Source organism: Carettochelys insculpta, chromosome 6, assembly GCF_033958435.1.
Source record: "Carettochelys insculpta isolate YL-2023 chromosome 6, ASM3395843v1, whole genome shotgun sequence".
NCBI classification, from domain to species: domain Eukaryota; kingdom Metazoa; phylum Chordata; order Testudines; family Carettochelyidae; genus Carettochelys; species Carettochelys insculpta.
In genome coordinates, this window is record NC_134142.1 from 39,365,692 (window position 1) to 39,509,870 (window position 144,179).

Below are 144,179 nucleotides of genomic sequence, written 5' to 3' on the forward strand. Positions count from 1 at the left end.
CAAGTGGAACCCAGCTACTCTGAGCCTCAGGCCTGGTCTACACTGCTGCTTAAGTTGATATAAATTACACCGCTCAGCCGGGATGAAAAAAAAATCAACCTAACTTGGTGTCCATGGTGTGCTAGGTTAGTAGGAAGAACTTTCCCAGTGACTTAGCTTCTGAATTTCAGGGAGATGGAACACTGAGACCATAGACTTATGATGTCTTCACCAGACCCAGAAATCCATGCTGCTCCATCCACTGCAGCAGCACTGCTTTAGCAGGCAGGCCCATGTAGACAAGCCCCAGCCTTACTGATGAGATCATCTGTCTCTCTGATTCTTATGAAAAGAGCTGTCTCCAGGAAAGTTCAAAGAAATATTCTCACCAGCAGGTCAGCCCCTTTGTTAGCCCCGCAACACTCTGCAACCCTGAGAGTAAATTACAATGGAAAAGGGGAGATCAGTGCAGTGCTAAGGGCCCTGAAATGGCATTCTGTGAAGACCTTTCCAAGCAATGGGGTTGAGAGAAAGAAGGATTAAAGCGGGGAGAATGTTAAGAGTTCCAGTTGTGATGGCAAGAATGAGAGCAGTCACATGAATGAGAGTGTCTGACAGACACAGTGCTCTGTTCCTCTATTTAACTATTTGAAGAGACAGAGCTTATCACTTTGGTGATCATGATGGTTTCTAGCTACCAGATCCAAATAGTGGATTAGAAAGAAAACGATACTGGGTTGTGAGAAGGGATGCTCACCTGTCCTGGATAACCAGCTTTGCACAATCTTTGTGAACATTGTAGAAAACTCAGAAACCCAAGCAAACACAAATTTGCTAATAATATTGTCTTATCTCCTAGTTAAAACAGAATTCCTGGGTTCCTAGCTTTGCTACAAGTAGCTGTGCCATCATGGTAAGTTACTTCACATTTCTCTTTCTTAAGTTCCCCATCTGTAGAACCAGGGGTAATATTACCCACCTCATATGCATTAATCTTCTTTAATTAATGTTTATAACATGCTTTGAGATCTGCAGATCGAAGGCCTTATAGCCATGAAAAGTATTTATACTTTAGTGTGTTCTCTGTGTGTGTTTAGTTTCTTTCTTTTCAAGATACTAAGCTGACTATTGGTCACACTCATGTTTGACCTTTCTGGTCTATTTCTGACAGTAACAGGCAAACCACTAAATGTTAAATTCATTCTGGTTATATAAATTTGTGCTCTATGCTTCTGGGAAACATTCAGTGCCAATCCACTTCTTGTAAATACTGTATGGTGTTCATCTGTTTTTGTGTTAATTTATATATTTTAAGGAAAACATATTTTACATGCATATGTTATTAAAATCTGTGAACATTAAAAAAGCTAAGTGGTGGCATTTTCTTCCATTTTCTGAACTACACTTGGCATGCTTGAGCCTTTGTGGTTTTTTGATATAGTACGAAGGACACAGACTCACCCTCAGATTCTAGTCATGCGCTGTATAAGTGGTAAGAGAATGCTGTGAAACTTCTCCCAGATAAAAATAAAAGACCTTCAACTCTTTAAATAGTCCAAAGCTGAATCTGTTTTAAATTTGTTCTAGTTAATGTTAAAAAAATCTATACTACCTGGAAGCCAGTGCAAAGGTTTGGAAGAGCAGACAAGATAAGATAAGTTTCTTCTGTGTGAAACCCTTTCACCTTTGTGGAATTTCATTTATATCATGCATTTCCAATGTAAAGGGTAACAGTAGCTGATGTAATGTTCTGAATGGGTGAAGTGACTTCTCTTCTCCACTCCCCTTTCACGTGGCAGCCTAATGTGCTCTGCTGTCCAGTGTGCCAGAGATCAGACAGCTATGATTCTACAGGGAAGAAGAAAGTAAGGATTATGTTCCGGCTGCTCTAGACATAGAAGGCCAGAACAGTTGTGTATCAGTACAACTAGTAGAAGTCATGGATATAACCCCCATGATTTAATGTTCGTCAACTATCCAATCCAGTATAGAAGTGTTTTTCTTTCTCGGATATCTAATGCAGGACTCCGTGGGACTAGATAGACCCTCGTTCTGTTATGATGTGGGTGGGAAGACATAGCAGTAGTGATGAAATAAGGGAACACGTTGAACAGATATCTAACCTAGCACCTGTGAGTTGGAAGGGATTCTGCTGTTTGCTTTTTGGATAAGCTTCCAACAGAAAGGACTAATATTTAATATTGTCTGTCATTATTTATCAGGGAAAAAGCGTTACATCACCTGTATGTTGCTCAGCAGTTTTCCATGAAACCTGAGTGCTGTCCAAATGTTAAAATAAGTCTATGAAAACACTGTTAATTCTAGAAGGCCATGCCCGAAGGGACAAGAACCAAGGCACCCAGTGCCCTACATTATGACTATCTGCTGGCTGTTGGTTCTGGGAAAAGGTGACATCATCTTTATTCTGTAGCACCAGAGGAGAGCTGAGTATAAGTTATAGATTGGTCAGTGTTAGGGAGGCAATGGATCTGAAATGGGAAAACAAACCAGAGTGAAAATAATGATATGCTTATTGAATAGCAGTTCATCAGCCAGTCCTCATAAAGCCTACTCCAGACTTCTGGTGCCAGGACTTTAGAGAAGGATTCTCTTGGGGGAGGGGGGGGTGAGGAAAATGTGCTATGTGCTGCAGAAGTACTGCTGCATAGTATTAATATAATGGGGCTGTCTCTCTCACGCACACACGCTGAGTTATTAACTTCATTCTACAGAAGGGAAACCGAGGCACCAAGCAGTGGAATGACATGTTCAGAGTAACACAGGGTAAGCAGCAGAGCTGGGAGAAGAGCTTGAAAATTCCTATCAGCCAGTTCAGTGCTCAGTACCCCAGAAACAACTGTCTGTCCAGCACTTTCACTGCCTGCCCTGGAAAACGGGAAGATATGGATATTGGTACATGACGGATTTTGTTTGTGTGAGGGAACAGGGATAAAGGAGGCAGGAAATGCTCCCTTTTAAGGTAAGCGTCTACTTCCCTCTCAGTTTTGGTGATTGATCTACTTAGTCAACTTAACCCACTGAAGAGACAGAGCCGTGGACCACAGAGACACTCCAGGGGCCATGTGTGTACAGACAGAGTGCATGTGTGGGACCTCTGCATGATAGACAATTTCTCCTAGATGAAGGCACTGGTATGGTGCCCTCTGAAGCGTGGTGCATGTTAGTGGAATGTGTTGTGGGAGTTTATTTTAACCGTTTCTATTTTAACTCTTCCTCTGCCAAAGAGGGCCTCTTGCTAAGCCCTTTCCACCTTTACTTTCTTGGTGACATTTTTTACAGTGGACATACAAATGAAAAGAATCGGTTTACAGTGGCAGTAGGAAACCTATTAAGTCCCTTTTCCGTGAGTGCATGAGGATTTCTGAAAGCCATTTCCATCAGCCTGCATGAACAGTTTACTAGTGCGATCTATAGGAGAGAGTTCTCCAGCACCTATCACCATAGCAGTGAAACAATGAAAGCTGAATATACCGAAGGTGTATCAGCTCAAGAAAGAACCTTCACCATTTCCAAATATAGACTACTGAAGAGAAAATGGATGTCTTTGAAAACAGCTGATTAAAAATGGTTCTTTCTGCTTATCAAAAAGAGACACTTTGAGGTCTTTGGATGAATGGTGTTAGAGAAAGAGGGGATGTTATTTTAGTGCTTAGATACCCCAATGATGGGTGCATCAGGAATCCATATACTACAATAATGAGGCAACACACATATTTTGGTTAGATTTTGTCCAAGTTAGATTTAAGATCTTGTCCAAGTTAGATTTAAGGATCTTGGGACGCTTTATTGAGAAGAGGGTAATTACTGGTGTCTTGGCTAGTGTTATTCTCCTCTCACTAAGACACCACACAGCATCCAAATTTTGAGTTACTGTGAAGATCATCATGGTTGCAGTTTTGTGATCCTGCCATTAGTAACTCATTTTGGAACGTGCTTTTAGATAGGTTGGAAAAGAAAAATGAAATTTAAAACCTACCTCTGTTCTGCAGCCCACATTCAAGCAGACTAAATTAATGCTGAGCGTTCTCACAGAAGATACTCTGAGCTGTGCTGTTATAATGTCATCCCAGCTACTGAAGTTAAGAAAGAAAGACCCTAGTAATGATCAAGGCCTCATTTTTCTTGATTCTGTACAAACAGATGGTCCCTGCCTAAAGAAATTATATTCACCACGTCTTTCTTCAAATTAGATTGTATTAAATAATAGTAACATGGGGAGGGGGGCCAAAGGACAAGTGTCACAATAACATCACCACAAGGTTCCACAGGATGTACTCACTCTGATGGTTCCAAATGTAAATGTAGTTCCTAATCTAGAACATTTATCGGAAGACTGGGTGGAGCATCTATCTGAAATGAATTGGCAATGGACTGATGGAATCGTTCTCAACAAGTCTGCCAGTAGCTCCTGGTGCCATGCCAATATCTTGGATCTCATTGCCATTTAGGGAAAAATGTGGCCAGCCACCCACATCTTTGTGTGGATGTTGCTAAGCAGGTGCCCATTATGTATCACAACAGGGATGCAAGCCAATGTAGGGTAAATTGCAAATAGCTCTGGAAGACCTTTACTAAAAGCAATGAGACTGGGAAAACACTGAGCAGCAGTCATGTAAGCTGCCCACATTCTGAGGAGCTGGATGAGATTTTGCACAACTATATGACTTTTGAACTCGTAAAGGCTGAAAACTGTTGCCTGGTCCCCCACACTCCCGTCCCTGGCAAGGATTCCCAGGATCTTTAGAGGAGGCCAGTGAAAAGTTCTCCTCAGAAAGACAGGAACATTTTGGGGCTCAGGAACCTGATGCCATCCAGGTAGAATGTGAGCAAAATTTCTGCCCTGGAGCAAGTGACCCTAATTCCCAAGCAGCAAACCCTGGCTAGGGGTGAGGAGGCAGATCTTATGGAGGGAACCTCAGCATGTAAGTATCTATCTTTACAATTTACCAGAATGCTATATTGCTAGTTAGTGGTGACCTAGAACAGAGGTGTCAGAAGAGAGGGACCAGAAGGCCATAACCTCCCCACACTTTTCCATGTGAGAGGACGATGCCAACCCAATCTTTTACCAGCTGGAATGGTGAGCACTGGGGGGCTGGGCAGGAGAGGCCAAGATGAGGGGTGCAGGATCATGATGGGGATAGAGAACATAGGAGCAGGGCCTCAAGGAGAAGGGGTGACATGGGCAGCACAGTCACAGTTTGAGCAAGGGTGACCCCCCCGCCTTTTAGAAAGCTTGCACCATTCCTGCCCTAGTAGCCTTTCCAAGCTGAAGGGCCTGTCCGAGAACCCTGGCCAATGTCTTCTGTTCTCCTCCGCCTCTATTCACCTTTTCAAATGGTGGCTGGGCAATCCGCCCCTTTCTCGTGCTAAAGCCCAGCTATAAACTGGTTTTAGGCCCATGCCGCAGGGCAAACAGCCCACCCCCAAAGCCCCATTTGCCTGCTAAACACGATGGATAGCAGGCTGCAGCTTCTCCCCGTCCGCTCAGATTTTAATAATATCAACATTATTTCATGCAAAACACTAAAGTTTATTGTGACAGCAACAACAGGAGAAGACATTTGGTTGTCATTCTCAGTTCACCAGAGGCAGACCTGGACATTGCGTGTTGTAAAGTTATAGACTGAAGCTCCCCACTCAGATATAAAAGCCCTGTGGCATGGCACAGTACAAAAGCTTTACTGTAGATAAAGGATGCTGCATGGTGAGAAGCTACTTCAGGAACTGGGCCGGTATTATCAATAGCACATGTCTCCCTCCATTCCTCTTCTGCTGCTGCTGGAGGATCTGCTGCCATGTTATCTGCTTCATGGCATGGTAGGCAGAGTCCAAAGCTGAAAGCTTCCAGCTTTAAGAGCTGAAATACAGCCCAGGCTTTAGGTAAAACATGGGGTGTTTTTTAATGAACTCCTCGTTCTGTTGTGCATCCCAAAATGCACAAGAAAAATCCCAGAATGCACAATGCTCAGCAATGAAGCTGAGTAGTATGTGATAGCTTCCAAACATGGCTTCCAGCAAGCCACTGCCGCGTGTACACATTGGTGTACAGTGAAAGAAAGCACATTGTCTTTAGCGGGGCCAGTGTGCTGTGTGCTACCTGACATGAATCAAAATGCTGTGAATTAAACTCCTTTGTGAACGAGCCCTAAAAGGCATACAACAGATGATGCTGGGAAAGGTATTGTGAAACAGAACCTGGAAAAATCATGTATGAGTTGGTCTCACTAATCTAATTCTATCCTTATTAATACACTAGGGATCTGGCTCTACTGAGATAATCACACCTTCTGGCACTACAGCTGAGTGCCGTTAAGCATTTCGAGGTGCCTTTATCTTGCAATCACTTCTCAGCCCAGTATTACATAATAACAGAGAAGGAGCCATGTTAGTCTATATACTATCAAAACAAAAAAGCAGCCAAGTAGCACTTTAAAGACTAACAAAATAATTTATTAGGTGAGCTTTCGTGGGACAGACCCACTTCAGTAACATTGTGGTTCTCTGTGCCTTAAATATTGAGTCTGTTCTGATACAGCCATGGTCTGAAGAAGTGGGTCTGTCCCACGAAAGCTCACCTAATAAATTATTTTGTTAGTCTTTAAAGTGCTACTTGACTGCTTTTTTGTTTTGATAGTATTACATAAGTGCTGTTAGACCATAGGCATTATTTGTTGGTAGGAGGAATGAAATGGCTTTTTCAGAAATGACGGTGGTGAAACTGGAAGTCCTGATGCAACAAAACCACGTCACGGTTGTGATGTGAAATATCACTGGAATATTGCTTTTCTCACCCACTTCCATCTTTTATAAAGACTAGGGGCAACTCAGATTGTTGTTTGTATAAAAGTAGAAATATAATTGAACTTGAATCTATTTATCTGTCTGTATACTTACATGGTCCATATAACAGGGACATCTGCTGGATTTCTGGGAATTCATGGGCTTGAACATAGTTCAAGACCCTTTACAACATTGGTCTTCCCTGATCATCTGTACTTGTCCCTCACTTGCAAGTATCTGTCTGTATCCTTCTCCCTGCTACCTGCCATATGTTAATAACTTTCTTTGGGCCACATCCAAAACTCACTGAAGTATGTGGGAAGGCTCTGGTAGTTATAACAGGGCTTGGATCATGCCCTGAGATTGCAAACTCTTTCTGTTTGTATAGTACCTTTCCCAGTGGGGCCCAGGTTTGGCTGGGGCCCTGAATGGTTGTGCAGTACTAATATTAAATACTATGAATAATTTATACAGGATATAGGTCAGTTCACAATTTTCTCCAATCTTTGTTTTTTTTAAATTGATTCAAATGAATTCATACTGCACTAGGTTCAAAAAGATAAATATTTATTTTATAGTTTACTGAAAACTGAACCTTCTAGGCAGACAACTAAAATTCCTAAGGGTATGTATATACTTAAGGAGGGGTAGTCAGCCCACCAGGATCAATCTTCCAGTGATCTGTTTTGCTGCGTGTGTGACATGTGGCGTAAGGGACATTGCCATGAGCCCAAAGATTCCTGATCTGTACCAGGTAAGAAAGTCAATAAGGATATGTCAATTCGAGCCATACTAATAGCATATCCGGGATCAACTTTGACCAGGCCTAAGTCAGGAATATCCCAAAGCTAAGTTTCTCGTGTTACCCCAGCCATTCTGCACATCTTGGGTGTGATTTACATTGGCACTAAAACCACTTTATATCACTTTGGTAGTGTAAAAAGGCCCTAGTTTTGGGGTAATCTGCATTTATTCACTTCCAGGCTGCTTTACAGTGCTGGTGTGCTGCAAGGTGCCCTTTGTGTAAATAAAAATTAGGTCCTTGCTTATTCTATGGAACTAATTAAGTAGCAAGCATTATATTCATTATAATTTAGAGATAACAGGAAAAACAGAAGTAAAAGTAACAATCTATTACTGTGCAATGTATCTAATGCTGAAATACAAATTTTTAGACTCAGTCTTGATTTTTTTGGGGTGGGGTAGGGTGGGGGTGGTAATTTCACAATTGTAGGCTCCAATTCAGTAATCATTTGGGCATAAAAGTTCACAGGCTCAGGGCTTTAATATTGTACTCCCACTAGAGCTGCATTTATTTTTCCTGGATTTTTGCCTTTAAGAAACATGGATAGAGAAAAAATATCTCAGTGCTTCTAGATCACATTAGGCACCTGATCTAAAGCCCATTGCAATCACCAAAATATCCACTGTAACTTCAATGAGCTTTGGATCAGAAACTAATTGTATCATGGCACATCTGTGGTAGCCATTTTAAGCCATCTTGATACTTCTAAATAGTTGCAGCAACACATAGTTAAGGGGAGGCATACTTATTGGAGTGTGTCTCAACTTACCTGAGCTTGTCAGTAACAAATACGCTAAACTGAGGAGGTTCTCAGCTTCAAATGTCCTTAACCAGTTTCACAGGTAGTCATAAGTCAGGCAGCAGAATAGCTGGAAAGCGTTAAGAAATGCATAAGACAAAACCTAACGGAGATTCTTAAGACCTGCATTTGAGAATCCCAGAATCAGGCATAATTTAATAATATTGAACTGGTTTTTGTCAAACTTAAATTGTTTTCCCATCCTCAGTGAGGCTATAAAAAAAGTGAAGTTTAACATTTCTTCCTTCAGGCATTATGGTTTAGTTAGGCATGCACAAAATTTCCTTTGGAACATAAGCCTTTTTTTCCATTCTCACATTTATTATTTATTTGTTTGCTGAGTGCCAACATTATACTCATCACTTTATAAGACGTGTCTTGGTTCCATTGAAGTCAATGGAAGTTTTGTCACTGATTTCAAAGGGGCCATGATTTTACCCTTGCCTGAAGAATTTAGACTCTAAGTAATTCTCACAATGGTTTTTACCTATTTTGACTAAATTAAAACAGAAAGAAAAACAACCCCTCTCCCTTATTCACCTCCCTGCTAATGCCAAGCTTAGGAAATTGCAGCCCTAAAGGAATTTCTCTGGCAAAAATCTGATAGATTGAAAAAGGGGCTTGCAATGGAAACTGCATCTCAGCTTTTCCTATAGCAATCACCACTGGCAGCAGAGGCCAGTACAGTTAGCATGGGTTCATAGCACTGCCCTGGTTCAGTGTTTCCTTCAACTGGGAAAACCCAGACATTGGAAAATCATAGACTCCTAGAATCCTAGGACTGGAAGGGACCTCAGGAGGTCATCGAGTCCAGCCCCCTGCCTAAAGCAGGATCAACCTTAACTAAATCATCCCAGACAGGACTTTGTCAAGCTAGGACTCAAAACCTCTAGGGATGGAGATTCCACCACCTCTCTCAGTAGTGCATTCCAGTGCTTCACTACCCTCCTGGTGAAAGAGATTTCCTAATCTCCAACCTACACCTCCCACTCTGTAACTTTACACTTTTGCTCTGTATTCTGTCACCCATCCCATAGTCACCCCAAGTACAAACCTGCCCAGATCTCATGCTTGGGACAGCTAATTCATGTTGTTTTGGGCATGAGCTGGGAATCGTACCCTTATGTGTAGACATAGCCTGAAAGAGCCTGCCAACTTTATTCACTGACAGTCAGCCTATACTTGTGTTATTTGATGTGGTTTTGTTGTCATAAGTAAATGAGACAGGAGACACTGAAGTTAAATGTGATTCATCTGGGGCCTTACTGCAATTAGTTTGCCTAGGCACTTCTCATGCATTGTATCTTGTAATGTCTAAACAACGTGCACATAATTTGTAAAAACATTGTTTCATGACAGAGGATCACACTTTTCGTTCTCCACAGATCTTATCATTTACTTAGCAGGGATTTTGTCACTTTCTTGTTACTAGCATTTCTAAAGTCACTGCAGTTTTCCTCAGGAGCCGCATCTCTGTTGATCGTAACTATTGAGATGAGTCATGATCAGGGAAAGGTGGGGTTAGACACTGATAAGAACCAGCCGGACATCTAAATGTCAGCCCCAAGAGGCTGAAGAGGATCTTGCCGAGGGTGCAGTGTTGGTGTGATACACTCTCATGGATATAACAAAAAGTCTTGTGGCACCTTATAGTCTAACAGATATTTTGGAGCATAAGCTTTCGTGGGCAAAGACCTGCTTCATCAGATGCATGAGGTTGGGGGGGTGGTTTCAGGGGGTATTTAAAAAGTGGAGTCCCAGTAAGAGGGAGGGCCAGAGCTGACAAGGTCTATTGAGCATGGTGGAAATGGCTCAGTATCAACCGTACTTACCAAGAGGAAAAAACAAGTCAGATCAAACAGGGGGATGTGAGCCTTTGTCAGAGTCTAATGGGGACTCTAAAGGGGACCCTATTAGATTCTTACAAAGGCTCGCATCCCCCTGTTTGATCTGACTTGTTTTTTCCTCTTTTGATAAGTACTGTTGATACTGGGCCATTTCCACCTTGCTGAATAGACCTTGTCAGCTCTGGCCCTCCCTCTTACTGGGACCCCACTCTTTAAATATCCCTCTGAAACCACCCCTGCCACTCATAAATCTGATGAAGCGGGTCTTTGCCCACAAAAGCTTATGCTCCAAAATATCTGTTAGTTTATAAGGTGCCACAAGACTTTTTGTTGTTCTCAAAGCTACAGACTAACATGGCTACCGCTCTGATAGTTCTCATGGATATGTTTTTCATTCCTTAGGAAACATGGGGTAAGGTACCCCGTGTCTTGCCAGGGTTCCATGCCTGTTCCTTCTTGCTGGAGGGATTAGATTGCACCCACACCCACTTCTGCTGGTCTGGACCATCTGGTCAGTCCTTTCCCCCTTTGCCAAGGTCAGGGCTTCAGACATACTGAGGGAGCCGCTCTCTCTCCCAGCCGCTGTCTGTGGTAAACACTGCCTGCTGTCCTTCTCTGTCTTTTCTCCTCTTATCTCAGTCTCCTCCACTTCCCTACCTTGTCCACCTCTCCTCTCACTCTCTCCCCTCCCCCATTTGGGATGGCTTTTTAAAAGCCCTGCCAACAAGCCAGCTGCGAGATCAGCTGGCACTCATTGATTAATTGCAGCCTCTCCCTGTTGCCTCCACTAACTTAACTATTTCCTTCTCTTCCTCCCCTAGACGAGGCTGCATCCTGAGCTGCCTTTCACCCTTCTGGCTAGGTTCTGCTGGCCTGACCCTGTTACAGTGAGAACTGGGAATATCCCCAGTAGCCTTTGTGGGCAAGCCCTGGTAGTCTCTTTTTACAGTTTTTCAGTGGTATAGATTATGGTCCTTTATCTTAATCCACATACTTAGGCTAATGAAACAATTTTCCATTTGCCGTGCAGATACAACAGCACGTCTGTTTTTCACTGACACTTTCCTCTTTGCCTCTACTACTTAATGGATCTTCAAGCACCCCCTGAGCAGTTCTAAACTGTCTGGCTCAGAGTCCTATGGAAAAAATTCCAAGAACATAGTTGCACCTTTTAAATAATGTGGTGGGAATAAAATGTTGCTGACAAGTCCTTAGCTAAGGTTACATTGACCTTGCTCTAATAACAAAGAGAAATGCATCGTACTACTATATATTACAAGTGCCAGCAATATTGTGATGCAAATGCTTTGATGTAAAAGGGTAACGATGGGACTGTACTTGTGGTCCACAGTTTTGACATGGGAATTTCGTGTGTGAAGATTCTCACAATATCCTCCAGCGTCTGCCAGTGAATTTCTTGACATCACTGAAAACACTGAGTCCATTGAAAGGCTGTTTGGCTTGGAAAACAGTGGAGCTGAGTATGGATTGGGAATTAAATTTAAAATAGAGATTTTATATATCTATGTCTCTATTACAGAGTGTGAGTGAAAAATGAATCATTTAGCTTTCAGGTACCATTGTGGCCTCCCTGCCCTAACCCTGTGTCCCAACAAAGGGCTATAAACATAAAGTGCTTTGCTGCATTGTGGCCAATGTTGAAATAGTTTTTCTTCAATTGCTTAGAATACAAATGTCTTATGGGAGAAACCAAGAGACATAGGTGCTAAGACCATCTCTGCCACTAACTCACTGTGTGACCTTCAGCATGTCTCTTAATTTTACTGTGGCTCACTATCTCAATCTGTAACACTTAGGCACTTATATCTGCCACAAAAGGAGGCTGTGAGTAAAAGAGGTACAAACGCTGAGTATTTTATACAAAATGTGTATTAGAAAAAAGACAAAAAATGCAGCTCTTGAAATGAATTTCCAGCAACATTTTTCAAGGTAGAGTAAACCCTTTTTGGTTTTGATAACTGATTCTTTTCATAACCAAAACCTTAGAAATTTTACTAAAAAAATTCAGATGTTGGTTTCTATTAAAAAGAAAAAAAACAGAGTTTTTACCTACTGAACATTTTTGCAAAAATGTAATTTTGTTGGGAAAAATGTTTAAATTAAGAAGTTTCAATCAACTTTCAGGATCAACTCATTGTCTGAAAATGCTTTGAGAGTCTCAGATGAAAGGAACAGTATAAGTTCAAAGTCATCTTTATTTTATTTTTTTTTGTAAATAAAAAGACTAAACATTCTCTTCTATTGATATTGTTTTAAAGTCTCATGCTTATTTCTGAAATTATGTTTTTAAAATGACTTTAGCACTCCTGAAAGGTACCTGGCTGACCACTATGGAGACTGAAGGCCTATTTTTATCCACTGAAAGATCTACAATACACCACTGACTATAGAAGAGCAGTGGGTCTTGATGTCTGTCAATGGGTCTCCACCCTGATCTAGTCAGTTCTTGGCCTCACAACTGTGACTGTCAATTTTGATGATGTTTTTCATGTCTCAGCCACCTGTCTGCTGTGTCTTATCAGGAGACCCCAAAACCTGTTACATCGAGACTTCCAAAGAGCTACTGTGTAAGTACCAAGACTGGAGTACTGATGATCAATATTCTGGGGTTTGAGTTAGTGAACCTAGTGTGACACACAAAATTGAAATATTGTGGCACTGCCGTTGACCCCAGTACTCCTGGCAGTTTCTCTTGTTGACCTCCCACTGCGGGGACGGTGGGAAAAAAAATGATATTAGATACATCAACTCCACCTTGGAAATTCTTGTCGCTGGATTTGCGTGTCTACAATTAATTTTACCTCCTACTGTCAAACAGTGGAATAAATTGCCAAGGGAGGTTGTGGAACCTCCATTGCTGGAGATATTTAAGAACAAGTTAGATAGATGTCTATCAGGGATGGTTTAGACAGTACTTGGTCCTGCCATTAGGGCAGGGGGCTGGACTCAATGGCCTCTTGAGGTTCCTTCCAGTCCTAGTATTCTATGATTCTATGATAGTGTAGACCTGGCCTGCAACGATTGGTCAATTCCAAGCCATATTTAAACTGTCAGCCCAAAGGTGAAAGGCACTCTACTTTATTTCCAGTTCCCTGAACCTTCATGTTTAACTTTGCTTTATCTAGTATTGTTCACTTTTGACTCAAGAAAGCTATTCCCTGGTGACACACAAGGGGATCACTGTGCCATCTTTACTGCAGCTGATACTGCGTGCCATCCAAAGAAATGGAAAGGAATTAACTAAACAACAGGACAAAACTTGCTTTATTACTCACTGGCTAAAAGTTCATTGCCCTTGAGGTTGGCATTTTTTCTTTTTCTTTTTTCTTTCCCCTTGTGGCGTGTGAGCTATTGAGCTGCTCTTACGGCGTGTGAGGACAGCAAGCTGCAAATCCTGAATGCTGTGTGGATTTGCAGGCTTGCTCCACTAAACAGGCAACAATGGCTCTACTGTAAGTGGGTTAACTAGAACTTGGCAACTGGCTAGCAGAGGAAGGGTGTACACTCCTGTTCCCTTCCCCCTGCCCTTCCAATGTGATCTTTCAGTTGTGCAGCTGGGGCACCCAGATGCCTGAATCACAAGCCACCTTTTAAATACATTAAATCACTGAAATTGGTCTACTGGAGCTAAAACCATGCTACAAGCATAAAGATATGTTTTATGCTTTTTTACATTTTTAAAGTATTTCCTAAAATCCTGTTTTAAATGATGCCTCGTATAACAAGCCCAAAAAAATTTAAAGAAAAGCACAAGGGAGAGCCTTGACTTGACCTACCCCAATCCCAAAAATTGTATAAATACTGCATACTGCATTATCTCATTAACCCTTTATAGGTTATTATCAAAGATCATTGTATTAATAATAGGCACACTTGGTCATAACAAATTGTTTTGTTGAGAGACTTGTAGTGCTCAGTGCTGATCTCTGCACCTTTTGTGTGACTCCTGTGCAAGGAAGAAAGCAGGGAGACCCTGCCAGATCTCTCATACACAGGGTTCTCTTGTATGTGGGAATCGCCCAGTAGGCACAGAAGCAGCAAAGCACTTCTCCAAAGTCACCGATTCCCACAATCCAAAGTGTAAAGTACACATCAGGAGAGGAAAAGGGCTTGCATGGAGTATGCTGTGCTCCAACAATCCCCAACAGGCAGATGACCTCTTAAAGACTGTAATTAGTTTCATAGATGACAGCAGTTTGGGGTTGCTCTAATTTACTTTTGAGCTCTCACCAGTAAACCATTGGTCGCAGGGTAAGAAAAGGGAGACACATTGGCTCCTTTGTGGGCCCCACCAGCTTATCCAGTGGAAATGGGTATAACTGAGGATGAGGCCATGGCTTTGCTTAGCTTATTTTTTCTAACTAGATTCTGAGGATGGTTTCTCCGTTAAAGAAAGTCATGGAATTTCCTTCTGAGGCTTAAAAAAGAAAGAAAGAAAGAAGGAAACCTAGATCTGCTATTATAATGCTTTTGATATGTGATTAAATCCTATAGGCAGTAGCTCTGCTTCTTTTCATCATCATAACAGCTATGTGTATTCAGCGTTCTTCCACTATGGATTTGGGATTTGTACTGTGAGGATATGCCTCCTTTTTGCATACACAGACCTTCAGAACTGACCTAATCATTCTTGGACTCTTTCTTTAGGACAGCCGATATGAATGCCCTGAGACTCTCAGTAGCTGCAGCCATCAAACATTCAACATAGGTTTCCTACGGTTTCTTGGACTGAATGATTGCCAAAGGGTAAGCCAATTAACACACCTCCTGTGTGAGGTCTTACATCTAGATAGCTTTGAACTTTCTTTGACCACTTTTCTCTGCCAGTCCGCAGATTTGCCATCCAATACAGTGCATCAGCCAATTTACTTATTACATCATCAAATGTAGATATTTGGCAATGTTGATTACTTTGTCTTGTGAACTTAGAGCCTCAATCCTCAAATTCATGTACCGTTTCCTATCACCATGGAAATGGTCATCCACTTTGACAATTAGCCTTAAAATTTATAGTCTCAAGGGCTGCTTCTACACAGGCACAATCTTTCAGAAGATGATCCTCTACAAGATGTCTTCTGGAGGCTCATCATCCAGAAGAGTGCATCTACCTGCTAAACAGGATCCCCAAAGAGCCACCCCTTCTTCCGGAAGAGCATGTCTACACCGGCACTGGCACTCCTCTGGAAGAACAGGGCAGGAAATGGCACAGATGGGGTCACATGGCTGGAGAGCCTTTCCAGGGCCACTGGCCACGCAGCCCTTTAAAGGGCCCCACTCAAACAGCCCCTCCCTGCACAAGCTGCTGAGGTCTGCTGAGCTGCTTGCAGCAAGGCAGACCCAGGTCCCTGTCCTGCATGTCCCAGCCAGCAGGCATGGACCCACAGCAGCCACAGGCCAGCAGGCTTGCCCTGACCCACTGGTGGGCCATCCTATTAGCCACCCTCTTCGGCCTCCTGTAGCAACGGAGACCCAGGCCTGTGAGTCCCAACCCCACACTGCCCCTGCTGGTCTCCCACCTGGGCTGTCCAGCATGTCTGGACACATGCCACCAGCACTCACACCCCTGCAAGTCCCCCCACACACCCCAACCCCATTACTCTCCTCCACAACAATCAGGACCATGGGCCACGCAAAATGTAAATATGCATTTAACCCACAACATAGAATGGTAGAAAACGTAGCATAAATAGTAACTAGGAAACAATAAAACTAACATCTGTTAACCCAGAACTGACTAACTATATACATGGGGGTCAGGGAACATGTGCATTCGAACTGGGATGGGCCTGGAACAGTGATGGTGGGGGTTCTAGTCGAGGGATGGGGTGGAAGGTCGCAAGCCTCAGTGCCTGCAGGTGCCCCTCCCGCCTCAGGTGTGCGGTCCCCTGCGGGACGTTGATGGAGCTGGGAGCACTGGCAGGTATGGCAGCCAGCCCGACCTCAGCAGGGGGAGTTGGGAGGATGGGTTGCAGCTTGGGGGACCCTCCATGGGGCCCACTGTGGCCACAAGCCAAGCTGCAAGGTCCCTCAGGGTGTCCCTGGACAGACCCAGGGGCAGTAGGGTGGCCAGGGCCCCAGGGTAATGGGATGTGGGGGGGCATGAGCAGCAGCGGGGCCTTGGGGGGGCAGCAGCAGGAGCAGTGGAGGGACAGCAGGGGGCAGCAGCAGTGGCCTTGAGGGTAGCTGGGGGCTGGTCAGCCAGGGCCTTGCATACTGTGCAGAGCATCCCCACCTCCTCACCCCACGTCCTGCCTCCAATTCAGTTCGGTCTCACTGAGGGCCAGCCACCTCTCCACCAGGGTGTTCTGGTGGAGGAGGGCAGCAGTGTAGGCTGTGGCCCCATCCTTGCGGTCCCGGCACCTGGTCTGATGCACCCGTCGCCACTGTACGGTGGGAGCTGGGGCTGGTCTGGGCCTGGCTGGTGGGCTGCTGAGTCCTCTGGCCTGGGTGGTGCTGGTGGGCCCTGGTCCCCTCATCTGGCTTCCCTGGCCCTCAGATGGTATCACTGTAAGAGAAAGTGTGTGTGGGGGGTCAGTGCTGCACCTGGACCCTGGATGGCATGACCCCAGCACCCCCTGGGTGGTTACTCCCATCCCGAACCCACGGGATGGCCGTGTCCCAGGGGATGCTGCTGTGTAGGCCGCTGCAGACTTCCCACGCTGGCCTCTGGGGCAAGGTGCTGGGGCAGAGGTGCTGTCCATGGTGGCCCCCTTGGCAATGGGCTTGCAGGCGGGTCCCTGTCTGGGGAGCGGGTTGGCTAGGTGCAGTCATGCCACCCGAGGGGCCCTCGGCACACTCGGGGCACTCTTCACAGGGAGGGAGGCAGATGTCACCGGCAGGCATGGGCGCACCCTGGGCCCTGACTGGGGATGGGCCATCAGGGCTCGGAGCCTGGCACTGGGGCCCAGGTGTGCCCCGCCCCCAGGGCTTAGCCATGGTGTGCACTTACCTGAGGTAACCTTGACCAGCTCGGGTGATGCCTGACTGGAGGGGGCCTGGCTGCTGGTGGCAGAGGGCAGCTTGATGACCGGGTGGTCTGAGGACTATCCACTGGATGGGATGTCCATGAAGGCGAGGCCCTCCTCCCCTGCTGGTGCAGCAGGAGGCTTGGGTGCAGCTATCTCCATGGTGACCCAGGGTGGTGAGGTGTTGTCAGGAGCCAGGAGGTCCCGCAGTTTCCTATAGAAGGAGCAGCTGGCTGGGGCACGGCCAGACTGGCGAGCGCTGTTCTGGGCCCTCATGTACTACTGCCACAGCTCCTTTACTTTACACAGGACCAGCTTGGGGGTCCAGGAGCGGTGGCTGCAGGCAGCCAGGCCCTGTGTGAGGTGGGCAAAGGTGGGGGCATTCCTCCAGTGCCCACTGGTGTCCTGGAGCACCTCTTTGTCGCCCCAGAGCTCCAGGAGGTCCTGGAGCTCTGGCTCAGTCCAGGAGGAGGTCCTCCATTTCAGAGCCCAGCTGAGGTCCTGGCTGCCCTTGTCCAGGTTTCTAGGGCTCCACTGGGTGGTGTGGGGTGCTGGTCTGCTGGCCATCTCTCTGGGTCAGGGCTCAGGACTCTCTGGGTCAGGACTCAGGACATAGGGCCTCAGAGGAGTGTGGCTGGCAGCCCTGCACGTGTTGCCACCTTCCACACTCTCAGCTTCCTGCCATGGGGTGTCCAGGTCCTTGCAGCTTTAAAAGTCACAGGACCTGGAGACTATAGAGCACCGCTGGGGTCGCCTAGAGCTCTCCACTCTCTGTCGGGTCGTCACCATGGTGGACTGCTTCTTCAGGAAGAAGTGATCCACAAGTGTCTACTCATGGTTTCTTCCGGAAGAATATTCCGGGAGAAGGTGCTCTGCCTGGTTCTGCATTGGAGTACGGAATCCGGAAGATGTGGCAACACCTTCTGGATTCCTTCCAGAAAAGTGCCTTACAGTGCAGACTCTCCACAGCTCTTCTGGAAATAGGTGCCAGTCTTCTGGAAGATCATGCATGTATAGAAGTGACTAAGATCTCTTTGCCCAGTTGATTTTAGAGCATCAATAATATTTTTGGTGGTTTTGTGTGTGTGTGTGTGTGATTATGTGTTTTACTAGATAACAAATAAAAAGTTTGGTATCTTAATATATATATAAAAACTGCAAAATGTAATCCACATCTTTCTCAGATAAGTAGGCATGCTGTACAAATGAAATTTCAGTAGCAAATTAGAAAGGAAGTGAGAGTCTAACAGGCAAACTGGGTGTTTCAGCATAAGGACCTCTGAGATATCTCCTCAGCCTAGGCACTGAGTTTCGAGAAGTCACTTCACCTGTGCACCTCATCTGAGCCCTCTGTGCAATGAGAATAGTACTACTTATCTGAATCACAAGTATTTTGTGTGGCTAAATTGTACTTAAATTGAAATGTGCTAAAGAAGTGCTAGATAGAAGTCAAAAGAAGGGCGGGGTGAAGGGTGATTTCACAGGAGGAAAGATACAACTGAGATTGTGTGTACCCACCTATCTAAATATCAGGTCAGAACTACATTCCTCTTGCAGTCCAGTATGCCGAGTACTGGTCATATTTTCTTCCAAAGAAGAAAAGGTACCAACAACTGCAACACTTAATCATTCATCGAACATGTTTGCAGGATGTCTGAATGAACTTCCAGCTGTGATATCTGCTGCTTGACCTGGGTCTGTGTTGCATGGCCTGATGAAGAGCATGATTGTCAAAAGCTTGCCAATTTTTATTTGTGGTTAGGCCAGTAAAATAGATCCCACCTTCAACCAATTATTTCAAAATTATTTTTTAAAAGTATTTTGAAGGGGATGTAATATGGAGGTTAGGCATAGAGCTATTGGTCAGTATGTTGGATACCAGGAATGCAGTATTTAAGATGACTGTTGGTTTCAGGAGCTACTAGAAACTCCACAGACAGAAAGTAAATGAGGGATGAGTTGTTTACGGGAAAACGTGTATCTGTATACATCTAAACAGTACTGGATTATACAGTAATTCACTCTTTATTAGACCCCCATTGTGCCACTGTTCCATATAAACCTTCTCTTGTCTAGACTTTAAATAGTTGTTGGGGAAATTAAGTCCTGAAAATAAAGTTAAAGAATTCTTATAAATGCTGCAGAAATGAATCTTGTATTGACATATGAATATTAAAAAAAACCCCAAAAACAAAACACACATGGGGCTCAAATTCATTCAGCTCTCAAAACATTAACATCCTGCTAGATGTCTGACTCTTCTGAACTTTTAGAGAGGTAGCTGTGCTAGTCTGTATCTTAGAGAGCAACAAGAAGTCCTGTGGCACCTTATAGACTCTATTCTGAAGTACTGAGTCTCCCCTTTAATGTTTTTAGATAGGTTCAGATGGGTTATGTCCTCTTTTTACAGCTTAGGCCGTGTCTACACGTGCACGCTACTTCGAAGTAGCGGCGCCAACTTCGAAATAGCGCCCGTCACGGCTACACGTGTTGGGCGCTATTTCGAAGTTGAAATCGACGTTAGGTGGCGAGACGTCGAAGTCACTAACCCCATGAGGGGATGGGAATAGCGCCCTACTTCGAAGTTGAACGTTGAAGTAGGGCACGTGTAGACGATCTGCGTCCTGCACCATCGAAATAGCGGGGTCTGCCATGGCGGCCATCAGCTGAGGGGTAGAGAGAGACTCTCTCTCTCCAGCCCCTGCGGGGCTCTATGGTCTTCGTGTGCAGCAGCCCTTAGCCCAGGGCTTCTGGCTGCTGCTGCCACAGCTGGGAATCCATGCTGCATGCACAGGGTCTGCAACCAGTTGTCGGCTCTGTGGATCTTGTGTTGTTTAGTGCAACTGTGTCTGGGAGGGGCCCTTTAAGGGAGTGGCTTGCTGTTGAGTTTGCCCTGTGACCCTGTCTGCAGCTGTGCCTGGCACCTTTATTTCGATGTGAGCTACTTTGGCGTGTAGACGTTCCCTCACAGCGCCTATTTCGATGTGGTGCTGCGCAACGTCGAAGTTGAACGTCGACTTTGCCAGCCCTGGAGGACGTGTAGACGTTATTCATCGTAATAGACTATTTCGATGTCGCTACATCGAAATAAGCTATTTCGATGTAGCGTGCACGTGTACACGTAGCCTTAAGCTGCTAAAGGTAGTGTTAAAAGACTGGATGAACAAGCTGCACTTGGTGACCACAGGGACAAAGTTCTGAAACAATTGATGAGGCCATTATTAAAGACAATGGGGCATTGCACTGTAATTTGCAGATTGAGGAAAAGAGCTTTCACAGTTTTATCTTTCTAATATTAGGTCTGAGAGAGAGGCTGCAAGTGGGACAATCCAGGTAATACATTACTCTGTCCTAATAACATATTATACTTTGCTGCTCACTAGCACCATCAATCTGTGCATCAAAAAGAGCTTTACAAACATTAATGAGTTAAATCCATTACAGCCCCTGAGAAATAGCACAGCATTGTTCCCTATATGTTGCTTAGGGAGAAACTAAGGCACAAAGGTCCAGCATCTGATGAAGTGAGTCTGTGCTCACGGAAGCTCATGCTCAAAACTTTTCTGTTAGTCTATAAGGTGCCACAGGACCCTTCGTTGCTGTTACAGATCCAGACTAACACGGCTACCCCTCCGATATAAGGCACAAAGACGTGACTGGCTTAATGAAGTTCATATAGTACATCCATGACACAGCCAGAATCTCTTTTTGTCCATTCCTTGTGCTTCAAGCACAAGACCAGAACTCACCTTCTTATTATTATTGCTAATTAAAAGTTAGATATGCAGCTTTCTGATTGCCTGGCTCAGGCTCTGTATTATCTGAAGTATATTGCTATTACTGCCAACTTGTTAATAAGGCAAAGCAAATATTTTATTCCAGCAATAATCTGACAGGATACAGCTAAGTTTACCACAGAAGTCCAGGCCTAATTGCTGTGAGTGCTGGAGTGGTTACAAGTGCTTTCCAGCTGGACTGAACTTTCCTTAGTAGTGGGCACAAAAGGTACCATGTGGCACATGGGAGCCATGTCTACACGTGCACGCTACTTCAAAGTAGCGGCACTAACTTCGAAATAGCGCCGGTCACGGCCACACGTGTTGGGTGCTATTTCGACGTTAACATCGACGTTAGGTGGCGAGACGTCGAAGCCGCTAACCCCATGAGGGGATGGGAATAGCGCCCTACTTCGAAGTTGAACGTCGCAGCAGGGCACGTGTAGATGATCCGCATGCCGCAACATCGAAATAGTGGGGTCCACCATGGCGGCCATCAGCTGAGGGGTTGAGAGACGCTCTCTCTCCAGCCCCTGGGGGGCTCTATGGTCACCGTGTGCAGCAGCCCTTAGCCCAGGGCTTCTGGCTGCTGCTGCTGCAGCAGCTGGGGATCCATGCTGCATGCACAGGGTCTGCAACCAGTTGTCGGCTCTGTGGATCTTGTGTTGTTTAGTGCAACTGTGTCTGGGAGGGGCCCTTTAAGGGAGTGGCTTGCTGTTGAGTCCGCCCTGTGACCCTGTCTGCAGCTGTTCCTGGCACCCTTATTTCGATGTGTGCTACTTTGGCGTGTAGACGTTCCCTCGCAGCGCCTATTTCGATGTGGTGCTGCGCAACGTCGAAGTTGAACGTCGATGTTGCCAGCCCTGGAGGACGTGTAGACATTATTCATCGGAATAGACTATTTAGATGTCGCTACATCGAAATAAGCTATTTCAATGTAGGCTTCACGTGTAGACGTAGCCAGGGAGAGCTGAGTTTGGGCCATGACTGTTTCCGGGAGCTGGCTGTGTACTGGCTCCTCCTTTTTTTTTTTTTTTTTTTATACAAGGCAAGACACAGAAACTGCTGGACAAAGGGTTTTGCACATAGTCTTCTATGTTCATTTCTAAATGGCGCATTTTCTCCATGAGCCATGGGAGCTGTCTTTTCCTTTTCTTCGAGGAAGAGGAGCAGAACTTCTGTACACATGGAAGGCCAGCACAGCTTTAGAGGTTCTTTGAAGCCCTCAGACAGGGGCATACGTGGAGCAGAAGCCTTGTACTGTTTCTTCCCAGGTGGATGAATTTCACTTACTGTAAATAAAATGAACTAGGGAGGAATATCCAGTGTCATTTCTTTTTCTTCTATAGGAAATCAGCTACTGTAAACTCTCAAAAACTACTGAGCCCTTTTGCAGATAGAACTGTACCCTTGACACTTCTGTTCACTTCTAAAACTCGAGTTTGAACATCCGCATTATGACTATCATTTGTTACTTATAGTGCAGTAGTGCCCAGGAGCCCAAAACGTGGGCCAGAATCCCATTGTAGTAGGTGCTGTTCAAATGCAGAACAAAAAGGCAGCCGCTGTCCCAAAGCTGGTTATATAATTAAGACTATGCTAGACCTTTGTTATTGACTGAATCCAAGAAAAATGAACATTTGGATGAGAACAGCTTGCGTGATTCAGATGATGTTGTTGAACTCTCCTTTCTGATTTTGAATGACGTTAGTTTTTATTGAGAATGATACTGTATTATAACTCCTTCCCATCAGCTGAATTCCCCATTAATGAGAATCTTGCTTAATAGAGCCAAATTCAACACTTGTGTAACGCCAGGGATGAATTTGGTTCATTCTAATATAGGCAAACAGTTTTGCATGTACTTTTAATGAGGTTTCTTCCTCTAGCTTTAGTTTTTGCTTGACCTTTCTTCTTGGACTCTGATTTATTATTCTCATGTTATAATTTCATGTTCAAGTAATCCTTCCAAAACCCTCCTTCTCTCTCGTTCTGTTGGTTTTGACTTTGCAAAACAAGGAAATTGCATTGTGAGCTTTTGTCATTCTACTCAGAGTTGTTTTACTAATAAGTGCTGATTATTTCATTAACTGATCAATAAAAGGTCAAATTTAGTGCATCTATATAGATTGTGATAGAATCAAAACAAATAATCATCTCACTAGTAATATAATCCAAAAGCTTTCTTTATTCCCGAAGCACACAGGAAAATATAGCTGAGTTTTGGCCTGAGGCTTTTGTCAGGGCTTATAAATTTTGTTCCTCCTTTGCTTAACCACACCACTGCAGTCCTATCAAACTTTTCGTTTTAATAGCAATACTTTAATTACCAGCAGCTGCACCGACATTTAACAAATGCATTATTGCTGCTCCAATTAGGAACTACCCCTGGCATAACAGAGTGTTCATTTTTAACCTTGCATCTGTGTTTTAAAAAAATGTTAAACAAATTCATGAGAAGACCACATAATGTCTTATTGCTATAATCTTGGTGCAAGGCACTGCTCTCTTTTTGAAGATCTTCAACTTCTTGAGAGCCACCAGAGAAGAAAGGGAAGAATTTCTATCTAACAATTGAAAACAGTTGCCAGTTTTTCAAAGAGACGTTATTAAGGGCTCAAGAGGAAACTATTCCACTGCATAGTCACTATGTCAAGAGACCACTTTTGTTAAATTACAAAGGATGAATACGAACAAATAAGGGTATGTCTGTATTTCCAGGAAGATGGACGCAGTCAGCTAGAATTGTATATCTGAAATCAAATTTATTTCTCTAGTATAGCCCTGGCTTAACACAAGTAGGACGGGCCAAATTTGGAAAGGCAAAGGCACAAAATGAGGAAAACTAAAAACAGAGTAGGACCATTGCTCAATAAAGAGGGAAAAACGGTAACAGAAAATGTGGAAATAGCAGAGGTATTGAACAACTCTGTTTCAGTTTTCACCAAGAAGACTGGTGGTGACTGGACACCTAGCACAGTGAATGCTGGCAAAAATTAGATGTTTAAAAGTTAAAATAGGAAAAGGAGATTTTAAAAATTACTTAGACAATTAGAGGTCTTGAAGGCACCAGGGCCTGATAAGTGCTTCCTAGAATATTCAAGGATCTGACTGAGTAGGTATATGAGCAATTAGCTATTCAAAAATTCATGGAAGACTGGAAAGATTCCAGAAGATTGAAAAAGGGCAAATATCATGCCCATCTATAAAATGGGGAATAAGGGCAACCCAGGAAACTACGGACCAGACAACTAACTTCCATGCCAGGAATGATAATGGAACAAATAATTAAGGAATCCATCTGCAAACATCTAGAAGATAATAAAGTGGTAAGTAAAAGTCAGCATTGATTTGTTATTAACAAATCCTGTCAAACCAACAGGATAGCTTTCTTTGAGAGGATAACAAGCTTTTTGGATAAGGAGGAAGAGGTACATGTGTATAGCTTTTGACGGTCAGGACCAAAGGAGAGTAGTGGAAGGACAATATATTAGCCCAGAATAAATAGGTCCCTGCTCCCAGAGTAAACTAACAGAGTCTGATTCAGAACTATTAGGAATTTGCCAATATCAGTCAGAGCAGTCAAAGCAATTAAATCATGTACAGCCAATTAGGAGGCTTCCAGAGGCAAAGGAGTCAGGCTAATCAGCACACCTGAGACCAATTAAGAACTAGTTGAGACTGGTTTAAAGAGTCTCCTCTGAGGGTAGCTCAGTGCCTGCAAGAAGCTAATGAAAGAAGGTGTGGTGGGGGGTCCTGGGAGAATCATGTGTAGATAGGTGTCAAAGAGATGTTATGGGTAAGGAAGGTGCTGGGGAGGGTGGTGGGGAAAGTGGCCCAGGGAACCATAGCTGTCATGGTGTTGTTGCTGGAAATGTTTGCAAGTAGCTGCTTTCAGGTGGACCCTAGGCTGGAGCCTGGAGAAGAGGGCAGACTCAGGTTCAACCCCTCCCCTCACAATTTTCCCCATTATAGCATGGGTACTGGACTGGTTTTGGTGAAGGGGTTTGCTCTGTGCCACATGGAGGAACCACATATATGATAGAATGTGGTTTCCTTACTCTTCCCCAGGCTGGACAATGAAGAGAATAACTCAATAACTAGCAAGCTGGTGCCCCAGAGAAAGTGCTTAAACTGAGGGCTGGTGTGAGCCTCTGTGAAAAGCAATATGCCTAAGAATACATGAGCCACCAAGGCTGAGGAGTTTTGTCATAACCTAGATGTTAGTAAATGATTTGACAAAGTCCTTGCATGAGCTTCTTACTGATACAACATAGACAGGATTGCTATGAGGTGGGAGGCTCTCAGAGAGCTGTTATGAATGGTTCACAGAGTAGTGAAGTGGGGTGTGTGAGGATTTTATTTCCCTGGTTAAGCTGCATGTGTTTCCTAATGACTTTTAGCAACATGAGGTGAGTGCCTCAATTTTGCTAGGCACCGTATCCATGCACATTGGTAATGGGAGTTTTGGTGTGATGATGTCTCACACCAAGGCAACAACATGCCATGCTCTTTGTAACTGAGGCAACCAGGTGACACTTTCTTCCCTAGTGAACAAGACAAAGAAGGGAAGAGGGTCCTGGCTGGTTTGAGTTAGAACTGGGCTGTTGAGTGGGGCAGCCTCATCTGGCTGGAGAGGGAGGAAGGAGGGCCTGGGCCCTGGCTCAGGGACCCCCTCTGGCTGGCTGTTTGCTGACAAGTCTGTTCTATGCCGTGTCCCTGTTGACTAATAAACCTTCTCCTCTAATTGCTGAATGGGACTCCCATCTGACTGTGGATGGGGTGCAGGGCTTACTGATCCCCCACATTCTATGACACAGTCATGCTATAAGGACATAGCAAGTGGGGTTTTCTGCAGGCATCAGTTTGGGGTTGGGTTCTAGTTAATATTTTCATCAACAGTTTAGCAAATGGCATCAAGAATAAACTTGAAAAGCTTGTAGAGGATACCCAGTTGGGAGGGGTTGCAAGTCCTTTACAAGATAGGATTATAACTCAAAATGATTTAGACAAACTGGAGAAATGGCCTGAGATCAATAGGATGAGATTCAATAATGATAAATGCAAGGTACTCCATTTAGGAAGGAGCAACCAGTTTCAAACATACAAAATGGAAACTGACTGCCTAGGAAGGAGTACTGCAAAAAGGATCTAGAGGTCATAGTGGACCATAAGCTAAATATGAATCAGCATGTGACACGATTGCAAAAAAAAAAAAAAAAAACCTCATTCTGGCATGTATTAACAGGAGTGTTGTAAGCAGGACATAAGTGATTCTTCTGCTCCACTCTATGCTGATTAGGCTTCAACTGGAGTATTGTCTGGTTTGGGGGAACCACAATTCAGGAAACTTTTGGTGAAGGTCCAGAAAAGAGCATCTAGACAAGATGACTTCTGAGGGACTACCAAAAGAATTCTCTCTTTCACTTTGGAAAAGAGAAGACTGAGGGGGGATGTGATGACAGCTTTCAAGTACCTAAAAGGGGGTTACAAGGAGGGAGAAAACTTAATTCTGTTTAACTTCTGATGACAGGACATGAAGCAATTGGCTTACATTGCAGGAAGGGGGTTTGGTTGGACATTAGGGAAGAACTTCCTGTCAGGGTGGCTAAGCACTCGAATAAATTACTTAGGAAGATTGTGGAATCTCCATCATTAGAGATATTAAAGAGCAGGTTAGTTGAACATTGGTCTGGGATGATCTAGATAGTGTGTGGCCCAGCCATGAGTGCAGGGGACTGGATTTGATGACCTCTCAAGGTTGCTTCCAGTTCTGGTAATCTGGTTATCTAACTATGTGCTGCCTTTTACTTCCGACTGCAAACACCTGTGCAAAGACACCTGTGTCTTTCAAAGAACTGTGCCTATCTGGTGGCACTGTAGCTATTGTGCTCCTATGGTTGATTCTGACTGTCGCAGAAGAGATAGGCACTGTGCTCTTTCCTGGCAATTTAACTTTTTTGTTCGTCTTCCTGATCTGGCACAAAAGGTTCTTTAAGACTTAAAGTAAACAGTGCAGCTCAGAAAAAGTAGCACTTCATTTTCTACTTGAAACTTCTTGCCTAGTCTGTTTTGTGATTTCTGTTCCCTCTCCTCACTGAAATGTACAGCATGGTCCTCAACCCTGTAATTTGCCATTATGATTTGCAAGCCACATATTTTTAACTTTCTGTTTATGGAATGAATGTTTTGTCATAGCATAGAGCCTCCACTGAGCAGGGTGAGTTACTGTACAGAAACACTGCACACAGAGTAAATAGTCCATCTCCAAATATACAAATCCCTAGAGAAGTATAATCCAAATAGTTATACAGCTTACACATGCCCTCAGGCCAAGCCCCTGCATGTAGAACAGTTTCTATACTCTGATAGAAAAGGGCACAGTGGGAGCAGCTCACATATACTGTTGTATATATTTGGGACTAGCCCTTAATGGCTACTATTTCAGAAAATTGGAAACCCATGACCAAAAAGCTCTTCCAAGCAGAGGCAAGGTGCCTTTAAAAGAGGGTGTGTGTGCGCGCGTGCGTGTGCGTGTGCGTGTGCAGAATTGAGGAGAATGGTATCCTTTACAAAAGTCCTAACCTACCCTGTCACTTTAGCCAGGAACCTCTGCTTTCTCCTGTATGCAGCAGCCACAGGAGAATCAGGCAATAGTTTTGAAACAAGGGGCCAAATTCAGAGGTGATATGTAAAATGGCATAATTTGGACTCTCAGACACCCCTTGCTAAGTGAGCACGAGGGAGTGGAGCTGTGTAAGGGAGTTTAAATCAGTAACATAGATGCAGATGAGCTGGGAGATGGTGCACGTTAAAGCAGAGCTCTGGTTACTTTAACCTACCACTGTCTTACTTTGGACTACAAGTTGCTTTTTTACTACATTTGTCTGTTCTTGCCTCTTAGGACATGTCTACAGTGCAGTTCGACATCTGTGGCTGGTCCATTCCACCTGGCTTGGGCTCATGGGCCCTGAGCTGAGGAGTTGCTTAATTGTGATATAGTTAGCTGGACTTGGGCTACAGCCCAAGTTCATGGCTCCTCCCACCTCACAGGGTTCTAGAGGCACCCAAACAGATACATGACCATTGAACAGCCCCTTACTCCAAGCCTGCAGTTCCAAGTCAGTGGCACAGGCTAGCCACAGATGTCTAACTGCAGTGTAGACCTACCCTTAGACTCCCTCACGATGTATAAGGGTGAAGTAAATTACAGATCAGCCAGTGAATTTGAGTGTAAGCTGGAGTCGTATCTAATTTCTTGCATTGGACAAGACAAAGGAGGGCGGGAGAAGCTACATTCTTTCAAGACTCATTTTGTATTGCCTCAAGAACTGGGCCATGACGTTGAACATACTGGGCAAAATTCTGTTCTCCAGTATAAATCCAGAGTAATTCCACTGAAACCAGAAGCAGTATTGTGGCTTTACATCAGTGTAACAGAGGGCAGAGTTTGGCCACTGTGCAGAGGAAGTGTCATATGAGTAAATTCATACTTTCCACTTTTTTTATTTAGTGATGCCCATGTTAGTTCATTGCATGTTTTTTGCTCGGCATTTGCCGGGCATAACTTCTCTGAAGTATTTCCTTTAGTGAAATCTTTGTCCATTTGCTGCTGTTATGAGATTCTTTGTGTCCATATTACTTGTGTAACTTCTTCACAGTGATCCATCACTATTTATTTTTACTCTTTCTTTCTCCAAGTCTAGAAATAGCTGGGATCACTCTGTGTCCTGCAAGCCTGTGTCTGAGGCACCTAGGTAATCCTACTGTCACATAGTTGCGAAAGAACTAATGCTGAATTTCAGAGGGTTATCATACCTATTTTATTGCAGGTCTCTGTTCAAATTACTAAACTTCAGAGTTCAGGGTCATGGGATGGACAACACATTCAAGTACTTTTTTTAATGTAACACTTGCCTGTTGGTGGGTAGCTCTTGTTGACAAGAGGTCTCAAATGCTGTACTATCTGGTCCCACTCTTATTGATGCAAATGAGCAGATCCCAATTGATATGTGCTAGGTAAGACCCAAATATCAATGTTTAATGGAAGAATGCAGCATATCTAGTGAAAATAGCCTGTCCTTGGTACATGCAATCTAGGCACTTGATTAGGGCATATGGTACACACAGGACCACCTATTCATGGTCTGCTGTGGATCAATGAGTGTGTACTACTTTGATGGTTGGTTTGGGGAAGGGAATCCTGCAGATGTATTGCCCATTCTGCTCCCAATTTCTGTTACTTCTCTTGAGATGCCCATCATCCCAGGCTCTAGTGAGCCCATCTTCCCTCCTATCACTGCCCCCACCCCCATTCTTTTCCCTGCACCTCCCTGCCAGTAAGCCTCTGAGGCAGCAGGTGCTGCTGCTGCCTCTTCCCTAGTGGCTCAGTTTTGGCTAGGTGCTGTTCAAGTAGCATTGAGAACAGAACAGGTGAGACCGTCTCCTTGACTTCAAGGCTAGCATCAGCAACCCCTCCTTTCCTGTCATAGCAGGGGGAACCTTACTCAGTGCAGCCCTGATGAATTCATGTGAGAGGCTGGGGCTAGGACAGGGACACTGGAATCCATCACAAAAGCCCACACCATCATGTTTTTCTTAATTCTGAGAGTCAATAAAAAGAGACAGGCTTTCAGGCCACACCCAGACAGTGTCCAGGCCCTCACCAGTGGAGGGTCCCATGATCCAGAAGGCCAGACATATGAGAGAGAGTGTGTGCACCCAACATTTGGCTGGTGATGTTTGTCTTTGTCCAAATAAAAATGAAATCTCTTCTTATGCTGTGTAATCGCTGGTTAGGTTCAGGCTGTTAGTTATCAATGAGCTGATGTGACATCAACATCTGTTTCCACTACCTTGGTTGCTTGAATCTTGTGTCTTACTTTGTGCTTAATTTTCCTTTGTCTCACGCTCTCATTCAATTCCCACCCTCCCCCACCAACTCCCACTTCCTTAAGTCTCATCTCTTACACGCACATTTCCTCCTCTTATGCTTCCCCCACCACCCCAGCACTGTGATGAAGTGGAGGCTGTGCTGTGTGTGTGTGTGTGTATAAGTTACCTTTGCTGGCTGGGATGGGTGTGTGTGTGTGTGTGTGTGTGTGTGTGTCTTGACTTTGCCAGAGTACAAGAGCTACAGTGGGCTCCAAAATAAATGAGTGGGAATATTTGAGGAGAAAATGTGGCTTTAAATGTGTGCTTGGCAGGAATGTGTCAGGGGAGCACTATTTAGATGCAATCAGTAAGAATGTTGGCTATGAAAACATTAACTTCACATCGAGAATGAATAAAGCCATAGTGTGAAAAATTAGCAAACCAAATTCAAGTGTGAAACTTGTGCAGAGAAGAGATCTTGTCTCCTGTATTCTCTTTTCATCTAACCTTTAATTTATTTCCAATAGTACTTTTCCTCAGAAACTGCTGAGCTTGCGAAGGACCCCACTATGCAATGAATTTTAACTTTAAGCTATTTCATTGATCTGTCCCTGGGGTGTACATCCTCAAAGTTAAACATACCATTCAGACTACAAGTATACACTGTGTGATTTAAACTAGCTTTTAAAAACTCTTTATGGCAAATTTGGAACTGACACAAGATAATAGAATTTAGTTGTGATGCTTGGAGCACTTTCCCAGACCTGAAGAAGAGCTCTGTGTGGCTCGACACTTGTCTCTTTTACCAACAGAAGTTGGCCCCATAAGAGAACCTCACCCTCTTTGTGTCACTAGATAAGAACTTACATTCACTGCCCTAGATGATTATTTCAATACAAGTCACTTAGGGCAGAGTGCAGATAAAATTATTATGTGGAATGGTTTCTATTTACCCACAAATCTGCTTCTCTATCAGGTGTCTATGGTTGACTTTGCTGCTCTTTTTGCAGACAAGCTTTTCCTATTCATCGTCTTCCTCTCGTAATGAAATCATGAACAACCAGTTTGTGACATCAGTTGTTTCTACACAATTTGCTTGAGTTAATAAGTATAGATTTGACTTTTGCTTCACCCTGCAAAGGAGTGAACTCTTATTAGAACCTCTGATATCTTTCCCAACTGTAGGGGGAAGGAAGACAAGGACAATGTACTACTCAGTTATTGTAGCTGATTTTCAGTCCAGGGTTTGTCTCTCTAATTGTGCTTTTATTCCACAGAGCAAAATAGGACCTGATTCTGAATGGGCTCCTTGAGCACTGTTGTAGGAAATATTTCATATTAGTAAACACTATAAGGAACAGTCCTGCACTCTTAATAAGACTGAAAGGAATCTAATATGTCCTCTCCAGCTCCAGTTCATATGATTCCAAGCTACTTAGAGATGCAGTGCCTTTTTTTGTATACATTAAAAAAAGAGAGTGTCAGTCAGATTGCTTCCCTCCCATCCCAGACCAGCGGCTGGGGCTGGTGAGGTACCAGTAGTTTTTTTTGTTTTTTGTTTTTTTTTTTTTTTGAAACAAAACACCACTGGAGATTGGATAAGAGTGCTTAGAACAGGCTGGGGTAAGGGAGACTGCAGACGCTGCCTTAAAAGTGGGCTAGAAAGAATTCCAACCCTGCATTCTGACTTAAGAGCCTCCTGTGAGCCCCTTGCCAAATGCATTCCTTTACATTTCTAGTGACATCTGAAAGCCAGTGACTTAAAAATAAAGAAGTAGGTGTCCAGTCCTCTTCCTGATGAAGAGCCTCAAACTTAACTGATACAAATTAGTTGCTCAGGTTGATCTTATGGGAGCACTGAGAGAGAACATAAAGCTGAGCCAGTAAAGAAGAAAATGATCTGCTTGATGGGAGGCAGGTGCTGAGGAAGACCTCCGACAACATGAAGAAGATCTACTGAGACTGAGGGACGGCGGCTGTGGTGCTTTGGGAGGCTTTGTCCCAAGACAGAGTGAGGCAGAGGAGACTTGTAGATGGCCTATGCTCCACTTGGAGTACAAGGATTTAGTGCTAGTGCAGGGGATATCCTAGTCATAGAACACTAGAACTGGAAGGGACCTTGAGAGGTCACTGAGTCCAGTCCCCTTAAGTCATGACTGGGCTATGCACCATCTAATCAGGGAAGTGGAATCTTGTTTACTTAGTTAACTAGTGAAACATTGAGTTCAAACAGTGACTTGATTGGGGGGTGGGATGAGGTAGCCCAGAGATGCCCCCATCTGCAGTAGGGTGGCTGTCCCAGCTGGGCTGGAGCACCTCTGCCCACAGCATGATGTGGGCTGCTCTGGCCAGGCTGGAGTGCCCTGGGCTCATGGTGGGCCCTGCAGGGCTGGAGCAGTCCCTTATCCATGGCGGGTGGGAGGCTGCTCCAGCCCCCACCCATTAATGGTAACCAGCAAGCCTCCTCCATTTAGTCTGAGGCCTACCAATCATCTGGCTAACTTAACATCACTAATCTAGATCATCTCTGACAGATGTCATGGCACATTACTGAAATTCCTTACTCTCTGATTCTTACACACTAACTTGATTTATGATTTTTATGGTATCAAGCAGGACAACTTGCTGTTTGTACAAAATTTCAGCTTGTATTAGGGCTGTTGGTTTGTCAGAGTTAACTCATAGGATTAACTCAGACTAATCACACTTTTAATACAGGCCCCTTAGTAAAATGGTGCTGGCAGGCAGGAGCTCAGCCTTGCAGTCAACAATAGGCCTAATTGTAATGTGCTGAGGAACAATGCAGAGGTCTGTACCACTCTGACTCCCGCCTCTGTTTCAACACTCGTGTTTTGGAAGCCCTGATCCCCTCTTGCTCCCCAAAGCAGAATGAAACTGCAGTAACACAGGTTTTCTTACAAGAGACAGACCATGGGAACACATTTTACAGGCTCATGTGAGAACTCAAAGGCTTCTCTGCTTGTGAAAATACTCACACCCCTCTGGGGCTGGGACTCAGAAAGGTGATATCTGCAAAAGTTACAGGCAGCCATAGATTTAATAGGTATACTCATTCAGAAAGCCCAAATGGTATAATCCTTTTCTTTCTCCTCATCCATCCGAATAGGCACAGAGACAACTTTGGCAGTAGTGTTTTTCAAGTTAGTGATGCTCTTCTGTTGCAGATGTACATGCAGCTACCTGGAAATCTGAGGACCTGTAGTCAAGTGACTGGAAGAGGGAATCATTTGTAAATACCAGTGTGACTGAGCATGCTGGCATAGCAGTGCTGATTTCACAAAGTCTGGAAATGCTGTCTTGCTATTCAAGAGATAGTAAAAGGAAAACTGTTTATTGTGTAAGTAGTAGTGCTGGCAATCTTAGTTGTACTTTTATGAACATATGTGCACCTGCTGCTGGCTGGAACTCTATTGCATTCAAAAATGGCATCTGCAAGCAGTTTTTTTTTTAAGCATCTTAAACCTGTTTATCTGACTTCTTTCTCTTTTTAAACAAGGTGACTTTAATCATGCTGCAGATGTCACATTTGACAGAAATCACAAAGCATACCATTTTCAGTCCACTAAAGATCTAGAAAAGCAGTTTGGCTAAGCTGGTCTAGTTTTAAAGGAGGTACTTCCATCCAGCTGAAAGACAGAGGCACACCAGCATAAAAAGGGAAACCAGGATAGTTCAAGCCAGTAGGGGAATTGGAGCTGACTTTTATATCCCATCTCAACATTCTACTCCGGTCAGCATCAAGGCCCCCTTACAACAGTAGGGATCCAGGTTTCTGGAGGGATTAGGAAGTAAACTGCCTTCGCCCTCATGTTCTTCTTTGTGGAAGTCTTTTGATTGTTTTCTGTTAGATTTAACTGACATTGTCATAGTGTGGCCCCTTGCCCTCCCCACAAACAGAACCATGTAAAAATGAGTGAGCTTTATCTTTATAACTTGAAATATATTAGAAATAAATACATGAAACTTACATAAAGTTTCCATTTCTTTCTCGACTGGGTTTCTCAGTATGTTTACTGAGACATGTATTTCCTATTGGCCTTGGGCCATCATATGATCTAAATGGGAGTTGCTACTTTTAGTGCTGGGTGAGTGATGCTAAGGTGTGTTGAGGATGAGCTCATTGCTTCTGGAGAAGTTCAGACACATCTCATACCTAATGCACCATTTGTGGCACATTCCCTGGCTACATATTCTGCTTTAGGTGCCAGCCAGGCTGCTGAGTGGTGTGTGGCAGGTGGCTTTTTGTTGTTTTTTAAACAAACTATTGGGAACGGGGGAAGCAAAATAAGTATCACTTCTGTTTGCTGCTTTCTGGGCCACCTCCTCCCATTCTTGGCTTTGCACCGTCTTCCATGTTGTCCTCTTGAACCTGGAACAGCTGCCCATTTCCAAGTGATGGGCCTTCCCTCTTCACTTTTCTGAAATAAGGCAGATGCCTCCCCCGTGTGTCTGAACAGGATGAAGGGTGTCTAGCTTTCAGAGTTTAGGGGGATGGTTTCAGGGCTCTTGTTGCCGTAGTTGCAGAAAGCCAAAAGAAAGTAGCCTGGGATAGGGTAGCTGAGGGCACTGGCTGGGGAATCAGGTGACCTGAGGTCAAGCCTTAGCTCTGCTATTGACACACTGTCTGCTTTTCAATGAATCTCTGTCAGATTCTCCTCCTGCCCCCCACCCCATGAAATGGGGATAGTGTATGCCTGTCCACCTTTTAAAAAAAAAAAATTAAGATTTACAAGGTGGGATGCATATGCCAGCCTTGACTTCAGCAGAAGCTAAAAGAAGTAGAAGTAGGGAATTTTAAAAAAGGTCTAAACTGTAGCTTGACGCTTCGAACCTAATGCCATTGCCTGAAGTGTGGTGCCATTGCTCCACTGAAGTCAATAGAACTACACTAGTTGACAACAGCTGATGATCTGGCCCATGGCTTATAGAGACCACTTATTACTACGTTAGTTTAAAAAAGGACCTCCAGTGGATGATGCCCACAGCCCCTGCTGGATTGTCAGCCAAGTATTGGACCTCCTCAGAGCAATTGCTTTCCTGGCTCCATTACCAAAAGATAAGTATGATGCTGATGTCGTGAAACCCTCACTGCAGTCAGAGCTTTGTCATCTTTGCAGAGTCTTGAACCCTTTTGAAATAGAGCTTCAGGACTTGCTGCAATAGCAGATTTAAATCTTAATCTTTCTATGTAATTGGTTAAACACCTCTGTAGGTGACAGGCATCATAATTAAGTTATTCATTACACTGAGGATTGTGTATCATTTGGAGCAAGATGCCACTTTCCTTGAGATTTGCTCGTGTATTTGGCTATGAAGTAAGTTCAGTAACTCCATCAAATTTGATCAGGCTGTAACAAGGGGGCCTGCTATGTATTAAAATGTACAAGACCACTCCCTAGGTTCTGCTAAACACCTGTGAAGTGTTCCAGGAATGTGACTTTATTAGCCATGCTACAGCTGACATTTTTTCCTCTTCTCAATAGTGCTCTTGGCTTTTTTTTTAACACCATTACTCATTCTACCGGCAAATATTCAACTGATTTGAGTGTGTGAGGAAATGAGAGAGACTTACACAGTGATGAGTAAAGTGTTGGAGAGCCCCTCAGCCTTAACTTGTGCCAGGCCTTGTCAGGGCTGAGCCCCAGCACCTGTAGTGTTGGCAGTTCATAACTCTGGCACTGCTGGGCTTGCCAGGTCAGTTATGACAATTTAAAAAAAAAATTACTTGAGCCTCAAGTACCTCTTCCACCACAAATTAAGCACTAGAGCTCTTCCCCTGATTTTTGCAGGAAGATCTCTACATTAGAGGAAATGTGGCCCTGAAGGGACTAAACACTCCTCTCTGAGGCAGCCTGAGCCATTCAGTCAGCAGGCTGCTTGAAAAATATTACTAGTTTATCATTTATTCTTTACCATATGCACAAAAGGAAATGCATGTACAGGTTGAACCTCTCTAGTACAGCAATCTCATCTGGCAATATCCATAATCCAGCATGATTTTAGCTAGCCGGACAGCCACTTATCATGGGTGTGACCAAGTTTCCTGTGGTCCCATAAAGTGTTTACAGCCACTAGTTCTGGATCTCTGTTCTGTGCTGTAGTTTGTCTAAATGTCTAAGAGCCCAGTAAGCCATGGAAGTGTTGGTAATGCTACTAGACACTATTGGGTGCCCTGGTCCAGCAAATTATCTTCAGCACCAGTCAGGTCCTGAAGGTGCTGGACTAGGGTGGTTCAACCTGTGCTCCACAGCTATACATAGTATTTGCAATGGTGGGGTACAGTCTTTCCTAGGGTACCCTTACATCTGCAGAACTCCCCTTGATTTCAATGGAAGATTTAAATTTGCTAAGAATGGTCCAGAAATGCTCTTGGGCTCCTCCACCTAGGGCAGGTAGAGGGTCTGGCATCTCCCCACAGCTGTCTGGACTCCCTGGACCAAACTCCATCTTCTTGTCTGGCTGAGTGGCAGGGCCTTGTGGGGCAGAAGAGGGGACTGAAAAATGCAAGGGCACAGCCCCTTAGGCCTCCCTGTACCAGCACATCTAGTTCATCCTCTTAGGTCCTACTCTCATATTCAATTTGTTGGTCCAGATCTGTGACATTGGCTCTTCAACCACTGTCCATTCCTATTGTGAGGGCCAGGTCTGCTTTTCTGCTATGAAGCCAATTCTGAATCTGTAGCCTGGCTCAATGCAAACCTGGCTGCATTGTTGCCACTGTTGGGTTGGCTGTAACTTACTGTAAAACCAGCTCTGCTCTACTTTGCTACTGCCATTTTGGTCTGATCCAATCCTACAGAATCTCCAGGTGGGGACCTAGCACCAAAAAGTACATCTAGAAAGACAGATTCTAGGTTAGACCTCCCGGTCTCTGAACAGAACCCTTTACTCTGTTTGGTTGAACTTGAACCCCATCCCCCAACAGGGTTTATTCCCTATAAACTCAGGGTGACCCATTTCTGCAAGATATGCTCTAGAGTAGTTCTTAAGCTCTTCCATGTGTATGGACACTAACAATTACTGATTAGCCACACAGTTAGACATGGTATTTTGTTGCTTTAGCTGAGATTTCTATAACTGGTAATAATTCTGAAGGCCAATCATACTGACCGTTATCATATCAGTTTCCTTACACTCCCCACTTACCTGTCTGTATCTAGTTACACTATTTTGTCCTACACCTACGTTGCAAGCTATTTGAGGAAAGAATGGTCTTTTTGTTCATTGCACAGCACCTAGCAGAATGGGGTTCTGGTTAAACAGCATAATTTATGTAAACAATGCTGGCCAGAACTGACTTTTGCCCCTTCTAAAAGATGCAGGGCATCCAGTCTCTAAGTCCAAGTTTATACATGAAGTTTTACTTGTAGGAATATTTTTGTTGGAGAGTGGGTTTTTTTTTTCTCCAACTAAAACCTTACACCAAAAAACAGCCTGAGTGAGAGACAGATACCGGTATAAAGGTGTCTTACACTGGACTAGTTTATCCGGCCTCTCAAGCTATACTGCCATGCTTCAAGCAGCACAACTGGATCACAGACAACAAAATGGCACAGGACATTCATTGTTGATAGATGCAGAGTAATATGCATTGGAAAACATAATTGCAGCTCTACATAAACATGGTGGGGCCTAAAATAGCCATTTACCACTCAAGAGTTGGGAATCAATGGGCAGAAGCAGTCAAAAGTAATAAACCCTTGGGAATCATCAATAAAGGATAAATCCATGGTGCATCCATGCATTGAATACTGCATGCACATGGGTTTGCCCTAGCTCAAAAATAATTACAATTTGAAAAAGGCAATAAAATGATTAGACATACAACATTTTCCATATGGAGAAAGATAAATAAGATTGACTTTTCAGTTTGGAAAAGAGGTCATTAAGGGGAGATCACTAAGGACTATAAAATCAGGGCTGGGGTGGAAAAAGTAAATGGGGAAGTACAACTTACTCCTTTTCATAACTCAAGAGTTAGTGGTCACCAGATGAAAGTTAATAGGCAGTAGGTTTAAAATGAACAAAAGTATTTTTTTATCACACAATGCATAGGCAAACTGGAGCTCTTTGCCAGACACAGCTGTGAAGGCCAGGACTATAACTGGATTTAAAAAAAGTGGGAGGCTGTATCATGGGGAGGAAGAGTGTTACCCAGTTGGGCACTGGGGTGGGGGAGATATGCCCCAGGCCTCACCTTCCCCAGGATGGCCCTGCTTAAACAGCAGTGAAGACCTGATGCCAAATTTTAGCAGGGGCTGGAAACGTAAATACATATCTGGAGTCCTGGGTGGGCTTGTACCACTTACACTGAAACCCACCCTGCCATGTCTTCATGGCTGTTTTTTAGCAAGCTTATCTAGCCAGATTAGAACAAGTGCAAGTAAGCCTAGACAAGCTGCCTGTCACAGCTCTGACTGCTGTGTACCTGACTCCATTGCAATTAACAAGATACTGCTGCTGAAAAAGGGTCCTGCAGGACTTTTAGTGGTCTGTGGACCACTGTATGAGAAGTGCGATTTTAAAGCACCTACTATATTGAATTGTACTGTCTCTTTTAGTTCAGCCTTTAAACTTCATTGGAATTTTATAACAATGCTTACAGCCACACGGAGCTCTGTCAAATGCATCTGGAGCCAATCAAAATGCTTCTCTAATGAACTCTATAAGGGTAACTCAAGAACAAGATTTAAAAATACACCCATATTTTGGGCAATTTATTTGATGGGAGGCCAGAGGCCTGAGGATTGGAAAGTGACAAACACTATACTCAGAGGGATAGCTGTGCTAGTCTGCTTCAGCAAAAACAACAAGGAGTCCTGTAGCACTTTAAAGACTAACCCACTTATTAGGGTGTACACTTTCATGAGCTACAACTATACACTATTATTCTTTGTGGCCGCAGGACTCAGTAAGCAATTTTAAAACATGCTTCATCAGTATTGGTGCTGTTGCTGCATTTAATGAAGGTTGAGGGGGTGGAAGAGAAAGGGCATATCTATAATGTGTAGTTCGATTGAAGAGCAGTTTAATGGTAGGGTTGAGCTGTGGAATGCCTGCTACTAGCACCAGACAAACAAAGAGCAAAAGCAACCAATTCTGTTAGCTGTCCCCAGACTTAACCTATGTGCATTTGGGATGAGATGTAAAAACCAAATCTCAACTACTTGTGATCAACAATGTTTTCGTGACATTTCTGGGTTGAGGGGGGAGTGCTGTGCCATATGGGCTGGGATGTACCCCATGTGGATACTTACATTCTGCCAGCCTGAGAATTTTGGTGCAGTATTCTTTACCTGTTTGTAGTGAGTCAGTATGGCCTCCTGCAGACCCGGAGGCAGGGGAGACTATGCAGAGGCCCTGGTGGGCGGGGCTGGAGCCAGGAGACCAGAGGCCCGCCCCTCAGAGGGCGGGGCCAAGGGCTAGAAGAGCCAAAGGCGGGACTCAGGACCCATTCGGGCCTGGGCCTCTGGGCAGGGAGGACGTGCCTGCACGAGCTCCTCCGCACCAAAGGGAGAGGGCCTGCGGCCACCCGGCCAGGCCGGAGGAGCAGGCCCCCAGAGGCTCCAAGCAATCCCGGGTCCATATGCCCCAAGGGGACTACCCGGACTTCCCAGACCTACCAGGACCTTCCCGCCGGCGGAGACCCCCCGCCTTGGAAGAGGCCCCAGGAGCGGGCTGCCCCAGAGTCCTGGCGGATCCTTACAGCACTCAGGCCCAGGAGCGCCTCGCGTCTCCTGTATTACCGCCACCCGACTACCCTAACGACATTGTTATGGACGACTGGCCGGAGCCCCCGTAGGTGGATGACCCGGAGGAGACCGACCTAGGGGGACCCCTTGTCCAGATGGACTGGGACCTTCTGCCAGCAGAGGGTGAGGTAGGAAGTGGCCCGGGGAACAACGCTCACGAACCAATGGCAGTGTGTTGCAGTCTGGATCCCCACTGCCGGGGTTGCGTGTGAGCGACCCCCAGGGCCCCGGGCCGGGTCGCAGTGGAGTGGGAGGGCCTGCAACCCCCCCCCCCTTGACAGGGCCAGCCTGTGCTGGGCCTGCACTTAAACCCTTGGGTTGCTGCCCCGCCCCAAACTGAGGGCTGGGCTTGTGGTTAAACCTTGTGTTTCTGCCCTGCCCCAAACTGAGTGCTGGGCCCAGAACTGTGCTAGTACTTGGGGACTGCTGCCCTACCCTGAACTGAGGGCCGGGCCTAGAACTGTACTATTACCTGTGAACTGCTGCCCTGCCCTGGACTGAGGGCTGGGCCCGGAACTATACTACTCTTGTGAACTGCGGCCCCGCCCTAGGTTGAGGGCTGGGGCTTGTATGGTGTTGTAGCGGTGAGCCGCTGACCACCCGAACTGAGTACGGGCTGGTGCTCTAACCCCTTTTTGCTGCCGCCCGCCCTAGGCCAAGGGGCTGGGCGTCTCTGGACTTGTTACACTGTTGTACATCTTTGATCATTAAGTATTGCTGTAGGGTAGGTTAACTAGTTGCCAGATTCTGCTCTGAGGGTGGCGGAACTGTAATGAGGGTTGAAATGATATCCTAGCTAGTGTAACTATTATTGATAACTAACAGAGGAAAACATACTCCATATTCTGAGGATCCTGAATGATAAATTGTCTGCAGTTTATGAAAGCCATAAAACTCTTGGCAGTCCTTTGGCTTAAAAATCCTGTTTTATATATCAGGTTATCATGATTTCATTTGTTTAACATTAACTAAACACTTGGTGTAAATCCTGGACTTCGCTGACGTCTGTAGCAAAACTCCCATTGATAAACAGAGCCAGGATTTCATTTCTAGTACTGGATCTTGAACCCTTTGAACTTCAGTGGCAAAGTGCCATTGATCTAAATGGTGCAGGACTTGGTCTTTGATAAGCATAAAACATCTAACCCCCATTAATTTCCTTTTCTGAGGCCTTTTTAAAGCCCCCCAGCCCCCCCAAAAAAACCTCCTGTTAACCAGTTCATCCTAGCTGCTGCTAAGCATAGTGCTTAGGGTTTAATTCAATCCTATAGGCCTACCTAGGGTCCCGGCTGCTGAAATCATACGAAGCAAGAGTTATCCCCCTCACCCTCCACCAAAAAAAGAGAGCAGCAGCAAGTTCCTGCCCCCCCCCGATTTAGAGAGAGAATCTTGAAAACATGTCTGTAGAAAGTGTAACTGATGCAGCAGCGTCTGCCTGATGATACAGATATCCGAAAACAATAGCTGTGAGATGCACCATGCATTTTAACAGGATGCTAAGACTAAGTCTCACTGCTTATTCCAAGGGGCCAGCTGGCAGCAGGTAATCCTGTTGTGGGAGGAGTGCAGCAGGCCTGGGCTATTCATGCCATCAGATATCCATACAGAATGTGGGGTATACTCCCCATTGCTGTGACCCCTTACTTCTCTGGAGAGCTGAGTGGGCTCCTGTTGCCATGTCTGGATGAGAAAAAGGAGCCCATGCCACTTCCCTGGCACCTCAAGGGGACCGAGGGCCCCCTGCCAATGTGACTGAGTGAGGTGGGGTGGGCTTTTGGTCCCTTTCCTAGGGTCGCAGGCTGGTTTAATCTGCAGCCCTGCTCCTGTATGGCTGTTAATGGAGATTCTGCTTCACACTTACACCACAAAATTACAGGAGGAACCTGCCCATCTGGAGCTCACCAAATCTGTGCATCCCTTTCCTGGATTGGAGATTTGCATGAAGATATTTCCACACTATAGGCCCTATGATGGCATAACCCTATAATGCAGACAAAGCCTGCACCAATGGAAGGGTTTTTCCACCTGTATAGAAACTCTGCTATCTCAGACTAAATTAGCTACATGTACAGAAACATTCATCTTTTGATGGAACGGCATCAGCACTGTAGGTGAATTCAATGTAGCTACATCAGTCGGGACGCAAGTTGTTTTTTTTCCCTTCAGCCACCCTGATTTGAAATAGGGATGTTGACTTGACTTAAGTGTAGTCTTAGCCAAGTAGGTGTGTGTTCTGTAGCATGGCTAGTATCCTGCTGTGGACTTTAAAAGATAAGATCATTTCAGGATAGAGACAGCTGGATAAAAATAGCTCTCTCTATTGCAAACAGTACACATGCTTGATGATTATCAACTGAGCTTTCCAGGCTAATAACCTCAGTATTGCCAGCCTCAAGAGATGAAAAATCATAAGTTGGACAACCCAAAATCCTGAGATTTAAAAAAAAAAACAAAACTTGTTTGACTTTACCTCAAGAGAACTCCTCTAATGTGTACAATAATTTCAGGTTACAAAACCAGCCTTTAATGAACACAGAAATCTAGCTGAACACTTATTCTCTTATCCCTAAAATGACTGATCTGCCATACATTTTCTATTATTGTCTTGACTCTATCCCCTCCTAGTGTAGTTCCTGTGATAAAAGATGGGCTGGATGATAAGTGGCTTGAAAAACACTGATTTAATTCCTGCATCACGATCCCTGTTCAGATATAGAATTTATATTGCTTTAGAGTTGATTTATAGACCTATCAAAGAACTTTAAACTCATATCAATCATTCATATGTCATGTTAAAGTAAAATGCAGTATCAGATTGGTTTAGCCGTTTGCAAGAAGCAACACCTCCCTGACTCATCAACACTCTCCCATTCACACAGGCACACTCCCCTGACATCTTGCCTCCCCTTGTTCCAGACCACCACCCCTGCTCCTCTTCTCATTCTGCTCCAGACCCTTCCTGTCAGCTACCTTCCCATCCACATCCTGCCCTGTCTCTTCCAGCTCTGGAACTCCTCCCACACCATAGTGGCCCACACCTCACAACCTCTAAATCTCCTCCTGCTCTCAGTGCCTTGCTTCCCCCCACACTCTCTCCACTCATTTTTACAGGATCTCTGCTGCTCCTCACAGTCCTAGTCTCCTATTGACACCCCCACTCCAAAACAATAGCAGAGGAGCCATTTTGCCTGCACGTATGGCCTCGAGTGACAACAATTTGAGGTAGCAGCCAACTTTAAGGTCAGCCTTATTCCCATATGTAGATAGTCTGACATCACCCCATTGACGGCAACAGGAGATGGTCACCATTTTGAATAAGGGGAACTTCATAAATTGTCAGCATTTAATTAATTCTTCAACAGACTGGCAAAAAAATCACCCCCAAAATTGGCAGAGCTCTGATTACAATCTGAGTATTGGCAATCATTTTTCTCTTCAACAGTTTCCTTCAGTAAGTTATGGCCATTGCACCCACTGATTTCATTATCTTATCACAAATCATCTGTTAAGGTCAAGGCTGTAAACCCTGTAATAAAGGAAATGAAAACAAGAGGGCGAAAATAAACATGTGGCTGGTATGAGAGTGTCAATGAAATTATGTCAGGTAAACTCAGATTGCTACCTCCCCCCTATATGGAGAAAACACAGTGTCATAATGATTTGAGTGGTATGTGTGTGACTAAGGTGCAGGTAACAATGGACCAGAGAAATATTGTCTGGAAATTTACAGAGCTTTTTGTGAAATTTACACATCTATATTTGAGGCTTTCAGATTTAATTTTAAATTCACTGAAGTAGCCTGATTTTTCTTTCTGGGGGGTGGGGAGGAGGGTTATGAAGAAGAATGGACTGATCTGAAATTAGGAACTAGTTCCATTTCAGAGTGGAAAAACTTAAACTTTTTTAATTTCTGAATTTGGCAGGTTTGGAGTGAAACATAGGAAGGAGTTTTTGCTCTGTATGGTTGTGTAACATTTTATTTAAAGAGGAGACAGCTATGCCCTACTTCTGTTTTCATTTAGCTTAATAAGCATTCTCTCCTCCTCGTACGGAGGGTGATGTGGTTGGGTTTTCAAGCCTCACACAGGACCAGAAAGGGTTAAAAGACAGTAGTGGACCCAGAGTCACACCCTTCCCCATCTACACAACAGTTAAATGCTTGTCAGGCCTGACTCTGACTTGAGGTCACAGGGCTTAGGCTGCAAAATTGCTGTGGAGACATTTCAGCTTGAGCTGAAGCCTGAGCTCCAGGACTCTGCAATGCAAGAGGATCCAAATGTTTAGTTTCCAGCCCAAGCCCAAAGGTCTGCAAAGCACTGTTAGCTCTATGAGGCAGAATCGGGAGTCCTAGCTCTGCCACATCCATGAGTCTTTTATTCCAATGTAGAAACAAAATGTGCTGCTAAAATTCAATTCCTAGTGAAGCATCAGGCTTTGGAGAGGTTGTGCACTCCTTGCCCTGCAGCTACAATTCTAGCCCCACAGCACTAGGTGCACAGGTTGCTAGCACAAGTTTGGCGCCACATAAATGTGGCTCTGTAGCAACTCGCTTGTCCATCTCAGGTCAATTCCATTGTGGGCTTCCATACCAACCTAGCTGGGTCTGGCACTAAGGCCCTGTCCATGTTATTCAACTGGTGTAGCTGTTTTAATGCTTTCCCCTTATTCACTTACTCCCTGTGAAGGCTATAATTGTTACAGAGAGCTTTGCACTGGCTCACTGCAGGGGAGTTTCACCTTAAGAGCTGCAACATCATCACCACAGTCCTGTATTTCCTTTACTGTTTTGAATTTTCCCTCAAGTGAACACAGTTCTAACTCTAATCCCTTCTATATCTCACCATTTGGAAACTGGAGGTCAGATCAAATGACTCGCATTAAACTCAGAAATCTTACTTGATAGGAATTCTAGAAAAGATACTTTGAAATCCTCCGAGAGCTTAGAAATTTCGAGCCACTTAACATGAAATCAAGAAGCCATTCTGAATTAGGATTTCCAATTTTGTAGTGACTAGTCCAGGAGGGCTCCTGCTTTTTGAAATAGAGATGGACCCACTTGTGGGATTTTCTTTTGGAACTGTAAAATCCAAGGTGGCAGCCTGCAATGAGGTGTTATATGTGTTGATGGTGCGAAAGAGGCCACTGAGGGTCTGGTGCCCATGAAACAAAACTTCTTTCTTGTCTAAGGCTGTGTGGCACAACTTATTAGATGAGCAGAGTAGGAGTATAATTTTTGTAAACGGTGGTGCAGAGACTTGCTGAAACAGGCTTCACTTTCCCTAGAGTGGGACTTTGATTTTGCTTGTTGTCTATGTTACAGTAGTGCCCAAGGACACCAAACACAATCAGGGGCTCATCAAGTTAGTTATATGTACATACATATAAAGTTATAAAATGAAATCCTGGCTCCATTGATGTCAATGGCCAAATTCCAATGGACTTCACTGAAGCTAAGATTTCACCTACAGTTCTTGTCCTAAAGAATTTACAGTATTCAGGCAAAGGAATTACAAGATCAGTATTTTGCAAAATTGGGTTCTTGTTTAACAAATAGGTGTCCAAAAGTCACTTCAAACATTGAATATGGAATTCTAGGATTGTAGTAATATTTTTAATTTATGTCTGAATCTTTTTAACAGTAGATCTTAAGTTGCTTTGAAACTGTAAATTGATGATTATGAATCTAACCCATGGAAGATAGGTGTGGCACAGAGGCTGTGTGTACACTTGCATTCCTCTTTCAAAAGAGGCACGTGAATGTGGTGTTGATTTACATATCTAGTGCTTCATTTTCATATTCTTTGAAAGAAAAGCAGTGTAGACACGGCTCTTTTGAAAGTAAACCCCATCCTCAAAAGAACCCTTTTTCTCATTAAAGAAAGGGAAGAAGGGAATCTTTCAAGGATGGGGTTTACTTTCAAAAGAGCCATGTCTACACTGCTTTTCTTTTGAAAAGCTCTTTTGAAAGAATATGCAAATGAGGCACCAAATAGATAAATCTACACCTCATTTGCATTTTTGATTTCCCTCATTCGCGTGCCTCTTTTGAAAGAGCATGCAAATGTAGACACAGTCCCATAGTGTATAATTTCCCCACAGTCACACAACAAATCTGAAGGAGAGAGGGTACTAGAATCCACCTTATTTCCAATCCTGTACTATAGTTTCCCTTGAAAGGCACCCACCATATATTTTTAGCTGTTGAAGATGTTACATTAGAAGTGAATGTATATAATTAGAGACCAGCATCCTATTTGGTAATATTCTGCACACAGAACTATGGCAGTCAAATTCTTCACATATACAAACAATGTGTATGTTAAGAATAATGCAACAGTACATTCATTTTTGGTTTAGATAAGTACCCAAAAATGGGCCCAAAACATAAATTTCAGATCTGGATCCAAGCACTTTTTTTTTTTTTGGGTGGGGGGGTTGGTTGAGAGGTCAGGACCCCACTTCAAACATCCCTCCTCAGCCCTCACAGATTTTTAGGTCCACAATCTCTGTGTACTTAACTTCTAACATTATGTGAATGGCTTACATTATAATATTTTCATTAAGAAGGAAGCCACAAGTCTTTTGAGAGGAAGGGCACACATTTATAAATATCTAAAATTACTTTGTTTTATAATTACCCATACCTCCTGTGTCTGGACAACCCATGAGAACAATCTAGTGAGTGAGGTTTCCAATGCTTCCTGCCAAAAATACCACAAAAGCATCATTTCTCATGGTATTTTTTCAATTTTGTTTCCAGACTCATCTGCAATCCAGAAGTACAGAGGCATCATGGAAATCAAGGTAGTTGGGGAAAGCAAGAGTTCGCCAAACAGCCTAGAACCTTCAAAATAAATCAGTGCTCATTCAGTTCTCAACATGCGCAACATTTTGTGAAAGCAAATCAAACTTTGCCTCTCAAAAGCAAACTTCATTAGGCCTCATGGTTATGAAGACTCTAGTTGACTTCTTGAATAAACAAGAAGTCCTGCAGTACCTTATAGACTAACAGATACTTTGGAGTATAAGCTTTCGTGGGCAAAAACCCACTTTGTCAGATGCATGAGTGGGGATTCCAGAGGAGGACCTAAATGTATAGGCTCACAAAAAGGTGGGAGTCCCAGTCAAGAGGAGGGCCAGAGTTGACAAGTTCAGCTCAGTCACAGAGGATTTGTCCCATTATCAGCAACTAATATTCACAGCTCCACATCGAGAAAAGAAACTGCTTTTGTAATTGGCCAGCCACTCCCAGTCTCTGTTCAATCTTTGGTTGATGTCAAATTTGCAGACAAATTTCAGCTTTGCAATTTCTCTTTTAGAGTCTATTTTTGAAATGTTTTTTTTTTTCCTGGTTGCAGTATGGCTACTTTTATATCTGCTCCTGAGAGGCCTGAGAGATGGAAGTGTTCTCCCACATGGTTTTCGTATGTTAGCATTCCTGATATGACTCGTGTCCATTTAGTCTTTTATGTAGAGTCTGTCCAGTTTAGCCAATGTATATTGTCGTAGGGCATTGCTGGCCCATCATGGCATATATAATATATATTATAGATGTGCAGGTGAATGATCCCCTGATGGTGTGCTTCATGTGGTTGGGTCCTGTGGTGATGTTGCTGGTGTAGATAGGTGAGCAGAGTTAGCACCAAAGCTTGTTGTAGGGATTGGTTACTGTTGTGTGGTCTATAATTACTGGTGAGAACTTGTTTCTGGTTGGCAGGCTGCTTGTAGGTGAGGCCTGGCCTGCCTCAAGGTCTGTGAGTAGTAGATCCTTATGATGCACAGGAGAGGTTTTAGCTGGGGACTGTCTGTGGTGGCCATTGGTGTTCTGTTCTCCTTGTTGGGCCTGTCTTGTAGTAGGTGGCTTCAGGATGCACATCGAGCTCCGTCCATCTGTTTCTTCACTTAAGTGGGAACTGTAGTTTCAGGAAAGCTTGGTAAAGATCTTGTAGGTGTTTGTCTGAGAGCGGACATACAGTTGCTGGTGTAGCTGAGTCCTGACCCACTGATGACTTTGAGGATTAGGATCAACTGACTGGAAGTAGATTGGGAGCTAGGAAATGGATTTTGACACAGTGAGGTAGAATAATAGACTGGTGGCATGGAATGCATGGTTTATTGTGGCTGGATCATTGTTTGACAATAACAGGTGAAGTTTTTTCCTTGAAGTGTGAAGGTGGAAGGAGCTATCTTTTTGCCACTGATGCCTACAGGTCATGTATGTCTTGGGTATGTCTACTCCGGAGCCAGAAAGCATAATTTTGAACTGAAGGTACCTGGGCTACTCTTAATCAAGAGATCCTGCTAAAAGTAGAAGTATATAACCATGGCTACGTCTACACGTGCACCCAACTTCGAAATAGCTTATTTCGATGTTGCGACATCGAAATAGTCTATTTCGATGAATAACGTCTACACGTCCTCCAGGGCTGGCAACGTCGATGTTCAACTTCGACGTTGCTCAGCCCAACATCGAAATAGGCACAGCGAGGGAACGTCTACACGGCAAAGTAGCACACATCGAAATAAGGGAGCCAGGCACAGCTGCAGACAGGGTCAAGGGGCGGACTCAACAGCAAGTCGCTCCCTTAAAGGGCCACTCCCAGACACACTTTCATTAAACAGTGCAAGATACACAGAGCCAACAACTAGTTGCAGACCCTGTATATGCAGCACGGACCCCCAGCTGCAGCAGCAGCAGCCAGAAGCCCTGGGCTAAGGGCTGCTGCCCACGGTGACCACAGAGCCCCGCAAGGGCTGGAGAGAGAGTATCTCGAAACCCCCCAGCTGATGGCCGCCATGGAGGACCCCGCTATTTCGATGTTGCGGGACGCGGATCGTCTACACGTCCCTACTTCGATGTTGAACGTCGAAGTAGGGCGCTATTCCCATCCGCTCATGGGGTTAGCGACTTCGACGTCTCGCCGCCTAACGTCGATTTCAACTTCGAAATAGCGCCCAACAGGCGTAGACGTGACGGGCGCTATTTCGAAGTTACTGCCGCTACTTCGAAGTAGCGTGCACGTGTAGACGCAGCCCATGGTGGCACAAATAAGAGGAGGGGCTAGCCATCTTGAGTTCATACCTAGTGTCTTGCCTGGGATTGTGTATGGGGAGGCTAGCCCTTCCCAGTCTTCATGCCACCATGTCTGCATTTCTATTTTTAGCATGCTAGCTTGATCACAGCTATTGCAGGTATGTCTGCTCTAGCTGGAATTCCCATATTCCAAATCTACTGTAAATATACTCACAGGTTGAATAGGACCCCCAAGGCTTTATGCCACTTTGAATGTGGGGCAGATATCTTCAGTAGAATGGACGTAGAGTATCATCTACCTCCATTTTGCCCTTCTAACCAGCATCATTTCAGCCTTGTGCTTGACTTTACGCCAGCTGCTATTCATTAAGGTGCCAAACTACTGCAGGCATTCTGCCATGCTTGTTGTTTTAATTATAGGTGCTGGCACACCTGTGGGGGGAAAAATAGTATGAGCTTAGCATGCATGACAGCCAGCTTCCCCCGCCCCCAACTATTTTGCAGGAGGCTCTGGGGTGGGCAGGTAGGGGCAAACTCAAGGGAGGGGGCAGAACTTGGCACAAAGCCAGGGTGTGGTGGGAGCAGATGGGGAAAGAGCTGAGGTTGGGGTAAAGGGCTTGAGGGAAGGGGTGGGGTGGGGGCAGGGGTTGAGCGTTCCCAGGGACTAGAGCAAGCTGGTATGTGTGATTTTAATCGCATCTGCAAAAGACACACAACTGGGCATCATCAATGAGTTCCTTGATGCAGACTACATGGAGTCTTACCAGCTCTTCCATGAACTTCATGTATAAATTAAAGGGGAGATTGACGGGGTCATCCTTGTAAGGATGCAATAGAAAGCTTGCAGAGAAGAGGAACATCTGAGTCCTGTTGGATAAAATTATTACAGCTATTGTAGTGGTGTGCCTTCTGCTTCACTTAAGTCATTTAAATGTGTATAGTTCTCTTAATGTGTAGTGTAAAAGTTGAATGAACATGAGGGCCTTTACTTTGGGGGACACATGCTGGAAGGCTCATGCTGCCCATACTAAAATAGATTGTGATTTCTAAATGTTATAGAATAAAATTTCCTGACTCATAATGTGCTGCATCCAACCCAGAGTAATCCTGTGCTTGACCTTGTCTTGATAAAGAGGAATTGATCGCAGAACTAAAAGTTAACAGTAATTTAGGCACAAGTGATCATGATTCGATCACCTTTATAATGTGCAAACAGAATGGTGACACATACACTACAGAGATGTGTTGACAGAAGTTACTGTTGGAAGAGATCTTCCAACAACTGTCGACAGAGCCTGTTGGAAAAAGTGATTCTCTGTCGACAAACAAGAAGTCCAGTGGCACCTTATAGACTAACATATTTTGGAGCATAAGTTTTTGTGGGCAAAGACCTGCTTTGTCAGATGCATGAGTGGTGGGGTGGTTCAGAAGAGGGTTTAAAGAGGAAGCCTTAGTAAAGGGGAGGGCCAGAGCTGACAAGGTCGAGTAAGTTGGGGGGATGTGGCCCATTGTCAGTTGCTAATGTGGAGGTAACAGAGAGGGAGCAGTGTGAGTCCATACACTATCGAAACAAAAAAGCAGTCAAGTAGCACTTTAAAGACTAACAAAATAATTTATTAGGTGAGTTCTCATGGGACAGACCTACTTCTTCAGACCATAGCCATACCAGGACAGACTCAATGCTTAAGGTATAAGACCCAAAAACAGTAATCAAGGTTGATAAATCAGAAAAAGATTATCAAGGTGAGCAAATCAGAGAGCAGAGGGGAGGCAGCGGGGCGGGGGTCGGGGGGGAGTCAAGAATTAGATTAAGCCAAGTAGGCAAAAGAGCCCCTATAATGCCTCAGAAAATTTGATTCCTGGTTCAAACCACATGCTAATGTGTCAAATTTGAATATAAAAGACTTCAGCAGTTTCTCTTTCCAAGGCAAAACATTCCTGATCCATAAACCAGTTAGTCTACATTTTAATGGAGTGGGCCATTCTGTTAATGACTTAAGAGTTTGCGTCTTATTAAAGAAGAATTTTGTCTGCCTTGGAAAGAGAAACTGCTGAACTCTTCATGTTCAAATTTGACCTAATCATGCCTTAATCTAATTCTTGACTTCCCACCTCTGCACCCCTCTGCTCTCTGATTTGCTCACCTTGATAATTTTTTTCTGATTTGTCAACCTTGATTACTGTTTTTTGTTCTTTATGCCTTAAATATTGAGTCTGTTCTGGTATGGCTGTGGTCTGAAGAAGTTGGCCTGTCCCACGAAAGCTCACCTAATAAATTATTTTGTTAAAATAAAGTGCCACTTGACTGCTTTTTTGTTTTAATGTGGAGGTGTGAGCATCAAGAGCAGAGAAACTGCTTTTGTAATGGGCCAACCACTCCCAGTCGCTGTGTAATCCTTGGTTGAAGTCAAATTTGCAAATGAATTGTAGCTCTGAAATTTCTCATTGCATTTTATTTTTGAAATATTTTGTTGTAGGACTGCTACTTTTAAATCTGCTACTGAGAGTCCAGGGAGATTGAAGTGTTCTTGTACAGGTTTTTGTATGTTACTGTTCCTGATGTCTGATTTTATGTCCACTTAGTCTTTTACATAGAGACTGTCCAGTTTGGCCACTGTACATTGCAGTGGAGTGTTGCTGGCACATGATAAAATATTACATGAGATGTGCAGGTGAAAGAGCCCCTGATGGTGTGGTTGATAAGTTCTATAATGATATCGCTGGTGTAGATATGTGAGCACAGCTGGCAGCGAGGTTTGTTGCAGGGATTGGTTCCGGGATTAGAGTTACTGTGTTGTGGTCTATAGTTGCTTGGGAGAACTTGTTTAAGGTTGGTAGACTGTCTGTAGGTGAGAATAGGCCTGCCTCCCAAGGTCCGTGGGAGTGAGGGATTGTTGCTTAGGATGGGTTGTAGATCACTGATGTGTTGAAGCTTTAGCTGAGGGCTGTATGTGATGGCCAGTGGTGTTCTCTTTTTTCTCTTGTTGGGCCTGTCTTGTCGCAGGTGGCTTCTGGGTACATGTCTGGCTCTGTCAATCTGTTTCTTCATTTCCTTCAGGTGGGTATTGTAGTTTCAGGAAAGCTTGGTAAAGGTCTTGTAGATGTCTGTCTCTGTCTGAGGGATTGGAACAAATGCAGTTGTACCATAGTGACTGGTTGTATACAATAGATTGTGTAGTATGTCCTGGATGGAAGCCGGAGGTGTGTAGGTAAGCATAGCAGCTCATGGGTTTTCAGTACAGGGTGGTATTTATGTGACAATCGCTTACTTGCACAGTAGTGTCCAAGAAGTGGATCTCTTGTGTGGACTGGTCCAGCCTGAGGTTGGTGGGGTAGAAACTTTGAAATCACGGTGGAACTCTTCAAAAGCCTCTTTTCCATGGGTCCAGATGATGATGTCTTCAATTTAGCACAAGTGGAGCAGGGGCCCTAGGGGACAAGAGCTAAAGAAGCATTGTTCCAGATCAGCCATGAAAAATGTCGGCATACTGTGGGGCCATGTGGGTGCCCATACCAGCGCCACTGATTTGAAGGTATAAATTGTCCTCAAATATGAAATACTTGGGGGTGACGACAAAGTCACAAAGCTCCTCCGCCATTGTTGGTTTTGAAGATACAGACTAACTCAGCTACTTCTCTGGTATCTGTCGGTATCAGAGTGGCCATGCAGCCCGGCTGCCTTCTTGGGGTTCCAGACAGCCATTCTATCAGCAGACAGGCCTGCCTGGTGACCTGGAAGCCATGTCTGCAGACAGAGGATCCCCCAGTGCATCAGCGCAGCTTTCTTGTCAACAGATTCTGTCAAGAGAGGCATTCTGCCTTGTAGGGGAGCGGCAGAAGTCTGTCAACAAAAGTGCTGATGGTATGTTGACAGAATGCATTTTAGTGTGGAAGTTCTAATGTAGACATAGCCAATAAGGTCCAGACCAAACATACCTTTACTTTGTTTCCAGCTTTGTTCAACTAGGCCTTTTAAAGGACAGTTGTGTGTCAAATCACCTTGGGGGGGAAAGAAGTTAAACTGTTCCTAAACTTTCACATTATTCTGATTAAGAACACTTCAGTAGTACCTTTTAAGGAATCAAGAAAAGTCCATACTGGATTAAAAAACTGGCCTAGTATAGTGGGAAGTTGACAGACTGGATTTATAAATATAAATATACACACCAAATTAATGAAAGGGAACTAGATAGAAATGAACACAAATTAGAAGCTAGGAAATGTAAGCAATTGATAAGAAAAGCCAAGGGGTACACAATGAAATCTACAGTCAGCACAATTAAGGACAAGAAGCTTGAAAAGCATATTAGGAACAAAAAGAATTGGAACAATGGTATTGGTCCATTGTTGAAAGTAAATGGTAGGATTATCTATAATCCATGCAGGATAGGTGGATATGTTTGGTAAGTAATACTTATTTTCTATTTGGGAGAAAAATAAATGGGGTCATTTCATATGAACACTTGTTCCATTTTGTAGTGCAATAAGTTAGACCTTTTTGAAACAGGAAGTCTGGATAACTTGTATTCAAAAGATTTTTCGAGGAGCTGGCTGTGAAGCTTTGTTGAACCATTAATATTGGGTTTTTTAATAAGTCTTGAAATACTGGGGAAGATCCAAAAGTTTGAAGAATGCTAATGCCATGCCAATATTTAAGTTTTTTTTTTTAAATTTGGATAGTTTATAGGCCTTTCAGTCTGACAACACTCCCTGGCAAGCTAAAGGAGTAGTTGATATGAAAGTCATCTGATAAAGAATTAAAGGAGGGTAATCTAATACCCTCAAGATTGATTTATGGATGATAGATACTATCAGTCTATCTTTTTGATAAGATCATCATTGTGTTGGTAAAGGGGTTGATGTAATATGCTTAGACTTCTGTAAGGCATTTGACTTTGTGTCATGAAACTTTGATAATTTTATGTCATTCTACCTTAATTTAACATGTCACATTAAATGGATTAGAAACTGAACTAAGTCTCAAAATGTAATTGTGAATGGTGAATCATTATTGAATCAGTATGATTTTAGTGGGATCTTGCAGGGATCAGCTCTATACCCTCTGCTCTTAACATTTTTGTTAATAACCTGGAAGGAAGCATACAATCATTGTTGGTAGTTTTCAAATGACCCAAAAATGTGGGAATCATGTAAATAATGGCAAAGGCAGTACACTGAGATGAAGTGATGTGGATCACTTGGTAAGCTCGGCACAAGCAATCAATGTCTACTTTAATAGGGCTAGATGTAAATCTGCATTTCTAGGAATACAGAATGTAGCCCGTACTTATGTGGCAGATGACACTATCCTCTCAAGCAGCGACTCTCAAAAAGATTTGGCAGTCCTGGTGGACAACCAGCTGATCATAAGCTGCAGCATGATGCTGTGGCCACAAGAGCTAATATCCTTTAGTACATAATAATCAGGTGCATCTTGAGTAAGAGTAGAGAATTTGGCACTGATTGTACTGTTCCTGGAATAACATGTTCAGTTCTAGTTGCCACAGCAGAATAATTAAATAGGAGAGGATCCATAGAGGAGACACAAAGAGGTAAAAGGATTAGAATAATGCCTTATAGTGACAAGCTGAAGGAGCTGAACCTATTTACCTTGATAAAGAGAAGGTCAAGAAGTGACATGATTGCATGGGGAACGATACTTACAAATGAGCTCTTTAATGTAGCAATGAAAGATGAGACATGATCCTATGACTGGAAGTTGAAACTATGCAAGTTCAGAATGGAAATAAGCTGTAAATTTTAACAGGGAGTAATTAACTTCTAGAACAAATTTAGCAAAGGTCATAGTAGATTCTCTATCACTGACAATTTTTAAATGCATAGTTGGATGATCTAAAACACTCTAGGAATTTATTTTGGAAACACTGTGGCCTGTCTATTCAGGAAGTGAGATAATATGATGTCAATGGTCTTTTCTAGAACAGCAACAAAGGGTCTTGTGGCACCTTATAGACTAACAGAAAAGTTTTGAGCACGAGCTTTCGTGAGCACAGACTCACTTCACCAGGTGCTCAATGCATCTGATGAAGTGAGTCTCTGTGCTCACGAAAGCTCATGCTCAAAACTTTTCTGTTAGTCTATAAGGTGCCACAGGACCCTTCGTTGCTGTTACAGATCCAGACTAACAGGGCTACCCTTCCAATACTTGAATGGTCTTTTCTGGTATTCATATTTATGGAATGATTTCCTGTCCCTTGTGAATGACTTTGTCAAATACCACATATTACTCAAAAAAGCCCCTCGTCATTGACATGTGTTGTCTTTTAATGCTGTTATGGTTGCCTCCATGCTGTGATCTGGGCTAAAGCCTGAATGTAAAGCAGCCAAGATGGTGGTAGATGGCTCATGTGGGTAGCAGTCTGTCTGTCACTGTCTTCTCAGTGATTTTTTTCCTAAAAACTGGGGAGTAGGAGATGGCTGTAATTCTGCTTACAGGGAAGGTGACTTTCTTGAAGGAGACATCAATAAATTCCATTATCGGGACACAGTCTCTCAATTTCTCCAAACACATAGAGTATTCTGTTTGGCAAATTAGGGCTCAGACATGTCTCAATGGTTCTACAGCTCTCAGGCAAAGAAATGCACCATGAATAGCTACAGTGCAAGTGGAATGGAGATATTGGGATGGCAGTGGAAGAGACAGAAATCTCTCCATACCCCTTTAAGACTGAACCTTCTTACGGTCATCAGAAACAATAAATGTTATGTGCAAATGTAAAATAAAATGCATCTTAATTTTTGAAGGGAGGCTGTTTAGGATGGTAAATAAACTTGTCCCCTGGAGGTTAAGGGGGTGTTAGCAGCAACACTGGATAAAACCTGAACGGTTCAGGATTAGCTCCACATTATAGTATGGACACATTTTCAAGCTCTTTCAACCATCTTAAAATTGGAAAAAATTAGGCTTTTTTAGGTATGTGCCTAAAAATACAGCAAGAGGATATATTGTGATATTTTGGTAGTTCTGCTTTGATCCCAGCTGGAATCAAGAAATGCGGAGGAAATTGCAAACATGAGAAGGAGCAATAACACTTTGCGTTCATAAAGTGCTTTAGATACTGATATTGCAAAGCACTTTACAAACATTAATGGTTTGTGGCTTAAATTAGGAAGGTAAAATGGCAGTTAAAGTTCAAATGGTGGAAAGGTGGCGGGGGGGGGGTTAGTTTATTTCAGGGCTGGTATAGGTGAACCAAAGGTGCAAATACCTGCAAGACACACAAGGTTTTTAATCAATCCTATCCTATGGCATCACTGAACACCAATCAGTGAACAAGTAGGCATTTTTAAATTCAACTAGTAGAGTAAACCATACTCACAGGGAGTGGTTTTTTTTTTTTTTCTAAAGAAAGATCTGCCCTGCCTGTCTCATTCTGTCCTGTTCTATCCTCCACAGCCTGTCGGGGTGAGATTTCCAAGCCAAGCGGAGGATTTGGATACAAAACTCCTGTTCCATTATGATGGTTGAGGGGCTGAATCCCTTACTCAGCTTTATAAATCTCAGCCCCTATTTCTAAGGCTCCTAAGCTTGAGACTCAAACACAATGATTTGAATTCACATTGGTTTAGTTCTTGTTTTACTGGATAATTCTTCCTTAACAGTTTTTATCACTTACTAGTGGTAGGTTGCTCTGGAACTATATAGCGTGGTTTGTCTTTATTTAAAAATTAATCAACACTAGGAAGTTCACAAAGAACAACTGGATATTTGCACATCCACACAGAATCCATTAAAGAATTCATTGAATGAGTTTTTTTCTTGGTCCATAGTTATATAATAGGTGGTCCAGCACTTGATCATGAACAAAATTATGGAATACAACAAAATTAGTTCATTATCACATCCTGAACCCATGAAGAATGGCCATGGTTTTTACACTTGCCACACAGAGCATCTGTAATCTCTGTATTTGGTCTTGTGCATAGAACAGTAAATAACTGGATCCTCCAATATTATGAGAACTGTATTTTTATTAATAACAAGCAGTTCTGCTGCACCTTGGAGACTACAAATTTTTCGTATTGTGGGTGCTGTAAAAACACATACAAGGAAACAGTATATGCTTTGAAAAGCTTGTAGGCTAAAATGACAAATGTAGATGAACATGGAGTCACTTACTAGTGATGATTGTACTTATGTCCTTGTAGAATCAAACAATTGTAAATCTGTGTAGAACACAAATTTAATTTAAATAAATTTCAGTCAGCATGAAGCACCCCTGGTAAAATTTCACAGCTGGTGGAACCTGTTATGCAATGTACAAAGAATAGAAATTCCTCAGTGGAGGGCAAGAAGAAAAAAAAATCCTCCGACACACAATTCAAATTTTACAGGGTACGTGAAAAACAAGTTATATGTGAGAGGACACAACACAACTAGAATATCCTAATAGTAGCTTAAACTTGCAATGACACAAATCTCTCAGCTATTGCATTTGTGTGGGTTTTCTATATTGGCTTTCTGTGCCTTAGGGATCCATTTATGAGGTTGAAATAAGGTGAGAGCTGGTATTTCAAATAGATTACCACACCCATGTCCTGAAATACTGTGGAAGGACTAAATTTCATCTGCTATTAGCCCCATAAAAATGTAAATGTAAATAGTATATCCTGTGCTCTTCTCTAAAGCGTGTAATATAAACTCAGGATGGTAAGCAACTGAAATTCATTACAGGGCCAATGAGTTCTGGAGCAAGACTGAATTCAGGTTCACCACACACACAGGAAATATTGCAATGAACACCACAAATGGTTCCTGAAGGTCTTTGCCCAGCTTGAAATGATGGTGCCAATACTTTGCTGTCCCATGCTAATGCATAAAGGGGACCCAAGCATTCCTCCTATTTACTTCTTCTCCACTCCCTTTATGATAGGTGTTTCTTTGTGGATGGTATCCAGGTAGCTGATTGTCCACTTCTACTGCCTAGCTCTCATATCCCAACATTCCTCATAGTTTTCATCCAGGACAAGCAATGTGATTTCTGACAGAGAAGAGCCTTGGTGTCATGAAACAGATTAAGGAGCCTTAGGGGAAAACAAGACTGTGGGATTTTGAGAAAAAGGAATAAAGAACTGAGGGGAAGGTGAATGAAAGGAGCTGGCTAAGCACCAGAACAGTAGGGAGCCCTAATGTTCATTATTGATTGTTTAACAAATGATACATTCCTTGTCCACTTCCAGCTTGTGGTAGGCAAGAGGCTAGCCACAAGGGGTGGGGTAGGGCTGCGGGACTGGTGGTACTTGTAGGGAGGGAGCCCCAGGCCTCATGGGCTGGATCCAGGCAAGCCACTGGCAGGCTGTAGGTTTCCCATTCCATTCTGCATTAAAGTGTGTGCAGCATTCTTACAGGGGCAAATTGTGTCTATCTCTGTTTTGCATGCACACACCACTGTGTGTCACACACACGCTCTCTCACTGTGTGTCTCACTCTCTCACACACATAGGGTGCATCTACACTAGCTGGCTACTTTGAAGTAGCTGGCACAATGTCGAAATAGCACCCTTCGCATCTACACACACCGTGTGCTATTGTGACGTTGAAATTGACGTTAGGCAGCGAGATGTCGAAATCGCTATTCCCATCCAAAGATGGGAATAACGCCCAACTTCGACATTGAACGTTGAAGTAGGGTGCGTGGGGACAATCCACGTCCCACTACTTCGAAATAGCGGGGTCCTCCATGGTGGCCATCAGCTGAGGGGTTGAGATGCTCTGTCCAGCCCCTGCAGGGCTTTATGGTCCCCACATGCAGCAGCTTTTAAAGTACCACAGACCTGGATTTCCTGTGGCAGGAAGCTGAGAGAGTGCAGGCAGCAGCACACGCATGTGCTAGCCCTGTATGCTCTCTACAGGCCCCGACCCATCCACCCACCACCCATGGCATTGAGGCAGCCCCCCCGAGTGCCCCCAGGGCTCCCCTCCTGAGGGGACCCAGGCACCCCTGGCAGCCAAGCGGGGGGGGCGGGGGGACAGAAAGAGGTGGGGCCCCTCCTGGTCAACGGCCAAGCTCCAAGGCCTGCTGGGGCTCTGGGGTGAAGAGGAGATGCTCCACATGATGGGGAGCAAGCGGTGGAAAGCAGAAGCATTCGCCCAACTGGCCAAGGGCCTGGCTGCCCGGGGTCACCCTGCCCGCACGCCAGTTCATGTCCGGAGTAAGGTGAAGGAGTTGAGGCAGGGGTACGCCTGGGCCCGGGACTTGACCAGCCGGTCTGGGGCCACCCCCACTGCTTGCCCCTATTACAGGGATCTCAGGGCCATCCTGGGCCCCTGGGACACCTTGTCCCCCCCAGCCACCCTTGACACCACGGCCAATGAGCCCCAGCTAGCCTCGGAGCCGGAGTCCAGGCTGGAGGCCAGCCCTGCACCCTGGGGCCCACCTGAGGAGCCCCGCCTCGGGACAGCGGAAGAGGGGTCCAGCAGCGAAGAGGTGGGGGGTCCTCATCGACCTCCCCTTTCAGAGCACCAGGCAGGCGTCCGCCCACAGGGCTTCCCCTGACCGCAGGTACGTACACCACAGGACACACCCACAGGCTATGGGGTGGGGGCACCAGACATGACTGGGAGCCTCACACACCCCCAGCGGACCCCAACCCACAACCGCCCAGCCACAGCATGGTCCCAGGATGGCAGCATGGCCATCAGCGCCCGTCAGCACCTGCACCCGTGGACAGTACTGTGCCTTAACCCCGGGGGTGGGGGGACAATTCTATGGGGACAGCCAACAGGGACATCACACCCACTGACGGGGACAGGGACCCAGCACCCAAGGGAGAGTGGGGAGAATGGGCCACGGGCCAGGGCATGGTACTAACAGCTTTCCCTTCCGTCTCTGCAGATGCACCATCTGATGCCCCTGGCAGCCAGGCACCCTCCGTCATCCCCGCCCGCCCTCGCGCCCGCCAGAGGTCAGCCACTGCCAGCACCCGGAGACGCTCCCAAGGCCAGCGGGATAGTCCCGCCACAGCAGGACGGTCCCGCCATCGCCGGACCCTGGGGATGGCCCCTGTGGACCCCCAGCTCCTGGCGGCTCTCCGGCGCCAGACAGAGGTGGCAGAGGAGAGACTCCGCCTCAACAGGAAGGACTCCACCCAGCGGTGGACAGCATGGGAGGATTTCACGGGGGTCTTCCAGGACATAGCTGGGTCAATCTGGGAGGCTGTTGCCCAGCTCCCGCCCCCCGGGCCTCCCTCCCTGCCGCTCCACCCGTTGCCCCCCTGCCTCTCCACCTGCCTCACTGCCTGCTGCCCCACCTGCTGTGCCTCTTGCAAGCTCCCCAGGACCAGAGACCACTGGGGCTGAAGACCAGCCAGCAGAGGCATCCTGGCCATACTTGCCGGTCCTCCCAGCCCCCAGCTGGCTATGCCAGGGACCACAGACACGGGGTGGGGGGTCACGAGCCATAGCCACCAGGGGTTGCGCCCTTCTACCCCCACCCCAGACTGATGGGCCAACGGCCAAGCCATCTGCCAGGCCCCCATATATTTTGTTGTCCCCCATTATGTATTGGTTGCAGTTTCTGTTGTGCACAAAACAAAGTTAGCAGTTTTCAAAAAAAAAAAGGTTTTATTTTCCAAATAACTGGACGCGTGTGCTTGTTGGGGGGTGGTGTGCGGGTGTTGGGGGTGGTGTGCGGGTGTTGGGGGTGGTGTGCGGGCTGTGTGTGTGGGGGGTCCTCCAGGAAGGCCAGGGAGGTGCTCAGGGGTCTCCCTTATTGAAGTGGGCCCACAGGGCCTCATGGACCCGTACCCCTTCACAGTGGGCCTGGCAGCTGGGTGTGGCAGCCGGCTGGGGGAAGCCCGTGCTGGCGTCGACCACCCACCCCTGGACAAAAGCCTCCCCCTTGCTCTCAACAATGTCGTGGAACATGCAGCATGCGCCCACAACCTGGGGGATGTTCTGGAGGCTGACGTCCAGTCGGTCAAGGAGGCACCGCCAGTGGCCCTTCAGACGGCCAAAGGTCCTCCCCACCACCTGGCGAGAGTGGTTCAAGTGGGTGTTGAACCACTCCTGGCTGGCATTGAGGTGGCCAGTGTACGGGTGCATGAACCAGGGCTGGAGTGGGTAGGCCGCGTCCGCTATGAAGCAGAGGGGCACGGTGGTGTCCCCCAGAAGGATCTGCCTCTGGAGGATGTAGGTCCCCACCTCCAGCCGGTGGCACTGGCCCGAATTTCTAATAACACGGGCATCATGTGTGCAGCTGGGCGAGCCCACATACACATCCTGGAAGCAGCCCTGACTGTCCACCATGACCTGCAGGACCATGGAATGGTAGCCCCTGCGGTTTATATATCTTCCTCTGCTGTGGTCCGGGGCACGGATGGGGATGTGGGTCCCATCCAGGGCCCTGAAGCAGATTGGAACCCCATGGCGGCGAATCCGGCAACGGCTGCGTCCAGGTCCCCGAGTTGGATGACCCTCTGGAGCAGCATGGGATTGGGCGCACGGGCCACCTGTGGGGAGGGAACACAGGCGCCCATGAGGGTGTGCAGGGTGCCCCAGGGCCCTCCCCGCAGGCCCCCCTCCCAGGCACCTCCCCGGGTACCCCCCCATCCAGCACCTCACTCCCCAGCGCCCCTCCCTCCCTGGCACCCCTCACTCCCCAGCCCCACACCCAGCCCCCCATCCCTGCCCCCCGCCGATTGGTGCATGCCTGGGCCTCCTTACCTCGATGACGATGGCCCTGACCGTGGCCTTTGCCACTCCAAACTGGTGTCCCACAGAGTGATAGCTGTCTGGAGTGGGCAGCTTCCAGACAGCTATTGCGACCCTCTCCTTGACAGGGAGGGTGCACCGCATCCGGGTGTCCTGGTGCCTCAGTGTGCAGGTGATCCACTGGCAGAGCTCCAGGAAGGTCTGCTGGCGCATGCAGAAGTTCCGCAGCCACATGTTGTCTTCCCACTCCCGCATGACCAGCTGCTCCCACCACTCGGAGCTGCTGGGGTAGCTCCAGAGGCAGGGGAGCAGCTGGCGGGGGAGGAAGAGGGGAGCCCGGTGGTCAGGGGCGTCCCCATCTGCCTCCAGGGAGGGCTCCTCTGGCAGGAACCACTGGGTGGCCTCCCAGGCAGCACCTAGCAGGGCACTTGCCCCCTGGATGACTACCTGGAGGGCCTCCTCTTCCTGCTGCTGCTGCTGCTGCTGCTGCTGCTGCTGCTGCTGGGGGTCCATATCTGCTGTGACTTGGTCTGCTAGAGTGTGGAGAGTACCCTGCGGACCTCAAGCTGTGCAGGCTGGGTGTGTCTGGGAGGGGCCCTTTAAAGGAGCAGCTTGCTGTTGACCTGGAAGGGCTAGTCCAGCCTGTGATCTGGTCAGCAGGCTTTCCTGGCCCCTTATTTCAACAAGGAGCGGTTGTGTGTGTGGACGCTCCACGTTTCCTTCTGGGGTAGTTCCTTTTGACGTTCCTCGTCGCTACTTTGACATTGAACATCGACGGAACCAGGTCTGGAGGACGTGTAGACGATACGTGTCAAAGTAGCCTATTTCGATGTTTTTACATCAAAACAGGCTACTTTGACGTAGCGTGCTAGTGTAGGCGTAGCCATAGTGTATAGTAAGAGAGGGGTAGCTGTGTTAGTCTGTATGTGCAAAAACAACAAGAATTCCTGTGGCACGTTATAGACTGACAGATATTTTGGAACTTAAGCTTTTGTGGGCGAAGACCCCCTTCACCCAAACTAGAACAAAGATTACACAGTATGTGTGTGAGAGTCTCTCACATTTGTTTCACACACACACACACACACACACTCTTTCAGCCTTACCTCCCAATACATATGTGTGTTATTGCTGTTGTTACTTCCTGCTGCTGCTTTCAAAGTGTGTTTTGTTTTTTGACTGGTCTAAACAGTTCATAATTTTTTATTTCACTCCACTTACCTCCAGTATTAGGCCAATCCCTGTATTCAGTGACTGGGTTAAACAAAACAAACCAAGTCATATAGCACTTTAAAGACTAACAGTGGTCCTAACGTTTACCTTGAATTGTTTTGTGTTTGATTTTTCCATCTCTGAACGGCATCTCTTTGCCCACATTCTTGTTACAAGCTGAGTGTCACCTCTGATTCCCTTCAGTTTCACTGTCCACCTGAAGATCCTTGATAATCCTTCCAACTTTTTATACAATAGCAAAAACTATAGAAGATAATAGGGATACAGATTCATTTGACTACTACAACCTCCCAATTTCCTGCACTCTCCTCTGCACTTCAGCCTATCCACTCTTGCTGTTCTGGCCATGTCTCCTCTCTTTTGTATTTCTGCCCTGCCTGCCACTCTTCTGCATGAAGCCTATTCTTCACCTTCTCACTTACAAAGCTCTACTTTATTTGGGGCCCACCTTCATCTGTTCTTAGCTCTTATATCCTCTCCTTATGCTTTGCACATCCCTACCTTAGGCTGCTCTGTCAGTTTCTCCTAGATACTGTCAGGTTTGTCTATTCCTTCATATTGTCTAGGCCAATGCTTCTTAAACTGTTCTGTGAACAACTCAGAGGTGTGCCATGAGCATTTGGACAAGTACACTGGTATGTTTTCTGTGATTAGAATCAGATACAATGTTACTTCCTCATTGCTATGATACCTGATTAAATTGCTTTGTTTTGTTTTCGCTGTGTATGTTTGCTGTTTGTGGGTTTTTTTGGTCCAACAACTTTTTGAAGAAAATTTTCATAGGTTTTCCACATAAAAATATTGTTTGGTGTTCTGTGTTCTCAAAGTTTGAGAAATACTGCTCTAGGGTGCTCACACTTTCTATTTTGTCTCTGAGAGTCACCTTTTGAAGCCTTGCTTTGAGCATCCCAATTTTTGGGGGGGTGGGGGAGGGGGGAACTGGGCATTTGTCCTGGTTATCTGGTTTTGCCAAAAAAGTGGGATATGCTACCCTGTCAGGCCAGGGAAGAAAGCTGTGTGGTTGGAGAGGGAATGGCTCAGGTGAGCAGCTTGGGGAAGTCCCCAGGCAAGCACTGCCCAGCGTTCCATTTTCCTTTTGAGAACAAAGTCACCCTAATGCTGCCCCACACATTTCAGAGCAGCTGGTATTGCATGTCTTTCTGTGAGCAAAGGCCAGCTTCCCTATGCTCTCAAAGTCTTCCTAAAATGCTATCTGTTCAGTATACATGGAATGCCACACAGACCACATGCCATTCTGTGTTTGTTCTGCACTTATTTCTCTGAATTGTACCTGCTCGTGCCTCTGGACAGCAAACTCTTTGGATGAGGAATTCCACTCTGCTTGGCTCTCTGCCTCTATTGTGAAACCCTTTGCATATTTACAGAACTCTGTAAATGACAGAAATGGTGGTAAAGATCTCAGAGAGAGGAGATGATGAGCCTAGGAAGAGGGTGAATAAAGTAGCTCTTCTGTGAGTGTTAATTCAGACTGAAATGATTAGGTTGTTGGTATAAGGCATTTTAAAAAAAAATGCCCTGTCAATACATTTGAAGCACTTCTGTTTGCCAGTGTGAGTGAATGCACTTGCCGAGACAGGTTGGGTCCAGGATTTCAAGGGTTTTTTCTAAGAACTGAGGGCTTGCCTGCTGTGTAGCATGAATATGTGCCAGCAATGGATTAAAGAGACATGAAAGTTAAATCTGCTATTCTCTCCCTTCTTCCCCCTCCTCCTGCCCCAACTATTTTCTTAAATACCTCATAGCCTGGCATTCGTGGAAATACAAAAACCAAGGTTACAAATCTGGATCTTCAGCCAAGAAGAAGCTGCCAGTAATCTTTACCTGCAAAATTGCTTCTAAAGAAGAAAAAGATGAGTAATCTTTGTTTTAATCCAGCATTGCACAAATTAATTGGCTGTTCTGAACCATAATTATTTGGCATGGTGTATCAATCTGGGAACGGTCTCCAGGAACAGTACGAAGCAGATCAAGCCTTTTCTTGTTGCTGGGAGTTTCCTGTGCTTGTCATGGAGTTAAGGAGTTAGAATGCTGTGGTCAGTGGCAAATTTGGGTCCAGCCCACGAGATGGATGGGAGGTGAGCTAATCTGGGGCAAAACAAAAGAGAGAGGGCTCTGGAAAGAAGGCATAAATAGGGCTGAGTATGAAAAAATCAGGTCTTTGAGAGCTTCTTCATAAATATCAGAGACTTGCATCCTCTAGCCTACCTCAAAAATCTGGATTTAACAAATGTTATCACTCAAGGTTTAAGGTTACATTTAAATCTCCCTTCCCCTTCTCTCCAATATAATAGTGGTCCTTGCCGGCTTCTTTTCCCACTTACCTGGTTAACCTTCTATCCTGTACCTCTAGGATGAGCCACTTCCATGAGAGACTTCCATCCAGTGACTGTATTCTTCCACATGCTTACCCTGTAGAGTCAATGGGTCTTATGGGGCCCAAGGCAGAGAAGGTGGCAATAGGAAGAGATGAGAGAGAGAAGATGGATCTGATCAGAGGGCACCAATGCTAACTGCAGAAGGACTTACTGATGTATATGAGATAAGAAAGGGTTGATAAGTGTATAGGACAGCAGCTTTCTATCTGAGAATGTGTCTGAGCTCCTGGTTAGTTACATTTGGGATAGGAAGTAGAGTTTTCATAGCAGTTCCATTATTTTCCACACCAAAGAACCTCCCATGCAGTGCAATTGGGACTGGCAGTTACAGCGAGGACTGGCAGTCATTCCCAGTCCTACCTCTGATTCTGTGTCATTTTAGGCACACCACATCCCACCATTTGGATGTGTTTCCCACATCTACAAAACAGGGAACACTAATAATGTTACTTTATGTTGGTTCTTGTGGACTTCCCTTGTTCTTTGTAAAATGCTTTGAATTTCAAACTATTTTGTAGGCTTTCCTATACCCCCAAAGTATTCTGCAGTGGGTTGCGAATATTACTCCTTTGTGAATGGTTAGTCAGTATTTGGTGCATTGCTGGGTTGTTCCCATTAAGAGGAGAAATTGATGATGGACAGCAGGGCAGACAGCCTTGCCAGGCCTTCAGGCAAAGGGGAAAGCAGTTCCATGGTTCTAGAAGGAGTGGGGCTTCAGGTGGAAGGGGCAGGGCTCAGGCAGCCAGCCTCAGCACCACCAGGATCGTGACGTGACACGCCTTCCCCACCTAGCAGCCCTCACAGCTGCCTGGTGTGTGCATGGTGCTGTTCTGGCAGTGATTTAAAGGGCCTATGGCTCCAGCTGCCACCGTTGCTGACAATTGTGGCGTCACTGGGCTGATTGAGGCCTTAAAAGAACATTTTAATAGTCGACAATAGTAGAGCTGTACAATTCTGTGAACTAGTGTGTCTTGGTGTGCACAGAGTTTACTTAATTTTGCAAACTGTAACCTGAGTTTAAAAATAGAACTTTTGTGTGTGCAGAAGAAACCAGAAACAAAGCTCATGTGCAAATACCCAAGGTACACAAGTTAAAATCATTCTAGCAGTAGGGTAAGAGGGTTACCCAAATTTAAACAGTAAAATACATGTTTACATATTCAAAACATAGTGTTTCAGACTGCAAAACACAGTGCGCTATGTTTGCAGTCTGATCCTACGGCAATCTCAGGCCAGTTGATGGTGTAGCCGTGGTTCTCGTTCTTTTGTGGAGTGCTGTGGTAGGGGGAAGTATTCACACCGTGCTGTTACCTGTTGTGTTGGGGTACAGGTGAGTTTTGGAGCAGCAGCCATTGAGTTTTCTGTGGACTGGAAAGGCTGCTGTATACAGGTCTTTGGGGACATGGATTGGTAATGTTTTACAACATCTGCCTTTGCTGCCTGAGCAAAGCCCTAATGTCCTGATACACTCACTGCTGCATATCTGTCCCTTTGCCTCTCCTGTAGCAACTATTCTCTGCATCCTTTAACTCTAGTGTTGAATATTTGGTCCCACTAATCCCTTTGTTCATGGTAAATAGGTGTAGAGGATTGGAGAATCCCAGAGAACGTATCAGTTCAGGTCTGCTTCTTTCTTTGCCTGAGCTAGGTCAGACATTCAGTTGGCATGGAGGAGGAAACTCTCAGTGCCACAGCGCTAGGGGCTGCTGATTAAAACAGACAAATGCAGCATTATATTGGTAGTCCCTGTGGAAAAGAAAACAGACATCTCAAAAGTCCCGTACATTATTCCCACTGAGTCCTTTAATGAGAGATACCAATTATTATTCTTTGGAGCTCTTTGTTACAGCACCATTCTGCAATTCCAGACCTGGTGAACATGAATTATCCAGGGTGGGGAAGATTGTTACCTTAGAGTTTGAGAGCCTGAGCATCCCTGAGAGAGAGTTTAAGGAAAAATGCAGAGAATATTGCCAAAATATTTTCACAGGCAGTGCTAAATGTGGCTTATATCTCACACTGAGGATGATAAAAGCTCAGAGAACCCAGGTTCATATGCTGAAAGACTGTTTACTGTCGTGGTGCCAGCAGAGCTCATCACAAAGTGACATAGATCTGTCTCCTATTATGGAGGAAGAAACAAAGACCATCAGCCCTAAAAATGTTTGAAGATTGAAGACCATCTCCATGCAATTTTTGTCAAGGTGGCTTAAGAGGATAAAAGGGACATTCCTGTACAGATGTACAAAGTACTCTGATTGGGGAAAACTGGGCCCTTTCTGCCTTGCCCCTTAAACCAAACAAAGGAAAAGTAGACGCCACCATTACCAGCTTCTTCCATGCTATTGAGTGCAGGATAGTGCTCTGTGGTCTGTGTAATTTGGGATTGGGGTCATTTTTAAATAAGGAGAAGGAGGAAGAGAAAGTTTGGGGCAATGAAAAGGCAAACCAGGCTTACCAGGAATAATGCATGTATGTAGTTACCTGAGCTCCCTTCACCATCATCACTGGCTTATCTGCACTCACCTGGTAGAACTAGCTTGACTCTGGCAGAGTTCTGAACAACTCTGACTTGTTAGATGGTTTGAATTTCCCTCCAGTCCCTTCTCCCCCAGTATACTGCAGGGGTCTCCAGGTCAAATTCTCATGTATGTACAGAGTTGCTTTAGGGGCATTGTTGGGGTCCCATCAAGTAGAGCATGAAAATCTGTAGGATGACCCATGATTTGTTGTTTTCTCCCTTGCCTTCTGATATGCCTGCCAAAGTTGCTTTGCCTTCATAGTGCCTTGCTGCTTGTCCCTCTATTGCCCCAGTCTTAGCATCCTTGGTGCAATCTGCACAAAGATCTGTCTGCAGCAGCTCTTTAACTGGGCTTGCTCAACCTTTTCTTCCAGAAAACAAGGAGATCCATAACTTCTTTCCTAACACTGGCAGGGGTGGAGACCTAGGTGGAGGTGGAGACCTGCCAACCGAAAATGAAATAAGTCCTTTTAGGTCACTCTTACCTTTGTAGGGTAGACCGGGTCTTTGCTTCTGATGGGTCTACTTTGCCTCGGACAGTGCTATCTGTTGTGCCCTGCTATCCCTACATAAATATGCATGTAACTCCTATCAACACTAACCAAGCTTGTGATTGTCTACAGATCACAGTCCTGCTTGATGGCATCTGTTAGCAGATTCTAGCACAACAGACATGTTCTCTGACATGTATCTCTCACCATTGTGGAGCAGCTGGAAGGTTAGAGAAAGACCATGCAAGCCTAAGAGGGGAAAAGAAGACAGTGTGCATGTGGTCACAAATACAGCAGAGTTGTGGTCTAATGCCCACAATGACTTTTTCATCAGATCAAAAACTGATGAAATTTTCAGCACAGGGAAAACTGCCTGTGCACACTTACAGTGGCACTGAAGGTAGGCTGGACTGATGGAATTTAACTAATGAACTGGAGTCAGATTTGACAGCATCATGTAGCTAATAATCTGTGAATCAAAGGAATGTGAGTGAATAAGGGAAAAATAAAACCAGCCTATGCTTTATTAGCTTTTAATGTATATTAATGGTGATTCCTGTGCCCTGGCTAGTAGAAACGCCCTTCAACTTTTCTCACGGAAATATGATACAGCAACAGTTTCTAGCAGAACAATTTAAGGCAGGTCTGTGAGTAACAGTGCTTGGGGAATTGTGCAGACAAACTACCTTTTGGGTGGGGTATGTGGAGCACTTTTCTATAGGGATGGGTTTGGGCAGTGAATCAGATATGTTTTAATTGCACAACACCTGAGATCCTTACTCAGTTTTCACTCCGAATGTTAATAACAGGTCTTTCAAGGAAGGATTGAGAATGGGGGAAGTGAATTACTGAAATCTGCATGATTATGTGAGAGATTTAAAACTGGACTGACCTAAGTTCTGGAGGCTAAGCTGAAAGGGCCAATTTTAGATTAGATGTGATCTGATGCAACTTATTTATCATCAACCCTGATGATTTCATGAAGATATAAAATATGCCCACACTGTAAGTGAAGCCAAAATTAAATATTAATTATGTGTATGATACATGTGACAGAGATGGGCCTGAATATGAAGTTCTGCTCTTGATACAAACTTTCCCCAAAGTTCAGGGATAGGACTATATGTTTGGATTTGAACTCAGCCTTCCTAATGACATATGAGTGCCTAACAGACATTAAGGAATTGTCACAGAACCCTGTGGGTCCAGGAAGCATTATGACCCTGTTTTATAGACTTGGGACAAAGAAAGAGTCAGTGAAATGATTTGTCCAGGGTCATGCAAAAATCAGTGGCAGAACAAGGAACTGAACACCAGTTTCCAGATTACAAGGCCAATGCCTAAACTGCATTTTTTTTTCTTCTGTATACCTGTGAAATACAGGAAGGTGAGGATGTGAAGTAAATATTTTATTCAAAGGACTCTGGGATGATCAGACTATGAGTATATGGAATTATGTAGCATTACAGGAGCACTTCTTGGACAAGCATACACAACCCCATACTTCCTTGGAATTCATTTCAGCACTCTAATGCATCTACTAATGGGAGGGAAGCTAATGGCTCTAGGACCAAAGGGATAACTCCCACAGTTCCTCTCTCAACAAAGATGGGTGTGAAGTCTGAGGGCGTGCGTGTTGACTAAAAGCCCAGTGCACACTTCTGTTATATGAGAAGTTTGCCTGCTTAGCAAATGGCTTTGACTACTAACTCGTATTAGAGAGACAAGGTGGGTGAGATACTGTTTTGTTGCAGGGATTCCGAACCTCTTCTTTCTAATTCCTCACCAGCATACTATACAAACTCCCGGGCCCAGTCAGAGTGGGTGTGTGGTGGGGGAGGTGGCTTTGGGCTCTGGGTTTTGGCTGCCAGAGTGGGGTCCTTGGGGTTCCCATATTCAGGCACTGGGCACTTTATCCCTGTAGGGTTGGAGCTTAGGGTTTGAGTTGTGGGGCAAGGGAGAGACCTTAGTGCTTCAGCTGAGGGGGAAGTGGAGAAACTGGGACTTCAGCCATGTGAGGTTTGGGGCTTCAGCCATAGGCTGTAAGGGCTCAGGGCTGTTGCCTTGCGAGGCTTGTGTCTCAAGCAGTGTTCCCTGTAAGCTGTGTGCTTGTGTGACTATGGGAGAAATTCAAATGCCCCTCCCCCAGCTGATTAGCAGAGTGCCCACATCTAGGTTTTTTCTGCTGGTGGTGTACATTTCTCACATGCCTCACTGCACACAAACATTATTGTACACATGGATGGAAAGATTTAAAAGGAACATTGATCTTGAGGCTCCCACCTTTAGGCACATGGGGTTAGGGACTCAGGGCTTCTGCCCCATTGGGACATTGAGGCTTGTGGCTCTGGACTTCAGCCCCAGGCTTCAATCTTGTGGGGGGAAATGGGACTCCAAGCTTCAGATGCATCAGGTGCTGGGGCATGGGGGGCGGTCCTGGCTTCAGCAACACCGGTGAGAGATGGGAGTCAGAGCTCAGGCCTTCAGCCCCACGGGGAACAGGGCTTGAGGCTCTGGGCTTCAGCTGCAGGCCCTGAAGACTTAGGGTTGGCAGGCATTCAGTGTTCAACCACAGTGCGCACTCAAAAAGGGATCTTGGCATCTCTAGTCAGCACCACTGACTAGGCTGTAAAAAGTCCAGCCTGCAGGGGCCTGGGCTAAAGCAGGCTTCCTTCTGCCCCATCTCTGTGTAGCTCCCAAAAGTGGCTGCTAGTTGGTCCCTGCAACCTCTAAGGCAGTAGTGGTCAGAGAGCCTCTATACACTGCTCTTGTGCCCACAGGCACCAGCTCTACAGTTTCCATTGGCTGGGAACAGAATGTGGAGCCTCCTTGGCCAGCTATCATACACCTAGGGGCCACTATGATCTGGTGGCCATTTCTGGGAATGGCAGTAAGTGACACGAGAACCCCACACCCAACCCCCTACCCCAGCCTGAATTCACCTCCAACACTAAAGTTCCTCCTGGACCCTACACCCCACACTTCAACTTCTGGCCCCATTCCAGAGCCCTCTTCTGCAACCCAAACACCTTATCCCTAACCTCACTCTCAGCCAGAGCCCTTCCTTAACCCCCCTTGACACTGCAAATCCCTGCACCTGCCCTGAACCCTCATTTCTGGGCCCATCAGAGCCCATCCCAACACCCTGTGCCAGCTCACACTTCTCTCCCCCAGACAGAGCCCATCCCCATCCTGGAGCTCACAGCCACCCAAGCCCTCACCCCTTCCCACACCCTAACTCCCTGTCCCAGCACACTGAAAGTGAGTGAGCATGGGATTATAAGTGAGAGAGGGAGCAGGAAATGGAGTGAGAGGAGGCTGGGCCTCAGTGAAAGCCTGGGGCCTTAAAGAATGGGCAGGGCTGGGGTGTTCAGGTTAGAGTAATTAGAAAGTTGGCAACCCTCTGTGGAACCCTGAAACCAGCTTCTGGCTCTCCAGTGGGGCCTCAGACACCTGGTTGAGAACTGCTCTTTTATTGGACCACCTTTTGCTGGTGAGGTGGACAAGCTTTTGAACTTACATAAAGGTTGTCTTCTGGTCTGGGAAACTTAATCAGAGTATCACAGCTGAATAAAAGACAGTACAGATTATTTAGCATCGATAGTTAACACATTCGTCCTACCACATAGCTATTACCAACCACCTCACACAGGCCGTTTCTACACAGGCCACTTTCTTCGAAAGTGGCACGGTAATACGCGGCCCAAAATATGCTTGTAAGGGGCGGATGCAAATTCCCCATGCCTCATTAGCATAATGTCACGTGATTGGGAGTCTGGAAGACCGTTCTTCTGGACTCCAAAACACCATTTAGAAGCGTGGCCCCTGGGGGGGTCTTCTGGAAGGAAGTCCTTCTTCTGGAGGTCCCTTCTTCCCAGAAATTTTTGGGAAGAAGGGGCCTCCGGAAGAAGGACTTCTTTCCGGAAGCTCCCCCAGGGCTGTGCTTCTACATGGCATTTTGGAGACCAGAAGAAGGGTCTTCCAGACTCCAAATCACGTGACATTATGCTAATGAGGTGCAGGGAATTTGCACCCATGCCTCATTAGCATAGTTTGGGTCATGTATTACCATGCCACTTTTGAAGAAAGTGGCCTGTGTAGAAATGGCCAGAGGGTATTACTGAACAACAGATACAACCCATACTCAGTAGTGGCCCCAGCCTAAAAGAAATCTTTCCCTAGCCCCATAGTTCTGGCCTTCAAACAACCCACCAGCCACTCTATCCTCAGAATTAAGCTTCCCACAGACCAGGATGCATGAACTCCGAGTGGCACCAGACAGAACAGATGAAAAACCTGTGGACGTATCTCCACTTAAGGAGAAGTGTTAATGGACCCCTCCACCTTGAATAGTGCCTTGAAATATGTGTTAATTACTTATCCTAATATATTTGTTCCACTTTATCTTTAGCAGTGCCTATCCCAGACCTGAAGACGAGCTCTATGTAAGCTGAAAGCTTCTGTCTCTCTCTCGCTAGTAGAAGTATGCTAATAAGTATTAGCTTGGCCACATTAGCTGTGTCTACACGTGCACGCTACTTCGAAGTAGCGGCACTAACTTCGAAATAGCGCCCGTCGCGGCTACACGCGTCGGGCGCTATTTCGAAGTTAACTTCGACGTTAGGCGGCGAGACGTCGAAGTCGCTAACCTCATGAGGGGATCGGAATAGCGCCCTACTTCGACGTTGAACGTCGAAGTAGGGACCGTGTAGACGATCCGCGTCCCGCAACGTCGAAATTGTGGGGTCCTCCATGGCAGCCATCAGCTGGGGGGTTGAGAGACGCTGTCTCTCCAGCCCGTGCGGGGCTCTATGGTCACCGTGTGCAGCAGCCCTTAGCCCAGGGCTTCTGGCTGCTGCTGCTGCAGCGGGGGATTCATGCTGCATGCACAAGGTCTGCAACTCGTTGTCGGCTCTGTGTATCTTGTGCTGTTTAGTGCAAGTGTGTCTGGGAGGGGCCCTTTAAGGGAGCGGCTGGCTGTTGAGTCCGCCCTGTGACCCTGTCTGCAGCTGTGCCTGGCACCCTTATTTCGATGTGTGCTACTGTGGCATGTAGACGTTCCCTCGCTGCGCCTATTTCGATGTGGTGCTGCGCAACGTCGATGTTGAACATCGACGTTGCCAGCCCTGGAGGACGTGTAGACGTTATTCATCGAAATAGCCTATTTCGATGTCGCCACATCGAAAGAGGCTACTTCGATGTAGGCTTCACGTGTAGACGTAGCCATTGTCTCTCAGATACCAGAGAGGGGTACCACCAGGCCCACAACAACACTACATACAACTATTACCGTTTATCTGTACCATGGTAGAGCCTAGAATCCCCCATCATAGATCAGGGCCACATGGTGTTAGGCACTGTACAAACACATATCAGAAGATCTTTTTTTCCGACATCTCATAGTAAGTCAAAGACAAATCTGGGAATGGAACCTTCATGAATCATGACTCTCAGTGCCAGCCTCTAAGCATTCAGTGGTATTTCCTTCCTTACTGGCTGTGGCATTATGCTTGCACCATTATTTTACCCTTCCTTTTAATGCAGACATATAATAAAACAAACCAACCCAGATGTTCTATGATGAAAACAAATATATCAGTGTATTTGTCATACTCTCTATAGGGAAATAGTTCGTCATTGACTGACAGGCATGCCCGGGGGACCTAATCTTACAAGATCTTGCCAGTGTTGCTGGATTCTTCCATCTTTGGCTGCTGGCATCCCCTTGTATGTTTGGCTGTAGCAGCTAATGCATTTGCTGATGCATCAGTGTGACCTGTTGGAAAAATCTTTTTCTGTGAATGTGTCCAATATGTTCAATAACTTTATTTTTTTTCCTCACATGTCATTGCTGGAGGTTATTTGCGTAACAACAGGATTTTTGCTCCTTAGGCATTCATCAGCTGCTGGCACTTGGAGTCACATTCCTTTCTATAGCACATCACATTTCGTTACTGTGGATACCATTGTGCTGCCCCAAACAGAGGATTAGAACTCACAATAGCCCTTCCTCTCCCTGGACAAGAAGTTCTGCTTCTGAAAGTTGCTTCAGCAGAACAGGCAAGTGGCCTACCTGCTGTACTAACAACACTAGCAATGATGTTGGTTGGTGAGTGGCAGGTTCTATTAGACCATTTCAAGTTCCTTCCATCCATTTAGCAGTGATGTGTATATCTTGCTCAAAAGGTGTTGGACAAGAAAAGCGGGACTTACAGTTTGGAGATGCTGCGCAGGAGTAGTCTGCCCAAAAGAGATGGGTCTTTCATTAGTTCCTCTCTGCTAATTCCATCCTGCTGCACTAACATGTAAAAACAGCAGTCTTCCTTGTGATATTTCAGCACTTTGGCTTTTTGTTTTCTGACTGAAAACTGGAAGAAAAAAGATTGCAGGAAGAGAGTGAAGTGTTTGAACATCTCACAACCCTGAAAAAGGTCAAAGGTCCCATCTAATCATAAGAGCTGGGATCTAGGAAAATTTTCTTTGTTTCCAAACTGCTTTGCCCATCTTTTGTATTAACATCAATTCCATACAGAGGTGTTGAGTAATTCTTTTCCCCACTTACAGGTGCTGACTTCATGGTGCTGGGGTTCTGAGCATCCACCAGCAGAGTCCCCGTCAGCTTCTCCCCTCCTTCCTGCACCTCCCACTCACCAAGGCATATGCAAATGTGTACTAACAATAACAACAAATGCCGCCAGCTATGGGCAGCTGTGGATGTTCTTCTAATCAGCTGGGTGGCACCTGAATTTCTCTTGGGTGGCTGTCCAAGTTATCATCTTACAGGGACTGCTGCCTGCTACCATCAGCTATTCTGGAGCACTTAGGAAGCACTTGGCGTGGAGGCAGAGCGGGGTGGGAAGAGGCATGTTGGGAAGAGACAGGGTGAGAGCACAGGAGGGGCTTTGGGGGAATGGGCAGAGTGGAGTTGGGGCCTGTGTACAGCAAGGATTGAGCACCTGCAAGCACTTTGGAAAGTCAGCATCTCTGGCTCCAGCTCTTGCTCTGTAAGGAGGCCTCATCCTTGCTCTGCGCTCTCCCTAAGGTCCCACCCTCATCCCACAGGCTAAATCACTTGATTTCTCCTAGTCTTCCAGTTCCCATCCCACAATTCCTATTGAAGGATAGATTTCTCCTGCAATTGATCGAGCGGAGGTGCACTAGGATGGTCTGAGAAGCATAGTATATGCCCCCAGGTGCACTGAGACAAATGCAGAAACAGTGAGGACACAGTAAAGCATGTAGGGCTTTCACGGGGGAAGTTCACATTGGCTGTGGTCAGATGCTCAGACCTCAGTGACAAGCAGCCAGGTTAACTGCAGAGTAGACACAGCTGTAGACAGACAGCTGGTCTGAACTGCATCAGCAATTCCAAGACCTCTTGAATTTAGGGAAAGTTCCAATCAAGAGACACACACAAACTTCACAGCTGCCCTGAACTGAAAAAAAGAAAATGATGTGGATACCTTCTAGCTGGGAGCTGGGTATAATCTTTGTCCTCATCTGTGTTTGCAGTGGAATGTATGGTACATGTAGCTACATGTTGTACTATGACACAGGCTGCATCCACACTGTATTGTGTTGCTATATGTGGCAATGAAGGGCTCTGTCAAGCCAAGACAGGTGGGGAAAGGCTCTAGCAGTCCCGCTGCTGGAGCATTTCCTGATGAGTCTCCATGACAGAACCTTTTCCTGATGCTGGAGTCTTCCACTGAGATGGGGAAAGGCTTTGGCAGCAGGGAGGCAGCATTACACCATACAGCAGCGTAGCCATAGGAGGCACTTCTTGGGTGTGCAGAGAGTAGCGTATATTGTGAAGAGAAGTACTTCCTCACAAAATGCAACCTATGGAATTCACTGCTGGGGGATGCTGTGAAGGCCAACACTGTAACAGCCCTCAAAAACAAATCAGATAAGTTTTTGGAAGATAGGACCTCCAATGGCTGTTGGCCAAGATGGTCAGGGACACAAGCTTGTCCCTAGGGTCTGCGGAGCTTAGGGTGTCCTTCTGGCAGCCAACCATTAGGTTGGGAGTAGAGAACAGGGAATCAATCACACAGTGATGGTCTGTTCTGTTCATTCCCTCTGCAGCATCTGGCATTGACCAAAGTTGGAGGACAGGATGCTGGGCTAGATGGATCATTGATCTTGGCCTGTCTTTTTTGCTCTGGTGTGCCTCTGTTCCACACATCTAAGTAGTGCCTCACCATCTCCACTGCTATTTATATCCATGGTAGCGATATATGCAGTGTCTGTACTTTACACACTGCCACAAGTGTTGATTTACTCTTCATGTATCTGTTACTTTTTAATAATTGCTCTAGGCACAATAGTATATAAAACAAAGTAAGTAAAAAAAAAAAACTTCATAGCTCTTTTCCCTCTCCCTTTAGATGTATTTTTAAGTTTTGCTTCTAAGCATTGAAGAAATCTATAGGTCAGTGAGAGATCAGATTAAAAAATGTCCCTTAAAATACTTTTGCTAAAAAAGTGGGGAAAAACCCTCTTCTTTTTTGGTAAAATAATAACATAGGAATTATGGAAATCTTTAAAAGCAATTCAGCATTGGAACTCAGTAAATCTTAGCTAATTCTATTCATATGCTGATGAATTTAATACTTCTGTGATTCATTTGATAGATGAACTTTATTGGATTCTTTTGAAGCTGGAAATAAAAATTCAGCTTGTAAAATGTTTGATTCAGTATGTTGGCAATGTGCATGTTTCACTATATTTCTCTTTGATGAATTAAAAAAACAGAAGGATGCAAATTTATTCGCAGAAATCCAGTCTTTTCCTTTGAAATGCATTTTACTCTTTTGTAGCAAAGTAAGAATAGTAAAGCTTTTGTCTTTCCTTCTGTGCTCATAACTGATTATGTTGATATATGTATAACCAGATGAACATTCCACCGCACGCACACTTATATATTCATTTCCTCTTTTTTGGGGGATAATGGCTCATAATTAAATACATGCAGCTGAACAATGGAAACATTGAGTTGAAACTAAACTGCTGGAGGGATGAGGCATGGGAGATTAAACTGCACAGGGTGGGAAGAGTAGTCTAGCAAATAGGGTACTGACTAGGGACTTGAGATGGGGTGTAATGCTTCCTGGAGTGCACAGGTTCTGGCACCATTCTACCATCTTCCTTTTGGATGAAGAAGCCTTGTCTGTGCCCACTGTCGGTCAGCTCCCACTCCCCTCGAGGTCTCATCATTACAGTTGACACACCCCACCGTCAAGGCCTGTGAGGATCTCCTTGGTGTGTTCAGCCCTGATCCACAGGACTCTTACAATATTTGCAGATTCGTTACTCCCAGCTCACAATTTCTATCTCTACTAAACACACACAGCACTTGAATCATAGAACACTAGAACTGGAAGGGACCTTGAGAGGTCACTGAGTCCAGTCCTCTGCCCTCACCGCAGGACCAAGCACAGTCTAGATCATCTCTGATAGATGTCTGTCTAACATGCTCTTAAATATTTCCAGTGATGGAGATTCCACAACTTCCTTAGGCAATTTATCCCAGCGTTTAACAACGGTGACGTGAAGTTTTTCCTAATGTCTAATCTAAACCTCCCTTGCTGTAGTATAAGTCCACTGCTCCTTGTCCTATCCTCAGAGGCCAAGGAGAACAGTTTTTCTCCCTCTTCCTTGTAACCCTTTTTTAGGTACTGGAAAAGCACTATCATGTCTTCTCTTTTCTAAACTAAACAAGCCCAGTTCTTTCAAACTTTTCTCATAGCTAATGCTCTCTAGGCCTTTAATCATTCTTCTTGCTCTTCTCTGGACCTTCTCCAATTTCTCCACATCTTTCTTGAAACCTGGTGCCCAGAACTGGACAAAATACTCCAATTGAGGCCTAATGAGCTCTGAGTAGAGTAGAAGAATGAATATGTATGCCTTGCTACCAACACTCCTGTTAGTGCATCCCAGAATCATATTTGCTCTTTTTGTAACAGCATCACACTTGGATGGGTTTATAGTAAAATCAATTATAAGTTTATTTTACAAAACATAGAGCCTGAAGCTGTACCAGATAGAAGTATTGCAAAGAAATGGTTACCTATGAAATGAAATTTTAAGATGCATTCAAGACCTTAGACACAATGAGCTAGATAATCTTCTGTCTTGTAAAGCAGTGCCCACTCAAAATCTTTGCAGTGCTTTACAGTCAGATTGACTGTTACTGTCCTATGCTGCTTATGTCAGGGGTCTCAAACTTGCGGTCCATGAGCCATTCCTGTCCGGAGAAGTTTCATAATCCGGACTGGGAGTACTGGCAGGCTAGGGGAGGAGGAGACCTGTCTGAACCCACCACAATCACCCTATTCCTTCCACAGCACCTGGACAGCAAATGCAGCCACCAAATGGGTTCCACTACCCTGCAGCTCCTGACACCAAAATGAGGGGATGTAGGGGTGGGGCTAACTCCTGCAGCTGCTCTGTGCCAGGCCCACTGTGATACCCGAGGCCAAGTCCCTCAGGTGCAGGGTGCCATGGGGAGGAGAGTGCCAGTGGTAGCAGGAAAGGGTGGTGTTTGGGTGATAGGAACAGACAGGCTCCCCACCTGGTACTCCAGAGCCAGACCGCAAAACTGGTCCAGTGCGGGATGGCTCCCAGACCACCAATTTGAGACATCTGTCCAAGGTACCACATTCAGTGTGTTTCTTTGTGGCTTATGATGTTAGTCTCTTTCTTTGCCTTTATTCAGAAATAGGACATCCCTTGCTGTTTGTTTCATCTTGTAGATTTCCTTGTATGTAGGTTTCACAGACTCTTATTTCACCTGTGGCTCAGTATGCAAATACATGTACATTGTGAGGCATACCGTACACAAATGATCAGAACGTGTTTTCTGGACTGGGGCCTCTGGGTGCTACTGCATGCTATTAAATAATAATAAAATCCCTATCTCAATAATATGGACTCTTACAGACAGGGCTGTTTTGGAGATGCATCTGTGTTTGCCTTTCAGTTATTGAACTGATGGCACCTAGCTCCACTGTTGTGTAAAAACCCTTGGAGGAATGATGGCCTCGGGGGAGTCAGAAGACCCAGCTTTTATTCCTTATTAAGCCACAGTCTTCTTGTGTGGTCATGGACAGGTCACAGAGGGCCAGACATTTAGTAAATGGCTGCCATCTTTGACCACTTAAGGGGAACCTCTGGGGTTAAAAGCATGAAGTGCCACAGCTAGAGATGAATGCCCACAGCTCTTTAAGATTGGCCTCAAAAGGAACCTGTAACACACTCAGTAATGGATTCCATTTGCTGCTGACTGTGCACGTGCAAAATGAGGAATTGATTACTGAACCTCGAGCCCTTTACTACTTTTTACTTTCTCTATGTAGCTTTGTGCCTTCAGTTTCTTCACCTTTAAGCTTGGGATGATACCTACTTGATAAGGTGGTTAAAATACATTTTTGTAAAGCTCTTTGAGAACCAGAGGCAGACTACCCACTATAAGTGAAAAGTTGTATGAGTGAACAGTTATTAGATAAAACTTGGATTTATCAGAATGGCATTTTACATGCACCTTGCAACATCTTCTCGGATTAAATTAATTTGCTGAATCAATGAACAGAAGTATCCCATTACATCAAAAGAAAATACTATAGTGCAATGTGCCATTTTTAAACTGATGACATCAGAGTGGTAATGAGAGAAAACTGGTTGATATTTGGCTGTGTTGATTGTTCTTAGAGTACATGTCAGCAAATGACACAATCGCTGTTCTGACTTTGCATTCTCTGCACTGAACCATTACATTTCCACATATTTGTCTTTCAGGAGTGGGCAACCGTTGTTCCTTGTTAGCTGAGCGTTTGGGCAGCCACCCAGGAGTCAGGTGCCATCCAGATGACTAGCAGAGCACCCACAGTGCCCAGAGCCAGCAGCATGTATTTCTCCAGGTGGTGCTTGCACATGCCGTTGTGCACATAACATAATTTATAACGCCCAGGAGTGGAAAAAATTACAGGGAACACTGAAGACAACTGCCATTGTGTGCCTTATTTCTGCTTCAGAATGTGAACCTCTCGCTCAAAGAGCTTTTTCTGTTTATTTCTTTAATCTCAAAACAGAAGTAAATTTGTGTGGGGGAAAATACACAAATTCTCTCTTGTGAAAATTCTTTTTCTTTATAACATAGTATGTCTCCTGTACTGATAGCCATTAATCCTCATTTCCTCTTTGAAATAAATCTGAACTAAAACTTCTGGAGGTTCAGAAAAGTTTAGGTGACTTTTCCCCCCATTGTCTGTGGGGCCAGACTGTGAATCTCTTATTCTCATTGGTGACAAATTCTCACAATTATTGCTTATGAAACTATCTGGTGCCCAATGGGAGTAAAGGATTTTCACTTTGGACCACAGCAATTCTGACCTGAACAGAAATAGTGGGGAAAACACCAGAAATCTTTATGGGAATGTCTGTCGTCGTCATCAAATATTTGTATATTGTGGTACCATCTAAAAAGCTTGTTCAAGATTGAGGCCTTGTTATGTCAAATGTTGTACACAGCAACATTGTCCCTCCCCCAGACAGCTCACAGTCTAAATAACAATGTTAGATATTCTTATTCACACTGAGTAACACTTCACACTTTTGAGTAGCCCCAAAGGAGTGCATGAGATCAATTATGTAGTGTAAGGTGTTAGTGTGAAATAAGACTATCGGAGTCTTGTCCTAAGAAGACAAAAAACAGACAGTTATACACAAAATGCTTCAAGGTAAAATGGATCAGGTTTTGTTTGCTTTAACTTTAGCATGGTTTCTAATTTTTGTAAGATTTCCTGACTGAAGGTAAAACTGTGAGACATTTACTTACCCTGCTTACTCACCTGAGTATATTTTCTGCCTTCCATGGACATGCTCACGTAAGTAAGGATTCCACATTCTGTCCTATTTTTGCTGACATAAAGAAGCATGGAAATTTCCTAGAGGCCTCCAGACTTCTGGGTACTAATTTAAACTAAACCCAACGTCTCAAACGCTGGAGGTTTCTCTATCCCAAGAAAAACCACAAGTTTCTCAGATTACAAATGTCACTGGAATCTGCAAGTACAAGTTACAGTAAAATATGCTTCCACTGTTACCAGAGATCAGTTTGGATGTGTGGTCGTTATTTGCATGGGATTTTTGAATCATAAGCAGTGTCCTTTTTGTGGCAGCGTATCTAATTATACACTGCAATAACTGAAAGAAACATACGAAGGCACACTTCTAATATGCTAACTGAAATATTTGGAGTAAGAAATGCATTTCTGAAATGGCGTTTCCATACTCTCCATCATGTAGTCCAGAAGTGTTCAGGACATGCAGTCAACTGTCAGTCTACACAGCAAAAGGAGGGCATTATGCCATTCCTGAAATATTTCAGTGCCCACACATCTTAAGTTCTCATGACTCTCTTTTTGTTCAGCTGTTTGTGTCAAGGATGTTAACTATTCATCAGAGTATTGGGCAATACTATAGAATTTTATATTCTATAGTGCCTTTCATTCAAAGTCAATCCCAAACAAACACTTTACAGAGCTAAATAACATAACTATACAGTTAAAATATTTCAGAGTGCAGAAAAATTGTAAGAGGCATGGAGGAAAAAACAATATTCTCAGATGAGATTAAGTGATGGTGATTTTATGAAGGGTAGGGATACAGGGAAGCTATTCCAGAATGCAGATGAAGAAGGTTCTTATAACACCAGTTTCTGAATTAGTTAAGCAGAGACTGACCCAAAATGCACCTCCAAGTCTGAGCCCCACACAGTTTTAGAGAGAGAGGATGAAATTTGGATTTCCATTCACAGATCCAAACTTGCTCCTGATTCTGTGTTTGATCCAAAACTGGAAAATATCATGCAAGTTAGTAACAGCAACGAAGGGTCCTGTGGCACCTTCATCAGTCTGTGCTCACGAAAGCTCATGCTCAAAACTTTTCTGTTAGTCTATAAGGTGCCACAGGACCCTTCGTTGCTGCTACAGATCCAGACTAACACGGCTACCCCTCCGATACTTGACACCATGCAAGTTAGTGTAACTCATTAATTTTATGTATCTGATTTACATCAGCTAGTGTTTTTGGACCCTCATTTAGATGGCACCAAAGACGGTGGGAGTTGTGGAAGAGCTTGTGGTCTTGTGAAATTTCTGTAATTTTAGGTTGAAATCTTGGAAGAACACTTTTGGAAATTCTGGCATTGTCCAATCTGAATTTAAATTGAAGCTATGGGTTAGCCTCCACCCTACTCCTAAAGTCTGAACTTCAGTTTAGCCTTCATCCACCTCTTCAAAGCACTCGGCCCTTTCTAAAGAGTAAGTAAAATATAACAGATATTTGATCAGCCATCTATTATTGATGAATGATGGACAAAATATAAGAGTATGTGACAGGAAAAGTGAGGAAATACATAGTAACATAAAATCAAAGCCTGTGGTAAATTTAAAGTGAATGTAATTAAAAGGCTGAAAATCTACTGGATGTTAGCACATATTTCATTGGCAAATAAGATCAGAACTCAAAACTTACCATTCCACTAGAATCCATTAAGGTCATACGGAAAAGAGGGTGTTGGGGGGGAGTGTCCAGTGGATATAGCTTACTTAAATTTTCAGAAGAGTTTTGACAAAGCCCTTCACAAAAGCCTCTGAAGTAAACTGACATGGGATAAGAGGGAAGGTCCTCCCATGGGCTGGTAACTGGTTAAAAGATAGGAAAGAAATGGTAGGAAAATATGGTCTGTTTGTTTTCAGAATGGAGAGGGGTAAATAGTCGTGTCCCCCCAGGAGTCTGTACTGAGACCTGGACTAGTCCACGCACTCATAATGATCTGGAAAAAGTGGTAAAGAGTGAAGTGGCAAAATTTGCAGAGGATACAAGTCCGGATATTACGTTCTAAGCAGACTGTGAAGAGTTTTTAAGGATCTCACAAAACAATTACTAGGAAACAAAATGGCAGAGGAAATTCAATATTGATAAATGCAAAGTAGCACCATTGTGGATAGTCCTCTGAAACATCAACACATTGTGCAGTGACAGTTGGAAAACCTAACTGAATGTTGGGCAAAAATGTTGAGAAAGAGATCAATAATAAGACAGAACAGATCACATTACCTCTATAGAAATGCATGATATGCTCACATCTTGAATACTGTGTGCGGATGTGATCACCCTTTCTGACAAAAATACAGGAACTGCAAACAAGTTCAGGAAAGGGAAACTCGAAGGATTAGGGGGTATGGAATGGGTTCCATATGAGGAAAGATTAATATGACTGAGACTTTTCAGTTTGGAAAAGATACAACTAAGGGACAATATATAGATGTTTATAAAATCATGACTGACCTTGAGAAAATAAATAAGGAAGTATTACTTACTCCTCAGGGCTGTGCCTACACGTGCCCCAAACTTCGAAATGGCCATGCAAATGGCCATTTCGAAGTTTACTAATGAAGCGCTGAAATGCATATTCAGCGCTTCATTAGCATGCGGGCGGCAGCCGCGCTTCGAAATTGATGCTCCTTGCCGCCGCGCGGCGCGTCCAGACGGGGCTCCTTTTCGAAAGGACGCTGCCTACTTCGAAGTCCCCTTATTCCCATGAATATTTATTCCCATGAATAAGGGGACTTCGAAGTAGGCAGCGTCCTTTCAAAAAGGAGCCCCGTCTGGACGCGCCGCGCGGTGGCAAGGAGTGTCAATTTCGAAGCGCGGCTGCTGCCCGCATGCTAATGAAGCGCTGAATATGCATTTCAGCGCTTCATTAGTAAACTTCGAAATGGCCATTTGCATGGCCATTTCGAAGTTTGGGGCACGTGTAGGCACAGCCAGAAGACCTTTATGTCATCCACTGAAATTAATGGGCTGCAGGTTTAAAACAAACAAAAGTATTTTTTTTCACACAGCACACAGTCAATCTGTGGAACTGCTTGCCAGAAAAGGTTGTGAAGGCCAGGACTTCAACATGGCTCAAAAAAGAGCTAGATAAACTCATGGAGGAGAAGTCCACGAAGGGCTATCAGCCAGGATGAGCACGATGTTGTCCCTACCTTTTGTTTACCAGAAAATGGGAATGGATATCTTCTGACAAAACTTCTGTCGGCAAATTGCTGTAACCTACACATAGTCTCAGGTAAAGGAAGCGTCTGGCAGCCTACTAGGGTCTAACCCTGATGAACTGCATCCTGCCAATGCACTGGAGATTCTCCATCCCTGTTTTACGAAGTTCCACTGTCTGCTTACTCAAAATATCTTTAATGATTGTCTTTGATAATATTGTAGAATTCAGCTGGAAAAGTATGTAATGCCAAATGAAGAAACCTGCTAAATTAGAAAAAAAACAAACAAAAAAATCCCCTTGGGTGATGAATAGGTCTGGTCTGATCTGATCCAGAATAGTTTGAAATCCTAACCTAATTCCAGGTTCTTTGGACACTGCAGTAAGTTTGGATAGTTGGATATGAACTAGAAGACTAAGGTTTTGTCATGAGAGGTTATTTTTTTCAAAAGAATTCAAAAGTATCTCAGATGCATTAGAGATGGAATAAATGTTGCATGCAATTGTATGTTAACAACAGAATATATAATTGTATTTAACAACAAAATGTAATTCCAAATCCCCAGGAAATCATAACACAAGAATGCTATGTATGTTGACATTGTTTTCCAATAGTTTAGTGGTGCTCTGTATTATAAAACTGTCTGTAATGGTAACAGAAGTGTAGCGTATTTAAATCTTACGCTGTGCTTTGAAGTTCAGCAGGGCTACTCACTTTATTTACGTTTGTCAGTTGAGTCTAGGTTTTAATCAAAGTAAAGAATTTCTGAATTAAAGGGCTCAGTCCTGGATACCACTCAGTTAAAGGAGAATTGCAGTGGCTACCGAGCAGTCTTGACAGCATCTGCTTGTGAACTGAGATGATGATTTTTAAAGAAACTTGATGAAGGATGGGCAGCGCTCAGCATGGATGACCTCAGGAGAGGGAAATGCAAGTGAAAGGGTAAAAGAAGACTGTTTCCCACTGCCTTACTCTGTACTATTTGTAGCAAGTGCTGATCTCACATACTATCCATTTCTTTCTTTTCTTTGTTCTTCATTCATCTCTAAGGATACATTTCAAACAAGGAAGTGAAAGGAAAAGTGAGGTCTCATGTAAGATTAACATGACACATTTATTTCATAGCTAAATGACAGAAGACCAAAACTCAGTACCTGGGATGGACCGATAACCTTGTCAAATATAAAGGAGAAGAAGCATCAGGATAGTCAAAGCAGCAAATCTGTCCCACTCAGAAAACCAGAACTTTGCAAAATGTTGATAATCACCTCATACTTAAAGAACAGAAACATCTTAAAGCTGCCTTTGACAACAATCTGTGAATACATACAATAAGAACAGCTGACCTATCTATCGCTAGACAGCCTTTGAGGGTTTACCTATTAGCCGTTGACAGAATTTATGACATTTAAAATTAGATACAGCCTCAACAAATGTTGTGAAGAAATATCATAATTCTCAGGAAGTCTGAAACATCCTCCTCGAGCAGGGGTCAGGAATGGGAAGTTACTCAGGACCATTGACTGCTCCAAAGATTAGTCCTCTCCCACTGCACACACACAGATGTCTCCACAGCTGCACAGTGGGAATATGTTCAGGAGTGATTTAGTGGGATGATTAAGGGAATGTCTTTTTAGTGCTTGAGTGTTTGGACCTAGCAATCCAAAGTCCATCTGTTATTTTGCTCTGTTGACCAGTTGTAGTACAATTGTTGTCCTGTGATTGTGCTGGAGGCACTATTAACATCCCCTGCAGCTTAATTTTCTGTCAAGAGAATAATGTGCAAGGACCAGTTTTCTGCCCAATTGCAACCAATTTCAACAAATGGCATTGTTTATTACAGGCCCTTGTGAAGTGCCTCATGCTGTAGTATGTGGGTGCTGTACTGTTTAACAGATGATAAAACTAGACACATGCAGGCACTGGGACTGGATGGTTATTACCATACTGTCAGAGCTTTGGCACTATTCTGCAAGTGCCTATTGCGCTTGTGTTAAATTACCGATGGTGCTCAGGAGCTCTGGTTACAACAGTATGGTGACCTGAAAGAGACATGACAGCAATGCACGCTAGAAAGTTTAGCTTAAACAGCACACAGTATTCATTTTTGCCAACACCAAACTTTCAAAAACCAAGCCGGATCTAATAATGCAAACACTCTCCCACAAAGAAACAATGGACACAAAACAGACATCAGAAAACTCCTAACTCACCAACCTGTCAGCCAGCACTTTAATGGAGTGGGCCATTCTGTTGATCGCCTGAAAGTCTGTGTTTTACTGAAAAAGAACTTTAACAATCATTTACAGAGAGAGTGCACCGAACTCTCATTTATAGTCAAATTTGACACACTAACACATGGTTTGAGCTGGGACAGCAATTACCTGGCCCATAATAAGGACTCTTTTACTTAGATAAAACAAACTCTTGACTTCCCCACCCCACATGTTCCTCCTGCCGCCCCCTGCCCTTCTGATTTGTCAACCTTGATGATAACTTTTGGACCTCTGTGCTTTGTATATTGAGTCTGTTCTGGTAAGGCTATGATCTGAAGAAGTGGGTCTGCCCCACAAAAGCTCATCACCTAATAAATTATTTTGTTAGGATTTAAAGTGCTACTTGACTGCTTTTTGTTCTAATACTCATGGATTTGGCTTAAAGTTCATGACGTTTCATTTTAAAAAGCAAGACTTTTGAGTATTTCTTATTTGTCTTCTTGGGTTTTGAGTCTTTAGGGTTCATTTAGATTGTATTTTCAAATTTTTCTCTGCAGTCACAAAAGGCTAGAAAGTTCCTTTTTTCTTTTAAATGAAAGCTGATATTCTTACATACTTTTCTGTCTGAGTAAGCTGGGACTTATGCAACGCACTAAATATCATGAGAATTGGCACTATGTCATTGTTTGAGATTAGAAAAGCTTCAGTTAAACTTTCACCCTTATAGAACATTTCTTTTCATGTAGTTTCATTCTGGAAAGGAAGTGCTGATTTTTTTTTAAATTATTTATTTATTGCCACTGCAGCATGTGCTTATGGAAATCTCCTACTCTTTTAGATATCTTGTTGACTTTTGCAGACTCAGTACCTGGAGACTTTACTTAAGGTTTAGGGAAGCTGCTTCACAACCTTTGGAGGAACTCCCCTGACAGAAAGCACAATTCAAATGCAAAATGCCCCAGGACAAACAAAGAGCAAACACAGGTGCACAGGGAGACTCAGAGGACTATGATCACACATTGTGGGTGTTATCAGATGGGCTGATGATGTCATTATACTGACAGACATTTGGTTTGGGAGTGCTATGGAGGAAGTTCTCATTTAGGAGGAATTTCAGGAAGAGATCTAAGAGGAGCTCAGGAATATGGGTGCTTGGCACACAGCGATCAGGACAGGAGGCCAGACCAGGCACAGAGTGTGGCATGAAAGAAAACCTGGGACAGAAAAGAGGGAAGGATTTGAAGGGTGCAGTGAGATTCATCTTGATAGAGTGAAAGGTGCACAGTCTGTTAGGATAAGAGACAAGAGCAGAGATGAAGGGAAACTAAGCCTTTTTATTAATTGAAATTGTGTAGAAAATACCAAGTGTCATTGTTCTGTGGGCTCAGTAAAGTAGAGCCCACAACTATTACTAAGGAGGCAAAGTGGTCTGAATGAAGTTTCTGGCAGCCAGGTGCCTGCTTATTTGTATTCTATGTGACTGGGCCACAAGAAATCTGATGAGGCTCAACAGGGACAAGTGCGGAGTCCTGCACTTGGGCCGGAAGAATCCCAAGCATTGTTACAGGCTGGGGTCCAACTGGCTTAGTAGTAGTTCTGCAGAAAATGACCTGGGAGTTGTAGTGGATGAGAAGCTGAACATGAGTCAATGGTGTGCCATTGTAGCCAAGAAGGCTAATGGCATATTAGGTTGCATCAAGAGGAGCGTTTCCACTAGATCCAGATAAGTGATTATTCCTCTTTATTCGTCTTTGGTGAGACCACATCTGGAGTACTGTGTCAAGTTCTGGGCCCCCAATTATAGAAAGGATGTGGACATGCTGGAGAGGGTCCAGTAGATGGTGACCAAAGTAATTAGGGGTCTGGAGCATATGACCTATGAAGAAAGGCTGAGGGAATTGGGTCTGTTTCTTCTGCAGAAGAGAAGACTGAGGGGGTACTTGATAACAGCCTTCAACTTACTGAAGAGAGGTAGCAAAAAGGCTGGAGAGAGGCTGTTCACAGTGGTCACGGATGGCAGAACACTGAACAATGGTCTCAAGTTGCGGTTGGGAAGGTCCAGGTTGAACATTAGGAAAAACTTTTTCACTAGGAGGGTGGTGAGGCATTGGAATGGTCTACCCAGGGAAGTAGTGGAGTGTCCATCCCTTGAGGTGTTTGTCTCACCTCGACAAAGCCCTGGCTGGGCTGATCTGAGGGTTTGGTCCTGCCTAGGGCAGGGGGCTGGACTTGATGGCTTTTTTAGGTCTCTTCCAGCTCTGTTGTTCTATGATTCTATGATCAGAACTGTATGAGAATCCCTGGGTCACCTTATTAGCTCCTCTCCAGACTGTAGATGTTTCTCTCTGCACTATGGTTAAAATGGCAGAAGAATGTTGGGGGGAGGGAAAGAGAGACAGAGATTGCAGGGTGGGGAGAGCAGATAGACTGAAGGGGCAATCACAAGAGGAAAATAGTCTTAATATGCTGCTATTTCATAAATTTTCAGCTGATAAATTCACCAACTTGTGCTAGCTATTGGAAGTGGAAATAAAATATTCAGGCTAGCTTTTGTTTTACTCTGTCTTGGATCAACTCCAGAACTGCCCCAGAGGCCTTGCATAAAGGAGTTTGGTAACGATGGGGTGATCTTCATACGAGAACACCTGAAATGATTGCAGACGGCTGGTACTAACCACAGAGTTCCGGAGCCGGCTGGCAAACGTATAGGAAAACATTGTATCCTTGTGCTGCCCAGCTCTACTCTTCCCAGTCAGGCATTGGCTTTGGCAGTGGAAGGAGTCACGTTGAGCAGGTACAGTTGTACACTGCACACAAATCAGCCAGGCTTCTTCTCAGCTCTTCTCTGGGTCAGCTGCAGGGTCCTGCAAAATAGTCCAGTTAAGGAGGAAGGAAGCCTGGTGTAGTTATGAAATCACTTTTCCGCAGACAGAGAATATTTGCTGGTGCGGCAGGGAGGGTGGCAGGTCTAGTACACACTTTTGAGGTGGATCTGAAATGGGGGCTGGCCAGTGGGATGATGCAGCAAAGGCTGGAGCAGTATTATTGAACCTGCCCAGTGTGTCTTTGCAGTGTGAAGTGCACATGCAAGGCACAAGGACACATGCACTAGGATTGGGTTTTGTTTGCATTTCAGGCTAGAAATAGATCTCATGAGTTTATTTTGCTTTGTCCTTGGATTTGGCAATATTGTCTATTGCCAAGAAAGGGGCATCCTTTCAAAGCTGCTGCTTTGCCTGTCTGGGCCCATCCCTGGTAAACCTCTGTGAGAGCTGATGCAATCACATAGCCCCATTTCGTGTGACTTTCCACTCTGTTTCTGTGGTCTAGTATTAATATGCCACCTCTTGCAACCCACTGAATGAGAAACAGTAGTAAAAAGTGCTTGTTATGCCTGTGTTACGAACTAACGGCTTTCCCTCAATGGCTGGTGAGAGGACTGGACACATATGAGATACCCCTTAAGCTCTAGGAGTGGGTTTATATGATGTAGGGCTGTGTAAAATGTTTCCAGTGAAATTTAAAAGCCTTTAAATCTGCAGGTTTTGCTTCTTGAATTTGTTTTAAATGATCTGCACATCTGTATATGTTTGGTTTAAAAGAAATGCCAGTTTCAAATATAAATTGGGGCCCATTATCACATGTGAATTGTCGCTGTCATGGAAAAGCCTCAACATTTTAGAAATACAGGCTATAAAATGTTGTGGGGGATGATCAGGTTTTATTCATGGAAACCTGGAAAAATAGAATTTTCACATATTTTGATGAACAACTCTCCACTTCATGGAATTTTGTGGGAACAGTTAATATTTGCAGATGTGAAACTTCCTGAAATAAAGTAGTGAACATCTTCATGAAAAAAATTCCTGAAACATTTTTCACAATTTCCTACAGCTGCAATATAAACAGACTGATTCACATCCAGAAAACAGCCATCTGCTCTCAGTTATTTTTTTTTAGAACAGACTGTGTGAAGATGAGATGGCTTTGATTTTAGCCAAGTATAAAAACAGCAGAAGTACCTGCAACACATTAAATCTCACAATAGATAGAAATGAAAGAAAATTACAAACAGAGCCCATTTCTTCATGCACATATATGCACTCATTACCTACACAGACTTACCAAGGCCCTGATCTTGCCAACACCATTTTGTTTGTGCGTAACTGTAAGGAAGTAAGTCCAGTAAAGTCAAGTTAAGCACATGCATATGTGAGCCAAACAGGGCTGGCAAGAGACTTTGCTGGGCTGTGGACAATGGGGGTAGGTAGGGTCATCTCTGGACCACCCACAGGAGGTAGGGACTTGGGCAGAAAAGGGAACGCTAGAACTGCCAGCCCTCAGCACCACTGGGACTGTGCCTTGCCTCTCTCAGCTAGCCCTTAGTGCCATCTGATGCTCTGATTGCCTTTTAAGGGGCCCAGAGCTCTGGCTGCATTGCTGCCGTGGCAGTGGCCAGGAGTCCCGAGCTCTTTGAAATAGTCAAGTCTCAGGGCAACTGCCCTTTTGCCCCCACCCCCACTCAGCAGCCCTGGACCAAAATCCTTCAAATTCTTCCCAAGCAAATATTCTTTATTCATGGTTATAGCCCATGGAATGCTGTATGTGAGTAAGGACTACTCATGTGCAGGAATAGTTCAAACAATTCTGCCAATCTTGCAACTCCATGGTGATCCTGTGGACGTGATGGCATCAGCCTTTTGGGATAGGTTAAGATGGAAAGATCAAAATAAAAAGATCAAAATGCAGGATTTTTTTTTTGAAAAAAACATTTGGGGGTGAGCCTCATGATTTCTGAGTCTGAGTTGTGATTTCTGAACCTTTTGGGTGGGTCGCGCTGGATATCTCCCTGGGGTACATCCCCTCTAGGAGCTTAGTGGGTAGTTCCCAGCTCCCACAGATGTGCTTGTGCTAACTCTTATCAAGCTCGTGTGCTAAAAATCATAGTGTAGCCTCGCTAGCATAGGCTGGGGCAGCAGCAAAATGAGCTCACCACATAGAGTACAATCGTTCTGAACCCTGTGTGCCTGTAAGAAGGGTACCTAGCCCAGATCACTGATGCCATATGACTACACTACTATTTCTAGCTCAATGAGAGCTAGTGCAAAAATATCTGTGTGAGCTGGCAGTCACACCGCTAGGTTATATGCTTAGACAGTAATCTCTTCAAAGCTGGGTTCATGCCTTCCTGTCGGTATGGACAATACTTCACAGAATGTGTGTACTTCCATAAAAGCAAGTAAGTGAATGTTAATTGCAGTAGACAAATAAGAGAATGAATTTACAAAGCTTTGGTCTGTGGCTGAAGGAAGTTACAGTCATGTGCGGCCTTTTCACAATGACGCATGGAAAGGAGGTGAAGAAAATAAAACATTTGTGTCCTTTGTCACTAAGGTAAGGGCCTGACCTGTGGGACAGGGAGCGACCAGGAGCTCTTAAGTTCTGAACCCTGTTTAGTTATGGAGTCATTATGTGGCTTTGGGCAAGTTTTTCTGAGTCTAATGTCAACTTCATGGTGCTGGAGTGAAGATGGATTGATTAGTCATTGCTTATGTGGCAATTTTTAAAGTGCTAATAAAGAATAAATATTATTTTATTATCTTAGGTTTATTACCTTAGCTCTGCAGTATGCTTCAATGAGTTTAATAGTTTCCTATGTAGTTTTGGCACTATCAAAGTGAAAGGTAGGTAGACGCATGTATGTGTTTTGTAGGAATTTGTTAGGGAGGAGATGGCATGTGAGACTTCCTCTGAGTAACTATTGCAAATATTGGCCAGATGTTTCAAAACACTGAATAAAAAGGCTGTTTTGGTCAGTGAGAGCAGAGCACACAATCTCCTTTAGCTGTCATGACCTGCTCGTAGACTGCAGCAGGTCACACTCTGTATCACTCTGACCGGGGCAGCGGGAGGGAGGGAGGGTCAGAATCTTTGTTTATCTCCACCATATTCTCCATTGCAACCATTTCCTTCTGGAGGAGACAGATTTGTTTTCTAGAAACAATTACAGTGATTATGTTAAAAAAGGAAGCTGAATTATTGCAAGGTTATGTATTGAATGTTCCAAACAGCACTGGGGGGGGCGGGGTCCAGCAAATAATTGTCTGTAAACATATCAGGTCTCTACTTCAGGGGACTCCGGCAAGGAACTGGATGACAATTTCTAACTAGAAGGTAGCTTGGGTGAAAGTGATCATGAAATGGTAGAGTTTGTGATTCTTAGGAAAGGTAGGAGGGAAAAGAGCAAAATAGACAATGTATTTTAAGAACGCAGACGTTAACAAACTCAGAGAGCTGATAGGTAAAATCCCAAAGCAAGCAAGTCGAAGGGGAAAAACAATTGAAAACAGTTGACAGTTTTTCAAAGAGACATTATTAAGGGAACAAGTTCAAACTATTCTTCTACACAGAAGAAATAGAAGGATGCCAAGAGACCATGCTGACATAACCAGGAGATCTAGAATGATCTAAAATTCAGAAAGGAATCCTACAAAAAAATTAAAACTAGGTCAAGTTACAAAGAATAAATATGACTAAATAGCAAAAGTTGGGGTGAAAGTAACAAGTTTCTTACTGGTATTGGATGGTGGGGAACAATATGACAGCACATGTAAGAAATTTGAGTGTGTGGTGGGGCTCAGGGAAGGGTGGGAATGTGTGGGGGGTGCAAGAGTCAGAGAAGGAACTTGAGTTTGTGGGGGACCCAGGGCAGAGGGTTGAGGCATGTGGGGTGTAGGAATCAGGGTTGGGGGTATGAGGAGGGGCTCAGGGCAGCGGAGTAAAGGTGTTGGGGGCTGCAGGAGCCAGAGAGGGTGTGAAGAGGGGCTCATGGATGAGTGCAGCGTGGGGGGAAAAGAGTGCCATTTCAGGAAAGCCGGGGGGGCGGGGCTGAAGCCGCACATACTGGGAAGCTGCTGTTCATTTCCCCCTTCCTCAAAGAGAAGATCATGGAGTAAAGGGAAAGTGCACAGCTTACATGAAGCTCTTCTTTGCCCCTCTCCTTAGGAGCTGGCAGTGAGAGGAATGCAGCAAGCTGTGCACTCTCCCCCTGCTCCCTGATAATCCAGGAAAGGGGCTGAACAGCAGCACCATCACAGTACACACAGCTGCAGCCCCTCTGCTCTTCTGAAATGATACCCTGTGGGAGGGCCCTGGGCAGTCCCCAGCCAGTGGCAGGGGACAACCCCAGCCAGCCCCTTTCACCTGCTTGTTGCCATGGCAGCCTGCAAAAGAACCCCAGGAACTGGGCTGGGGGAGGCCTTGTCTCCTCCTACAGCCAAGTGCCACAGCTAGCCAGCTCCTTGTTACCGGAACAGAGCGCCTGGGTACAGTGGCTTACTTTCACCTCTGCAGAAAAGTGTATAGATGCAAAATTAGAAAGGCAAAGGCACAAAATTAGCTCAAACCACAGACATAAAAGGTAACAAGAAAATATTTTGGAAATATATTAGAAGCAAAAGGATACCCAAGGAGAGCGTAGGAACATTAACTCAATGCAGAGGGGATAACAGTAATGGAAAGCGGAGAAATAGCAGAGGTACTAAATGACTTTGTTTCAGTTTTCACCAAGAAGATTGATGGTGAGTGGGTGCCTATCATAGCAAATGCTGGAGAAAATGAGGTAGGTTCAGATTTTAAAATAGGAAAAGAACAAATTAAAAATTAGTTAGAAAACTTGGATGTCTTCAAGTTACCAGGGCCTGATGAATACTCAAGGAGCTGATTGAAGACGTGTGTAAGCCATTAGCTATCATCTTTGAAAAGTCATCGAGGATGGGAGAGATTCCGGAAGATTGGAATTCACCTTAGCTTTGTCTACACTTCTAAAATATAAGCGCAGCCATGGCAGCCCTTTAAAATGGAAGCACGGTCATGGCAGGAGCATGGGAGAGAGCTCTCCCAGCACTTGATGTAAACCACTTCAGCAAGGGAAGTAGTTAACAGGAGCCCATTTACTCTGGTGCTTTACAGCACTCTAACTTGCTGCACTCAGCAGGGGTAGTAACAAAGAGGAAGCCATGATAGTCTATACACTATCAAAACAAAAAGCAGTCAAGTAGCACTTTAAAGACTAGCAAAATGGTTTACTAGGTGAGCTTTCATGGGACAGACCCACTTCTTCAGACCATAGCCAGACCAGGTGTTTTTCACATCCTGAGCCAGAACTTTGCAGCACAGTAAAAGGGCCATGTAGACATAGACCTTGGGTCTACAGAGTGATGAAACTGACTTTATAGGACATCTTATTGCATTAATTAATTAACTGTATGCTATCTTTAGCTTGCTGGGTGGGTTTTTTCCCTGGTCTTCTGTGCATTGGCTCTGACTTACATTTGGTTCCTATTTTACATTAGTCCTACCTTTCTTCTTCTTTGCATTTTTTACTTGTGGATAATCTTGTGGTTAAAGCTTGTGGAACTTGGGAAAACTGGATTTAATTCCTAGTTCTGCCATAGATGTCCTCTATGAAATTGAGACAGAAATGTATTCTCCCAGGGCCAAATTGTAGTTCATTGAAGTCAGCAATAATTTTGTGTACATAACCAAGGTCTGTCCCTCTGGGCCTAAGTTTCCCCATCTGTAATATGGAAATTGAGATACTTCCTTACCTCTCAAGGGGTGCTGTAAGGTTAAATTCAATGATATCCACAAGATTCCAATACTACCCTGGAAGAAGCCATGAAAAAAACCTGTACATAATGCTATAATATTGTATCATTTTTAAAAGTAAATCTCACCCTTACTTGTGTCATATCTTGGGAACCTGAAAGACAAGTACATGATAATAATTGTTTATAATTTGGGACTCATCAGGCTATGTTTGTGTAATCACCAGAAGCCAGCATGAAGCCCTGATGCAGGAAATGGCTGGTGCCCTGAAGGATGTTATTTCTTTCAATGTATTTTTCTGTCCCTCTTCGCTCCTCTGAAAAAATTCTCTTAACCTTCCTGCCACTGATCAGTGCACATGCAAGTGATTTAATTAAAATGGCTTTTATCTATTATGCCGAAAACAAGGAATTACAAATATCCATTAAAATTGCTGTTATTGTTCACATCAAATAGATTTCAGCATCCAACAAAAAAATATATGGAGAGGAGCTACGAAGCCGGCAGAACATGGCATATAAAATTAACAACAGCAGAAATTTCAAAATGCTTTTAATCTCAAAATATAATTATTTACCTGCCAGTCAAAGCAGCTCTTAAGCCATCCTACTGTAGAACCTAAAGAAAGTCAGTTAAAATGCAGTGACTTCCAGCTGTAGAATAATACTTTACCCACAAAGGTCTGTTGCTGTTGTTGTTGTTGTTGTTATTTTATCGATAGCCTTTGTGTGCTACTCCAATCTATATAATAAGCTATGTCTACACTAGAGAGATCTGTTGACAGAAGTTACTGTTGGAAGATGTCTTCTGACAAAACTTCTGTTGACAGATTGTGGCCAGACTTCAAAGTGGAACAAAACAGCGATCTGCTCTGTCGACAGAGAGCAGCTGGACTGCCCAGCCATTCTCTCGACAAAATGGCCAACCTGAAGCACAGTAGACAGGGCTGCCCAGTGTCTTGGAAGCCCTGTCTGTCAACAGAAGGTCCCCTACCCCACCAGAATGTCCAGCCTGGCTTTCTGTCAACAGATGTTTGTCAACAGAGCTGTTTTGCCTCCTGGGGGAATGGCAGAACGTTGTTGATAAAAGTGCTGCATGCTGTCAATTTACTGTCAACAGAATGCCTTGGAAATGCCAGTTTTGTTGACAAAACCCTCTAATGTAGGCAGAGCTGAAGTACAGTGAACCCTAGATTTAATGGACCCTGATATAATGGACTTCAAAAATAATGGACCCTGTCTGCCAGCCCCTCCGTCTCCCCCAGATAAATGTTGGAGACTCACCAGAACTGCTGCTGGGGCTACAGGAGCTGCCAGAGTGGCTGGGGCTGCCAGGGCTAGAGGGACCATCACAGTGGCTGGGGTCACCAGGGCCAGAGGGAGCTGGCGGAGAGGAGGGGGGCTGCGGCGGGGCACAGGAGCTCTCCCCACACAGCCCTGTGTGAGTGGAGCATGTCGGTGCCCGACAGCTGCTGTCTGCAATAGCGCTGAGCAGCAGCCACGGTGTCAGAGGCTGCTGCCCACTGGCAGGCTGGCGGTGGCCATGCTCTACTTTCACGTGGTGGCTCAGAGCTGGGGGCTGGAGGAGCCGCAGTGCTGAGAGCTCCAGCAGGTGGAAGGGGCCAGGCTGGCATTTAGCTCCTCTCCTGGTAATTGAGAGAGGCAGATGGAGGTGTGAGGGGAAGAATGGAGCAGGATGGGTGAAGGGAAGTGGGAGGCAGAGGACAGGAGTGAGTGATAGACTGGGAAGGTCAGTGCATCATCATACAGTAGAACCATACGGATATAACAGACTTTGGACATTAACGGGTACCTCTTCCCCCCATTAGTCTGTTAAATTGGGGTTTACTATACCTCATCAAAATCAGGACTCTGTGGTGCTGGGTGCTGTAGTCACATTGGTGTTAGCAATGATGGAAAATTTCCCTACAGCAGGCTTTCCTGAACATACAGTAGTATGTAGATATGGGTGCAAAAATCTAGCTACTCCAGAAGGGTGAAATGTTACTATACCCCTGCAATGTGTTTGTTATTCCCCCCATTTTACAGATGGGAAAACTGAGACACAAAAAGGCTAAGTGATTTGCAAGAGGCAATAAAGAGAATGAAGATTAAGTTTAGGATTAGAACTCAGATCTTGTGGTACTTACAACTACACTGTGGGCTTGTCTACACTAGCCCTCTTCTTCAAAGAGGGCATAGTAATCAGCCCGAACGGGGAATAGCGATGAGATGCCATGATGCATATGCAACACCACATTAGGCTAATTTTTGCAGCACAGACTTCTAAATTGATAACCTCAAAGTGCTGGCAAGCCATGTAGCTGCAAGCACTTTGAGGTACCCGTGCAACTTTGAAGTGCCCTTACTCCCAAAATGTTAGATAGTAATCTTAGATAGTATGGGTGAGTCTACACTAGCTGGCTACTTCGAAGTAGCTGGCACAACGTTGAAATAGTACGTGTCGCATCTACATGCGCTGTGAGCTATTTCGATGTTGAAATCAACATTAGGTGGCGAGACGTCGAAATCTCTATTCCTATCCAAAGATGGGAATAGCGCCCTACTTCGATGTTCAACGTTGAAGTAGGGTGTGTGTAGACAATCCGCTTCCCACTACGTCGAAATAGCGGGGTCTTCCATGGCGGCCATCAGCTGAAGGGTTGAGAGATGCTCTGTCCAGCCCCTGAGGGGCTCTATGGTCGCCGTGTGCAGCAGCCTTAGCCCAGGGCTTCTGGCTGCTGCTGCTGTAGCTGCTGCAGCTGGGGGTCCATGCTGCGTGCACAGGGTCTGCAACCGGTTGTTAGCTCTGTGGATCTCATGCTGTGCAGGCCGAGTGTGTCTGGGAGGGGCCCTTTAAGGGAGTGGCTTAGGGCTTTGCTGGCCCCTTATTTTGACGGGGAATGCTTGTGTGTGTGGTTGCTCCGCATTTCCTTCTGGGGCGGCTCCTTTCGACGTTCTCTGTTGCTACTTCGGTGTTGGCTGTTGAAGGCACCAGCCCTGGAGGACGTGTAGACAATACGCGTTGAAGTAGCCTATTTCGATGTTCTTACGTCAAAATAGGCTACTTCAACGTAGTGTGCTAGTTTAGATATAGCCTATATGTGTTTTGTAATTAGCCTTTCTTATTCATCTCTACGTGCTTCCATTTCATCAACATGGAGACCTCCAAATCCATTTAAACAAAATGTACAGTGAATAGGGCCTGCCTGAACATGAAACTCTATTGTTCACAGTCTCAAACCAAGCGAATGTGACCATGTTATAGGATGACTCTATGCTTTAAAAAAGTGGTAGAAATATATTGAACACCTGTAGGCTTTCCAGTTTGAAACATCTGGCTGGTCAGCCCAAAGCAGAACCATGTGCATTCATAGTAAAACCAGAATTCCCACACAATGCAAGAAAACAGACGGTGCCTATTGATAGAAATTACAGCAAATGTTTTCTATGGGCCTCTCTGTGCCTTTTCTTTCTGAGCAGATGGCATCAGCTTCACATTATTTCTCCATGATGCCTTTTTAAAAATTTACTTTATCATTGGTGCCTCATTCAGTTTTGTCAAAGAAGCTTTTTAATTTTTCATTCCTCACAATGGGATATGGAATAGCATTGAAAGGTACTGTAGCTGGCATAGCTTCCAGACTTTGTGGTCCTGGGTAGAGTACTTCATCTCTTTCTCACTGCTTCATCTTGTCTTGAAATGGTATTGATTTATTAAAAACAAAATAGGAAAAGAAAACTCTCAATCTTTCTAGGTCTGTGCTTAATTTTATGATGCAAAAATGTTAGGTGCCAACAAGACACCTGGTTGGATTAGAAATGCTCTGAGCTCTAGCTTGGATAGGTTGGGTTTTGTTTTTTTTTTGTTTATTTTTTTTTATGCCTAAGCCTGTTCTTTGAGCTCTGGTTCTTACGTGTCTCTCTAAATTGAAACAAAAGTACAAACAGTTTTGTTTTAATTGCTCAGTTCTTGAGATTTCTAGATAAGTGTGCACAACTGGTATATAGTTCAACTGAAAGTTTGAACTCCACCTAACCTTTTCATTGCTGTATTCCACAAGCTTATTTTTTCTTATATTTGCAATAGAGTTTCAGATTTCTATCCATTATCTGTCAGAGCTGACTGATGACCTTGAACTAGGTATCAGCTGCTTCTAGCCTATTGGGGGCTGAAGCTCTGACCATATGTTCTTGCTAGTAATTGTTATTTTCTGTCCTGCAATGAGTGTCCTGAGCACTGCACAGAACATGGTGTGTACAAGTTCCCTATGGGTCTGTCTACACAAGAAAACTTTGCAAGGGTTTACACAGCAACACTGCTATTTCAAAAAAATTTCAAAATAGTGGACAGTTTATTTTAAATTCTATAAACCTCATTCTATGAGGAATAGCGCCTATAGATATTTTGGAATAGGGACTGTAAAGATAGGGAATGAAGGCTATTTCCAAGTAAACTATTCTAGAATAGCTTATTCCAAAATAATGTTGCTGTATATACATAGGGTGAGTCTACACTACATTCCCCTTTCAGAAGGGGAATGCTAATGCAGCCAATCGGAAATGCAAGTGAGGTACTGATTTACATATCATATATCTCCTTTACATAATGGTGGCCACTCGCTTTTTAGGAAGTGCTGTTTTCGGAAGAAAAACAAGCAGTGTAGATGGCACTTCTTTGAAAACAAAACCCTGTTTTTGAAAGAACCCTTCTTCCTGAAAAATATGAGGAAAAAGGGTGCTCTTGAAAGTGGTATTTCCTTTCAAATGAAGCCCATCTACACTGCTTGTTTTTTTTCAGAAAAGAGCACTTCTGGAAGAGTGAATGGCCGCAATTATGCAAATGAAGCATGTAATATGTAAATCAGTGCCTCATTTCCATTTCCAATCAGCCTCGTTTGCATTCCCCTTCTGAAAGGGAATGTAGTGTAGACGCAGCCATAGTATTTTGGGTTAGAGACCCTGGAAGCAGTGCTCTAATCTGAAATAGGCTCTATTGTCTGTGGACACACTATTTCAAAATAAGTTTTACTTCTTTTGGGGCTTCCCTGTAGTGTGGACACATTATTCCAGAATAGTTTACAGTTTATTTTGGATTAATAACTCTGGAATAAACTATTCTGGAAAAACTCTGTGGTGTCAACCTGCACCATGTCGATGGGGGCAGCTGGAGGGGATGTGTTGTCGGCCTCCCTGGAGCTGGTGCAGCTCTCTGTGCTACAGGAAGATGGTGGTTCCTGCCCTGATCTTTGGCTGGTATTGCGGGCCCAGGTGTAGCCCGGCCAAAGTTCTTTCACCTTTGCCCACATCTACTCTATCCATTCTGCAAGTATGTTGGCCATATGGGCATATGTGGGGACATTGTACTGCTTAGACTTGGAGTCAAGGGGGGTCTCTTCTTCACTCCACAAGTCCAGAAGGTCCTGGACCTCTGGCCTGCTCCCAGGGTGGTTCCTGGGACTGCTCAGTCTGCTCACTCAAGGGTCCTGGGGGTTTCAGGGTGCCTGGCTCTCTGCCATCAGGTAATGCTGTCTGGAAAGGAGTGACTCTGAGGGTGTGGGGGACTGCAGCCCATATCCCTGCTACCTCCATGGTCTCAGCTTCCTGTCACAGGGTTTCCTGGTCTCCCTGTGATTTTAAGAATGGGCAGAAGCAGGCACCATAGAGCACTACTTGCTGTGGACAGTGTCCCCCAGGGCGCCTGCACAGCACCCTGGAGGCCTTTTCTGTTGACAGAAGGGCCCCCACCTGGAACGTCCAAACTGGCTTTCTGTTGACAGATCTCTGTTGACAGAGGCATTCTTCCTCATGGGAAGCGTGATAAATCTGCATTCTGTTGATCTACTGTGGACAGAATACCTTGGGAATCTGGGTGCTCCGCAGGTTGTATCAACAAAACCCTCTAGTGCAGGCATAGCCTGAGAGATGTTCAAGTCATTAGCATTGTAGATGCTCTGAAAGGTACATGTAGGCAGTCCTGCTGCAGAGGGCATAGACAAGGGGAAATAGATTTTATGAAGTAGTGGTTAATTTGACTGTGCCCACAAGCGAACCGAAATGGTTTTTAAAGTAAATAAATACAACCGTTCAATCAAAATCTCCTATCACTAAGAGAATCACTGTGCAGAATCCATGGTTTGTTGTTGTTTTTTTAACTTCTCTGCTGAGATGTGAGTTCAAGTTCTGTGTTTCCCTGGCTACAGTTTTTGCTCTGATGGATGCCTAATGCTCAGAAAAGCGAGAGGGAGCAACAATGCTTGCACAGCATGTGTTGTGAGTATGCTCAGCAACTGCTGCAGGGGGGGAAAAAGTATGGGACCCTGAACTCAGGCTTTAACAGGAAAGGAGAATTTCAGTTCACCTGCAAGGTAAATAGTTACCTTTCACTGCAAGGCCACCCATTATTTTTCATGAGCTTGCCAGTGCAGGCTACTTAAGTTAATGAAAGTGATAATGTATAATACAGCAACTGTCTCTGCTTTTGTACTTTATCAATATACATGAGTGGAGTCAGCTTTACTGCACACCTGTCCTTGTGGTTTGGTATGACCTGTGGAAACCTGCTGCTGTATCATCACTTCTCGGAAGTAGCGCCCACAGTGAATACTTGCAATTTCTTGTTGGTGGCTGACAGGGACACATGCAATTTTAGCACTGGCAAAACAAGCTACATTGCTCAATAGAGTTTGGGATGAGTGTTTTCTTTGCTACCTTTTCTTTTCTCAGTCATAATTTTTCTGCCGTCAAGTACTGATTCATCCATGTGTCTTTCTCTTGGATTTTTCCTCCCCCCCTTCCCACAATGGTTTAGTCTCCTCATTTCTCTCCTTCAATCTTTTTTCCTTCTAAATGTCTCCATAATCCCTCTGTTCCTAACTTCTTCCCTCGCACCACAGAGAAAAAAGAGTTATTGCTCAGGGCCGGGAAATAGCATTACTGACCACCTAAGTCCTGCCCTGAGAGTTACAATAGGGAAGAAAGAATTAATAGATGAAACATTGTAGAGAGATGTGTGGAGAGAAAGGAAGACCTGGGGCTTCTGAGCAGGTAACCAATGAAAGTAGCTTTCCATTGTGAGGAGGAGCCGTAGGCAAAACGGCACTCTGGCTGGTCTTGTACTTTGATGTCCCCCTTCCAACACTCCAGGGCCCCAGGGGCTCTCTGGGCTCCCATTCCATCACCTCTGGGCCTGAGTGTCTCACCCAGTTTTATTTGTATTGAAAGAGATGTCAGAGCTCAGGTCTGGCACAAATTAACACTGTCTGGGTGGCTTGATATTGGCAGGTGCTGGCAAAACACCCAGCTCTGAAGAAAATACTGCAGCAGCACAAAAGTAAGGTAGATGGTGTATTATCACCTTTACTTCTGCGTGGCTCTTCTGGCTTGTAGTTTCTGGTGCGTAGAGTGTGGCAGGAACTTTGTGCTGTCACATGGGGGCTACATTAGGCAGAACCCCTGGTCTTCCCACAACCCTTTGGCTACTTCTGGCTCACCTGCAGTGCTGTCTCAGATTTGGGGGATAGAGGTGGGTGGGAAGAAACTTTAACCGTGATTCCAGGAACCACTGAGGCACCTGAAAATTCTAGGGTTTTTGCAGAAAACAGCTGAAGAATTAGCTGCCAGTACCACTGTATCTTCTTATTCTATAAAGGGAAAAGGTACATATGCAAACTCCCATAAAAGCCACATTTAATGTTTATATATAAATTTAGAACAATCAGGAGATGATAAAACAAGATATACCAAATCCCAAACCTGGAGGTATCAGATTAGAAACACACATTTGATACTTCTTATACTATTTTTAGCAGAGATAAATTAAATCTGCTTACTGTCTCCAGTAGTACAGTATCTTTTGTACAGACAGTCTGTGTTAGAGCCATTATCTACTCTAGTCAGTTGCTTTCCAATAAAAATTATGGATGTCAAGCAATTAAGCTTTAATCATGATTAATCATGTGATTAATCATACTATTAAGCAACCATAGCCTATGCAGACTGAAGGATGCCTACTACTACTACTACTACTACTACTACTACTACTACTAATGGCATTTATTTAAATATGTTGGATATTTTCAAATATATGCATCCTAATTACAACACAGAATACATACACAATACTCTTTACATTTTTTATTATAAATGTTTGCACTGTAAAAAACAAAAGAAATAGTATTCTGCATTTCCCAACTGAGGAGTATTATAGTGCAGTCTTTTTATCATTAAAGTTGTATTTACAAATGTAGAATTATGTAAAACTACTACTTTCAAAAACAACGTAAAATTTTAGAGTCTACAAAGTCCACTCAGGGCTACTTCTTGTTCAGCCAATCAGTCAGACAAACAAGTTTGTTTACATTTATGGAAGATAACATTGCCTGCTTCTTGTTTAAAACATCACCTGAAAGTGAGAACAGGTATTTGCCTGGTACTGTTGTAGCCAGTGTTGGGAGATATTTACTGGCCAGATGTGCTAAATGTTCAAATGTTCCTTCATGCTTCAACCACCATTCCAGAGGACATACCTCCACAGTGATGATGGGATCTGCTTGATAACTGTCCAACACAATGATGTTCATTTGTCTTGCCTGAGTCAGAGCCTACGAGCAGAAAGTTGGTTTTCTTTTTTGGTGGTTTGGGTGCTATAGCTTCTGCATTGGAGTACTGCTCTTTTAATGCTTCTGAAAACATGCTTCACATTTTATCCCTCTCATTTTAGAAGGTATTTCAGGTTTTTAAACTTTAGGCCAAATGCTACATCTATCTTTAGAAATCTCACATTGGTAACGTCTTTGACTCGATCAAATTTGCAGCAGAAATGTTCTTATAACGAATAACATGCTGGGTCATCATCCGAGATGACTATTACATGAGATATATTGTAAAAATACAGGTAAAACAAAGCAGAAGGCATACAATTCTCCCCCAAGGAGTTCAGTCACAAATTTAAACAATGCATTTTTTTAATGAGCATCATCGCATAGAAGCATGTCTTCTGGAATGGTGGCCAAAGCATGAAGGGGCAAATGCTTGTTTAGCATATCTGGCATGTAAACACTTGCAATGTACTACAAAAGTGCCATGAGAAAGCCTGGTGTCACTTTCAGGTGACATTGTAATAAATATAAAGTAGCCAGGGTGACCTCTTATAAATGTAAACAAACTTCTCTCTCCTAGTGGTTATAGTCCTCGTCCAAGAAATAGGACTGAGTGGGATCATAGGCTTTAAAGTTTGATTTTGAGTTCAATTCTGTAACAAAAACAAATCTACATTGTAGATTGGACTTTCACGATAAAGAGGTTGTACTCAAGTACTTGTATAAGGTGATTTGAAAAATCCTATTGCTTTTGTTTATCATTTTTTCAGTGTAAATGTTTGTAATAAAAATAATAAAGTAAGCAATGTACACTTTTTGTTCTGTTTTATTACTGAAATCAAAATGCAGAAAAATCTCCAAAATAGTTAACAAAAGTCAATTGATATTCGACTATTTAACACTGTGATTAAAACGGCAATTGTGATTAATGTTTTAATTCTGATTCATTTTTTAATCACTTGAGTTAACAGGGATTAATTGATAGCCCTACTAAAATACATATTTGATTATGTAGGTATGTATTTACATATGTGATTATGTTCTTACTCTCTTTTATTAAGGGAATTTATTTTTTCAAATTATTTTGATATTTACGTTTACTGATCACAGCCATGTCTGTAACTCACTAATATTTGACTGGTATCATAGTTTGAACTGCATTTATTTCTATGCAAATTTTATGTTATTTTAGAGAATCGGAGTAGGTGAAAGCACACTATGGAACTTTTAGTGCATAGTAGCAGGGTTTTTACAGTCAGTCAGTGCATGATACCCTAGTGTAAGAAATACTTCCTAATTGTCTGGTTGATTAAGCACTGGAACAAAGTGCCCAGGGAAGTTGTGAAATCTTCACTACTGGAGGTTTTTAAGAAAAAGATAGGCAAATACCTGTCAGGAATAGTCTAGTGTGGGGTCAGCAACCCCTGACATGGGTGTCAAGAGTGGCACGTGACCTGACTTTCACTAGCACGTGAGGCAGGAGCTCACCCTGCCCCCAACCCCCATGCACCTGAGAGCCTGCTCAAAGCCATGCTGCCAGTGGATTAACAACAACAACAAAGCTAATGGTACCAGCTACCACCTACACAGTAAAACTCTGAATCTTAATTTATTTATAAATGAAGCTGTTGTAAGTAGGACCATTAGTGACTTTAAAAAGTACTTCCAGCACTTGGACCATACACAGAGGTCAAAAAGTAAAATTTCAGCATGCTGCCTTAGAAAGATTGCTGAACCCTATTCCGGTTATTATATAGTCATGCCTTAAGTGCAGGGGACTGAGATCCCTTACAGTCCTACACTTCTGTTCTGTGGTTGATAATCCATCTTGCTACACTACTAACTTGCCATCTAGACCAGCCCTTAGTCTCTTCTGTGACAGGCTGCAGCAACTTGGAAACAAAATGTGACTGTCTGGCTGTGTCTACACTTGCATTCTTCTTTCAAAAGAGGTATGCAAATGACTTAAATAAAAATGCAAACGTACAAATTTGCATATCCAACACCTCATTTACATATTCTTATTTCAAAATAGCTTCTTTCAAAAGAAGAAAACCAGTGAGGAGGAAGGGAGGAAGGATTCTTTCAAAGATGGGGTTTACTTTTGAAAGAGCAGTGTCTACACTGGTTTTCTTGTTTCGAAATAAGCTATTTTGAAATAAGAATATGCAAATGAGGTGTCAGGCACACAAATTTATACATCATTTGCATTTTCAATTTACCTCATTTGCATACCTCTTGAAAGACGAATGCAAGTGTAGACAGTACATGGAGTGAAAGATGCTAATGAGGTGTGGATGCAAATTCCCTGTGCCTCATTAGCATAACATCACGTGATTTGGAGTCCGGAAGACAGTTCTTCCGGACTCCAAAACACCGTGTAGAAGCGCGGTCCTGGGGGGGCTTCCAGAAGGAAGTCCTCCTTCCAGAGGCCCCTTCTTCCCAAAAATTTTTACAACCTCTACTCTACAGGTCGTTCCATTGACTTTATTAGGGCAACGTACATATATAAGAACTCTTTGAGTCTGATGCTGCGTCTGATGTTGGGTTAGGCCCTTACACGTTAGTGCTTTTAGGGCCAAGGCCAGCTCCACTGAAGTAAATAGCAAAACTCCTACTAAGCACAAGGGACCTTTAGTTTCTTCAAAGTCTCTTTAGTTAGAATGCATTATTTAGTGTTTGAACAGTGTTTTGTAGCTATATGGAGATAGATACGTGTAAGAAGTTTTTATCATTATTATTTACTGTTCCTATTAAATCCACTGTTTTATTTTTGTCTGTCAGATCACAGAATATAACATAACATTGAGCCCTTTAGTTCTTGAACAAGGCAAAAAAAGGAAGATGGTTATAAGTTCTTTACTGAACACCAACTTTGGGATCATTGCTAGGATAGGATCCACGCTTGTCCACACTGACTCCCATTAGTAAATATACTCCCTTTAGTCCTTGCTACCCGTACTGGGACCATAGAGACAGCTGTAGGAGCTGCTTCATCATTGCTCTGCATCTTGTACAGTCCTAGTGCACAGCGAGTATAAAATATTACCAAACTAGGGCGATAGTCATTTATACCCATTTTGTACTGGTGAGAATGATTGCACTAGATGCAGGATAGTGATTAATCAACCTTATGGTCCTGGCTCCAAGGATTTTACATCCTAAGAACCCCATTCTGGAAACAGTTACACACATGAATAGCTTTACTGATGTGCATTGTCCCATTGAAATTATTCCTGTGTACAGATGTTTGCAGGAGCAGGCCATTCATCTGACACATATATGAGACATAGGCATTTAGCCCTGTGCAAAATGTTCACAATTGCATTTGAAAATCTATAAATTTTAGGTCTTCTGGTTGCCTGCCAATTCAACCACAGGATACCCTGATGCTTAAAATTAGGGCTCATGCTTAAATATCTTGCTGGGACCATTTTGTTTTGATTTTAATAAACAGATCCAATTTTGCAGAAAACCCATGAGATTTTATTTTTCACAAAAACAGAATTATGTTAGGATGACAGAACAAAATTCTTTCATTTTGATAAGATACCATTTTAATGTTCTGATTTGAAAACCATAATTTTGTTATGACCAAAATTTTGCTGCCATAAAATAGTCTGTGATAAAACAGTGAATATTTCCAGGGAAAAATGTTATACTATGAAGATGAATACTATATAGACAGACAGTTCTCTGTCTAGATAAGTAAGACACTTGCCAGACCCTTATTAGCTTCTGTCTTGATAATTACAGGAGGAACATTGTGTGGCCAGGGCTATACATTACACATCAACAGGGCTACTTCTACAGTAGAACACTGTAATTCCTGAGCTGAAGGAGGGGGGTTTGTTTGTTTTTAATAAGGGATACATAACTACAGATTGCATATAGCCTATTTATTTTAATTTCTTAAACAAATTCAGTGTTAATCCACATTACTAACTTTGTACATAGTAGGGACAAGGATCCTCTTTTTTACCCATAACGAGGCTGTATAAACCAAATCCCATGAAACCTTAGGTTTATGGTATCTTAAACACTGGGAAAAATGGCTTGCTGCCTAGTTAGCACACAGTAAATAGCACAAGATATTTCATCATTAAATCTTACAACTTTAGAGTGGCATTGGTATGCGTCACTGCTGTATTATTATTACTGCTGTAACTACTTCGTTCTTCATTAGTACCTTCCACCTGCAGATATTAAAAAAAGCCCTCTCTAAACCTTAATTAACTGAGCATTACAAGACCTCAGTGAGACACAATCCCACAGGACAATAATGTCATAGAGAATGAACCTGAAGCACAGAAAGTTCAGGGGACTTGCTTCAAGTCACAATGAATCAGTGGCAAAGTTGGGAAAAGAACCCAGAAGACCTGATTACCCCCACTCTCCTACTCTAGCCATTAGAACACACTTGTCTTTCCTCAGATGGCTTCCCTTATGAGAAAGAAATGATACTCATCTTTCTGAGCTGCTGCTTGTTTCTTTTCAAGAAGTTCATAAATTGAGCTGGACAGAGAGATTTAAAATGAATGTGTTGTTCAGACCTTACTAGCAGAAAATGAAAATGAATAGTTTCAGACCCTGCTTGTTACAGTTATTGATAGGACCTGCCAAATGGGCATGCTAAACAAGCTGCTTTCTTTGTCTATAATGACTTTACCTTTCCCAAAAGAGGGCTATCTGCTTGGCTATTCTTTGTCTCATAAGGTCAGGTAGGTGTCACGAGAATACCTTTTATAGAGATTCATGCAACTTTAAACTACTGATCATAAAATAAAAAAACAAAACACTAAACCCTGAACCTGTTGTTTTAAATTTCACTCCAACACAAGACATGCCAGTGCCTGTTTCATCAGTATTTAGGTAACATACGTCTTTCCCTCAGTCCACTGCTTTATACTTTTCCTTTCCCTCCCTCAGCCCCTATCCAACACTGCTCCTTAAACCCTTCCCCATTTTCCCTTAATCTTCACTCATCCAAAGCACCTGACAGACTCAGAAGAATAAGGTCGCAGGGCCTGGCCTGCTGTTTAGCTCTTTGGCTTGAGCACTACACTCCTTTGGGCTGGGAAGGATAGCCGAGGTGATCCTCTGGTAAAAGCACTGGACTAGGACTTTGGAGATTGATAGTCAATGGTGGCAAGATGTTGATAACACTTTCTTCCTCCCACTCTGTGCCGGTCTTTTCTATATTGATTGTAAGGACAGGGTCTGTATCCTGCTGTAGGTAGAATGCATGGCATGAGGACCCCAAATTCTGCTGAGTCATTTAGGCAATACTATAACAGAAAGGGATGTGAATGAAATCCCCTCGGATGAACGGCCTAAAAACTTGAGGCATTTTTAAAATTTGAAACCAGATTTTTCACCTAAATGTTTTAAATCTCTCCCCAGCTTTATGATGAATTGAACAAAATCCCTGATCTCAGCACCCCAAAATTTGATCCAGGATTAGCTTTTGTAGCATGCTCCTATCACTGATTCCCAGTGGGAACATTTCTGTGGAACAAGGATAAAATACTAGGCAAGGGAGGCTTTCTAAAGGCAGAGGCTTCAACACCCCCAAGTTCCAGGACTTTGATTCAGACTGATGGATCAGTGAGTTTGTGTATGCCGTTTCTAGCCTCTTGCTCCAGTGTGGGGAATTGCTCTGGAGAAGTGATTTACCAGTTGGGGAAGGCAGGCTGCAATATCACAGTTGGAAGGGAGTAGCTTTAATTTTCCTTCACCCTGGGTTGTCAGTGAGTCAGTTCCAGTGAGCACTTGGAAGAAGGGAAAGTGATCAAAAGTAACCAACATGAATTCAGCAAGGGCAAGTCACACCTGACCAATTGGATTAGCTTCTATGAAGATATAACAGACGCTGTGAACATGGAGAAGTCAGTGGATGTGATATACCTTGACTTCAGCAATGCTTTTGATACAGTCTCATGTTCTTGCCCATGAGTTAAGGAAGTATGGATTGGACCCATGGACTATAAGATGGATAGAAAGCTGGCTTGATGGTCAATCCCAATAGGTAGTGGTCAATGGCTCAATATCTGGATGGCGGTAGGTTTCAAGCGGAGTGCCACGAGGCTCAGTTCTGGGGCTGTTGTTGTTCAACATCTTTATTAATGACCTGGAAGAGGGACTGAATTGCACCCTCAGCAAGTCTGCAGATGATGCAAAGCTGGGGGAGAGGTAGATACGTTGGAGGGTGGAGATAGGATACAGAGTGACCTGGATAAATTGGAGTATTGGGCCAAAAGAAATATGATGTGGTTCAATATGGAGAAGTGTAGAGTCCCGCACTTGGGATGGAAGAATCCCAAGCATTGTTATAGGCTGGGAACTGACTGGTAAAGCAGCAGTACAGCAGAAAGGGACCTAGGGGTTCTGGTGGATGAAAGACTGGATATGAGTAAACAGTGTGCCCCTGTAGCCAAGAAGGCTAATGGCATATTGGGGTGCATTAGGAGGAGCATTTTGTGCAGATCTAGAGAAATGGTTATTCCCCTCTATTCAGCACTGGCATTTGAAATATTGCGTCCAGTTTTGGGTCCCCCAGTATAAAAAGGATGTGGATCTGCTGGAGCAGGTTCAGTGGAGGGCAACAAAAATGATTAAGGGGCTGGAGCACATGACCTATGAGGAGAGGCTGAGGGATTTGGGGTTGTTTAGTTTACAGAAGAGAAGACTTAGAGGTGATTTAAAAGCAGCTTTCCCCTTCCTGAAGGGGAGCTCTAAAGAGGATGGTGAGAAACTGTTCTCAGTGGTGTCAGAAAGCAGAACAAGGAGCAATGGTCTGAAGCTAAAGAGGGAGAGGTGTAGGTTGGATAGTAGCAAAAACTACTTCACCAGGGGGGTAGTGAAGTGCTGGAATGTGTTGCCTAGAGAGGTGATGGATTCTCCATCCATAGAGGTTTTTAAATCCCGGCTTGACAAGGTCCTGGCTGGGATGACTTAGCTGGGGTTGATCCTGCTTGAAGCAGGGGACTGGACTAGACGACCTCCTGAGATCCCTTCCAGCCCTATGATTCTATGAGTCCAATAGCTGTGTTTCTCTGAACTAGTTCAGCTTCTTTGGTTTGAGAAAAGAGAGCTGGAGAGCTCAAGGGAACAGGATTTGCTGGAACTCCCTACTTCTGGCTCAACCAGAAATACAATGAGAGAAGCCTTTCTTGTGGCAGGTCAGAATTTCTGCATCGGGTCCTGCACAGAAAAACAAATCACAAAGGGTGTGGAGCTTCAAATGATTTAGGATGGTTGGGCAGGGTTAAATGATCGGGTCTCCCACGTCTACCATTATCTGAATTTACAATGAGGAACACCTGAGGAGACATAGGACACACACCCTTTAAACTCAATTGGAAGACATGGAATTAGGTGAGTTTTCAGCAGGAATGCTCTGAGGTGGGAAAAAAGGTCAGTATTTTTCTGGGAAAATGGGGACTCCCTCTTTTAAACAGAGATGGTTGAGGATTACAGTGCTTGCCTGGGAGCCTGATTGGAGACAAAAGATGCATTCTCTCATTTGGGGCAGTTGCACAGGTTTTCTTTACCCAAGCGAAATGCTCACTGAAGCCAGTAGGACGACAGGAAGGGCAACTCAGAGATTCTGGACTCTGACAATGTGGGTGAACTCTTAAGTAACAGCATGAGTACAAGGCTGAGAGTGGAATAGATTGACATTTATCTTTTCATAGTGGGGCACAGAGAGGTTGGCAAGGATCACAGGGACAGTCATATGATCTGAAGGTCTAAGGTTCCACCCCAGTTCCCCGTACAAGCTTGGGTAGCTAAAATCAGAACCTCCATACAGGAAGAGGTGTCTAGTTACCATGCCTATGATCCAAACCTGTAGAGCTCTTTCACTCTCTCTTGCCATACTTTCAGATGGTTTGTCATCAGTTCCCTCTGAAGTGATTATCCCTTTGTCCTTAACATAATCATAAAGAAACCTTCCTGTTTTTCTTAGAAGAAACTACCTTTTCTATTGAGTTGGACAGGGTAGTTAGTATTGTTCCAAACTTAGAGCTGACTCACCCACGTGTATTGCGTCACCAAGTTTGTTCATTCAACTTTATTTACTGTCCCCTCTCCACACACGCACATGCCAACTGGCTGGCTTTGTTTTCCTACAGTGAGCACATGGCTCATGAATGGCACCAGTTTAACAGCTCTGACGTGTAGAGAACAGGGTTTGTGAAGGTAGCAACCATCCCAGCTCCCTCACACTGCCATCTCTATTATGTTTTAACTGTAAGGGCCAACAAATAGATTAGAAACTAAAATGCTCCCATGCAGTCTGACACATGAGGCAGCCTATTCCTTTTCACCTACAACTGTCTAATGCCAAATTTCTTACTCCATTGCATCCATGTTATTCTTATGTCATCTGTTGTCCCCCTCAGTTCTGTCTTCCACCTACTGGCATACAGTCAAAGGCTTCTCTAGGCACACAGGTTTTTTTACATCCGTACAACATGCCTAAACTGCTTTAGCCTTCTTTCTCAAATCATTGTCTCTGTATTCTGCACATCAGCGTTAGTTACTCAACCCACTGACAGTCACCAAGTGTACTCCTCATTATCTTTGATGGGATGTATAAAGTTTCATATTGTGAGCTTCTAGCATTTGTCAAGTTTCAGAAGAATATAACAGTGTGGGTATTGTAAAGACATGGTATAACTTTATCTTGTTTCTTGCATGAATTCTCCTATTTTTCCAAATACTTGCCTGTCTCATAAGTTCCATTTGCCTTCCAGATATTTGATTACACTTCCTTATAGCACACCATCATTGCGGACTGTGTTTCCAAAATATACAAACTCATTAATGATGCTGTCAATTCACTCTCATTGCATATGCACAGTCACTGCTTATTCCTCTTTTCAGTCTTCATGGTTTTTCATTTGATTTTGATTTATGATTTTTCATCCTACTTTGGCTTCCATTTTGCATTGATAGTGGTCTTTTCCACAACATTGTTATGTATGCTCAACAGAGAAATAATTATCTGCAAAATCTAGATCTTGACGTTCTCCTCTGCTTCAACAACTTGCACATCTTCCCGCGATACTGCTCTTAACAGCATACAATCTATCATGATGCAAAAAAGAAGAGGTGAAAAGATGCATCACTGACACACTCCAGTGATGATATTGAGCAATAGGTCTTTCAACTTTCTCTCTTTACACAGCATTAAGAATCTTCATACAGCGTCTTGTTCAGTAATACTATCTTTCTTTTCTCCTCCTTAGTGACTCTCTGTGCACGCAGTGGAATGCTTTGGTGAAACCTATGAAGTTCAAAACTGTTCTTTTCTGATATATAGTCTCAGCGGGATAGCTGTGTGAGTCTGCAGCTTCACAAAAACAGGCAGTCCTGTAGCACCTTAAAGACTAAGAAATTTATTGATTAGATAATGAGCTTTTGTGGGTAGGAGCCAGCTCTTTCTCAACAAACCATCTCAGGATAAGAAGGTGACCTGCACTAGAACTTTCAATCTAAAGCTTGCTTGCTCATTATGCAGTTGTTCACTTATGATCAATTTGATTTTGTTCAAGAGTACAACACAGAACATTTTCCTGGGTACTGAAACTAATGTTATTCATTGCCATTTATCTCACACCAACTGGTTCCCTTTCTTTGGTAATTTACAGCTCATGCCTTTGTTCTGGTCCCCAGGGACCAGTTCTTTCTCCCACACAATAAACACAGTACAGGTACTAACCACTGTCGTCAGTTTTTAGCAGTTTAGCAATGATCTGATCTTGACCAAGCACTTTGCTGATTTTTAGCTGGTTAGTTGCTTTCCCCATTTCTGTTTCTGAAAATTGTAGCAGTGAAATGTTCAGTTCTTCACCTGCTTCACATCCATTGATTTGAATTGTTGGCTTTCTTGGCTAAATTCTTCATTAAAATGTCCTCACCCTCATTTCTTTTGTTCTAGTTGTGTTTTCAGCAAGCTTCCATCTTTCACTTGTACAACATGCCTGGAATTCTGTAGTCATGATGGCAATTGCATATCTCACTCAGCCCTAAGGCACAACTGTTGCTTTCCCCTTTTTCTCCTCAGGATTATAGGTCCTGGGTTCATCTATAAGGGCACCTGGTGCCTCCAGCCAAGTAAATGCCTCCTAGTGCAGAGAACACAGAGAACCTGATCCTTTGGGGAAATATTCAACACCCAGTCTCATACAGATGAGTGTCAGTCAGAGCAATAAATAAATAAGCTATCACAATGGCCAGAGAAATAAATCTGTAACTGGGATTTTATTAGGCACCAGGGGAACTTAAAATGGGGAACAATGAGAAGATGGATCAGGATAATAAAAGGCAAAATGAACAATGCATAAACTCTACCTTTTCCAATATTTACAGACAGTACATAGAACCTCACTCCTCCCAAAACCCACCTAGACAGAGAGCGAATATTGGCTCAGTCTTTGATGTGTGGTACAGCACTGAAATCAGTGGCCACCTGAAAACACAATATCAAAAGAAATAAACGGGTGTGCTCCCACAAAGTACCGACACCCAGGCTAGTACAATTGTTCTTGCGGCTCTCTAGTCTGCATTCACCTGTGCAGTTATATTGGCTGACCTTTTGCTCTCACCTCAGCCTCCTGGGTTTCTGATTTCTGTTCTGATGATGATATTCAGCATGCCAGAAACTCTAAAAGGGCTCTAAGTCTTCCCTGGGCTAGAAATTTGGGGGTAGAAAGGGCCTCTCTGGCCGTGTAGCACCCTTCCCTGCTACACCTCAAGCACAGCCAACTGTAAAGCAAGTCCGGAGTCCTGGCTCATGAGTGGTCCCAATAGCGTCGCTAGCTGGTTCTATGTTCCCGCATGCACCAGACCAATGTGCACTCTATTTTTACCATCCACTCACAGAATAAATTTTGTTATGTGCACCAAAGTATGTGTGGATGTGCACCGCTAATAGAAATACATGCTGCTCACAGTGGGCCCTGTGGGTGCTCTGCTAATCAGCTAGGTAGCATTTGAATCTCTCTTGAGCGGCCACCCGCATGGTCAGCTTACAGGAACACTGCCCTATACTCTAGGCAACTAGAAAATAGGGTCCTGAGCCTCTGCTACCATTACTGCTATAGACCAGGGTTGAGTATCCAAGAGCAGAGGCGCACAATATTTTTGAGGGCGGGGGCAAATCCAAGGTTTTGGTAAGTAGGGTCCAGGGTCCAGGAGGAGGTAGCAGTGCAGGCCAGGATTCTAACTGGAAGGGAGGGTTATATCATCGCATGCGGAGTCTGAGAGAGAGTTGTGACCTGGGGCGGTGGAGAGGAGAGTGATGAGGGTTTGGATGGTGACCTGGGGCAGGGGATTGGGGTGCAGGGTCCAGGAGGGGGTAGGGGTGCAGCAGAGGATTCTCGCCTGGGGGAGGGGTGTTGAAGAGTAGGATCTGGGAGGGAGGTGGGATGCAGTGCCAGAATCAGGCTGTGGCCAGGAGGCACTTACCTGAGCAGCTCCTTCTCAGCAGCACTCTCAGGCAGGCTTCCCGTGCTAATCAGCCTAGCCAGCTGGCTCTTCCATGTGGCTCTCTGTGCTGGAAAGGAGGAGGGCTTCGCATACTACTCTCAGCGCTGGCCAATAGGAGCTGAAAGATTTTCCTGGGGGCAGAGGCAGCACATCAAGCCAACCAATGGGAGCTGGGAGACTTTGCTGATGGCAGGGACAGCACCCAAAACTCACCCCATCCACAGACATAGGGGACAGCCATGGGCCAGATTAAAAGACTTGGTGGGTAGAATCTGGCCTATGGGTGTATTTTGCCCACCCTTGGTGTGGTACTTCAGGTGTTTTCCCTGGTTGCTTTACCCCCTTCAATCTCTTATTTTGCAACAATTCTCCTTGTACATAGTCTAAAGACCCCTGCAGCAACAAAAATCCTGCAGGGTTTGCTCATCAAGTAGGTTACTACCAGAACAATATCAGTGTCTGCTTGGAAGTGTTGTTCCACCAAGCATGCTGAGTCCAGGGGCATATAAGGGAGGCGGCTTAAAAGTGCTGCTCCAGCTAGCCTGCTCAGGCGCACCCTGTTTTGATGTGGTGCTCATGGCTTGGAAGTGCTGTTCCGCCCAGCCTGCTGAGTGCAGCGCCATATAATCGAGTCAGTTTACCAGTGCTGATTAATCAGGTCCTCTCAGACATGCTCTGTTAATGTGTATGTGACCCCGGGGAATCTAGGTCCTGCTGGATAGCTCCACTGGGAGGGAATTGGCAGAAGGGAGAAGTAGAGCTCCATATGAGATCACAGTGACACAAGTAGCACATTGATAGAATCACCAAACTCCCCTGTCCCCCCCAAAAAGTAACCCTAAGAAATGACTTTATCCCCAAAGTAAAGAGCAAATCTGGTAATATGCCACTGTAATCTGATGGGTCTTTGGCTTCTCCTGTTTTTCTGTTAAGCCATTCTCTTCTACCTTTTCAACATAACTGCTTTACCTTGTCTGCATACTTACTCTGAAACTTACATTCTTGTTCTATGATCTGTGGGCTGTAATACTTTGATTTATTTTCAATTGTTGGGTTTAGTGGGGTGGGCCTAGTTGGTGCTGGTACCCCATAATATACAAAGGGTCAGACTAGATCATCTGATGGTCCCTTGCAGCACTGAACTCTATGGTTCTATGAAACCTGTGCTTGCCACTTTTTTCAGCCTCTTCTTTCACCAATCAATTTCCAATTCATCACTGCATCCACAGTTTTCCTTCCTTGATCCAAATGAAATGTGGCAGCTTCCAAGCAGACCTCTGTAGGGCAAGCCCAGTGCTCTTCTACCTGTGCTTTGTAAATCCATTTGAAAGCTGGATTGTAAAATCTGTCCTGATTCCTGGCAGGCCCAGCTCTAGCGATGAGGATTTGGGACTCACTTGGCAGGTTGTAGAACTTTTAATGTTCCCTATCCAGACCAAAGGCACTCTTAAAATTGGACCTCTTTTGCTTATGATGCATTTTAAATACTGTCTCATTTCTGTTCCTTCTGGACAAAATATCTGCATCATAAAATTGACGTCAACTGCATCCTCAGAGAGCCTGAGGACTGAGTGAGCCATTGAGACTGAACTCCCCTCACAGCTCTAGCTGTTTTCTGGCCAGGCGAGGCTGGAGGCACTCATGCGAGGTTGTGTGTTGGAAGCTTGAATTCCTGATGCCTGTACTGAACTCAGTGCACATGAATAGAGGAGCTCAGTGCCAAGACCATCAAGTCAGCACCTTTCACCTGTGCCAAAATCACTATAGTTTGCTCTTATATATATAAAATCCCTTCTCCCACAAAATCTGTTGCTTTACCCAACCAGAATTCGGAGACAGACAAGCAATCAGCATCCTCATAATCCTTGTGGCAAGAGGATTGGTAATAAGGTGCTAAGAGGTTTTCTATCAGTAGCAAAGAAAAACGGGGACATACCAAGAGACCAAATTCCTGTACTTGTGTAAAACATGAGTAAGAAGGTTGTGTACATGGGAAGGGAAAGCCAAAGGGAGGGTAGGCAAATCCCTCTCTATTGCAATCTTGCTGCATAGCCTCTCCAGGGATGATACTTCAAGTTGCCAGGCTGTAGGAGTGCTGGGGGGCCAACTTTGGGGTTGAGGCCAGAAGAACCTCAGAGTTTGTGAGCCTACTGGCCAGTCTCCATCTCCAAAATGTCCCTCTTTGTTGCTGCAGATCAAGCAGAGTGGCTGCTCTGCAGAAAGTCTATGTACACCAGCCATGAGCAAAGCCATAGCGGCAGAGCTGGGTATCTCTTGCTGTGAGTAGTTCTTGTCTTTCTGGGTGGAAAAGATAAACTGATTGCTGTACATTGTTCTGACTTAGGTTCCTCAGGCCCTTGCAGAACCATTTCAAAATTAGTTTAAGTTTGTTGATGGAACTCAAGGTTCTTTCATGTAGGTGACCAGATGAGGAGAATCACTGAATAACAGTCTAGATAGATGGTTCATCCTTATCTCAAAAATGGAGGCCATGAAAGCAGTGAAGGGTTCTGGACATGTAAAGCAGGGCCTTCTCCTTTTAAGCTGCAGGAAGCCAGTATAGACCTCTGTCAGAGAAAGGGCTCTAGCAGCTACCCTGCCATTAGTAATAATTCAGCTAACTCTCAAAGAAACACACAGTTGATGTCAATTATCTCAGCAGCAATCATTCTATCTCCAACCTCTGGTGCCTGGGCAAGTTAGACAAAGTTGTGGGGAACAAACGTAATTGTTGTCATTGCTATTGGGGTTCAAACCACAATAGGGCATGAAGATGGGGTTTTGACATGTGATCTTTCTGTGGCAATTAAAGCACAGACCTCTACACTACTGTTTATCCATGTAACAGACCCAGTTGGAGTGCACTATGTTGGCTCTGCTCATTCCTCTTACACAAATCCTGCTGTGGCATTTTTATGTTTCCCCATGCTGTCATATCCACGCAGCTCACAACAAGCCTGTCAGGGGGGGAAATATTATTTATCCCTGTTTTATAGGTAGCAGAATGGGCGCACAGAGGCTAGATGACTTGCCTAAGGTCATGTAGCAAGTCTGCAGCAAAGCAGAATTGAACTATGGTCTCACAAGTCTTAAGCTAGAACTTCAGTCAGAGGTCATCTTTCTTTTCAGAGACTCAAATCCAAAAGAGAAATTGGTCCTTTTAAATGAGTTCTTCAAGGCTGAGGTCTGCAGGTTTGTCTTCTCTCCTTTTCAACTTGATGGGAGATCTCTAGGGGACGTAGTGAGATGTCACAGGTCCATATTACTAATGTGATACTGAAGATAACCATTTGCAAACCTGTTTCTCAGTAGATACAAGCAATGCTAGTCCTCAGCTGTTGCTGTGCCTGACAGAAACAAGGACATGGGTGAATGGCAGAAAACTGAGGCTCAGGCCAGGGAACAGAGAGCTGAGGTTGGTAAGAAGAGTGAAACACTTTAAGAAGCAGGTGGGGATATTGAGCTAATTATTTACTGAGGGCATTTCACCTCAGACTGTCAAGGTGAGGGGCAGTCTTTGTGTTCTGCTGGTCTCATCGCTGCTCCTAAGAACACGGACCCACAGTGTCAAGAAGTACCTTCTACTATCTCCATCTAGTCAAAATTGCTTCATTCAGAACAGGTGGTCACAGTCATTCATACATTTGTCACCTCCCTCCTAATCAGAGTTTTGCAGCACATGCTATCTGGGCTGAAGGTGAGGGCTACCCGGAAGCCCCAGCTAATTACAACTTGCCTTAGTCTGTCTCCTAAGCAAAAAAGATTAGCAAACACATTTCACGGCCCTGCTTGGTTGGCTTCCTATTCAACCTTGCTCCATTTTAGAGGTCCTTAAGGAACTAGAGTCTTGCTATCTGACAGATGTCCTCTCCACCCATAAACCACAAGGACAATTGCACTCAGCCAGTAGGTGAGGGTATGGCTGAGGGATCACAGGATGCAGGGTGTTCTCAGTTCATGTCCCTACCTATGAACATCTTTAGCGCACAGCAACAGGAAAAGCCCAAGCCAGGCTGACTTTAGAGCCATAGGTGACTGCACCTGTGAGGGGTGGCTGGCCGGGAAGGGGGGCAGAAAGGAATGTGGTGCAGGGAAGGAGTATGAGGAGGTACTCCATTTAGCAATTAAAATTTGTCAGGGGTACAAGAGGCGGTGAACCTTCCAAATGCTACCGCAAGTCACCTATGTTTAGCGCTGTCTGCAAACCCTTCCCAGTAATGATGCTTGACAATTGACCTGGTGCCCCTCCAAATCTCATTCCTAATGCTATTGGGCAGAATAAAGAAAGGTTGCAGACAATGGGGTCCTCCACAGGCTGAATAGTGTAATTTTGGATGGTGCATTTAGTAGTGTGATGATGCATGGTGCATCTTTAAAAAGGCCAGCAATAGAGAGATTATGTATCACTGCCCCCAGCAACACAGTAAGTGTGAGAGCCAGGATTAGCACTGAGGAGACCCTTGTGCCTAGCATTGAGCTCACACCACAAGAACATGCTGACTTGTACATGTTTGGGGATATAGAAATGCTTGTTAATAACTTGTTTTTGCAAGTTGGAGTTATAAAGCTGAATCGGTGACACTGCAAGCATTTCTATGGCAACCGAGTGATGTCACCAACAGCATTTTGACTTTTCTTCTTTTGAAGGAAAATCTGAGCTTAGCCCCGGAAGATTTCAGCATTTGAAATAGAAACAGAGAGTAACCAGTGAGCATGTGGGGTGGGGGAGCCTATGGACTTATCTGGGTGCTGTACATGTACCCAGTGGCACAATTTGTGCCCAATATTACTTTCCCCGCAAATGAGTCTGAAAGCTGTTCCTGAGAGAGTTGAAACACATTGGCAAAATGGGGTAAAGGAGGTTTTCACTACTGCTACCCAGAGTTCCTTCTATTTTTGATACCTGTGGGTGGAATAAATTTTGTCATGTGCCTGAGAGATGTGTGAATGTGCACCAGCAATGTGCTGGCTGTGTGAGACTCTTGGTGCTCTGCTAATCAGGTGGGTGACACTTGAATTGCTCCTGGGCAGCTGCCCAAACATTCAACTTACAGGGTGTTACCCATATGCCTGAGCAGTTAGTAAACAGAGGGGTGAACTGTTCAGCTGATAACTTTGATCCCTGAGATGTGCAGTGATGGAATCTTCTGTAAGCCCCCAGAAAGGCTGATAAATTAATTCAAACTAGAAATGTAAAAGCTCATATAAAATACAGGAAGTATTTCTCTGGGGTGGTTAGACCCCTGTTAAAAATAGCTCAAAGGTACCCACTGACAAAATCAAAAATAATATAATCTGGAAAGCATTTTAAATATTAAAATGATAGTTAGAGAAAAATTAACAACACAAAGGAAAAGCATTTTCCTTAACATAGTGTTCCAAAGTGCACTTCTCTCTCTCTCAAGCCACACCCAAGTTCTCCAAGATATACCAAATTCTTTGAGAGATTTTGAACTGAAAATGAGTTATTAGCACTGGGCCACATGATGCCAATGTACCTTATTTTAAGCCAAGGGTACTATGCTGATTTACACCCACTGAGGATGTGGCCCCTTACCTTTTCAGTGAGGAACTTCAACTTTTGCAAAACTCACTCAAAAGCATGTGCTTTTTTCCTCCTTACACATCAGCTGATGAAGTCAGTCTGGGGTGTTTTCTTATGTTCCCTTTAATACGGAGAAGACAACAAAAGATATTTAAAACACCATATACATTGTGTCAATGGGAGGAGAATGTACAGAAATACTCCCTTTCTAGGGATGCATCAACTCATACACCTTCCTGGAAAAGACAAAAGGGCAAAGGGGGAGGGAGTGTCTCCAGAGGGAGGGAAAAAAAACAAAAACAAACAAACCACCAGAAGGCTGTGTGGCTGGGTCACCTTCCATGTCATATGAAAACACTTTTTCCAAAGTTTGAAAGCGTTTCTTAAGTGCAGCCAGCAGCAGCATGTTGAGATTTCCCTCCTCTCCTTTCCAACAACAAAGCAAAGTTCCACCCTCCCTCCCTCTTTCTCTTCAAAAAAAAAAAAAGTTTTGAGAATTTCACTTTTCTATTCACAGGATCCCTGGCCAAAGTAAAGCCCTCTTTTACATTGACGTCAAGATCTTTACCAAGATTAGGGTTTCATTTCTGTATTGCAGCAATTAGCCAGGGAATGTATAAAAGGCTTCAGGGAAGCCAGCTAGGACTCCAGAGGGAAAGCACTTTGCACCACAGACAGATAGGAGAGAGAGGAGGGAGGCAGGGGCACACCAAGAGAGGAACAGAAAATCTGTGTACAAAGATTTGGAAAAAAAAAAGTAGCGTTGCACCTGGCAGCTTTAGTGACACAGAAATATTAGAGGTCTGCTCAGTGCTTGAATTAGCTGAGAGACAATGGGACAGGAGAGGGAAGTGAAGTCTCCCGGCTTCAATTTAACAACTGCAGGGAAGCAGGAGCACAACTGCCTCTCTTTTTAACGGGCTCTTGGGGAAGGGAAGGGTTTTAGTTCACAAAAGCTGCTCAGAGCTGAGTGACTTTCATGCTGAGTTATGCTTTTGATCAGCTTGAGTACATTTCATCATTTCTGCTGCCGTTGAGAGAAAGAGGCGGGAGGTGGAGGGGGCTGATGAGTTTATTTTATTTTTAAATAATGGCTTTGATTGCATTGTACCTTACTTCTTGAATGAGTGGTCTGGGCAAAAAAGGGAGCTGAAGGGAGCCCGCTGGAGAGCAGCAGCAGGGAAGATGGGGCTATTAAGCGTGGACTTGCTGATCACGCTGCAGATCTTGCCGGTTTTTTTCTCCAATTGCCTCTTTCTTGCGCTCTACGACTCTGTGATCCTCCTGAAGCACATGGTGCTGCTCCTGAGTCGCTCCAAAGCGGCGCGTGGCGAGTGGCGGAGAATGCTGACCTCGGAGGGGCTGCGCTGCGTCTGGAACAGCTTCCTCCTAGATGCCTACAAACAGGTGGGTCGGTGGGACGGGGATGGAGCAGGTCTGAGAAAAGCGCCCCCCCCCCCACCAGTCCGGGATCGGGGGCTGGGCGCCCTGCACAGCGGTTCCCTTCTGTGCCCTTCGCCAAGCTAGCGTTTGCTTTGGCACAGGGGGAGTGGAAAACAGCTGTTCTTCAGGAGGTCAGGGGATGGGGATTTACCAGCCCTTGAGTCTGTGCCCTTCTTTGCCACTGACTCTCTGAGCAATTTACGGTAAGTCATTTAACTTGTTCCTGCCTCGGGTCTTCTAGCAGTCCCAGGTGAACAGTGCTACTTATCTTTGCAAAGTGCTTTGAGAGTGTGGGATGAAAACATATTATATAAGTGCTGAGTGTTATTACATATATTTGACAGCCATTTAACCTGTGCAACTTCTTCAGAAGTTCTACAAAGATTGGGTCTTTAAATAGCATCTCCCAGTGATCCCAACGCCCATCAGAGCACAGGTTAAAAATAATTCTCTGACATGAGAGTGTCATTTTGATTCAGCTCATCTATTAATGTTTGTACTGGGAAGGAGGGCACTGCTAGAGTGTGAGGAGACTTTAAAAAGCGAACCCCCTTTCTCCCATGAAAATAAGTGCATGACAAAGCTTAAAAATAAACTTGTAACTGGCTGAGAGACAGCTGCCTGGTATTCTTCTTAGCACATGTTCAATGTGCCTCAAGTGGCACATGACCAGGATTCATCACTTGCAATTTGGTCTGCGGGTGATTTTACACTGTTTATATAACACATGCTCTTTCCAAATGGCACACAAACATTATCTAATGGGCCTGGATAAAACCCCTGCAAGTATCCAATATCCCCACTTACTAGACTGGGAAACTGAGGTACAAAGACATTGAGTACTTTGCTCCTGATTATCCAACAAGTAAGGTTTTGTCTATGCAAACACTTGGTTTGCAGCAAACTGGGGTATGAATCTACCCTGCCCTAGTTTCCTATACTCCTAGAGTCCATGTGGAACAGCTACCACATACTAAAAGCTCCCTAGTGCTCTGTAATCTGTTCTCATTTCAAAGGGAAATACATCAAAGTGCACTGGGGAAGTTTTAGTATGTGGCAGGAGGGTCCAGGTGGACTCAGCTTGCATCAGGCTAGTGCAGAGTAAATTCACACATTGGCTTGCTGTGAACCAACTATACTTTTAGACAAGCTCTAAGAAGCAAAACTGGGATTAGAAATTAGAGTTTGCTGTCTTGCAGTCTTGTGATCTGTTTATTGGAATGTTCTGTTCTACTCAGTTCATTTGAGAAACAGCAACCCATCTGATGAATAGGTTAGGTATCTCTTATAGCTTCTGTGAACCATAGCTATGAATCTGCTGAAAAGTATTTCTTGTTGTGCTACCTCTCCCACTTCCCCTCCACAATAGCATTCTATATTTACTCTTAACTTGAGCTGGAGGGAGCTGCTGACAGTGATGCTTAGTTACTGATTTAGTTTGATCTATAGCACCAAGTGCCTGTCTTCAAGCTCTATATCACATGCAGATACTTTTCAATGAATAAAACAAATTACATTAGCTATGCCAACGGTGATCAATCCCTTAACTCACCACAATACAAATTAGTCAAGCAACCAAACCTGCTCAAGTAAAAGAACATTTGTGTCCGTTAGTCTCCAAAACACTTCAGACATTAAATAAACTTTTCAGTGGTGCTGTGAAGTAGACTGATAAATGTTACTATTCCCATTTTGCTGCTCAGAGTGAGACAGAAAGATGAACATGTGACTTGAGCACGGGTACAGAGGAAAACAGTCGCAGAGCTGTGATTAGCACCTCTATGTTTACAGAACACTACACCTAACATTGGTAGGAAGCTCAAACTTTCTCTAGCTTCCTGTAGGTGAATGGAAATGTTTAAAAGTCTCCAAAAACCTTATATCCATGAACACTCTTTAATTTCGATAGTAAGTTACATGAATATTCAATTGATGCATCATGCTCTTGAAAACAAAGCTGTTAAATTACTTCCTTCTTTCCATACCCACCAAGACCTGAATAGTAACAGAGAGGAAGCCGTGCTAGTCTATACACTATCAAAACAAAAAACAGTCAAGTAGCACTTTAAAGACTAGCAAAATAGTTTATTAGGTGAGCTTTCGTGGGACCAAGACCTGAGTTCATGATTCAGTGCTTCCTCATCTACTACTGATGACATCACTGAGTCACCTGAAAGAGTGGGTAGCTCTTCATTGGTGTTAGCAAGGAAATTCCAACTTTAATTTCAGGTCTTAGATGATAATAAAATGCCTTTTATTTTGTCTTTAAACAGTCTAGGACCACATCAACTATCTCATGTAGGGTGATATCTTGGACCCACTGAACTCAGTGGCAAAATTTATATTAGCTCCAGCAGGACCAGTATTTTACTCCCAGTCTCATGGGGGTGGGCTGAGTTCATTATTCCACAGAGGTGATTATTTGAGGAAGATTCACAGTGCCTTCACAAGGCACCTGATTGAATACCCACAGATATAATTGGAAAGATTCCTGTTGACTTCAGTGATGAGGCCCAAAGAACATTGGAGATTCCTGACTATTGTAGAGGTGAGTACGGGAGCTGAGTTGTAGAAGAGACACACTACACAGAAGATCAATACTGAGAACAGAAGAGGAGTGTGTTGTGAATTGGTCACATGTGAACCACTGGGTGTCTCCTGCCGCTTCTGCGTGGGAGGGGAAGAAATGTGACTATGCAAGATAGTTAAATCCATGAACCTAAAGAGTGTCTAGAAGTGCCTCTCCTCAAACATATATTTTTACAAGTCCTAAATGATTTTCACATATCAGAACCACTTAAATGCTGTATTCCCAAATCCATCTGGGTAGAGAGTGTTAATCAGATGTAAATATATGCCTAGCATTAGTCATATGCTTAATTGCCTTTCTCAGTCAGGGCCTTTTTCACTAGTACAGATTGAATCTCTCTAATCTAGAACTCTCTTGTCCAACAACATCCATGCTCTGGCATGATTTTAGTTAGCTGGATGACTGCTTATCATTGGTGTGGCCAAGTTCCCCATGGTCCCAAAAAGTTTGTTTACAGCCACCAGTCCTGGCTCTCAATGTTCTGTTCCATTATTTAGCTCTAATTTACCCCCATATGTCTTCCTGTAAGCAATGAAAGTGTTGGTAATATGCTAGACTATATTGACCTCCTGTGGTCTCTGGTTTGGCACTTGTCGGGTCCCCAGGGTGCCAGGTCAGAAGTACTTATAATAATGCTTAGCAATTTCATAGTTCATATATAATGAGCATCTCAGAGCATTTTATTAATATGAACTCACAAAACCTCTGCAAAGTTCGTAACCCCCATTTTATAGATGCTAAAACTGAGGTACAGATTTGAAACAGACCAAAGCCACTCAAAAAGTTAATGGAAGAACCTAGAAGGAAACTAAGGGCACCCAGTCCCATACAGTAATAATACTGTCTACTTATTAGGTAGAGCTCTATAGCAGTAAATCTGAAAGCACTTTACAAAGGTATCATTCTAGAGGGGGGAAACTGAGTCAGAAAGAGGCAAAGTGGTTTGTGCAAGGCCATCCATCAGACCAATGGTAGACTAGAACTCAGGTCTGACATCTCCCAGTCCAGTATTATAGCCACTAGACACACTAGCACTCCGAACAAATTAGTAACCTTTGAAATATTTTCAAAAGGCTTACTTACACAAGGAAATTGACGAGAATGGCTATTGTGAAATAAGCTACTCCACAATAACTATTCTGAAATAGTTCCCTGTGTGGATGCTATTCTAGAACAAAAGTGATTTTAATCCTGAATAATTTCTTTGTTTTGGAAGTGCACTAATTTTTCCAGTATAATGTGACTTTTATTACAGAATAGCATCAGCATGGGGAGCTGTTCAGGAAGAGCTATTCTGGTCAATTTTCCCATGTACACAAGCACACAGTACATTACACCTAGCTTTATCTTTGTGAAAGTACTTGCTTGTGGTTCTGGAACATCCACAAATAATGGACCTCAAAACTATGAATTTTTTATGTATAAGAGAACTATTTTAGGTCATTCTAAAAGTGTTTTAAGTATGTTAGTCACCATTGTAATCTCTTTTTTTTCTGAACTCTAAACAGCTGAATTTAGCATGATGCTAATGCATATATGTCCTTTACTGACAGAAACGTTAAATATAGTTCCAATAACACTTCCAGTCCTTCTGTGACAGGCTTTCTGCATTTCTGTAAGATTAGAGGCGTACAGGCTTATAAATAAGTGCTTTGTGGTAGCTCATAGGGATGATCTATATAACTCATTCAGAAGCAATGTAAACAACCCAGAAATTCTCTGTATATTCATACAAAGAGATCTACGTTTTCCTAGTAATCATTTCATTCACCACTTGTGTGGGACAATGCACAGCGGTTTTTAAACAGCACACAGCAATCGTACAGAACAGTTAAGAGCAGAAAGCAGTGTGCAGATAATAAGAAAGCTGCCTAGGCTTTCTGTGAGAGGAAGCTACTCTGCCTTGACTGCTCACTCTGTTAACTCCCAGTATAATAGTTAACTTTGTTCTAAAGAACCTCTCTTTGCAACATGTACATCTTGTATGTACAGCCCATAATTAGGGTGGTGCCAAGCCATGTTTGACTCACAAGGCCGCTACACCCCATAGCTCTGCCCCATCATGGGAGAAGGAGGAGGCTGTTATATAAATCATAAAGAGGGAACACTGTAGTCACTATCAACAATTAATCTGGCAGATGTTCAAATCAGGAACCACAATTCAGGAAGTTGGAAGAAATATGCTAATCATGGATAAATGTACACGAGAAAACAAACAAACACGCATCAGAGAATTATTCATCTGTTCCTATTCTGCTGGGGGTGGGGTGGAGGAAAATATCTTATGCAAAATGTTCCCGTGTAAGAGAATGCTGTACATTTGCAAACAAATAAATCAAAGTATCTATTGTTTGCCCACTGAGGATGTTAAAGTCTTTTATTGTTGCTACTAGATCTGTTCTGGTGATAATGGCCTATCCAAAAGGCTGTTTCAAGTTTCTGCTCCTGCTGCATGCAATAATAATTTATAGTAGGAGGACAATGGAAAAATCTCATTGCAAATTTAGGAATGGGTATCCCTTTGGAAAGCTATGAAGGTCCACATCCAGTGATTTATAGCTTTAATTTCTAGTCCTCAAAGGGTAGCATCAGGTAAGGTCTTAAGCCAGTCATGTGTCCAAGACTGAATATTTCCCATCCTACATGTCAGTGTCAGTGTAATTTTGAAGGACAATCTTATATTTGGATTGTGCTTTAAACGAAACTTGGTCAAAGCAGCTAAACTATTTGGTACGTCCGAAGACTTTCCTTCCTGTCCCTCCCAATTCTACAGTGACATAATAGTTTGATTGGTGGATTGATAGCTCTTTGGCTATGTCTAGACTGCAGGCTTTTGTTAATAAAACGGCTATCAACAGAAATTTTGTTGACTGTGTGTCCAGACTGCAGATCTGTTGGCAGCAATCTAATGGTCAGGAGCATTCTGTTGACATCCCTGTACACCTTGTTCCATGAGGAAGAAGGGATGTCTCAAAAGAGGGTTTTTTTTCTGCCATTCAGCCTCCTTGGGAATGGGCCAAATGTTGGAAAAGCCTCTCCCGACAGAACTGTTGGCAAAAGATATGCAAATGCATTGTGCAATTTACATATTTTTTGCCAAAAGTTCTTGGCGATCTAGACACAGCCTTTGAGTGTGAGTGTGTTTGCAGATCTTTCCTGACTCTAAAAAGGGTTGAGCAAAAGTAAACTCTCGCGAGAAGACACCACAATTCTGAGAAATTCGCCCATCTTTGGGTTTAATAGTAGAGTAAACCAGTTCTATGGGTCTGATGGAGGGTCAGTTAAATCACCACTTACCTTCAAACCCTCGGTGACCCTTGCCTATATAATAGTTATTCTCATTCCTAGAAGCACCGGCCTGCATCTCAATTTCTTCTGGAAGGGCATTGTTGCTTCTAACACCATGGATTGCACAATGGTGTTCTGCAAAATTAGAGAGGCAATATTTGAAAAAGTAGTATAAGGAGCAAGTGCCACATTTCCTATTGGTCAGCTTTTCAGCCTACCACTGAGTTAAAATGCTACTTTGGGAGGCTTTTCAGACAGTAGAGCAAAGACCTCGTATTCTGAACCCATATGCACTTATCATTTTTGTTTATTTTGACCTGGAGAATAATGGACTTTCTTTGAATTCCATGGTAATAAGAGACATTTATTAAATAAGACATGTGCTAAAAAGGAATTGCCAAATGGTTTTATGTTCAAAATTTAAGCACTGCATAGCGTTTAAAAATATTTGTTTCCCTGAAACCTGCACCGGCTTTACAAAATGAAACATTAGCTAGCAAAATTATTTAGGTTGAAATTTTCAGCTACAAATGAACATGAAAGAAATTTAAAACTAATCATAATGCAACCTTCCCTTCAGTGTTGGGGACCCAAACTCAGTAGGGCTCGGGCTAGAACTCCCTCAGTTCCTCTTTTCTTAAACAATATTATTAACAGATAAAAAGAATAATGAATACCTTGGTCACATCATGTAGGTAGAGGCCATACTTTTGGGGTAGTGAAGAGCTTTGTTTGACTCACAAGGCCACTGCACCCATTGGCCTCACCACCCCCTGCTTTACACCCACCCTTCTTTGAAGCACGGTGCCCTCCTAGAATAGTAGAGATGGAGTTCTGCCTGATCCTTATATAGGAAGCAAGGGCTCCTCATATTATTCCCCTGCAGTGCATTCCCATATATGGGACAGACGGATTTTGCCCCTGATTAGGGAGAGCAGGGCTTGACCAGGGATTTTTATTAGGACTGTCCCTATTAAATTCTCCCACATTTTCCCCCAGCCTCACAAACCTGCACTTAAATAAAGAGCAAGATCACTAATGAAACCCAGTATCCCATGTTTCTCCCATTCTTGTGGACACTGTTCTAAAAGAAAAAATCATCCTCTTCCCTGTGGTTAAAGAACAGTGCTTATTAATGTGTTCTCTTCCAAGCAGGGATCTTAGGCGGTTTATATGCACTGAAGGATTCCTACCCAACTGTGGGCTCATCTAGCGCCCTCTTTCGAAGGGGGCATGTGAACGGGCCCACTTGGTGAATAGCGATGAGGTGCTGCACTGCATATGCAACACCTCACTAGCATAATTCTCACCACACAAACTTCGAAGTTGTTAACTTCAAAGCGGCAGCAAGCAGCCTAGCCACAGGCACTTCAATGTACCCGTGCTACTTTGTTTTCAGAGTAAGGGCACTTTGAAGTTGCGCGGGTACTTTGAAGTGCCCATGGCTAGACTATTTGCTGCTCCTTCGAAGTTAGCAACTTCGAAGTTCACGTGGCCAGAATTATGCTAATGAGGTGTTGCATATGCAGCGTAGCACCTCATAGCTATTCACTGAGTGGGCTTGTTTGCATGCTCCCTTTGAAGGAGGGAGCTAGTGTAGACAAGCCCTATGAGTCTTGTAGAAAAACAAATAATACTAATTTTGAATAACCCTGCCACCAGAGCCTAACATCTGGATGAGGCTCTGAGAAATGACAGTCTCTTCTGGGGCTGCTTTTTAGGCCATGCCTACATTACCTTGTAAGATCAACCCACTCAGGGTCCATCTTCCAGGGTTCAGTTTTGTGTGCCTGGTAAGGTCAATTTCACCTGTCCCATCAGAGATCAGCAGTCAACCCCAGTACTCCTTGATTATCGCAAGGAGTAAGGGAGGTCAATGGGAGAAACTCTCCCGTCAACCTTCTTCAGTGAGGATGGTCTGGTAAGTCTATTGCAGATACATCAATTCTAGCTATGCAATTGGCATAGCTAGAATTACATGCCTGTGTTTGACTCACCTGCCTAGTATGGACATAGCATTAGTGAATATAATCAAAGCAAAGAGAACTTGAAAGGGAGTTAAGAACTCAGAGGGTTCTATGCACACCTGGGGTCCAATCTCTTATACAGTGTCTTATTTAAATGGCTAATACTGCAGCCTCCTCATTATCATGCAACACCTGTTTTCTTAGGGAGCTGCCAGTCTGCTGATCCTGCCAAGTTGAAAATCCCTGAAGTGGAGAATGGAAGCAATTTTTCAGTGCATAAGGTCCCAAAAGGGATGTGTTAGATCTGATAATAAGCAAAGCAAAGTGAAAAGGAAGTCGATGAGGAGGTGGGGTTTTTTGTTCAGAGGGCCTTTCCCAGGCTTTGTGAAAAGTGTACAACAAGTTAGTAGTATGTTCTGTTTCCAGCTCGTGCTTTGTGAATTCACCTTTTTTCTCTTCCCCCCAAGCCCTCCATTTTACAGACTACATGTTGAAGCAGGACTAACGGTGCTCCCCTTTTCTACTAAGCACAGAGCTCCAGCATGAAATGCCCAGTATCAGAGCAGTCAAATGAATGCAGGATTGGCCTTAAGCGCTAACAGAACAAGCTATTGCTTTGGGGCAAGGAGATCCTGTTACTTGTGAAAATGGTGAGATTTTGAGGAGTTCACAGTTAATAAGCTAGCACGCTCTCCTCTTCTGAAAGTGGAAACATCCACCTCCGCTTAGGACCAAAAAGGCCATCCTTAAGTGACTAAATTGTGAATGCTGAAGTGCATGATTATAGAAATGCTGGAGCCAGAGTTATTGCATGTGAGAGAAGTGCTGTTAGTTTGTTCCTTAGAACATATCTTTTGCCAGCTTTTGTGTAAGATTTCAAAAACAATTTGGCTGAATATTGTGGCTTGTTTGGTAGGCATTGTTGTGCCAGGTTTTCTTCCAATAGCTTGTTTTGCCTTTCCTATAGTACATAACAACAACAATGAGAACAGAAAAGCCCCTCAATGCAGATGATCAGTGAGGACAATATTGTCATCCTGTATCAATTCTTTTCCTGAGCCTGGTGAAATGAAGAGGCCCTTTGGGGACGTCAAAACTTCATCAAGACCAATTAGCAGAGATGCTGCTGCTGGTGTTTAAGCATTAATGATTGGGCTGGGTTAGATTTTTGGAGGGACTGACACAGGCATGGAACGAGGCACCGACCTAATTACTCCTTTGCAGGAGCAGAAAATGCCTTGGTGAATGCCTGCTTGGCAAGCATGTCTCATTAAAGGAAAAAGCAGCAAACACAAGCTCTCCTCAAAGCAAAGATTAACATGGTAGGTAACCCATGGCCATGAAACTTTCTTGCGGCTGTGGGAAATGAAATTGGATTAACTACACCAGGAGGTATCTTGGCTGCTTTTTAGTCTACATGGTGTCATGGAACCATGTCTTATTTTGTCTCCAAACCTCCTCTTTTTGGTTTGTGAGGAACATTCAGCCTCTTGGAGGGACAGAGAATACCCTTGCATTGTTGGAGCACAATCACGTAGAGGAACTACCCTTGGCACCAGTGTGAAGTAATACGTAAGAGCACTACTATACTAATGACCAATTGAAGCACTTGTGTTTTTTCCTCTAGGGCAGGCGTGTCCAACCCGCAGCCCGCGGGCCGCGTGCGGCCCTGGACAGCTAGTAATGCGGCCTCACAAGATCATAAACTTTTAACATTATTATGTGATTTATATACATTAACTATATTATATATTTTATTTGCGGCCCAAGACAATTCCTCTTCACTCAGTGCAGCCCAGGCAAGCCAAAAGGTTGGACACCCATGCTCTCGGGTTTAGAGACGCTATGGAGTGAGAGTGGCATTTGGAAGAGTTGAATGAAGCATTGGGAAAGAGGAATTTACTCAGTGAATTTAGCCTCTTTCTCTCCACATATTGTTCATAAGTAGACTGTGGTTTTCCTCAAATTTACTGGTGAATATTAAGCTAGTCAGAAAAAAATTGTTCACAATATTTTTCCTGAGAAATACTGGAAAACTGTTGCTAAAATTTTCCTGTATACAGTCCCACTCACAGCAATTTCAGGCCCCAGGGCAGCAAACTCAATGGGCCCCCTGTTCCCCTCCCTTGGACAGAGCCACAAGCCATCCCCTGCCCAGGGATACCGTGAGCACCACCCCTTAGTCAGAGATCCCTCAGGTCAGTCACAGCCCCATCCCCCACCAGTTGGGAGAGGCCCTTCCCACTCTCCTTCCACTCTCCGCCACCTACGTCACAGCTCTGCCCCCTAGTGTTTCTTGTGATAAGTTCAGCACCTTCTCTCTCTCTCTCCCCTCTCCCAACTTTGCCCCTCAGTGGTCCTGTGCCCTCCTTCCTCCAGTCAGCTCCTTTCTCCCAGGCATTCCTGCCTACCCTTGCCCCATCCCTCTGTTCTTTTCCCTTCCCGGCTCAGTTCCTTTGCCCCCTCAGCCTTCGCTCCCTGCAGTCCCACGCCCAGATTTACTGCAGCTTAGCTCCCCACTTCTCTTGGCTTGGCCCTATGTGAATTCTCTTCTCAGCTTTCCCCACCTCTGTTCCCACTGACTCTCCCCTCCCTGCTCACTCCCAGAATTACAACCTCTGGGCTCCCGCGCCCACCCTGCAGCTCTGGAGATCCCAGCTCCAGGGCTCCCCACAGTCCTACCATGCTGCTACAGCAGCACTATTTAAAAGAGCCTGGGACCTGGGCAGGCCTACAGCAGCAGCCCCCATGGCAGCAGCAGCCCTGGGACCCCGTTAAATCCACCAGGGCCCTAAGTAATTGCCTCCTTTGCCCCCTCTTCCCCTACTGTCTACTGTTTACTGACCAACTCTGTTCATTTGTCATGTTTAGTTACTGATTTTCCTTCTTTTTCCCCCTTTTTTGAGACTTGCTCTTGAATATTTGAAGTCCAAGAGCTTAATTATGAGTAATAAATAATAAATCACATTCTGTTATTTCTGCTGCTTGATCGGATCAACACACTGCAGTGGAGACTCTGCTTCACTATTTATCCTCACACAGCGTACAGCATAGGTAATCACATAGCAAACTTTCTCCACAGCGCACTTCAGCTGTCCTCCGAAGTGAGCATCTCTGTGAATGAGAGAGCAGATTAGTATTATTGCTGAAGAAGGTGCCAGTTACTGGAGATTTGTGAGGGGTGGTTCTTTGCTCACCAAGTATAACTGAGACCGCCACGTTCCAGGGTAGTGACTTTTAGTCACTAACACCTACTTCTGAATCTTGTTATGAATCTGTAATCACACTGACTAATGCCCAATAGGATGATTCCTATCTTCACTCTAATCTCCACAGCAGTGTTTCCCAATTTTATTTGGCCATGGAATCCTTTTAAACTCAAAATAATTTTGTGGAACCCCATTCCCAGGCTTCACCCCCGTCGCCCAACAAACCTGATCCCCATCTCCAGGCTTTACCCACCTCTGTCCCCAAATCCACTTCCCTGTCCCCAAGCTTTACCCCCATCCCACAAACCTGCCCCCCATCCCCAGGTTTAACCCCTCTCACCCTCAAACTGGCCGCTGGGACTAACCCATCCATGGCGCTGGCTGAGAAGCCTTCACCGGGCGACCATATGCACCCAGCGGAAAGAAGGCTGGAGTGGAGGTATTCCACTGGCAGGGGTGAGCCAAGTCACACCCACTGGAGGGATGTGGATGCTCAGGTAGTGGGGCGAGTGAGGGGCTTTCTGCAGCTCTCTGCCCTGCTGATGCTGAAATAATGGAACTAAATTCAGTTGTTTTAATGGCCGTATCCCTCCTGCTACCCTGCTGGCCATTAAACCATATAAATCTTGTTCTACTCTTTCAGTGGTGGCGGGGCAGAGAGCCACAGAGGAGTCAGGTATTGCAATGGAATTTTTTCATGGAATCTGCAGAACACCATTTGGGAAACACTGCTCTACAACGTGTTCCTTTTCTCCTGAAAACTTCGGGTAAATGCTCCTTGGCTTTTCTGGGACCATGTAGTGGACCAGAAGCTATCATCCATGTTCCAGCAAGTCCAAAATCAAGCTTGTTTCAAACTTCACTTGCTTCCAAGGCAACTGAACTTGATTCAAGCTAAGATTATGTTGTCATTTCTCTTATTGTTCTAAGTATTATCTGGGACTCATTAATCACTAATAATAGGCATAATACATAGAGTTTAGCTCAAAGAACTTCACGAGCTGGGCCTCTTGGGTTTATTCCTGTTTAATCACCCCGTGAATTTGACAAGTCTTGCCAAAGCTCATACCTCCATAAAATAGATAAAATGATCTACCTCACAGGTGTGTTGGGAACTTCTTTAATTAGCAATACGTTCCTGTGGCATCAAACACTACAGAAGAAATTCCCTTAAAATCAGTTGGCCTTGAGGAGTGAGTCAAGGGAAAGGAAGAACAGTTCTGTGTCAATCACCTTTGAAAATGTGGAACTGAGCCATGAATAATCACATGTCCATCAGGGACAGTTAGGTTTCAGGTGAAGTGATTTAAATCCCAGTATCGACAACATGCTTATTGCTGGATTTTAGTTATAATGGAACCGATTTCCCCTGGCCCATCCCCCATGAATCAAGCATTCTTCTCTCAGTTCTGGTTCCTACTGGTTCTGGCTTTTCAGGAGGCAATCCTTGGTAATGGAATTTGAGATGACCTCTGTGGGCCAAATTCAGAAGTCCTTAGTGAGTTCTTACTTAATGAATTGAAACTCCTACTAAGTTCAGTAGAATAGTAATTTCTAAATACAGCCTGGATGGCAGCCTCAGGGTTTGGCCCTATGTGATTTCAATCCAAACAGCATTTATTTCTGAACATCATGAGAGAGGCAGGAGATGCAAAGAGAGAGAAATTAGCAGGGAAATAAAAAAAACAATTACATTATTATAGAGCTTGATGCTAAGGAGAGATGTGCTGGAGTTGCAGTGACAATATTTATCATATATAGTTACTTAGAATTTTTATAGGTTACTTATACTTTATTGTTTATTAATTACTTCATAATTTCATATCATCTCTTACCTGTGAACCTCAGAGCATCTTGCAGACTTTAGTCAATCCTTGTGTGATACATACATATTATTTCTGTTTTGTAGGTGGGGAGATTTGTGTACTATCACACATTGAGTTAGAGTCAGATCTAGTGACAGAGCCATGAATGCTACCTACCATCTACCTGCTTCAACCACTAGGCACACTCTTCTTTCCTTCTGCTGCACATTCTTCTCTTTTCCTGCGTCTTCAAGGGAAACAAGTAGCGGGACACTGTAGAAAGTTTGCTTCAGCCAGGATCCCGGAAGCATTTTCCGGGTAGGGAACACACTGTGTTGTTTGAGCAGCTGACTGTTTGTTTGTTTTGTTGGAGTGAACATGAAGGACAAGTTGGAAGCAAGTCACAGTAACTCATCATGTCTTTATGTGTTTTCTCATCAGGTGAAATTGGGTGGAGAAGCCCCAAACTCCAGTGTCATCCATGTGGCTAATGGCAGTGGGAGCAGTAATGGCAGGAGGAAAAGTGTCGGTGGGAAATATGGAACCAAGTGCCACCTTCTGGACTTTGCAAAGTCAGAGCGCCCACTAGTGGTCAACTTTGGCTCAGCCACCTGACCCCCATTTACAAACCAGCTGTCGGCCTTCAGCAAGCTGGTGGAGGAGTTCTCAGGTGTGGCTGACTTCCTGTTGGTCTACATCGACGAAGCTCACCCATCGGACGGCTGGGCCGCCCCTGGAATCTCTTCCTCCTCATTTGAGGTAAGGAAGCACAGAAACCAAGAAGATCGATGTGCTGCCGCACACCAGCTCCTGGAGCGGTTTTCCTTGCCACCCCAGTGCCAAGTGGTGGCTGACTGCATGGACAATAATGCTAATGTGGCCTATGGAGTCTCCTTTGAGCGAGTATGCATCGTACAGAGACAGAAAATTGCCTACCTGGGGGGCAAGGGCCCCTTTTTCTACAACCTCCAGGAAGTCCGGTTTTGGCTGGACCAAAACTTCAGCAAGAGATGAAATCCAGCCTAAGCCCAGCAACGTGTGTCTAGAGCCTTGTCCCTTTAGAGTGATATGAAAGGGAAAAAACACACACTGTTTTCCAATAGGTCTTCTGGGGCCTTTTGCAGGGAGACTAGGTTCAGTAATAAGGTCAAAGGAATTCAAGCCGGAAGAAAAAAAAACACACACACAAATGAGGATTGTGTGAAACAGTCCTACTCCTGCCTTCTTTGCAGGACAGAAAAAGCCACTGTGAAAAGTGCTGCTGCTGCGCATGAAAGGTGGTGAGATGAAATTTCTCTGCCATACTTTTAACAACATGTTGGCTTTAGGATGAGAATAAAGCATTGCTTCCTGGAAGGCAATTCTGCAGTGAGGCAACCTTATGTATTTGATCAGGGACATCTCATTTTTCCACTGAGGCCTGTGTAGGCACCTTACAAGCAGCCTGAGGTCTGCAATTAATTTGCATAAAATGATATGGATTATGGCTGCCTTCCTGCTTTGATACAGTGGTATGACCCACCGGAGACTACAAGATCTCTCATGCAGTGCAAATTGTCTGCATAGATCAAGACAAAACATTGTACGTGGGTCTTTGTACACTCTGCAGGCAGCCTCTTTGCATGGTGTGTATGTTTGTGTGTAATGCATACACACACACACACATACTTAGGCCTTTTTATGTTAACAATTAAATTGGCAGCATGTCACACCATAGAACTCCATAGGCTGACTGTGTGCATGTATGCGGGTGTGGGTGTGGGTGTGAGGGGGAGAGGTGATCTGGAAGCAAGGACACAGAGGAAAGAGACTGTAAGATCCTACGAGCAAAGTAGTGAGGGAAAAAGAAACAGAGTTTGTGTAATAAAACTATATCTTTTTTCACTTTGAAATTTCAGAAAGTGGGTCATTTGTCACCAACAACCCAGATAAACACACACATCGTTCATGCCCAGGGCAAGAGAGAAGAGTTCAGCTGATGCCAACCTTCAATATGTGGAACTGAAAAGATGTATTTTACCAGTGGTTTTTTTCTCTCTTAAGAAGATAGAGTAGAGAGAGAGAATTAGGGGGTTATTTTATCTTTAGTTTTCTAAAGTAATTTATTTCTTTTGACATAGAAAAGTCATATTGTTTTTGCGTGGGAAGACTTACACACCACTTTACCTCATTAGAACTGAAATCTGTCCAGTCTATTACCCCAATAAAGTGGTTCTGTTGATTTTTGAGGCCCTAGCTGCCTGCAATTAGTTTACAGCCATGTTAGTACATTGGACAGTTAAACAGTCTTTAGCCTCAGCAACTGCAATTCCAGTGGTGAGGGTGGCATTTTGTTCATGTTTCATTCTTCTTCCCAAAAGCCTATGGAAAAATTAAAAAAAGAAATCACGTTGTCTTGAGTCACCACCTTATTTCTTTGAAGAGGTTAAAGATGAACTGAGTGAATTATCTAGAACAATTGTAACAAATGACTGCGTTTCTCAAGAAAGGCTGAGGGGGAAGTTCTGAAGTATATTTAAAAAGACTCTGTCAACTTAGTCTAGGCCTTAAATACATTTTGGTTTTATAAACAATTAAATGATTTTGCAAAACCTAACACAAACGGACATGCTTCGTTGTGCTAGAATATGAGAAATGGGAAATAAAGCTGATTACAAGAGTGAACCCTACCAGCCAAGTGTCACAGTCTAAGCAGAGAGAAACATCAAATAACCAAAAAGCATAAAGTGGGAGAAAATTAAGGTAGAATATTAAATCTCTTACACTAAGAAGTTCATACAAATGCAGAGAAGGACAGAAAGAAAAGAGAGATTTCTTTATTACAGTGTCCCTTTAATCATACTTGGCATATTGCCTGCTGTTTTGGTGCGAGTCAATTCAGCTAATGTACATGGACTTTTTTTTAACGTCTCTTTTAAGCACAGACATGACAGTAATGAGAGTGATTTTATGCATCAAGCTTCATTTCTCCCCTCCATGCACATGCACTCTCTCTCTCTCTCTCTTTCTCTCTCTCTCTCTCTGGTAAAGCATCCGAGAGATTCTGATGGGGAATGGACTTCAGAAAGCAAGTTCAGCTGAGTGGAGGGAAGAGAGTGGTACTACTATATTCCTGGACTTCAAAACTGGTCTAAGAAATTTGTGATGAGGGAGAAGAAAGGGAAGATGACCTACCCTGTTGTCTTCTTTTGATTGGGCCAAGGGTATATAGTAAGAAGTGAGAAAAAATTGAAGAATGGAAAATTTAGGCTGAATATCTGTCTATTCCATGTCTGCCTTCCGGTACATTAGCCTGACTTCTCAGACCAGTTAGTAAAGTGGTTATGACCTACCACTTTCTGTTACACATTTTTATGACTGTGTGGTAGAGTTATCTTAAACCTATGAACAGAAACATAGGAACTGTCAACTGGACCAGACCACTAGTTTATCGAGTATGGCATCCAGTGTGACAAAGCCAGCTAATAATTAGCTTGTGCCATTATAAGTTTTTTCCTTTCTAGTGTGACTGCAGATATCCTCATTATTCATATAAATGTCAGATCATTTTTCAAAATTCTGTGAAGGCCTTGAGCTGAGTTATGTCTTGTGGCTGTGACTCTGATTATCAAAATATGCTCTGTTTTTCAAAAATTCCTTTTATCTTGTTTTATCTTGTATCCTTTAACTTGTTGCCTTTCAATTGAATTGAATGTCCCCTTGGTCTTGTATTATAAAGTGAAGAGGGACACCCAGTTTTCCCTTTTAAACTAATCAGTTCTAATCATTCAATCCCTCATATAAATCCATATCTCTTTAACATTTCCTCCCATTTCTGGACCTCTTCTCTTTTGCCTTGCTGTAGCTTTTTTCAGGTAGGGTAACCAGATCTGAAAACAGTATTCCAGATGGAGAGGTGCGGTGGGTGTAGATAATGTAATATTTTCAGTGTTATTTTCTTTAGACATCCTAAACTTTGTCATCCTATAACTTCTACAGTATATAATCCTATGTGCATTGTAAACTTTAAACTAGATTTCTTTCTTTCTTTCTTTCTTTCTTTCACTTGTAGCATTGTCTGTTTGTCTGTGAGATGCCAAAATGTCTAATATAATTGTTGAAGCATACCTTAAGATCATAAGAAGGCATCTAAGTTAGTAAGTCTAATATTCCTTTGTACAGCTAAAGTCACAGTAATTTTGCATTGCTTTTATTTCTTTTTGAATTTCCACTGTTTTGTCACTCTCGTAAGTGTGATGTCTTCTTATTCAGAGATGGGTGTTCACCGAACAGCAAGGGGATTATAAAATTTGCTTCTCTAAACAGACAGTCTTCAAGTATCCAAACTTTCTTTCTTGGCAACATGAATTCCTGAATATGGCAAAAATGCAAACATACTGGCAGCCTCTATGGTTATCATAACAGGGATACACTTTGTACATTCTTTTGATCCCTCCAGAAAATATATGGATGAAATAGAAAAGAAGTAATCTGAGAGAAAAGGATGTTTTCTCTTATTTGTGATTGATAGAACCATTAAATAAAATTCCTTTAATTTTGATGGTATAAAGGGATGTAGCTTTTAGAAAAGCTCTAAAAATGAATGAAATATCACCATTAATGATCCAAATAGACACATATGGGTAACATTAATATCTGCAGATATGATAACACGATTAAAAAAAATTAAAAGATTGTCAGGCTTCAGGGATATAGAGTCCATAAAGAATTTTGCTACCAACATGGCATACTTGTGCATAATTGGCCAGGTGCATTGTGAGGTGGGTTTGTGTTTGTCTGTACCCTTACAGAAGGTATCTCCTGGAACAGAATAACTATTGTTTATTCCAGTATGGCAGTGGAGAATCAGGCGCTGCACTTTTAAAAGGAAAAATGTGTGACAAAATGACAGCTGTGCTAAGGACTTTGAAAAGCTAGTCACAATAAGTCTTCTGAAGGTCATTTAGGTGGACAAAAGCTTCTTAAAAATGTAGCAGTGATGTGTTTGAAACCTTTGTATGTTACTGGGTGTAGGATTAAGATTTTTAACACATACATGCAGTACTATAACCAAAGCAATAAAAGAGGTGCCAGGTAGGGAATAATGGCCAGTTTTGTATGACTCTACACCATAACTCATATGCAGCAACCTAGAGGTCCTAATTCAGGGCTGTGAAGATGGGGGATGAGGGCAAGGCAGGGATGCTATCGTGCTCATGAAGATCGCTAACAAAAGAGTAACTCACTCAGTTGACGTTCGGATGTTGTCACGCTGGCATTTTTTTTCTGCATTGTGCTCTCTCTGTTTTTAGAGGGTCTGCTTGATGTCTATTCATTGGAGTACTGTGGGTAGAGTTGTTGTCTGTGTACATCATTGTTTAGTTGTCAGAAATATACTTCACAAGAGAACCAGCAAAAATCTGTTGTAATGGTGGAGCTCTGTGGAATATGTGCTTTTTTAGACTTGTTTTTTTCTTGTATTTTAATAAAATCTATAGGCAAAAATATTCTGTCTACTTTGATCTTTTTATTTTAAAATATGTAGTGCTGCAAGTCAGTGAAAGTATGAGTGACTGGGTTTTGGTTTTTGTTTTGATAGATCAGTCTATACTGTAATGGTTAGATCTTAGCCTTGACGGGCAAAACATAAATGTCAAAATGTAAATGTCAGGATCCACATTTTTCTTTGTTTAATTTCTAAATAGAGCGCTTTCTGAGAAAGATAAGACTGACAAATTTGAAAATATCTAGGTTGATTTTTAATATGCATAATACAGGCAACATTTCTGAAAACATGAGCTTGGGGCAAGCATACAACAATGTTCATGTATCTTGCATTTGTGCATGTGATATAATACACATCCAACCTCATACATGCAGCTGCCCAACGGTGGCCATTAAGAACAAAAATGGACTGCACATCAAAATATATGAGCAAAATTCAGCACTTGATTGAGGAGCTATCCCATGAATGGAATGGCTTGAGAAGAGAGTGCTCAGCACCTTGTAGGATCAGGACCAAATTATTTAGGAATAGATTTGATTTTTAGGGTTTTTTTTTTAACTAAACATTAGCATGTTACAGAAGGTTTTTAAAATCTTAGCCACTTGTACCCAAAACCAAATATGAAAGTACAGCTACAATGAAAAAGGCCCAAACAAGTAAACAAGTTATTGAAAAGAAAAGTAGTAGCAATGTAAGTCATACCTGACTGCACTGGCCTGAGGACATCCACTGTACTGTCCTTACCGGGATTTAGAAACAACCAAAGAAAAAACTAGGAAATCCACTCCAGGTTTTTAAAATGAGACTATAGACATTAGGAGGGGACTTTTAATGCTTATTCGTCTGTCAGCATGACCATGATGGCAAAAGCCCATAGCTTACTGACCTCATTATCAAGTCTCGGTGCTTTGGTTTAAGGTCTTTCCTCTGATCTTGGGACGTAAGAGTAACAAACACAATAACACAAAACACAATAGCAAACACAATAACACAAAACACAAAAACACAAGCACAAGAACAGATTTATACCAACACACCTCTAGAGCCCCATCCGGGGCTATTCTACCTACTACCCATGATCCACAAACCTGGAAATCCTGGACGCCCCATCATCTCGGGCATTGGCACTCTCACTGAAGGACTGTCTGGTTATGTGGACTCTCTCCTCAGACCCTATGCCACCAGTACTCCCAGCTATCTCCAAGACACCACTGACTTCCTGAGAAAACTGCAATACATTGATGACCTACAAGAAAACATTATCCTAGCCACCATGGATGTAGAGGCTCTCTATACCAACATCCCACACAAAGATGGAATAAATGCTGTCCAGAACAGGATCCCTGATGATGCTACAGCACATCTGATGGCTGAGCTCTGTAACTTTATCCTCACACACAACTATTTCAGATTTGGCGACGATATATACCTTCAAATCAGCGGCACAGCTATGAGTACCTGCATGGCCCCTCAATATGCCAATATTTTCATGGCTGACCTGGAGCAGCACTTCCTTAGCTCTCGTCCACTAACACCCCATCTCTACTTATGCTACATTGATGACATCTTCATCATCTGGACCCATGGGAAGGAGACTCTGGAGGAATTCCACCGGGACTTCAACAACTTTCACCCCAACATCAATCTCAGCTTGGAACAGTCCACATAGGAGATCCACTTCCTGGACACCACGGTGCTAATACACGATGGCCACGTCAATACCACCCTGTACCGTAAACCCACTGACCGCTACACTTACCTTCATGCCTCCAGCTTCCATCCCAGACACACCACACAATCCATTGTCTACAGCCAAGCACTAAGATATAACCGCATTTGCTCCAACCCCTCCGACAGAGACAAACACCTACAGGATCTCTACCAAGCGTTCTTGAAACTGCAATACCCACCTGAGGAAGTGAAAAAACAGATCAACAGAGCCAGACGTGTGCCACAAAGCCTCTTACTACAGGACAAACCCAAGAGAGAAACCAACAGAACACCACTAGTCATCATCTACAGTCCTCAGCTAAAACCTCTACAGCGCATCGTCAGGGATTTACAACCCATCCTGGACAATGGTCACCCACTTTCACAGGCCTTGGGAAGCAGACCAGTCCTTGCCCACAGACAACCTGCCAACCTGAAGCAAATCCTAACCAGCAACTATACACCGCACCACAGTCACTCTAACTCAGGGGCCCATCCATGCAACAAACCTCATTGCCAGCTCTGCCCGCATATCTATACTAGCAACACCATTACAGGACCTAATCAGATCAGCCACACCATTGTGGGTTCATTCAGCTGCACGTCTACCAATATAATGTATGCCATCATGTGCCAGCAATGCCCCTCTGCTATATACATCGGACAAACTGGACAGTCTCTACGTAAAAGAATAAACGCACACAAATCAGGTATCAGAAATGGCAATATACAAAAACCCGTAGGAGAGCACTTCAATCTCCCAGGCCACACAGTAGCAGACTTAAAAGTAGCTATCCTACAGCAAAGAAATTTCAGGACCAGACTTCAAAGAGAAATTTCTGAGCTACAATTCATCTGCAAATTCGACGCCCTCAGCTCTGGCTTAAACAAAGACTGTGAATGGCTGGCTAAATACAAAAGCAGCTTCGCCTCCCTTGGTGTTCACACCTCCAGATCAACTGCTGGAAGTAAGCCTCACCCTTCCTGACTGAGCTAACCTTGTTATCCCCAGCCTTGCTCTGGCTTATTTATACCTGGCCCTGCAGATTTCCAAGACCAGCATCTGATGAAGTTAGTCTGTGCTCACGAAAGCTCATGCTCAAAACTTTTCTGTTAGTCTATAAGGTGCCACAGGACCCTTCATTGCTGCTCAAATACAATAATAGCGGAATCACCTTAAAAAGTCTGATTCTTCTCACACCAGTGTAAGTCTGGTATAACTCTGCTGAAGTGGATGAAGTGTTACTGGTGTAAAGTCAATATAAGTCAGGGGTGAAATAGGCTCCTTCTATGTATCCACTAACACAGGGGTTCTCTAACTTCATAGCACAGCACCCCCTTTCTGACAACAACAATTAGTACATGACCCCAGGAGCAGGAACTGAAGCCTGACCCTGCCTGAGTGCTGCTGAATGGAGGGAGCAGAGGGAGGGGGACAAGGGACAAAGCCAAGAGCTTCAGCTTCAGGTGTGTGTGTTTGGTGGGGTGGGGGCTGTAAACTGAACCTGGCTGCCCAAGGCTGAAGACAAAGCCTTAGTCCTGCTGCCCAGGTCTGAAACCCTTGGGCTCCAGTTTGGAGCCCAGTGAATGGGGTCTGGGCTTTGGCCCTGGAACCCATCAAGTGTAATGCCAGTCCTGAGGGCTCTGTTAAAATGGGAACCACAGTTTGAGAACAGCTCCATTAACATATACTTGTATTTATTTTTAAACAGCTCATTCTTGCACATATATTCAAGAATCTTTTAAACAACAGTTTTGTTTGCTGGAAGGGACTTTAACCACTGCAGATAAGAGAAGAAAGGTCTACACCACATATTAAGAGTGAAGCCTCTTTAATAACTGGAATATTTACAGAGCAGTAGCTTAGTGGATTAACCAATGCCCAAGCCCTTTTTTTTTTAACTAGAAAAATTCTTCTGGCATAATAAATCTTCCCCAAGTATAAACATCAGACAAAGGGCCTAATCGCTGGCTAAAGACTCTGATCACAGACAAGTGATCAATTTTAACTAAAGTCAGTAGCTCATCCATGGTTCAGTGCATTAATTGACTCACTACATTTTCCTTGTCTGTTGCTAATTCATTAGTTGCACTAATGACCTACTGGCTTACATATGTAATAAAGAAACTAATGTGCAGCAAGACAGTCTGGGAACGCTTA

General features: G+C 43.9%; 2 protein-coding genes and 1 long non-coding RNA gene across 10 annotated transcripts in view; all 3 read left to right on the forward strand.

The window, feature by feature from the left end:
• The first annotated feature begins 2,940 nt into the window (after window positions 1–2,940).
• Window positions 2,941–73,997, forward strand: LOC142014661 (uncharacterized). Its single transcript, XR_012646016.1, has 3 exons — window positions 2,941–2,959; window positions 14,903–15,001; window positions 73,884–73,997. It is a non-coding gene; the product is annotated as an uncharacterized LOC142014661 (long non-coding RNA).
• Window positions 73,998–91,399: 17,402 nt separating this feature from the next.
• The window catches only part of LOC142014309 (uncharacterized), a 215,985-nt gene continuing 163,205 nt past the window's right edge, over window positions 91,400–144,179 (forward strand). For 5 of the 7 annotated variants that reach the window (XM_074996700.1, XM_074996694.1, XM_074996697.1 and 2 more), the window contains exon 1: window positions 91,400–91,510. In XM_074996700.1, coding sequence (XP_074852801.1) covers window positions 91,468–91,510 — 43 coding nt within the window. In that variant the 5' untranslated portion in view covers window positions 91,400–91,467. Of the gene's footprint in view, window positions 91,511–135,993; window positions 136,101–144,179 lie in introns of those variants that run through there. The other 2 variants (XM_074996696.1, XM_074996698.1) reach the window with 2 other exon arrangements.
• Window positions 120,864–135,856, forward strand: DIO2 (iodothyronine deiodinase 2). 2 transcript variants are annotated; one of them, XM_074996693.1, is made up of 2 exons: window positions 120,864–121,928; window positions 135,265–135,837. In XM_074996693.1, the coding sequence occupies exons 1-2, from the start codon at window positions 121,707–121,709 to the stop codon at window positions 135,835–135,837; spliced, it is 795 nt and encodes a 264-aa protein (XP_074852794.1). In that variant the 5' UTR covers window positions 120,864–121,706. The 2 variants fall into 2 exon arrangements, with proteins under 2 accessions (XP_074852794.1, XP_074852793.1); XM_074996692.1 differs by having other exon boundaries at window positions 121,690–121,928; window positions 135,265–135,856.